The sequence below is a fragment of the Arvicanthis niloticus genome, chromosome X (assembly GCF_011762505.2).
Source record: "Arvicanthis niloticus isolate mArvNil1 chromosome X, mArvNil1.pat.X, whole genome shotgun sequence".
In the NCBI taxonomy this organism is placed as follows: domain Eukaryota; kingdom Metazoa; phylum Chordata; class Mammalia; order Rodentia; family Muridae; genus Arvicanthis; species Arvicanthis niloticus.
The window spans coordinates 18,942,088-19,086,266 of NC_047679.1; the positions used below are offsets into that span (position 1 = coordinate 18,942,088).

At 40.0% G+C, this 144,179-nt stretch overlaps 2 protein-coding genes and 1 pseudogene across 4 annotated transcripts; 2 read left to right on the forward strand and 1 right to left on the reverse strand.

Moving 5' to 3' along the window:
• The first annotated feature begins 13,336 nt into the window (after positions 1–13,336).
• Clcn4 (chloride voltage-gated channel 4) lies at positions 13,337–77,489 on the forward strand. Of its 3 annotated transcripts, none has more exons than XM_034485164.2 (13): positions 13,337–13,483; positions 14,696–14,858; positions 40,859–41,013; positions 42,661–42,760; positions 45,782–45,969; positions 48,915–49,037; positions 56,242–56,448; positions 56,563–56,643; positions 57,712–58,257; positions 60,958–61,144; positions 62,159–62,557; positions 68,458–68,674; positions 75,550–77,489. In XM_034485164.2, the coding sequence occupies exons 3-13, from the start codon at positions 40,870–40,872 to the stop codon at positions 75,638–75,640; spliced, it is 2,283 nt and encodes a 760-aa protein (XP_034341055.1). In that variant the 5' UTR covers positions 13,337–13,483; positions 14,696–14,858; positions 40,859–40,869; the 3' UTR covers positions 75,641–77,489. The 3 variants fall into 3 exon arrangements, with proteins under 3 accessions (XP_034341055.1, XP_034341054.1, XP_076774653.1); XM_034485163.2 differs by having other exon boundaries at positions 13,346–13,483; positions 14,674–14,858; XM_076918538.1 differs by lacking the exon at positions 13,337–13,483 and having other exon boundaries at positions 14,706–14,858; positions 40,842–41,013.
• Positions 77,490–91,410: 13,921 nt separating this feature from the next.
• On the reverse strand, positions 91,411–92,155 carry LOC117695275 (large ribosomal subunit protein eL8 pseudogene; annotated as a pseudogene).
• A 43,559-nt stretch (positions 92,156–135,714) lies between these two features.
• LOC117694170 (uncharacterized) lies at positions 135,715–136,657 on the forward strand. Its single transcript, XM_034484999.2, has 2 exons — positions 135,715–135,838; positions 135,995–136,657. The coding sequence occupies exons 1-2, from the start codon at positions 135,731–135,733 to the stop codon at positions 136,580–136,582; spliced, it is 696 nt and encodes a 231-aa protein (XP_034340890.1). The 5' UTR covers positions 135,715–135,730; the 3' UTR covers positions 136,583–136,657.
• The last annotated feature ends 7,522 nt before the right edge of the window (positions 136,658–144,179 follow it).

Consider the following 144,179-nt stretch of genomic DNA (forward strand, 5'->3'; position numbering starts at 1 on the left):
AACATTCTTCCAAATGAACTTTATAATCAACTTATCTAAACAAACAAACAAGCAAACAAAAAGCAAAAAACAAAAACAGTATCTATGAACATTTCTTCTCTTGCCCTATTTTGTTTTTTAGTTTTTTTTATTAAAGGCAGAAAATAAAGTTAAGATAAATACACATACACTAAAAGCAATATTTTTCACTTGGACATTGTGGCATGTACCTATAATCCCAGCATTTTAGATACTTTGAGGAGACCGGAATTCCTTATGTAGTCCAGACTTATCTTAAACTCCCAGCAATTTTCCTGACTCAGCCTCCCAAGTGTTGGAATTAGACGCCTGAATCACTCCATGCAGCTTGAAGCAAATGTTTTAGTCTGCTTACTGATGGTATAATAAATGCCATGATTCCTGGTGACTTATAAGAATACAGATTTATTTCATTAATTGTTTTGGAAGCCAATAATGCCATACAAACAGTGACAGTGTAAATGAATGCAATGGCTTCACATTTTGGTGAATGCAAAGCCAAAACCAGCACTAATGGGAAATATAATAAAGACTTATTACCTGCCAGTCTGTGTTGGCACGTATCTTCAATTCCAGCACCTGGTAGGCAGAGGCAGGTAGATGTAAGTGAGTCTGAGGCCAGCCTGGTCTACAGAGTTGATTCTAGGATTCCCAGTGCTAAACAGAAACGCTCTGACTTGAAAAACAAACAAACAAACAAATTAACCTGCCACAAGTAAAGAGAGTACAGACCCATCACACACAAGCAATGCCTCCTTGAACAAAAGAAACATGAAGCAAAATACCTAATATAGGAATTTATCCTAGAAGACATAGGTTTACTTAAAGGCTAATAACAACATTATTTCAGTTTCTGGTAGGTACCTTGTACTGCATCATCATAACATGGTGAAAATGAATAAAGGCAAGCAACTACATGTGGAATTGACTAAATTTGGGGGTATAGTTAAGCAATACCACTGTCAATAACCTGCTTCTTTGAGAAAGGCATTAATGTATCTTAGCAACTAATCACATTATAAGGACTCCACAGCCCAATACATGTACAAATCAATCAAATTTTAAATGTAGTTTGAAAACTACAAATTGTATCCAAACCACAATAGGTAGGGTTTTTCCGTTAAATTAAGATATTGTTGTGGGGGTAAATCTCTCTCTCTCTCTCTCTCTCTCTCTCTCTCTCTCTCTCTCTCTCTCTCTCTCTCTCACACACACACACACACACATACACACACACACACACACACACACACAAAACAAAAAACAAAGAGCATGTTTACACATATGTATTAATATTCAATTGATACTCTTTTGAGTGCTTTTACATTTCTTTTAATTTTTAAAAGTTATTTTATGTTTATAAGTGTTTTGTGCAAGTCTGTATACCACATGCATATGATACACACAAAGGCTAGAAGAGGTCCTCAGCCCCCTAGGATTGGATTTTCAGGTGACTGTGAGTCATGATATAGATGCCAGGACTCAAACCTGGGTCTTTTGGAAGAGCAGTCAGCTCTTAACCTTTGAGCCATTTCTCCAGCCCTCTTGGGTGCTTTTAGGTCAGCATTGCTGGGGACTGAATCATGGGACTTCTCAGGAGCTGGGCATGTATGATACTGAGTTCAGCTCTTTCTTGAGTGTTTTTCAAACGAGAAGCTTGAATTTCCTTCACATTTTTCTTCTCCATCTACTGAAATAAACATAAAATTTTTCTTCTTAGCCCTGAAAACTTTGATTATGTTAATGGATCTACTGGTAGGGAATTACACTTGCCTTTGTAAAAATAAACAACAGAGGAGAATGAGTATATTTTGATGTGCTTTGAAGCTGGTTTGCTAGCATTGGTTATTTTGTATTAAAACAGAGTAAATCTTGTGTGAGACACAGTCTCTTTCAAGTAGCTCTGACTGGTGTAGACCAGGCAAGCTTCAAATTTGCAGCAATCCTCCTGTCCCTTCATCCTACAATCTGAGATGTCATGTATTCAATACAGTGCTGTCTTGGCAAATGAAAAAATTAATGAAATTTTTGCCAAAGCGCTAATGTCTTATTCCATAAAACGAACGATGGAATAGTATCTGTGTGTGTCTGTGTTTCGGTCTGTCAGTCTCTGTGTGTCTTTGTGATTACAATTATGAACAACCACACCTATTTTATAGACTGTTTATAGTTTAGATATGTTAGGAAACCACTCTACCCCTCTAAGGTATATCTCCAGCCCCATGGTGTTTTCTTGGTTTGGGGAATAAGTTTGGAGGAATTTTTCCAGGAAGCTACCTGGACATGTTCCATGCTCTATTTTTTTCACAGAAGTAGTTTAAGCTATTTTCTAAATACATTTTTTATGGAAGTTTGTCTTTTACATTTTTATCTCTTGACCCATTTAGTTTAACCAGGATCATTTGTTATGACCATTGAGTGTGAACTATCCATTATAGCCTGGTGAGATCACCAGTAGAGACACAAGGGAAGACCCAGTGGCCAATAGTTCACCAACTTTGGATAACACTCCCTGACCTCCTCCGCCCTCTATACATATTGACAGGCTTATTTTTTGTTCAAACCTAGTGCATACATGTGCAGCTGCTCTGAGTTCGTGTTGGCAATGGCTGTCTTGCCTAGGAGATAGCATTTTGCATCCCTCATCTCTATGTTATAGATCTTGTATTCTTTCTGATGTCCATTCTGCAATTTTCTGTGAGCTCAGAGTGGAAGGATAAATGTCTTAGTTAGAGATGGGCAGGTATTTGTCACTTACTTCCAGCACCTTGTGCAGTCATGGATCTTATCATCATTGACTGGAAAGAGAACCTTGTCTAATTAAGGCTAAAGGATATGGGGAAAGAATTAATAAGGATGGTGAGGCATTAATATGAGTAAAAGATAAAAGAAACTATGTGTGCAAGAGTAATCAGAATATATTATACACATGTGTGAAATTTTCAAAAACAAAATTAATTTAAAAATAAGAACTTATTTCTTGATATCAACTTTGGTAGCTCTTTTTAAATTATGTATATATGTTTGTATCTATACATGTGTGTGTGTGTGTGTGTAAATGAGTGAAGTGCCAGTGGAGACTAGAGGATGGTGTCAGAACCTCTGGAGATGGACTACAGGTAGTTGTGAGCCACCCAACTTGGGTGCTGGGAATCAAACTCAAGTCCTCAAAAGAGCAGTATAAGCTCTTAACAGCTAAGCCATCACTCCAGCCCCATAATGTGCAATAATTAGAAAATTATTTTATCTGTGTTTTACTTTCTCTGTAATAAGTCACACAGAGTAATCTTATAAAATAATATTTCCATTGGCTGAGAGGTCTATCTATTAATAGGAGGAGGCTGTCTCCAATAAACATGATTGGCAAAGGAAAAATTAGCTTCTTCTGTGGAGTCTCACTGGGAATATAAACCACACTTAAGGCTAGGCCCATGCCAAGCCATAGATAGCCAACACACAAAAAAAACTCCATGTGTGTTCTCTCTTGATGTGTTTTAGCATTTTTGTTTTATTGTGTTTTGTTTCAGAGAGAGAGAGAGAGAGAGAGAGAGAGAGAGAGAGAGAGAGAGAGAGAGAGAGAGAATTGGGTAGGTAGGAAAGTGGGAAAGAATATAGGAGTAGTTGGAGGGAGAAGTATGGTCAAAATATATGAAAAAAAAATCCTTTTTCTAGGTCTTTGCCCTGTCATTTGTTGTTTTCCATATTTGTGTTTTCTTTCATGTGTGTTTTTTTTAATTAGACTAGTTTCTAGATTAAAAGCACAACCTCTTGTCCCTATTTTTAAAAGTCTGAAGATCAGGTGTGTCAGATCACTGTTCCACTGATGGTCTCCAAAGAAGGGTTCTTGCCTCTTCTAGATCCTAGGGATTACAGACATCCTCTGTCTTGTGGCTCCATCCCTCCTGTCGCCCTTTCCATTTTCACAGGGCCTTCTCACCTGTATTTCTCTCCTCAAATCTTCCTCTTCTTTCCCTTATGAAAGCACCAACTATTGGCTTTATGACCCATCTTAAGTTTCAGTTTGAGAATCCTTAGTTAATTACATCCATCTGATGCTATTCTAAATAATCATATTTTGATGTTTTGAGTAGATACAAATTTTAGGAGCAGAACACATCCATACATAACACCATACACATGTACCCACACATGTGCAAACATTAGTAAGCTGCTTATTGGTTATGCTAGCTGGATGCTCTTCAGCTTTGCTCAGGTCCTTTCCTGGCTGCATTGGTACTTGTGTGTTAAGAGTCCTAATTTTCTTTATATTAATGATAATTCCTACTATTGATAGCTATTGCCTAATGACTCTTTGACTCTTTATTGGCTACCATCACCCACAGCACTGTGAAGTAGCCAGTGCTCCTGTGCACTGCACCTCAATCACAACTCCATCTTGTTAGACACCAAGAGTGCTAAAGACGCTTTCATTTTGTTATTTCCCCCTTGGTTACCTATGTACATGCTCTATCTTTTAGACTCTTTTTTGTGACTGTATTTTTCCCCAGATTAATATTAAAATGCATTGTGTGATATTTCTAAAGATATCTTTTAATGCCAGATAATATTGCTTTGTAAAAATGCTCTTGCTTCTGTTTTGGCAGATACTTTTCAGCTGCTGCCTGCCTTTCCTGCTGGCAGTTGCAGGAACTTGTTCCAGGGCTTAGTCGTTCTTTTAGGCTTAACCCTTAATGTTCAGGAAACCTTTTTTTTTTTTTTTTTAAATTTTTATCTTTTGGCCTCAAGAATGAATCCAACATAATAAATCATAACAACCTTAGGATTGATAGCAACACATATTTACCTTATTACACTTCTGGAGATTGGAAGTTTATAATGGGCGACACTGAGGCAAATTAAAATACTGTGCTTCATTGACAGACACCAGGCAACAACATTTTCTAGACTTTTCTACTTCTAGAAGGTGCTTAGATTTGTCTGTTCATGGTCCTATATTCCATTCTCAAGGCTCACCATGCAGCATCATTAACTCTTGCTTTCTAACTGATTATTCTATCTTCATGTCACTCTCTCTGCTTTTAATCCTCCTACCTCCCTTTTATTAAGGCACTGTTCATGTCATTGCAATTATCAAACATACACATGTTCTAGGGTGTTACTGGCTGGTTTTTTTTTTGTTTGTAAACTTGACACAGATCTAGACATATTTAGGAAGAGGTCATTGGGTTTTTTTGTTTTTTTTTTTGTTTTTTTTGTTTTTTTTTTTTTTTTTTTTTTGGATTTTTGAGACAGGGTTTCTCTGTGTAGCCCGGGCTGTCCTGGAACTCACTCTGTAGACCAGGCTGGCCTCGAACTCAGAAATTCTCCTGCCTCTGCCTCCCAAGTGCTGGGATTAAAGGCATGCGCCACCACCGCCCGGCGGAAGAGGTCATTGTAATTGAGGAAATGCTTCCTTAAGACTGGCTTGTAGGAGGACACATGCTCCACTATGTTCATAGGAGCCTTATTCAAAATAACCAGAAACTGGAAACAATCCAGATGTCCCTCAACCGAAGAAAGAATACAGAAAAATGTGATTTATTTACACAATGGAATACTTTTCAGCTATTAAAAATGAGGACATCATGAATTTTGCAGGCATATGGATGGAACTAGAAAATATCATCATGAGTGAGGTAACCCAGATCTAAAATGACATGGTATGTACTCACTGATAAGTGGATATTAGCCAAAAAGTACAGAGTATACAGCCTACAGACCATAAAAAGTTTAACAAGAAGGAGGGCCCAAGTGAAGATGCTTCAATCCTACTTAGAAGGCAGAACAAAATAATCATGGGAGGCAGAGGAAGGGAGGGACCTGTGTGGGAGAGGAGAGGGGAGGAGAAAACGGGGCAGAATTAGGTATGAGGGAAGACAGCAGAGAAACCCAGAGGGCCATGAAAACGAGTGGAAATATGCAGCTGCTGGGAGTGGGGGTGGGTAACCTCTAAAATATCCCAGAGACCAGGGATATAAGAGGCTCTCAGGACTCAATGGGGATGACCTTAGCTGAAATGTCCAACAGTGGGGAGATGGAACCTGAAGAGACCATCTCCAGTGAATAGACAAGGCCCCCAGTGGAGAGATGGTATCACCAACCCACCTTCAAAATTTTCAACCTAGAATTGTTCCCTGTCTAAAGAAAGTGCAGGGACAAAAATGGAGCAGAGATAGAAGGAAAGACCATCCAGCAACAGGACCAACTTGGGATCCAACCCATGGGCAGGCACCAATCCCTGAGATGATTGCTGATACCATGTTGTACTTGCAGACAGGAGGCTAACATAGCTGTCTTCTGACTCTACCAGCAGCTGACTGAGACAGAGGCAGATAATTACAGCCAACTATTGGCCTGAGGTCTGGGACTCCTATGTGAGAGTTAGGGGAAAGGTTGAAGGAGCTAAAGGGGATGGAAACCCATAGGAAAACCAACAGTGCCAACTAAACTGGACCCCTGGGAGCTTCCAGAGACTAAGCCACCAACCAAAGAACACACATGAGCTGGTCCTTGAACCCTGGCACACATGTAGCAAAGGTCTGCCTTGTTTGGCCTCATTGGGAGATGATATGCCTAATCCTGTAAAGACTTGATGCTCCAGAGAAGGGGATGCTCAGGAGTGGGGTGGGGGATGGGAAGCACTCTCTCAGAGGCAAAAGGAAGGAGAAATGGGGTGAAGATCTTTAGGAGGGGGGACATTGAGGGGGGCAAAATTTAGAATGTAAATAAATAAAATAATTAAAAAATAAGTGAGACTAGTAGGAAAATGTAAAAACTAAAAGACTGGCTTGTTGTTAAGTCTGTGGTGCACTTCCTTGATAGATGATTAATATAGGCATCTGAGCCTATACTTTGGGAGTTGACACTTCTGAGGAAGTTGTCATGGTTGTATAAGCAGGAAGAGCATGCCATAGGGAGCAGTCAGCAACATTCCTCTATGGACTCTGCTTTAGTTGCTGCCTAAGGTTTCTACTTAGAGTTCCTGCTATGAAATCCTTAGATGATAGATTATAACATGGAAGTATAAGCCAAATAAACCCTTTCTCCACGAGTTATTTTCAGTCATGATGTTTTTCACAGCAATAGAAACCTAACACGGGGCAAACTCTCCATAGCTCCAGAACTCCTAACTTAATCACATCAATATACATCCTTTCCTGTGTCAGCCAACATCTTCAGAGGTCCTACATACATGGAATTGAATACCACAACCCCCAAACTCTACATTTAGAACCCTGAGGGAGGGGGAATTGTCCAATATAGCACAAAAGCAACTCTTTTGAAGGGTGTATTTCCGAGTTCTTACGTGAATATCCACTTGCAGACATCTATACTTTTGCTTTGGAACCAATGATCAAGTACTGTTATAGCTTCTTGAAGCATAGTTTGGAGTCCCCAAAGGTAGAAACTTCCCATACTGTGGCATTTGGAAGCACCATGCCTGAGTTCCGTGCCTAGAGGAACATGGCTCTCTGGAATCAGCATCTTTCTATCATTCCCACCAACAGACTTTCTGGCTAGATTGCTTTTCCTGCCCTGAAATTACAGGCAGCGTGCCAAGGGTAATAAACACAAATTGTTTTACTTCAGGGGAATTCATTTACTAGAAATACTTGATGGCATGAATAGAATTATCTGTGATGATGCAATTGTTCTAGAGCCCTACTAAAATACCATAGTTATTGAATCACATGTGACCCTTAAGCACTTAACATGTAACTACTATGAACAAGGGACTGAATTTTAACCTAAATTTCAAGTTAATTCTTTTGTTAGTAACCATCATGAGTGGTGGCCAGCATCCTTGGCCAGTATAATTTAGAAAAAAAATCCTATTTCTGCTTTACAATACTGAGTCAAGAAATATTTTTCTCAAAGGCCAGGTCCAAGGTAAAAAGAGCTACTCCTTACTTAGGGAATATAAAACCTTAATTCTGTCATTTAGCTAAATTGGCATAATGTTGAAGCACCATATATATCCTTAATCTCAGGGAAGCTTCTCTTTCCAGTGAACTTCATTGAATGGAGTGACATATGGTTGCACAGGGCACTAAAAGACAGTGGGGTACTCAGCCCTAAAGAAGACATTTCTAACATTTCTTCTAAACTCAGGGAACACTGTGTGAAAGGAGAATGGGAAGCAGGTAAAAGTCTTAAGATAGGAGAAGGGCTGTAAAATGCAACCTTCTGGTGTTCTAAGCACGAATATTCAACAACTGTGGAGTACTGTGCTGGGTCTGCACAAAAATGTGTACATCAACAGTCAGGCATGAAAGGAGTAAGTACTCAGAGGGCCCTGTCCCTCACAGCTGAATTACTTCCTATGGATAGTATTAACAACTAAAGAAAGGTATAAAAACCTAAATAAAAACCCAATTACTTCTATGACCCCTATGCAATGGAGATGTGTAACAATGGGTATTGTATCAATTTTGAATTAGTCATTCAGTAGTTTGAAGTTGGCCATAGGCAGACTGGCTTCCAATGGGTAGTCCCAAGTCAATGATCACACAGATTGCCCTGGTTAAACTAACTGGGTCACAAAACCCATTCTATTGATCATTTTGAGCTGGGCTATTGTCACTGACAGACGCACTGCACAATACATATGCCAATTAGAGAAGACAGCCTTCTGATCCAGGCTTGGTGATTCATGCCTATCATCCCAGTTGAGACAAGTGTATTAACAATTTAAGGCAAGCTGGGGCTGCACAGTGAATTCAAGGCCAACCTGCGTAACTAAGTGAGATTGTTTCAAAGCAAAACATCAAGAAGAGGGATCAAGTTGTAGCTCAATGTTAAAATGTTGGTCTATCATGTGCATATCCCCAGGTTCAACCTGAGGGGCCTGGGAGAGAGGGAAACAGAAGAGAACAGGAATGGAATCAGACTAGTGAGTTGCTTTAGCACAATCCGAGTTTCCTGGCAGCTGAATAGTAAAAGGAGATACTATCATCCTCAGGGTTCTAAATGTAGAGTTTCAGGGGTGTGGTGGGGTAGAGCAACAGTGTTTTTACTCTCATAGTTTATCCAGGCCATTGTCTCAAACAACCTAGAATGAACAATGACCTTGACAGTAGTTCCATTGCAGAGCAGAATGTTTAAGGCTGTAGTTTATCACATCCATAAAGGCATTCCCACTGCCTAGATAGCTGAGTAACATGGTCCAAGTATGCAGTTTTCAGATGTCGGGTATGATCTATAAACACAACTCAGAATGCCTGAAAAAGACTGGATTGCATAGTTTTACATATCACACCCTTATTCTCCTAAATCACTAAAGATGCTGCTGATCACACATATAGTAACAAACTAGGTGGGAAGAATTCATTCATTCGTTCATTCATTCATTCAAGAGAATGGACTCAGGTATAAAATACTCAAGATGCAAGGTCAAGTGGAATAGGCTTTTGCAAGACTCACCATTCTCAGGAAAACTTACTAGATACTCAGAGCCAAAATTTGGAGGCAAGTGAGGCAGTTGCCTTGGGTGCAAGATTTAAGAGCACCACGAAAGGTATTTAAAAAGATCACTGTCTTTGTTAATGTGAAAATGAATGCAAGTGGCTGGAGAGTTGGCTCAGCAGCAGTTAAGAGTACTGACTGCTCTTCCAAAAGACCTGGGCTTGATTCCTAGCACTCACATGGCCAGTTTACAACAATCTGTAACTCAAGTTTTAGAGCATCCAATGCTGTCTTTCAGTCTCTGCAGGTACTAGTCACAGGTGCTCAAACATACATGCAAACACAATGTCCATACCCTTAAAATAATAAATAAAAATTAACACTAAAGTTCACTGTGCAGAAAATATCAAATTTTAAAACATGCTGGTTGACACTTGAAAGATGGTTCTATATTTAAGTACACTTGAAGAGGAGCTGGGTTTGATTCCCAGGCCCGACAAGGTGGCTCACAATTGTCTATGTAAACTCTAGCCCCAGAGGATCCAACACCTTCTCCTGACCTCTGAGGGAAACAAGTATGCAAGTAGAGCTCAAACATTAGAAACCATAGGATGAAATAAAATAAATCTTGAAAAAAAATTGTATAGTTGTTTGAGGAGCCTGAATCATTGTGCAACGGTTGCAGTCACTTCCAGTCAGCTATGAGTTATATGCCTGATGTCTCCCCCTAAAGATAGGTATATACTGTTTGACAATGGCATGTAAATAAATTGAGTATGACCCTTCCTCTTTCTCCACCTCCCTCCATGTGTGTACTCTCAACAATTTTCAGTTAGTTGGAAATAAGGGTGATTACTATATATAGGTGCATGGCATTCCCCTCAAGTCTCCCATACCAAAAAATGGCGGGCACTGATTTCTCTTTCTAAATGGCTCACTTACGTTTCACATCACCTCCAATGGTGGTGTCATAGCTAGGGTTACTATTGCTGTGATGAAACAATACCATGACCAAAGAAACTTGGGGAGGAAAGTGTTTACACTTCAGCATCAGTTTTCACTGTTGAAGGAAGTCAGAACAGGAACTCAAACAGGACAGGAACCTGGAGGCAGGAACAGACGCAGAGGAGGAGTGCTGCTTATTGGCTTTCTCCTTATGGTTAGCCCAGCCTGATTTCTTATAGAACCCAGAACCACCAGCACCACCCACAACAGTCTGCACCCACCCCCCAATGATCACTAATTTAAAAAGTACCCTTCAGCTGGACCTTATGAAGGCATTTTACTCTATTGAGGTCCCTTTCTTTCAGTTAGCTCTAGCTTGTGTCAAATTGACAAAAACAAACCAGCACAGGTTGATTCTGTAACATTGACCCTATTTGCAGACTGAGAAGGGCCAGTGATTTGGATGTAAATAAGTAAAATAATACATAAAATAAATAAAATATTCTCAACCAAAACTTAACAAAGCTAACTTATAATACCTTATTCTATTATAAATCCATTACGGCATGATTTCTATGATCTTTTTGAGACAATCTCATGTATCCCAGACAGTCCTCAAACTTACTAGGTAGCTGAGAGTGATATAGAACTTCTGACTCTTTTTACCTCCCTCTCCCAGAGGCTGGGATTGCAGACATACAACACTATACCCAATCTATGCAATGTTAAGGATCAAAACCACGATTTTGTGTATGCTAAGCAAGTACTCTATCAATCGAGCTACAGTCCCAGTCCTATATATGATACTTTTTTGAAATCTGCATAAACCTTACCCTGGAGATGAATGTGCTCAGTACATTGAATATTTGACACAGAAAAGTGAGAGTGCTTAGGACACGTATGTTTAAATTACATCTAATGCATTCCAAAAACCCTTAAAACTTTCCACCAGCCTCTCTGGGCTAGGCATTGGGTTCTCCTCCCTAGAGATATAACTACCAATTTCTTGAGGTTCTTTCAGAGATGGTATATGTGCTGATAGGTAGTTATTCTTTCCTTATGCCCAAGTAAGGTGCTTCATTAAATAGTGGAGCCTCTAGTACATTATCAAGGAGGGAATGCTTCAGAGTAGTTGGGACATCAAATCATACTTTATAAGTCATTCTAAGCCAGAGGCCCACTGCCTCAGCATTATTGATATTTGAAGCTATATCATTCACTGTCATGAGAAGCATTGCTTCACACTGTAGTATGTTCCCCAGTGTCTTGGGGCTCCAAGCACTGGATGCCAGGAATATACTGCTTGTCCCTATAATGCCTGGATGGAGCAGCTGATAATGTTCCCAGTGGAAAATGAATGACATCTTTCCCATTAGGAACCAGTGTTTTAGTTGTGCAAAGTGGCTTACAACATTCAAGAGGCAACCTGAGCTACAGAGTGAGATAGTGCCTCAAAACAAAACAGAACAAAACAAAGCACCCCCAACTGAACAACAATCCCATAGTGTTGTGAATCTTGTGTGTGTTTCTGGAAAAAAGTGCAGATAATGAAGAGGGGAAGTGTTTAAGAAGTTCCATGTTATGAAATTACAAAATATGTGAAGAAAGCAAAAGAAATTGGGATTTAGAAGTCAGAGGTTAATGGTGCTTCCACGTCTAATAAAGCAGGGTTACTGGAAAGAGAGAATTGGCCCTCACTTCCAGTGTCTGACAGGTAGGAATCCAGAGAAGGGCTGTGATTGTTCCCTTCACGCTTTGTACTTAGGACTGCAGACTCTTCAAATACAAACTGTACATCAAGAGTATCTACAAGTATGCATTCTACACATTTCTCTTGTCATAAAACTGCCACTGTGGAGAAATTATTGCATAGCAGGAGGAGGAGGAGGAGAGGAAGGAGAAGGAAGAGAAGAAGAAAATTTAAATACCCCTAATCCTATTCACTAGTTAGTTGCCACATTTGATAATTTGGTGAATTTGATTTTTAATTATTTTCTATGTTCATATATAAAAGTTTGTGTAGCTAGACACAATTATCTTACACCCCCACACAACAGATAAATCACTTGGTACATGTTTTAGATCCTGATTTTGTTCCATTTACCTTACTATGAATGTATTTTTCTCCCTAAGTATCTACCATCATAGTAATTTTTATTCTTTTCTGGTATTGAAGGTGAGAATATTACAAGATTTATTATTGAAAAGTCCATGGCTTCATTTGAGGTTTGTTATGATATATGCTTTCAATTGTGCAATTTTAGGTCTATTGCAGTGTGTGTGTGTGTGTGTGTGTGTGTGTGTGTGTAAAAGACAGACAGACAGCATGTGTGTGGTTTCTTTCCTTTTGTTTGTTTGTTAGTTTGATTTTTTGAGACAGGGTTTCTCTGTGTAGCCCTGTCTGTCCTGGAACTCACTCTGTAGATCATGCTGTCCTTGAAATCATTGAAATCATAGAGGCCCACTTGCCTCTCTGCCTCCTGTGTGCTGGCTGCAGCGCTGGGATTGAAGGTGTGTGCCACCATCCCTGGAGTTTGTCTCTGTCTGTGAGTACTTGCAATTGAGCAATCACCTGGAAAAAGAGGTGAAACTAACCTAAAAAACAAACAAACAAACAAAAACAAATGTGTCCCTGGAAGAGGAAGGTGTTTGTATTTAGTCATTTCAGCCAAGCTGAACAGAGAGGACTTTGGGCAACAGGGTCAGTTACATGCTGCTGGCAGCAGGGTGAGTTGTGTCCTGCACCCCCACCCCCACCTCCACCCCGGGAAACTATGGCTAGGGAGCATTAGCAGCTGGAGGTGAGGTGTTCTGTATTGCAGAAACAGGGCTCCCCAGACACCTTTCCACCAAGGGTAGAAGGACAACCACATTTCAAAGACTCTCTTTCCAGAGCCAAGAGCTGACCCGGTAGGGCAGGGCTGGGCTGAGTGGCTGAGCTGAACACGTGATACTGCCCGACTGCCTCCTGGGCCCTCTGTGAACCTGAGGCTGAAATCCACATTTGCCTGTGGCAGGAAAATGAACTTGTCAGTTTCGGTGTGCTTCAGACCCTCGACCCAAAGGAGCCCGGAATTGCAGTAGCAATTTGCCTCTATATCTCAGAGCTATAAAGGTAAGTTATTTGTCACTCTGAGAAACAAACCTGAGAGGGGTGACCTAGAAATCCACACCAGCACTGTCAGTTAAAAAAAAAAATGATCTCGAAAATAATAGATTGCTGAAAAAGGCGAGGGCTGTATTTAATCTAAATTAGAGTTGACCTTTGAGCAGAAATGTGGTTAATCCGGAGGCAATGGTGGTAAAGGGGACAGGGTTAAATATAGAAGGGAATAAAAGCTGTTGGAATAAGAGGCTGGCCAATTTAACCCATGCCTGTTTGTAAAACAATCTATTTAATGCGTCTTTCAGGGGAGTGATCTAAAGGAATGTTATAATTGTGATTTAAAGTTAAAACAATTGGGATAGGAAGGAAAAGAGCTTCTATCATTCCCCCTTTACATCCCCAGAACATTTATGTACTTTGGCAAACAAGCATTTTATACACAAACTCCTTTAATTTCAAATGGGCTAGTTCCAATTTATGAACTGTTCACAGAATTTTCAAAAGCTTTTAAGAAAAGATTTTTTACTCGACAATGAGCGTTACAATAGTACAGCTACTTACTTCTTCAGAACGTCAGAAAAATTAGACAACCTGAAATAACGAGTTGTTTTCAACAAACTCATGCCTGAGAGATGAAATGTCTTACCTCCAGAGTTAAGAAAAATAAACACAGACACAGACAGTTATGTTCTGTCAACAGCGCTTTATTTTAAATAATCAAATATTATAGTAAATAGTATTAATGTGTCGTGCCCCTGTTTTTTTTTTTAAGCAAATAAAACCAATGTCATGCAGTTACTGAGAATAACTTAAAGTAATAGTCATCGGTGCGATTAGTAGAATATTCCATCAAGAAATGCTTGAGTATAATATTTGGCATATAATTTGGAACACCAATTTTCTAGTACACTGTCTTGTGCATGCATGGTCTATTTAGGCTGTCATTTTGATTTTCATAAAATATATTTCTCTATTGCATCTGCTAAAGTAGAATGCCAGATTGTGTTTCTACAATAATCTTCTTATTGTTACCTTTTGTGAAATCCTATTACATGCTTGGAGCCTGTAATAATGTCAATTGGTCCTCTGTGCTGTTTTCCATAACTTTCCCAATAAGGCCAAGCAATAGGCAGGCATCAAGACAAATGCCCTGAAAGGAGGTCAGACTGACTGTTACCTGCCGCTTCTGTAACATCTAGGGTCTTCCCACCCCACCCTCAGACCTCCGGTCTTGCTGCCAGTCACAGGACTCCTAAGACATCACGTGGCAGTGTGGAGCCCGCCTCCTGATGACGTCACACAACTCACAGCAAACGCGCTGAAGAAAGGATGCTCTAGGATGCTGTCCAGGTGGACGGCCACGCTGAAAGATGCGGCACTGCAGGTAAGGGGTGCGCGATGCCCGGATGCTCTTCCTGGAGCTCTCAGCAGTACAGATGCTGCAGGTGGACCCCGAGTCGGTGGTCTGCTGCTCTGGCAGCATCCCCTAAAACCGTAAGTGGGGCCTTTGGCTGCTGCAATGCCTGCTGCCCACAGTTGCTTCCTCCTGCTGCTTTTGCAGTTGCAAGCATCTGACTGGGAGCGGCCTGGTGCAGGTACCTTTAGTGAGTTGGGTCTTGGTGTGCTCACCTGCAGAAAGTGGGCAAGGGCCAGACAGAGAAATAATAGCCTCTTGTTAGGAGGGGAGAAGATTTTGTACTGACTACAACACGTATAGTCTAAAGCTAGAGACCAAGAAAAGGAGCTGCTTTGAAAAGCTAACCATAAACCATTTTCCTTCTGCCTTTGTGCTGGCTGAATAAAGGCAGCTTTATTAATTCTTCTCACAGAGGTTGTTTCTCAGCAGTGAGCCTAATTTCCTCCAAAGCACAAACTTGCTGAGAAATGGCAACTTCTTAGCTGCAATCTAAATCGGTTTTGCATTATTATGCAAGGGTCCAGAACTTAAACGTGTCCCTCCCCCACCCCATAAATGTGTTTTCAGTAGATTTAAAAAAAACAGCATTCAATAAAATACAATGAAATTTACTTTTCGAAGATATCAGATCACTGTAAAACGTGGCTGTATCTCTGAGAACAAAATAGTCCTTAATGAGAGCTGGGGGCAGAGATAACCCAGACCTTTAGAATTTTAAGCATTATTCTTAATTGCTTAGCTGCATAATTAGTTCACTGAAGGAAGGGGCTTGATGACTCAGCAGCAGATGGAGGGGTCAGGTGACTTCAGTCCCAGCATGACAACCAGTGTGTGTGTGTGTGTGTGTGTGTGTGTGTGTGTGTCTTTGGGGGATTAATGGCCTCTTTCCCACCAACCCTGTTTATATTCCTTTCTTCTGGTCTGTGACCAGTACTTGTGTGGATATCCTAGAGAGGAGAATGTAACATTCTCTCCTGAAAACCCAATGTCTCTAGGACCTAAGGCATCAGCCCTGGAATTTACCCTCTGAAGACTTCCATCCACCAGCAACTTTGGTGAAACAGTGCTATCTAAATTGATAATTGAAGATGGTGTTTTTGTTCACACTTTGGGATATCCTGGTAGTTTACTGTGTCCTTCATTCAATGATCTATTTATTGTGATTTTTCTTCCTTTGTTTTAGGTTGGCTACATGCATTAAATTAGTATATAGCAGTATTATTGCTCAGTGTTGGGTCATGTGCTTCATATTTAAGAGACCCTGAATTCCACCCCTAACAGCAAAACCAGTGCATCCTCAGTCAGTTCCTCACATTTTGTTCTTCCCAACTCCTCACAGAGCAAAGCAGGTGATGGAGGGAGGTGGAATAGACACTTGGATATACTTCTGGCTTTGCAGCTATATAACCTTGAAATAGTCACTATTATCTTTTCATACCTTTGCTTTCTCATTCTGAATGTGACAAAAGCAATTAGTTTAGAGTTTCTTAACTTTGGGATGACCCTGAGGGACTTGCATTGTAGGATGTTTAGCCTAGTATGTGGCTTCCAGGTGCAGATACCAGTGTGAAGGTCTTCCTCCTACTTGTGCCAATCCAAAATGTACCAGGCACATTGCTACCTGCTTAAGGATTCCATTGACCCTGGTTAGGAGTTACTGATTTAGATGATAGCTTTATTCTTTTTTTCCCTCCCCTGGTACTGAGGCTGGAATCCGAGACTATGTATTGTATGTGACATAAGCACTTTACCACTGAGTCGCTGTCTCAGCCCATAGATGTTCCTTAAATGTTATTCCAGCTCTACCATTCCAGAATTTGTTTTCTTATGATTTGTTCAACGTGGGGCCCTTATTCTGAAATCATCACGTTGGGTATATATGAATTACAATGTGAATGCCTTCTTATAGTGAAGGTTTCCATTCATGGTTTCTGGGAGAAGATGAGAGGGAAGCTTGCATGGTGTTTGTAGTATAGGGCTGGGCTGATACAAAATTGAGTATTGGAGACAAAGAAACAGGCATTAGCCAATCATGGGCTGAAATTTGTTGAGACACAACTGCCCAGCAAACCTGTTTACATAGTGCATTTCAATCTGGTGGAAACACCATCCTTCTCTTCTGCAAGGATGAAAATGACAGGCTATATTGAAGGTATCTGAAGGAAGGAGTGAGATGCTTTGTTCTGAGCCCAGTTATGGTGAAGTAAGAATAGAAGTGGTGTCCCCACAGCTACGAGGCCAACATGACTGCCTGCTGAACCATGGAGCTGGCAGGTATTTCAGGGAAGCCATGCATGCAGGCTTTAAGCTTTAGGATAGGACTATGTGTCTTGAAGTCTCTTTGACACTTATGAGAGTGGACAATTGGCCACATCACTTTTTATCTCAGAATAGATGTAACATATGTATGATGCGGCCAGCTATTACTTGGTGGTCCTACTTCAGCATGTTGAAAAAGGGCCAGCTTGATGGAAGAAGAAATGTAAAATAGGAACATCCCAAGAGGCATGAAATTGCGGGTCCTAGTGCTGTTGCAAGGTGGGAAACATCTTTACTGGGGGTTAGAAGAACCTGAAAATATTTCCTTGTCCCCTGGGCATGGGGTTTTGGGATGTACCTTCTCCTATTCTTTTATCATCAGCTCATGTCTGTCTGCTCCTCCTCTCCTGGTCTCACCCTCAAGAAATAATTTGCCTTTAGTGAAACAGGCAGGTGCTGAAATCTAGGATGACAGCAGCTGGCCATATCTACTCCCCAGGTCACTTTCTGCTCAAGTGTCTTTTCCAGGAGTCCAGGTAGCTCCTCTTGCATCCAGAGTAGGCTGTCCCAACTCTTGTTGCCTCAGAAGGCTTGTCCCTCACCCTGAGCTATCTGGCCTTGCCCTTCATAATTCAGAATCATAAAAAATTAGAATGAGTGCATGAGGGTGTTCTTTATCAAATGATACCAAAGAGCCTGAAGATCCTAATAAAATTTATGGCCCTTGATTGGATTCCAGTCTGAACAAACATGCAGTAGACATTTTGGGGACACTTGAAGAGTTCTGTGCATGGCTATCAGATGGAGATTTGGTAAAATAAATCTGAGACTTATGCTCTTACTGGGCGCCATCTTGCATAATCCCCTCCCTCGGCAGTTGGGCCACACCCTGTGACTCGTTTGGCTGGGACACCAACATGGCATTCTGGAATTAGGATATAAAGAACTGGCTCTTTTGTCTTGGGTGTGTGTTTTCTCTCTTGAGTCATTCCAACACAAGAGGAAGATGCTGTGACGTGAACAGTCCTGTCTTATGTTGGGAACCAGAACCAGTTGTGACATAGATGCGCTTGACAGCAAATCTCTTGGCACCAGCTGAGTCTTGAGATGGTGGCAGTCTTCTGAGAGACCTGGGTCCTAGGCACTTGGCTCAGGTACACCCAGATTTGCATGCCAAATATTGTGATAGTTTTACATTGTTAACATAACACAATCAGTATCACCTGGAAAGAGAATTGTCAGACTGGGCTGAACAGTAGGCATTGTAGGGAGATGTTTTTGATTGCATTAATCGATGTGTGAAGACCTTCCCACTGTGGGCAGCAGCATTCTTAGGGGTTGTTTTCTGAATTGTATAGAGGTAGAAGAAATGAGCTGAGCAGTAAAGATTCATGCATATATTTTCTCTTTGCCATTGACTGTGGATATAACTAGCTACTTCAGGTTCCTGCTTCTTTGACTTCTCTGCAATGATAGACTGTAATCTGGACTTGTAAATCAGATAAACTCCTTCTCCCTTAAAGTTGCTTTTGTTAAGGTATTGTATCACTGAGTCAGGAAAGGAAACTAGGGTATGCAATGAGATAAGACAAGTTTATCTCCTGCTGCTGAGTTTTGACAGTGTAATTTATTATACAGCAACAGATAGCCCATACATATGTTTATGGATGGGGTCTTATATTTTGGAGATGCTTGGTAAAGTACTTAGAGAGGTAAAATGCCATGCTAAAAACAATTTAATATCCTTTTGTTTTATTTTTAGTGCCTTTTGAGATCTCTTTAATGTATGTTTAAGTAGAAGACAGAAGAATTATTTGTCCCAACTGCATTACTTTTAGCGTCTTGTAGCACTGCCTCTCTCTGCTCAGCCAGGAGGTTTGTTGGACATCACAGAGTTTCATTATCAGTCTTTTTCTTAACTATGTTTCCATGAGCAACCCAGATATTTTTTTTCTCATTTGTGGGAATGTGCTTCTTTTATAGATCATGACATTAATTACATATCAATTAAAAATACCTTATTTTGTTGAAATAGTAATTTATGGACATGGTGATAACACCGATTTTTTTTTTTTTTTTTTTTTTTTTTGGTGTTTTGAGACAGGGTTTCTCTGTGTAGCCCTGGCTGTCCTGGAACTCACTCTGTAGACCAGGCTGGCCTCAAACTCAGAAATCCACCTGCCTCTGTCTCCCAAGTGCTGGGATTAAAGGCATGCGCCACCACTGCCCGGCGACTTCGATGTTACACCAAACCATTTAGCTTCCTTACATTCTTGCTCCCTCTCATTTTGAAATGCAAATATCCATAATAATCTAATTATGCACCGTTTTAAAAAGTACCTGTGCAGACATACCCATCTAAATAATATATTATTGTCTGCTCCTTTTTGCCCCCGTCTTAAGAGTATTTATTTGTTGCTCTTGCAGAGGACCCTGGTATGCTTCCTAGTGTGCCTATGACAGTTCAAACTATCTGGAACTCCCAGTTCCAGGGGCTCTTACACCATTTTGACATCTACAGGCACCAGGTGCACATGTGGTGCACACACATATATATTTAGGCAAAAATACATACACATAAAATATATAAAAATGAATACACACAAAAAGTCAGATGTAGAGGTATTATTTCTATTACTTTTGGTAAATCTATACACTGAAAGCCTTTCTCATTACATGGCTTTGAAATTCATCTCTTTTATAGCAGTGACTCACTTCACTTTTTTGTAAATAGCATCATAAAGATATACAGTTGGTTAGCAAAGATTGTGAAGAGTTTGAGGCCAGCATGGAGTGAGTTCCAGAGCAGCCTGGGCTGCAGAGTGGAGCAGTACCTGACATCTCCATTTCTCTACCTATTGTTAGAGGATTAGTTTGTGATTCAATATTCATAACCATTCCATCTCATTCGCAGTGCAGGTGCCAATGGTGATTGATAGAGATGTGGATTAGCCAGTCTATCACAATGATATCAGTATTATATGAAAAATAGAAAAACTCTAAAGAGGAAACAGTCCTCTAAGATGAAACAAATAGTGTTTAGATGTTGGAAACAAACTTCAAAATCAGAATGATTTCTATAGTTTACTTCTGAGGAGTAGATGTCCAGAGGCTGAATGACTTTGCCAAGATCAAGCAGTTTTGATAGAGCTATGTATGAATAAACTGAGATGTCCTTAATTTTTGTTCACCCTGTGAAGGTAGGCACCATGTTTTGTCTTCTTTGATGCTGTGAGCTCAAAGAAGATGCTCACCCAAGTTATATGCTAAGTGTGGTGTTGTATTTTGAAGGCTGTGGCAGGAAAATTGACAGTTTGAGATTACATAATGAGTTGCAGGCCAGCTTAAGCTATGTAGTTGGACATTGCCTCAAAACAACAGAGCTCTGCAGGAAGCTGCAGAGATGGTTTAACAATTAAGAATGAGTAATGTTCTTCCAGAGGACCCAAGTTCAGCTCCCTCACCCACATCAGGCAGCTCACAACTGCCTGTAACTCCATCTCTAAGAGATCCAATGCCCTGTTGTGGCCTCTGTGAGCACCTGCACTCATGTGCAGATACCCCCATATGGACACATATCCATACATACTATTTTTTAAAAATAAAATAAATCTTAAAAAAAACTAAATGCATTAATGTCCTAAGAAAAAGCCATCAATATGAGTACTGCAAAAGCAATTACCTAAGACATGAACCTCAATATTCATTTATTCCTCCACTCAAAACCTTAGCAACATTTTAGTTTATTTGTGTGTGTGTGTGTGTGTGTGTGTGTGTGTGTGTGCATGTGTGTATGTGTGTATGTGTATGTGGCACGAATGCACAAGAGTGTATTAAAGTGTGGATGTGGGTATATATATATATATATATATATATATATATATATATATATGTCAGAGGAGACATTTTGGTGTAGCCTCACCTTCCATCCTGTTTGAGACAGGGTCTTTGTTGTTTTTCTACTGCACACACCAGGCTAGTTGCTCCTCAAGTTTCTGTGGATCCCTTTGTCTCCATCTCAAATCCTCTTATAGGAGTGCTAAGATTACAGAGACTTGCATTACAGATGTTCATGCTGCTTTTATGTATCCTTGGCAATTCCAACCCAAGTCCTCACATTTACACAGCAAGTGCTTTTAATTACCAAGCCATCCTTCCAACTTCTTTAATAACATTTTATTCCAGCAACTATTCCTTGTACCTCTTCTGTGTGTCTAGGCCAGAGTTTCTCAACTTGATACTATAATGGGATGTTGATATTAGGTTGTGGTTATTTTGTTTTTGTTGTTTTAGAGGCAGGATCTCAGATGTATAGCCCAGGCTGGCCTTAAATTTACAGTGTTCCTGCCTCGATCTTCCAAATACTATATTACAGTCATGCACCATCACAAGCTGTTGGGGCTACAATCTTCTTTCCTGTGGGAGTAGTATAGGATGTTTAACAGTTCCCCTTGCCTGCATCTACATAGTGACCACTCTTGTTATGCCATTTGAAAATGTTTCCATTCATAACCAGGTGTCATCCGGGTGGCAAAATTATACACAATTTTAGTTTGGTGAGGGGGCTGTGATACCTTCATCTCTCCTGCTGGCCCTCCAAACAATAGGTTGGTGACAATGACAAGAGCTCCCCATTAGCCACTTAGTGAGGGGCTGAGAGCCCCAGGATCAAAGAGGAGTCAGTCTCAAATGGAGGCTGAGATCAAAGGAGTACATAGATGCATAGGAGAATTAAACTGGGACTGTTTCAAAATGTTAGTACGTTGCAAACCTGTAATACACAAAGGTCGGGATGATCACTTCCTGTTACCTCCTTGCCCTTTATCCCCTCCCACGAGTACTTTCTGTACCCTGCTACCCCTTGTCTGCCTTACGCAGGACTGAGCAGGCTCCTGTCTGGCATGGCAGGCTTCCTACAGCCTCAGGCCCACGCAGCTATTTGTCCCATTTTGAAACCTAGCCTGTGTGTTGGAAAGGAGACCAGTCCAACCTCATATGGCCTCTGGTGATACAATCAACTCAGTGTTCTCCACCCTCACCCAAGAGGGGGATGGGGCTGTGAGGTCTCTGTGTTGCTGTTGCCAAGAATCAGGATTTTAGAATTTCCCCACAGATACTTTCCAACAACAGCAAAAGGAAGGGGCTCAAAATAATAACAACAATAATGATGAACATAAGCACTTCATACACATTAAACTCGTAGGATTCTCCAGCATCCTATGAGTCAAGAACTGTTACCCTAAGCCTTTTTGTTCAGACAAATTACCTGAGGCAGAGGATAACATACCTCTCATATAACCACAAGAAGTGGGTTGTATAGAGCCCAGGCCCCAAGGTCTTTTGCCACTTCCAACAGGCCATGATCATTTTAGGACCTGGATGCTCCTTGGTTATATTGAGTGGGCATTGGGAACCATGTTTCTCCTAAACTGTGTGGAAGCAGTTTACCATAGACACCCAGGTTATCCTCTCATGGGCAAAGACAGACACATCCACACAAAACCTGGCTATACTCTCTTCATTGCTTGGGCTGCTGTAACAGGATTATATACTATTCAGAAGACAGCAACTTCCCTCACAGTGTGAGATCAAATTGTGGATGGGGTTTTTTCTTTCTGAGAACTCTGAGGACTGTGAGGGAAGAGTCTCTTATAGGTCTCTCCATGGCTTTTCCTCTTATGCTGTGTGTGTTTCTGCACTCAAATTATGTCTTATATGGACACTGATCTTATGTGATTAGGGGTCCATCCTCATGAACATATTTCAGCTTAATTACTTTTATAAAGACCCTCTCTTCAAATATGGTCACACTCTAAAATACTGAGAGCTGGTACTTTGACACAGGAATTTGGAGCTGGATACAATTCAACCATAACAGTGCCAAACAGTGCTGCAGGGAGGTTACACCTTGTGTCCTGGAAGTCTCCAGCCACCCTGTCCTGGCATTCCCCACATTGGCCTTCTGCTGACCATTTGTTTTTCTGGCAAGTTTTTCTCCACAATCTGTTTTCTGCTTCTCTGTGATACTCTTACTAATAGATTAATACAAGTTAGACACCAATGACCAGTGACTTTGTCAAGGTTGCATGCAAGGAGGCATAACACGGATCAGCCACAGGAAGGAGAGCAAGGCTGGTGTGGCTGAGATGGTGGCTGAAGTTTCAGTCCTTCTGCATGTTTTGGGGGAAGCAGGGTTGGTGAAAAGTATGACTAAGCTATGAGGAAAAATAGCTCACTGTGGTGGGCTCTCCTGTATTCTGACCTCAAAGTCTTTTTAGGCTGACAAGTACCTCCCAGACTTCCTCTGTAGGAGGAATAGTAAGTCTCAAATTTAACCAAATCAATCCAGACCAGGAACTAAGACCTGAGAAGTAAGTAAACATAACCAGGCCATACAGTCCCTGGAGAACTTCTAGGCCAGCATAAGTACAGGTCTCAGTGGCCACCCTGAGATATGTGTGCAGGTTTTGGTCTTGTCACATCAGCCAAACCTGAGCTCAACTCTAAAAGGGAAATGCTTACCCCACAGGGCTCCCTCTGCTACCCTTTCTCTTGTGGTTGTGTGATCCTTGGCCTCAACCCTTCCTTATATCCATCTTCTGTAGCTTCTAATCACGTTAAACTCACCTTTCTCTAAAGGAAAGCCCTGGTCTCAAATGAAGCCCAGCCAATAACTGGGTTTGGTGTTCTCAAGAATTGTTGGTCATCGTTTATTTCTGACTATTTAAGTCAACAGCATAACCAAAGAAACAGCTATTTTCCTCCTTTCTCTCCAGGGACTTCCACAACTCTAATGACCTTGTCTCTAGTTCCATCAGCTATCAAAGCAACCATTAGGTGATGCAGTTTTGTCCATAAGGTACATTTGACAGTAACTTTTAAAAAAAATCTAAAATTAAAAATATTTTAATAAATTAACTTACTAATTTATGAATTTTCAGACAGGGCCTCATGTATCTCAGACTGGTGTCAAACTCACTTTCTTGAGGATGACCTTGAACTTCTGATCTTCCTTCCTCTACCTCCCACATGATGGAATGAAAGATATGGACCTGGTGGGGATCAAACCCTGGACCTCTTGCTCACTAGGCAAATACTCTCTGGACTGAGCTACACCTCCAGGCCCTGGCAGCAACTATGCGTGTGTGCGCGCGCATGTGTGTGCATGCCTGAGTGTGTGTATGTTTGTATGTATGTATATATATATATATTTCCATGTGCATGTGTGTGTATGTATATATATATATATATATATATCCATGTGCACCTGTGTGCGTGTGCATGTGTGTGCATATGTGTGTGTGCATATGTGTGTGTGCATGTGTGTATGTGTGTGTATGTATGTGTGTATATGTGTGTATATATATATATATTCATGTGTGTTTGGGTATGAATGTGTGTGTGCATGCATGTGTATGTGTGTATACATATATATATATTTCCATGTGCACATGTATGTGTACATATGTGCTTCTGATCTTCCTTCCTCTACCTCCCACATGATGGAATGAAAGATATGGACCTGGTGGGGATCAAACCCTGGACCTCTTGCTCACTAGGCAAATACTCTCTGGACTGAGCTACACCTCCAGGCCCTGGCAGCAACTATGCATGTGTGCGCGCGCATGTGTGTGCATGCCTGAGTGTGTGTATGTTTGTATGTATGTATATATATATTTCCATGTGCATGTGTGTGTATGTATATATATATATATATATATATATATATATCCATGTGCACCTGTGTGCGTGTGCATGTGTGTGCATATGTGTGTGTGCATATGTGTGTGTGCATGTGTGTATGTGTGTGTATGTATGTGTGTATATGTGTGTATATATATATATATATTCATGTGTGTTTGTGTGTGCGTGTGTGTGCATGCATGTGTGTGTTTGTGTACATGTTTGTGTATGTATATATGTATATTTCCATGTGCATGTGTGTGCACGTATGTGCATGTGCATGTGTGTGCATGTGTATATTTGTGTGTGTGTGTGTCTCTGTGTATGTATGTATATATATATTTCCATCTGCATGTGTGGGTATATATATATATATACATATATATATATTTGCATGTGTGTGTGCACATGTGTGTGCACGTGCATGCATGTGTGCATGTGTTTATAATATATATATATATATATATATATACACACATATACATATTTCCATGTGCATGTGTGCGGGTCCCTGTGGCTGGGACAGGGAGAGGTCCTCCAGGCGGCTACAGAAGCTCACTAAAGGCCTTCTCTGTGGTTCCCCACCATGGGCCCCAGAAGACAGTGGAGTCCATGAGTTTAAGAGATTTATTTTCATGATGGATGATAGTTGAATCTGGATGTGCACCCCTGTGAAACTCAGGGCAGACCTGAGTTAAATAGGGAGGGAGAAAGGGGGAGGGGCTAGGGAAGAACGTTTAATTGGCTTTGCCTTCTGGCCTTCAGGTATCTCATTAGGCTGAGGCCTGTAGTCAAGCCCTCTACCTGTGCTCTTTGGGAGGGGCTACATTGTCCTCTGTGACTGAACGATGTAGGTAATGGAGCCAGGTGTTAGGAGCCTGGATTCTGGGAGCTCCTTGGAATAAATGCCCACAGGGTCTCTGGGCTACTTCCAGCCAGTGCTTCTACCAAAAACCAAGACCCCTTTCATGGTCCTACAGGTGTGTGTGTGTGTGTGTGTGTGTGTATTTCCATGTGCATGTGTGTGTGTATACATGTATGTATTTCCATGTGCATGTGTGTATGTATATATGTATTTCCATGTGCATGTATGTGTGTATGTTTCTATGCTTATGCATGTATGTCATGAGTTATGAAAAGACATTTGGGTGAGAGTTGGTTCTTCCCTTCTGCCATGTGGCTCCTGGGGATCAAAATCAAGTTATCAGGCTTAATGCTAAGTGTTTTATTCATTAATCCATTTCACTAGCCCAACAGAAACTTTTAAAGGTAAGATGGCATTAGCTCAAATGAATTTGAAATGGCGGGATGTTCACACAAGGCACCAAGGTAAGGAGAGAAGCTTCCATTACTGAAGCCACCTTCTAAGATGGGTCCTCCCACCTGACTGAGATAGAAGTCCCTCTGTTGCTTAACTGTAAAGGCTTTGTGTACTCACTTAGTTGTCCTCATGACTGTCTATTGTCTGTGTAATTTTTTCTCCGTAATTGATCTTAAAATATCCAGGTTTAGGGCTGGACAGATGGCTCAGTGGTTAAGAGTGCTGGTTGCTCTTCTAGAGGAGCCTTGGTTTCGATTCCCAGCACTCACATGCCAGCCCATAATTGCCTGTAACTGTGGTCTCAGAAATCTGACAGCTTCTGGTCTCCACGGGCATGCACATATGTGGTAAACAGACATACATTCAGATTGGACACCCATACAGATAAAATAAAAGTAAATAAATAAAAAATAGAGACAGACTCTGAATTTTACTAGTGACGACAATTTGATATGACATGCCTGGGTTCTTGTTTTTGTTTTAAGATTAGTTGAGCATCTTGTTTCATTCAGAGCAAGATTTTGGATAATGAATGCTCTAGATAGTACATCAAAATGTACTTCATATAAACTTCCTGAGATACTGTATACAATAATTGCACAGTACAGTGGATAGAACCTAGGGACCCAAACATGTTGAGCTACTCTCTAGCCCCTTGAATAAATTTTAAAACCTGATTCCCTGTTGAATTCTCACATTCCTCCACCACTTGCATGAGAACTTCAGGGGATTCCCTCATGATTGGTTTAAGGAGTTGCCAGATTGTGGTTTCTATTTAAGTTTTCCATTGATGGGGGCAAGGGAGTAGAGGTATTTCTACACCAGTTCTGAGGGTCATTGTTCACACTGGCTCCCAACCATGCATTTCAAACACGTCACATGAACAGACCCACCATATCTGGCATCCAAAACAGTGATGTCAGATATAGAAATGCTACTCAAAATCAGCCAGAACTACTGCAAGGTTTTGAGTGGTATGAGTGGACAATAGAGCCACAAGTTCACATGCATGTAGTTACAGAAACAGAGAGAGAGAGAGAGAGAGAGAGAGAGAGAGAGAGAGAGAGAGAGAACGAGAATACAGTGTGGACAGAAAATAAAATCCTGGTCTCTTTTTTATGTTTCTCTTTTTCTCTTTTCTTTTCCAATTTTCTTTTGAGACTGAGTCTCATATATCCTAGACTAAGCTAAAACCTGGCGTAGAGTGTGGGGGATAACCTTGAAATCTTGACTTTCCTCTGTCTCCCCGTTCTGGTTAGTTTCTTTGTCAACTTGACACAAGCCAGGGTCATATAGGAAGAAGGAATTTCAACTGAGGAATTGCCTCCAATGGTTTGGCCTGTAGGCAAGTCTATGAGGGCATTTTCTTGATTAGTGATTGATATGGGAGGGCCCAGCCCACATTAGGCAGTACCATCTTTGAGCAACTTGTTCCAGGTGTTATAAGAAAGCAGGCTGAACAAGCCACGGGAAGCGTTCCTCCATGGCTTCTGCTTCAGATCCTTCCTCCAGGCTTTTGTTCTATTTGGCTTTCTGCCTTGGCTTTCCCTGATGATGTCAAATGTAAAATGAAATAATTTTCTTTGGTCATGATGTTTTTATAATATTATTATATAGTTTTTTTCAAGACAAGATTTCTCTGTGTAGCCACTTGCTCTGTAGATCAGATGGCTGCATAGAGATCCACCAGCCTCTGTCCCCCAAGTGCTGGGAGTGAGCCACCCACCACCTGGCCCCTTCAATGCTTTTAAGTTTCCATTTTTAATCTTTCAAATCTGAGCACAATGAGCAGAAAGTTAGAGCAATATCAGCTGCTGCCTTGAAAACATCTGTGGAAAAATTAATTTTTGTCTCCATCCACTCAAGCAGGTTAGGAACATTAAGTGCTTAATGGTGGTGCATGTCTGTACCATCTGCACTCAAGAGGATGAAGCAGTAGGATTGCTGCGATTTTATGCAGTCTGGGGTATGGAATAACAGAAAACAAAGCAAACAAACAAAGAAACAAAAGAAGTACAGTGTTCTGTTGGACAATGTGAAGCCAGAAATTACTTTGTAGTGGTTGGCAGTGTTTAAGCTTTTTGTTATGCTGAGTGCACTCCAGCTTTGAGTAAATGCAACCTGGGCCATCCTCATTCACAGAGCTCCCAAAACTCCTTTCACAAAACAACAAAGTAGACAATGAGAACTTGGCTTGCCTATTTAAAACTTAATGGGCTGATGATGCTCACACTCTGACTCCCTAGTTTAAGAGCAGCTCTCAAACACCCCCAGTCACCCTGATCAGGACATAACATATTGACTTCAATGACTAAATATTGACCATCATCTCCTAGACCAGTCTAGTGACTTTTATTTTGTTGTGTCTTTGCTTTTCTCTGCAGAATTACTAGTGAATTGTTTATTCTGGTGAATCATAGCCTACTTCTGCCTGTTTCTGAATATACCATAAATGGAATCACATAGTGTGTATTCTGATGTGTCTGACTTGTTTGGCTCACCATTCTGCATTCAGCAGTCATCTATTTTGCAAGTATATTTAGGGATATGTTTGAGTCAGAGCAGATTTGAAGAGACGCTACAGAAGGGAACAGAGAAACTACCATGAGTTGGAAAGGCAATTACATTGATTCCTGTTCCTTAGGGCTTAGTTCATATCATGGGCTCTTTAGTTTGGGACCTCTGGTGACCTACAAGCTTAGCAGAGAATCCTGCAATGAGGCTGGGTAGAGTTATACGTTAAAGAAGACAGAAACCAGTTTTCACAGTTGCCAGATCAGTAGGTGCTGAAGCAGCAAACGCGGAGAGGCTCCCTCTGGTGGCCATAAGTGATGAAACCATGTGTGAGCCCAGAGGCTGTACCAATTCCTAAGTTGAGCACCTTATGTAACCCATGTAGGCTACAAGATGTTTTAAAAGGCTGCTTGTGGATTAGTCATTGAGATTGGCTAGAACATCTGTAAGAAATGAAAGGTTTTTTTTTCCTGTGGAGGAGGGATGCTTATTTTTAGATGTCACCTGATCTAGGCCTGTCTCAGAACGTAATATTCTCAGTTCCTCTCTTCCAGCTGTATACTTCTAGAATTCCTATTGAGTCCTATGATGTTCACTAGAGGTTACCTTTAACTCTGACCTTGAATATTTTATTAGAGAAATACAGCCATGATATTTTATTCATGAGCCAGAGCAACTGGAAATTGGAAGAATTAATTAGTTGGTGAAAATCCTTCTGGTTGAAGATTCTCATAGAAACCTTAGGGTGTGTGTGTGTGTGTGTGTGTGTGTGTGTGTGTGCATATGCATTAAGAACTGCCTTTTATCATCTCAAAGTGTCAAGGTTCAAATGTTAGTAATGTCCTTTATTGATATTTCTGGGACCCCATTCCCTTAAATGACCCTATGAGGTACGACTGAGGCTGCTTAAATTTGAATTAGACCTAGTGGATCACAACAAATACCTGCCCATGGTGGAATGGGACAATGCATTGGAACTTAGTTCTACAGTCAGATAGCAGAGTAGGAGCTGGCAAAGTATATTGTCTCATGGGGCGAACTCAGCTTGCCACCTGCTTTTGTGTGGCTTCTGTATTTTACTATTGTTGAACTCAAACGATTTTTACATTTCTATATTGTTGAGGCCCACCCCCCAAATATTTTGTAACACATGAAGATTACGTGAAATTTGAATTTCACTGACCATAAATACGCTTTTATTGAACCAGAGCCATAGCTGTGAACATGTGTCTGGTCTTTTGCTACTTTTGAATGATAACAAGAGTCAAATAAACCTAACATCAACCACATGGCTCACAAAGTTTCAAACATTTACACTCTGGCCCTGAACCAAAAACATTGGACCCCTGGTTATAAGTCAGAGAAGTTGAACACATAGTAATTATGTTTAACAATGTAGATAGACGTTAGTGCACAATTAATAATACAAGAAATTGGAAATTAGTAAAATCTGGAAGATAAGCAGCAGTAGTATATGGTGTAGACGTAACTTAAGCAGGAGTTAAGGACTGGGGTACAATAGGAGGCTTCTAGGGGCTAGGGACATGCTGTTTCTTCAGCGCTGGTTAACTTTGTGAGATGGCAGGTGAGCTGATTTTTAAGTTGTCCCCTCATAATTTTGTATTTTATTTATTTATTTGTGCTTACACGTGTGGGGACCAGAGGTTGATGTCGGCTATTTTCCTCAGTTGCTATCCACATTGGTTTTGGAGACAGGGTTTCTCACTGAACCTTGAGCTCACCAATTCAGCTAGAGAGGCTAGACAGTGAGCCCCAGAGATTCTCCCTTGTCTGTCTCCCCAGTGCTGGGGTTACAAGTATATTGTTGCGTTCTGCTTTTTCCTTTCTTTAGGTGGGCTCTAGGGACTAAATTCAGGTACTTTGTGCACAGCAAGCACTTTGCTGACTAAGCCATCTTCACAACCCTGGCTTTTCTATTTTTGTAAATAGATATTTACTTCAACAGGAAGTGATTTCAAGGCTTAGGGTGTAGTTTAGTGGTAGAGCACATGCTTAGACATGGGGCCCCAGATCGATATACCAACACTGGAAAGAAAAGAAAAAAAAAAAAAGCAAACGTGGAGGGAGAGACTTCAGTGTGGCAACTCCTCAGAATGTTAAATATAAAGTTCCATTCTGTCCTAGCAACTTCACTCTTAAACATGTATGCAAGAGACATGAAAACATGCACACAAAGAGGTTATGCCATGTTTATAATACCATTATCCATAACAATCTCAAAGTAGAAACCATCCAAATCTTTTGTCAAGAGATATAGAGAAACCAAATGTGATACCGTGCCACAGTGGAGTATCATTTAGAAATAAAAAGGAATTAAATGCTAATATGTGATCTTCTGTAGCTGGATCTTGAGGGTGTTGTGTTAGGTGAAAAGAACTAGCCACAAAAGGCCACTATCAGATGATTCCATTTAGGTGAAATATTGTAGAATACGCAGATTCATGGACAGAAAGTAGGGGACTAAAGAGAGAAACAACTGCTAATAGCTGTGAGGTTACATTTAGAGGAGATTGAGTAATGATGATGATTGTACAAGTCTGGGAATGTACTCAAGTATAAATTTGAACTTTATAGTATTTCAATTACGTATAAACTATGTTTAAAACAGATTATTGTTTCATAGCCCCCTTTGAGTTTATATAGGTCAGAATACAGAAGTCTTAAAGTGACAGCCACCTACCTCATCAACACAGATAAGCTGAAAGGACTAGCTCTTCCACTAGGCTATCCAGATTCATCCCTTGGGTCCAGGCAGATAGAGTAGTGCAAAGCAGCTTCTAGACTTTAGTTAAAAGGGACCACTCAAATTTTATTTATCAGAAAAATAAGGCAAATTAAAATGTCTTAGCAAAATAGCTGACTTCCTTGGACTTTTCCTGTGATTGGTTCCCACTTTCTTGACCTCTGATTTTCTTTAATCTGAAGGGAAAGCAGTGAGACGCTGACAGTTAGGTGCTGCTATGCATTGCTGCTTGTGAGCAAGTATTGTTAGCTTCTTGCAGGTTGCTGCAAGGCCCCATTATTTACCTGTATAGATTCTTTTTCTTTTCTTTTAATTTCCTTTCTTTTCTCCTCCAACCCTACCTCTTTTCCTCCCTCCCTCTCTTCTCTTTTGAGACATTCTTGCTCTAAATAAGGCTAGTTATTCTGGAGCTTGCTATGTAGCCCAGGATGCCCTTGAACTTGCAGCAGTCCTTCTGCCTTAGCCTCTCAATGCTAAAATTACAATCATATGCTGCTATACCCAATTGTAGGTATCCTTTTGTTTTTGTTTGTTTGTTTATTTATTTGCTTGCTTGCTTGCTTGTTTTTGGTTTTTCGAGACAGGGTTTCTTTGTGTATTCCTGGCTGTCCTGGAACTCTTTCTGTAGACCAGGCTGACTTTGAACTCTGAGATCCATCTATGTGCCTCTGCCTCCTAAATGCTGGGATTAAAGGCATGCACCACCACCACCCATTATAGGTATCTTTTTATAAATGGTTATCAGTCTCTTTTGTGTTATACTACTCAGCCCTCACTTTTAGGTGATAAAGACAATGGTGGTTACTTTTGAAGATTTGAGACAATCACACAGATTATCTCCATTTGAATTTTGCTGCCGTCAAAGTATATGTATTTTAGGATTTTCTTCCCTGTACTATTAACTAAATCCAAATGGCAGTGAAGATAGCTCTGAAATTTCTGGAAAGTCACAAAGGCCTAAACATTAGCTGTGGCACAGACGAATTGTTCTGATTAATGAATAAATGTTTGCTTGTCCATGAGAGGGTGAAAGGAGTAGGTATTAACTTTCAATCTCTGCGTCATATGTTTGGGCAGGTCACAGGAGGTCACATAGCTAGCTCGTGAATTCGCGTAAATCTCTCAGTGGTTTGTCTACTTTGAGTAGAGGACATTCAGATTGGAGAGAAACCAGTCTCTAATAAACGCAAATACTCTAATGGTATTTTTAGGAAAAAGATTTGAAATGTCTGCCATAGATTCCTATTTTAGTGACCTCACTGATCCTTGGTAACGGCAACCAAAGGAGGCCCCTTGAAAAGCATCATTGAATCACCCCAGCTTCCTCAATCTGAAATGAAGTCTGGGACTCATTTGGTGGTGCTATCTGTCAGCCACAGACTTGATGCAGTCATAACAATACCTTGAGGCAAGTGCTGCTACAATCTCTGTTTCATAGATGGGAAGACTGAGGCCAGGTATGGCTCAGCAACTTGCTTACAATCATACCACTGGGAAGTGCCCCAGTTGAGTTGGAACTCAGGCAGCACTGTTCTATGGTCCTAATAGTGCTACCTTTTAGGAAGAAATCTTGAAGTATAGAGGTAAGCGTGTATTAAAACTTTAACTTGGGCTGGGGACGGGGACGGGAACTCAGTACAATGCTTGTTTAGCATGCATCAAACCCTGAATTCTATCCCTAGTACCATGTAAACTGGTAGTGCACACATGCTATCCTAGTGCCGGGGAGGTGGAGGCAGGGGCATCACATGTTCAATGGCATTTTCAGCTAAAGTTGGAGACTGGCTTGGGCTGTATGAGATCCTGTCGCAAGAGCGAAGTAGTACTTTGATGTTTGAACTTAAAACTCCAAGCATGTTAGCAAGTGCTCTGCCACTGAACTATATAGTACCAGCCATCCATGTGTTTAAAACTATACTTAAGAAAAATATAGCAACATATAATAGTGATTTTCAATCTAAGATGATCACAAGTAATCCTTATTTTCTCCTAGATTATCTTTCTGCATTTGTGAAGAACTTTTGTGACTTGAGTGATCAGTTTTTTTCTAAAATGGCCACAACACTATTTCTGGATTCTAGGTGGTTTTCTAGAGACCCAGCATTCCCCGCAGCAGGACCGTGATCTATTTTCTTTCCATTTGACCCTGGTGTGCTTTTGCAACAGCCACAGTATGTGACAAGAAGGCCACTGCCTTCTGAGGCTAGGTGAGGTGAAATGACACAGGCTCTGCCTAGTCTCTCTCAGGACACAGTCACCTTGGAGAGGCCACATGGTGGTGCCATGTGGAACCTCAGCACTTCTCATCCTCATTTGTTGAGGGCCTCCAAGCCAGGCAGAGATGGGAATGAGCAAGCCTTCAAATGACTCCAAGCCATCCTGACTGTAGCCTCCTGAGCAATCTCTAGTGAGAACTGTTTATGTTTAGTCAAATCCCAGTGCTAGCATTGGTAAAAGGGGGCACTCGTTTCTATGTAAGCCGTCATGTTTTGAAATGAACTGTAAGTAACCTACAGAGCTCATATTTTTTTTTTTTTTTTTGGTTATAGTAACAGTGACACTAGTTCCTTCCTCCCCAACACTGAGATCACAAGTGTGTTACCCATCTTGTTTTTTTCATGGGTTCTGAGGTTCTCATACTTGCATGGCAGTCACTTTACTGAGCTTTCTTCCTAGTCTCTTTTAGTAGTATCAGAAGGAAAAGGGACAGATTTTATACTAAACCTAGCTGTTTGGGACTGAAGAACATGGCCCACTCAGCCTGAAGCTGTGCTCCTTGAACTACTTTCCTGCATTCCTAGTCAGAGGTCAAAGTTTCCTTCTACCTCTCTCACCCAATCCAGTTGGAGTCCAGCTGCTCCCAGCTTCCCTTACCCCATACTCACCTCCCTGCCATTCATGTTAGATTATACAGTAGTCCAAGTTAACCACCTCTAGTTTTCTTGCATTCTCTGAGCAAGTTAGTGGCATGTTTTCTTGATCATAGTGGTCTTCTGCTGGCCTCAGATCCTCAAGGTCACAGACAGGCCCAGAAACATTAGGGGTCCAATTTATTGAGTCCTGTCCAATCTTCACTTTCTGGCTTCTAGAAATGAATGTGTTCGAAAGAATTGTGCAAAGCCCATGGGACTGCTTACCTGTCCTAGCATCACCACTTCCTTGACTTTGAGCTTGCATGATGCTTCCAGTGGTCAACCCTGGGAAGTCTGGGCCCTTAAGTCCAGACAAATTCTGCTTTCTCCTGGAAAAATGAATATAGACCAGAGTGTCCTAAAGACTGATGCAGTACTCCAAGAAAGAGTGACTTTTAAGCCCGTTCTGACCAATAACATGTGTTCAATCTGCTGAGCACAGTTTTAAAACCACAGAGTCACTGAATTCCAGATCTGAAAAGAATCTCACACCACACATTTTTAATGGATGAGAAAACTAATGTTCATGGAAATCAGGAAGCCTTTTTTTTCATAATCACACAGCAGGCTGGAAGCAAAATCAGCCAGGGACTTGAAGACTTGGGGCATTGTTGGGGTCTTTTCAAACTCTAACCTTCAGAGTGAAGAGGCCAGTGGCCTATTTCATCTCCCACAAGTACTTCTCAAAAGAAGTACATCATACAGGGCTTTAGAGTTTAAAAAAAGTACTATCACTATGCTGGTTGTGAGTGATTTATTAATAATGCTTTACTTTATTCTCACATGTATATAAGGGGTAAGTCTTGTTTCTCTACCTAAGGGATGTGAAGAAACTGGCACAGAGCTGAAAGCCTGGGCAGGACCTTATGGGAGAGCACATGCTGGGGGTCAAACTTCATTTCTCCTGCCTCCAAACTTAGTTTTTCCAGGCCAAAAGAAAAGTGCTCAACTGAAAACAGCTGAGGAACTTCGTTGCATATGCAGGTGCTGCAGGATTAAGTCAAATGAGGGCTGGACTAGAGTTTTGGAGGTTAATTTTTGTCTATAATTTGTATGACTGGGTCTTCTCCTGTTGGCAGTAGGCACAGTCAAAGTTTTCGTTGGAGTGATACTGGTGGCTTCTGACATTTTGACATGAATGCCTCATACCCTCAAAATCATGTTGAACATGCCCCTAAGGATATTGGTCTAGATGACCCTGGACCACACAGTAACTAGTGGCAAACTTGCTAATTTGCTTGCACATCCTTTGTCTGTGTATCGCCCACTCACACTTATTTTTTCTCTCCCTTCTCTCTTTCTCTCTCATTTTTATTTAGGATAACATTAAGGCTTCTTTGCTATTTAAGGTGGTTCCAAAAAGTCCAATGGGTTTTGTTGCCCCAATGGTTTAATTAATTCAGGGAATGTTATTGAACACTGACTGCACTCCAGGCCCAGCCAGAGAGGTGACAATGAGTAGGTCTTTCATACTACAGAAGATCACAGTAAAATGTGAAGTTAGTGATTGCTTTGGTATTCTTAGGAGTTTTGATAAGGAAGTCTTTGAAATGGCTAATCAGGGTGCCCCAGCTCTCTCTCTGGGGAAACTAATGCAATCTTTATAGAAGAGAAGATGCAGAAAAAAAAACCCCTCTATAGACTAAACCAGAACTTTCCAGGCAGAGGATAAGCTATTCAAAGGAGAGGAGTAGCACATTCAAAGGGATAGCATTTGGGGATAGATATGCTGAGAGCCACCATTTAGTTCAGGGTGGTATGTTTTTTATACTTAGTAGGGGCCTTGATCATCCTTGTTGATCTTTATCCAAGTGATTTCCTGCTTTCTTTCATCTCTCGAATCCATTACATCTTTACCAACACCCAACTATGCGCTGTCTAGGTTTCCTTTAAATGATACAGATCCCTGTTCTGAGGGTGAGCCGACCCATTCAGAATAGCTTTCAACATCAAAGTCCTAAATGGTATCATTGATGCTATCACTGCTAACACATGCTTGTCTTTGTTGGGCTCTGGTGAATTGCGTTTATGGGAAGGGGTCTGTTATCGGCTGTTGTTGAAGACTTTGATCCTGGCCTCTTGGGAGCTTCATGCTGAGACTTTCTTACAGATATTTTCTTGCTGTAAGGATTAGATAAAAAGATCTAGGTGTCCTGTATGTTTTCTAAAGTCCCTTTGTAGGTAAATAATGGTTGCATAGGAAAGATGTTATCTTCTCAGGCAGAATACAACCAGGATGAGCTAGGGAAAATTCTATTCCATCTTATCTTTGCTGGGCGTTGCCATCCATTGCTGCTTCAATCCTCTTCACCACTGGAATTGCTTTTTCTATCTGCAGAGCTGACTTCACTAGTCTTCATTTTCCAGACTCTACACTGGAGAATGTGAGCATGACTCTATGCTGATAAAGGTTTATTTACAAAACTAGATGGCCTGAATTTTTCTGTAAGGTGCAGTTTGCAGAGACTTGATTTACGTGACTCAGGTCAGCAAGGAATCTTGGGTTCAGACTGTAGGAGGCTGTCCTTTGAAATAATGTCCTCTAGGTCATAAGAAAAGCTATCATCTGTGGGACAAAAATGTACCTGTTGTGGAGAAGGAATAAAAATAAGTGAAAGACACAATGAGCCCTTCTCAGGTACAAATAACCATGTGTTCAGGTTTCCTTTGACGTTTGCCATACTGAGCTCACAGAGATGATCAGTTCATTTCTCAGGTCCAAGCCACATACTTTCTTCTTGTTGCTCCCCTACCTGAACTCAAGCTACTCCTCCATTTGTGCTTTCCCACTGGATCCCAAAAGAGTTTCTTTCATTTTTCTCACCCATGTTGTCTTTGTTTACACTCTTCCTGACCCTCTCTTTTTGTCTTTTAACTACAATCTCATCAGAGAGACATCAGAAACTCTTTTTGGGGTCCCTGAGAAACAGTTTGAACTCAGTTGATTAGAACATGTTTACTTTGCTCTACTAATTCTAGGTCTAGTGGTCATACCTGCCAAGCTCCAGTAATGTCTACAGAGGGATGGGCTGTGGAGATGGCTCAGTGGTTAAAGCTCTTGTCATGTGATCATATGACTTGAGTTCAGATCCTCAGAACCCATGTAAATCTGTATGTGGTAACACATTATGTACAATTCCAGAAATCCTGTGAAGAGATAAGACTGAGACAGGGGAATCCTTGGAATCTGGTGAGTCAGCTAGACTTGTATACAAAGTGGTAAATAATAGACACTTTCTCAAACATGTGGAAAGCAAAGAAGAAAACACCTGGGGTTGCCCCGTGACATGTACCTGTACACAGGAACACATCCCCACCTCTCTCCCAAATGAGAAACTGCTGATGGATTTGTTCGTTGGAGTGGTATTTTTTCTCATTCAAGCACTGTAACCTGGAGTAGCTGCTGCTGTAGATACTTGGTTAAATTTCAGGCAGTCACCACCCCCACACGCTTTGAGATATGTCTCAGTCTGTAGCTCAGTCTGATCTTGAACTAAGGGCAGTCTTCCTACCTCACATTCCAAGTTCTGGGATTCAAAGCACCAGCCACTCTGTCCAGCACTGACTTTTCTTTCACAGCAGGTCAAATCTCTTTTCAGCAGCTGAGGTCTTTCATTTGTTTGTTTTGTTTTTATTTTCTGATGAAACATCTGTATTGTGCATTTATAGACTGTCATCTTATTTTTCCTCATCAGAGATATAATAAGAGATTATGACCATCTTGTTTTTGTAAAAATTAGAATGCTACCCCTGCTTTCTAATTTTATTCCTTCCCTTATATTATTGGTTTATGTTATTGGTTGCTACTGACTTATGCAATATGATTCTTCCCTGGGTACTCATCAGCGGGTGTAGTTTTCAACTTGGCACAGCTCAGAACTCAGACTTTGAGAAAGCTTTAAAGCAGCTGAGTTGTGCAGATGGTCAATAAATCAATCACTGTGACCATTTTATTGCTTGTAAGGTGGCTACCTCATTTGTTCATAGTGACTTTTCTAGTTGATTAAAGTGCAGTTTTATCAGGATATGTTTGAGTCCTCTAGATACGTTAATATATAAAGCAATGAGAGAGGACTTCACCAAAAATTTTTATAACCACCTTCAATATTTTAACTGTTGATTCCAAGACTCTGTGGCCTTCATCCTGTAATTCAACTTTCCATATTTTTTTTGCCAAAGTAATTTTTATTTGGTGCATATTCCAGTCTCTTATCTTTGTACAAGTCCTGCTACAAAAATCTTCTGTGCCTCAAATTGGTTCCTATGTGAGCTGCAAATGAGGTTCCGAGGGTGGCAGAACACTGGGGGTTTATGATTGACTAGATTCCAGGCCAGGGCAGCCTGAACAGTTGAAATGGAATTGTTATCTAAGTCATTCAAGTCTTTTGCTGTCCAGGTAGCAGAACCTGATTTAACTGTGTTTTAAGAAAGACTTAAAATGGGTATTTGGTCCCAGAGCTCCTTGCCCAGGGAACTGTCACGGTTCTGTTCTGAGGTGTTGTTGATATCCAGGCTGGCCTGCCTGTTGAAGAGTGCTGCTGCCACCTACTGATTGCCTTGTCTTGTGTGAAGTGAATAAAAGTCTGCTCTGTTACACATTGCCTCTGATGACAATCACAGAGGCTGATTACCTCTTTTGTCTATGGGGAGAAATAATGATTTTGGTTACTATTATTTGCCAGTCTGAGTCTGTTCTTCTGTAGAACATGGAAAGAAACTAACTCATACTTATTTGTGAATTGTATTTGCAAATTTACCTATACACTGAAATTTGCCATCATGTGTCTGTCCACTTCAGTTTAGCCCACATTAACAAAATGTCTGATGTAGTCAACTTAAAAAGAAGAAAGGCTCACTGAGTTGCTGGTTTTCAAGATTTTGAATCTGTGATCAGTTAGCCACCTTGCTTTGGGATTCTGCTGACAGTGTATGTCATGGCACAATTTTGTGGTGGAACAGACTCTTCATGGCCAATACATGAGAGAAGAGTGAAGGGAAGGAGCTTGGGTCCCCAAACTCTTTTTTGGGGGCACATACCTTATCACTTAAGGACCCTACTCCCCATCCTTCCTCTCAGTGCCACTGCTTCAGGATTTCAATACCTTCCAAAAGCACTACCTTGAGGATAAAGTATGCAATCCAAGGACTTTTAAAGGACATTTAAGAACCAAACTATAGCACCAAGTCAGCAGTGGTGCTTTAAAGGTTACTCACTGTCTTGGTAATTGTGTAGCATGGTGAAAAGTTTAAGTCACCAGAAGCATATCTGTCAGCTGTGGTCAGTGACAATAACCTACTTTTGTGTTTCCATAGTCATACTGAGAACAAGTGACTTTTTTCTGTTTTATTATGTTTCACATTTAAAACAACCCCCCAAACCCATGCTCCTTTAGTTGGTAATTTTGTGGTTTAAGGTGTCCTTGAAATACTGTACTGTAGTGCTTGCCATCTTCCCATGTGCTAGAACATTGTTTGTGATGTGCTTTGTGGAGAAAATATATCTGATAGAGAAATTTTGATCAGACCTCAGCAGTGGTGCAAGTGTCTGTGTTCAAGTGTATGGAGTGAGTAGTGCATATCAAATAGGATGCCTTTAAAAAGATGGAACGTTGATAAGTTGAAAAAGAAGTTGTGAGAAAGGGCTTGCAGGATTCCTTTGTGGGTAGTTGTTTGTTATTTCTCATTCAGTGTTCAAGATGACTTTAAAACAGATAACTGGAGAATAATGAGGATGAACTGAGTACATATTACATTATAGCAAAGATACTGGTGTGGAAATAATGTTTTTGGTTATGTAAAAGAAAAATAGAAAATAGAAACAGGGAATGGGCCGGGCAGTGGTGGTGCACGCCTTTAATCCCAGCACTTGGGAGGCAGAGGCAGGCAGATTTCTGAGTTCGAGGCCAGTCTGGTCTACCGAGTGAGTTCCAGGACAGCCAAGGCTATACAGAGAAACCCTGTCTCAAAACAACAACAACAACAACAAAAAACCAAAAAACAAACAAACAAACAAACAAACAAACAAAAAAAGAAACAGGGAATGATATCATATGCTTTTCCTAGTGCCCAAGAGGAAGAAATAATAAGAGGATCAGGAGTTCCAGTCATTCTTTGTGACATAATAGGTTCAAGGCCAGTCTAGACTACATGAGACTCTGTATCAAACCAAACAAACACAGAGAAGGAATCAGTGGTAGACCACTTGCCTAATATGTGAAAAATTCATCAAATACACACCAACACACACAAATACACAATACACACACACACACACACACACACACACACACACACTGTGGGATGGAGAGGTGGGGAGAGAGAGAGAGAGAAGGAGGGGGGATATATAAAGTACAGAGTTCCTGGATTATGCTACCATATCTGTGTTGTGGTCCTGCTTTGTTTCTTTGTGGAGATGGGGACTGAACCCAAGCCTTCATGCATGCTATGCAGACACTCTGTCCTGAGCAACACACGAGCCCTGTTTGCATTTTTAACAGGTGGACTTCTCTTCCAGGAGTAACTAGCATGGTCAGTGCAGGAGCCATGAGTGCCTCTGGGAACCTAATGGACTTCCTTGATGAGCCCTTCCCTGATGTGGGGACATATGAAGACTTCCACACAATAGACTGGCTGAGGGAAAAGTCCAGGGACACTGACAGACATAGAAAGGTAGGTGGTACCAAGCTTAAGGGGCCCTTACCAATAGTTCCACAAGACTTTCATCTTTTAGTTGGGATGTGAGCCTGAGGCTGTACATTGCATATTGGTGCTACAGAGGGAAAGAACTAGTGAGAAAGCAGAGACAAAGATTGAGTGTTACAATAGGAAGTACCTTGGGTAGAAATATGACCAGTGAAGGCAACAAGGGGACCCTGGACCAGAAACATTTAGACTACATCTTGCTCTTGACACCTTCATGGGATTTGAGTTTGAAGATGTCATTTTTTGGGACCTCATTTTTTTATTTTTGAGGGTAGAGGTGATTTCATTGGAGAGAGAGAGAGGGAGAGGGAGAGGGAGAGGGAGAGGGAGAGGGAGAGGGAGAGGGAGAGGGAGAGGGAGAGGGAGAGGGAGAGGGAGAGAGAGAGAGAGAGAGAGAGAGAGAGAGAGAGAGAGAGAGAGAGAGAATATGAGAATATGTATCTAGTTGGCATTCAGTATACTGGAATAGTACAAAATGCAATTATATAACAAAGGCTGTGGGCTTATTTAGAAGGAATGACTAAAGAAGGCTTTTTCAGAAAGGGTGTGACCAAGGGTTTGGATGCCAGAAGGGGAGAGGTTCCTAAATATCAGTAGGGGCGTTTTCTAAAGTCACAGAGGCATGAAATAATCCTGGTAAGTTCTGGGTTTGTTGAAGGATTCTCAGGAGAAGATGAATTGAGATAATCCTAAAAGAATAGGCTATGGGATTGTGTTAGATATGATTAAGCAGGATCTGGGGAAGGCTTGGTGATGGCTACAGAGGATTGTAAGTTTGTGCTGCAGAGAGAAAAATAGGAATCTTGTAAGCATGGTCAAGAGGAGAAAGGAGTTCTTACTGAAGGCTGTAAAAAAGGTGGAGATAGGATCAGGGTCCAGCCATGGGGTGCTTTTCAGGAGAGAATAGAGTCAAATGGAGTCATACAACAGCTGGCTCTTGTCAGACAACATGATGCTTTTGCTAATGAGCAGAGGAAATGGAGTGGGGCCTTTCTTGCAGCAGGTGATGGAATACTGCATGCAGGTAGGGCTCACTTTGGATTGTGAGAGACCCTTAGCCTGCAAGTGTCTGCTGAAGCTTGAGACACTGACAAGGTAGCCTGGCACTTAACAAGAGAGTAGGGATGGAAACAGGGCCCTGGAAAAGTCAATGTACATATTCTGGGTACAGAAGGAGGCAGGTGTGAGTCAGCATCAGACAGAGATGAAATAGCGAGACAACAAAGGGTGGGGGTGATGATGCCAGAGGAATGTAGGGCTCCAGAATGGGGAGGGAAAGAGACATGATATAAAGTTATAAAGATGCAGTAATGGTCTCTAAGAGTTTAGCCCCTTACATAAAAATCCATGCTGAATCTGATTTGCTCTTAGGTGATCTAAAATCCATTGTGAAGGGAAACACTGATCGTGTGTGGCATCCTTATAGCCCTATGAACTAGAAAGCCCATTTGATCATTGTGCTGCATTGCTGCATGCATAATGTGACTGGGACTTTAGTGGCTTCATTATATTCATCGTCTCAGTCTCTTTGTTTCCTGGTGAATCAACTTCAGAGAAAGAAGCACGAACTGGAAACTGTGTTCTGATCAATTACTGTCTGTCCTTCATTGTCAGATAACTAGCAAAAGTAAGGAGTCTATTTGGGAGTTCATCAAGAGCCTGCTGGACGCGTGGTCAGGATGGGTGGTGATGCTACTCATTGGGCTGCTGGCAGGTATGTGTGTTGTGCTCCCAGCAACCCCAAACTCTATACATTTGGGAGACGGTGAAGCTGTAGAATATTCATCTTCCATTTCAATTCAAGGTATTTACTGCTTTAAGACTAAGGCAAGAGCCGGGTGGTGGTGGTGCATGCCTTTAATCCCAGCACTTGGGAGGCAGAGGCAGGCGGATTTCTGAGTTCGAGGCCAGCCTGGTCTACAGAGTGAGTTCCAGGACAGCCAGGACTACACAGAGAAACCCTATCTCGAAAAAACAACAACAACAACAAAAAAACCCAAACAAAACAAAACAAAAAAAACCAAAACAAAACAAAAAAAAAAAAGACTAAGGCAAGAAAGGACCTGATCTTAACTGTGGCACCACAAACCAAAGCAAAGAAGATAGGCGCCTCCAGTGTTCTTTGCATTTCAATGAATATTGGAGGAAGACCTAGAAAGTAGTTTGATTTTCCCATGGCTATGATGGTGGGAAGGACTCAGATGCCCAACTTCCTGGTTGGATGGTCCCTTGTTTTTGTTTTTTTTTTTTAATTTTTTAAATGAATTTTATTGGATATTTTATTAACATTTTAAATGTTATCTCCTTTCCCCACTACCCCCTAGAAACCCCTATCCCATCCCCCCTCCTCCTGCTTCTATGAGGATGTGCCCCCACCTACCTCCCCACTCCCATCTCCTTACCCTTGAATTTCCCCACACTGAGGCATCATCCAGCCTTCACAGGACCAAGGATCTCCTCTCCCACCTACGCTTGACAAGGCCATCCTCCCCTAAATATTTAGCTGGGGTCATGGGTCCCTCCCTCCATATGTGCTCTCAGGCTGGTGGTTTAGACCCTGGGAGTTCAGATTGGCTGGAGAGATGGCTCAGCTGTTAAAGGCTCGGCTCACAACCCAAAATATGAGGGTCCCTTGCTTTTATTTGGGTTCTGCTCATAGAGGAATCACACTAAATAACTAACTTAACTGAAATGACCACAAGGGGGCACGGTTGCACCACAGACCAAAGCAGAGATGGCTCACAAAACAAAGGGTATAGGCAAAGGAGATTGATTGGACGAAGACTAATATGACTGAACACTTGAAAAATGATGGTTTTGTGGGGTGATCTTGTTTAAATGTCACTTTCCACTTGAAATTTGATCACTTCTCTAAAAAAACACATCTTTCTCTCCTTGAACCTCTTCATCAACCAGCTCTCTCTCTCTCTCTCTCTCTCTCTCTCTCTCTCTCTCTCTCTCTCTCTCTCTCTCTGTGTGTGTGTGTAAAACTGCTTTGATGAATTATACTACACATATTACACAGTTAACCCATTTAAAGTGTACAACTAGGTGGGTTTTAGTTCATTTATAGAGTTGTGCAATAATCATCATGACTAATTTTAGAAGAATTCTATCATTTCCACCTTAATATTATCTGTCCCTTTAGCTATGGAAAAACCTGAATCTTTGTCAGTCTATTTTCTTTCACCGTTGTCTGTTCTGAAAATCCCATATAAATGAAGTTGTGTGTTATGTGTGTCTTTTGAAGTGGACTCAAGTCCAGATGCTTGGCCTGACACTAATTGTGGTATTAAAAACTAGATGACAAAGCTCTTTTTCCTGCTATATAAACTAGTGGAAACACACACACACACACACACACACACACACACACACACGATCTCTTATTGAAGACAGGATTCTGTGGGTCTAAGTGTACCTTTAGAGCTCAGTAGCAAGAGGGATACAAATAAGACAGTCAGGAAAGAAGGCACAGTATAAAAGAAAAGGATTTTAGGGACAAGCTTTGAGGAAATATAAAGCTTTATAAAGCTGAGTGGAGGAGTAGAAAGATCAAGAGGGACAGAAAATTTGATGGTGAGGAAAGCAGGAAAGATTAACTATTGTAGAAGCCATGAGAGAGCATGTCTTTGGAAGAATGCCGTGCTCAGCAGTTTCAAGTGCTGTCAAGCTTCAATCTAGGATGGGCAACCTTCTTTCTATAAAAAGGCAGGCAAATAAGGGTTTTCAGCTTGGTGAACTATGTAGTTTCTGTCTCTGCAATTCAGCTCTGCCACCGTAGCAGGAAGAATAGCCACAGTCAGCATGCAGTGAAAGTGTGGGTGTGCTGAGACAAAGCTTTTCTAGCACAAAAAACAGTGGTCTATACTCAGCTTCTTGGTTGTATGTTGCATGACCTGTTCTGGAAAGTGAGCACTTGGGACATTCTATTGCATTCCTAGTGAAAGGAAGGAATGGACTGGACTAAGGGGAAGAGGAGAGAAAGGAAAATGCAGGACAGTGTCTGGAGGGCAGTGTGGTCTAGGGGTGACTTATATATTGATGAGAACGAGCCACCGGAAAGGAAAGAGTTCTTTATTTGCTTGTGTGTTTAGTGCATGTGATGTGTATAATGTGTGTGTTATGTGTATGTGTGTGTGGGTGCATTCATCTGTACACACATATTTGTAGGTCAGACAAGGATCTGTGTTTATTTCCACCGTATTCCCTCCAGATGGGATCTCCCACAGCACCTGAAACTTGTCTTTGATTCTTTGGTTGGTTTTTGGTTTTGGCAAGGTTAGCTGTCCAGTGTACTTCCAGTATCTTCTAGTTGCTTCCCTCCCTCAACTTTGGAGATTTAGGCACACATGGTCATGTACACATTTTATGTAGGTGCTGGGATTTGAACTAAGTTCCACATGCTTGCATAGAAAGCAGTCCTATTGCTGAGCTATCCTCCTAACCTGAAGATATATTTTTCAAGATGTGTATTGGTAACTTAAAAAACTTGGAAAGAGATGAGTAAATGCTGAACTTCTGTATGCCCTAATAGCTTGCCTAAGGCCTTTGTGGTTCCTTGGGCTGCCCACTGCCTGGTTTATACCAAGTGCTCAGGTGCCTTCCAGGTAAGTGAAAGCAGCTGTCAGATTCAGTGACAGTGTCATGTTATGGGTGTGGGTGTGTCCTCCGCTTTGAGAATACCCTGTTTTCTCTCCATTTAGTCATTCTCTGTGATTCATTCTTTTCCTAGGTACCTTGGCTGGAGTCATCGATCTTGCAGTTGACTGGATGACAGACCTCAAGGAGGGGGTCTGTCTGTCTGCATTCTGGTATAGCCATGAACAATGCTGCTGGACCTCTAATGAGACCACTTTTGAGGACAGGGACAAGTGTCCTCTGTGGCAGAAGTGGTCAGAGCTTCTTCTGAGCCAGTCAGAGGTATGTTATTATCTATTCAGGATCCTGCCTGAGCATCATCATAATCCCCAGCTTCTGAACACTCATGATTTCACCTTCAGATAATAATTTCTCACTTAACAGTGCTACCACTTGCTTTCATTGAGCTCCACCACTGCTCAGAATTCATTTGGAAAACTCTTGCTCACTTTTGTGAATGTTATATGTATATTCTATAAAGCCCATTTCCTCCCTTTCCTCTTCACTTTATCTGACTTTTCTCTTTCCCTCTTCCTCTCTTGCTTTTCTATTTTTTTCAGACATGGTCTCACACTATAGCCTGTAACTCACAGTAATTCTTTTGCTTCAGCTTCCCAAGTTGTGAGGCACGGATCCATCACAGCTGGTGCATTTGCTTTTTTCTTATCTAAAATGCTTTCTTCTTTGTGCAAAGAAATGGAGTTGATTTTCATGTTTTAAGGTAGAAGAAAAGATATAATTTGTTTTGAAGTAACACTTTCAGGGAACCAATTCATAGTTCATCAGATTCTCCCACAGAAAGCACGATTCAGTGGCTTTTGTCACAGTCACAGAACTGTGTAATGATCACAGGATTTTAGAATATTTTTATCCATAATCCTCCTCCACCCAAAAACAACAATCACAACCACAAAAAACCCAAAACAAACAAAAAACCTGTCTGAACTGATCCAGGAGTCATTGATTGCTAGCTACAAGCAACTGCTAATGTCCTTTCTGTCTCTATAGATTTCCCTTCTAGATAGTTCAGCAAAATGAGCCCATGCACCATGCGGATTTTGTATCACTTACCATATTATTTTCTAAGTTCCTTCATGTTGTAGTATAAATAAGCATTTCTTTTCATTGTTGTATGATACTCTATTGTATGGATAGGCTAGATAGTATTTGATGAACATGTGTTGCTTCTTTTTGGCTAACCTGAAAGATGTCACCATGAACACCTGTATTCAAGGTAGGGATATATATTTCATTTCTCTTGGGTATAGGTGTAACCTCTGGGTGAGAAGTGACCTCTAGAGTGAACCATTGAAGATCTGGTAGGGTGCTTTTCAAATTGGATGCACTGTTGTGCATTCCTGTGACCAGTATATAAGGATCCTGATTTGCCCACCTTCTTTCCAGCACTTGCTAGCATCTGTTTACATCGTAATTATGCTAGTGGGTGTGAAGTGAGTCTTCTTACTGTGGTTTCCATGACAATATTCCATCAATTACTTTTCTGACCCAATCAGAAGATGCTTCTGTGAAAAGCACGTCTCAGGCACAGGGATATATGAATTAACCACGAATCTAGTACTTACCTTAAGCATCTTAGCTCAAGGAAAGTTTAGCATCTAAGTGAATTCACAACTCACTACAGTGAGCCAGGTGTGGTGGTACATCCCTTTAAATCCCAGCACTCAGGAGGCAGAAGCAGAAGCAGAAGCAGAGCCAGGTGGATCTCTATGAGTTTGAGGTCATCCTGGTCAACATAGTGAGGGTCTGGCTCAAAATAGAGAGGAAAAGGGTCATTGATGGATCAGAAAGCGAGCTGAAGGGAGCTAGGTAACAAGCTTCACACTGGGGTAATGGTAAGACAGTTACAGATAGAGTATTCTGGGAGGATATTTGTAATCTATTTGAACCTCTCCTTTATTCTTTATTTCTTTTGACAACTTTCACAGCTGAAATGGAAGACATTTGGAACGCACTTTACCATTTCACTAAAACCTCTTCTTTCACATCTCAGAACTAGAGAGAGATCTTGAGATCTCACACATTCTCAATGCTCTCCATTATGTCCAAAAAGAAAATCTTTACTTTGGTAGAGGGGTGTTGGCAGATAGGACTGGCTGGCTGCCATCTTTTCTCCTACTTGCAGTATGTGTTCCAGGGGAAATAGAGGTGCCTATCTTCAAATGGTTGTAAGATTTATTCTCTGTTTCGAAGAATTACTCTTTAGAAGAGTGAGAAGTTATTTTTAGCCTTCAAAAAGTACTTATTTAAGTGAATGAATGGTATTTGTTGGGCTGATTTCTCGCCTCATTGTGTGTGAAATATGTGCTTGCATTGCAGTCTCCAGGAACATGTCCTTACATTTAATAGGCACACATGTGGCCATAGTCATGGCCTGACAGGTAGGTGATCTCTACTTCCTTTGCTCTCACTTGAATAATCCAGGTGGTGGAATGAAGCTGAAACCTTGAGAAAGGAGAAAGAGCCCAGACTATGTTTGTATCAGAAAGGAAAATATCCTCCCACCAGCTACTTTGGAGCAAAGAGTCCAATACATTTTTCTATAAAGGATGCATGAACAGCTAGCTCTCTGCTATGAGTTCCTGTTAAATGTTGGCACTTGCTGGAATCTTTGAGAGGCTTGTTAAAATGCACTGGGCTGTGTGCCTGTGTGAAGTATCTGATTTGGCAGCCCTAGGGTGGGGCCCACAGGTTATGTTTCTGCCAAGCTCCCAGGTGATGCTGATGTTGTTGGTCCGTGGACCACACTTAGAGAAGCAGAAGCAGCCTTCTTAAACACAGTACTGACACTTATTCACTGTAGACTGGGTGTGGCTGTAATGAAAGCTAAGAGACCATCCCACCACAGACAAGACAAAACAAATCATCCAGAGTCTCACAGGCAGAGTTTTCTGCACCACACCTTTTATTAACTACCATGTAAGTGGTGATTACAACCCAGCATCATCCTTGCTTTCCATTACTGCTGAGATTTCATCCACTGGAAGGTTTGTGTAAATAGCTCCCAGAAAAACACCTGATGCTGCTTTGTGTAGTGTAGTGGCTGTAGTAATATCAACAACTGGTTCTTTTGTTTTTGCAGGCCTGGAATAAACCTCTCTGAGCCTATCACAGCTTCCCTTTCTCTGATGGAGATGGTGAGGTTGGGTACACTGTTCAGGTTTGCTAATGGCTCATCTCTTCTTCCTCATTTTGTGTCTGATCTCTAGGGTGCCAGTGCTTATATTCTGAATTATTTAATGTACATTCTGTGGGCACTGCTGTTTGCATTCCTGGCTGTCTCCCTGGTACGAGTGTTTGCACCATATGCCTGTGGCTCTGGCATACCTGAGGTAAGCTGTGACTGAAGTACTGTGTACCAATGCTAATCTCCACAATAAGCCTAGTAGATAAACCCTATAGGTTCTCTTAGTTAAGGAAACTAAAATATAAGCAGTCAAGTGACTTCACTAGAGACTCTAAGCCGGCAAGCTGTGAGTTGAACCCAGCAGTGTGGCTTCACAATGAATACTGTATTCAGCAGATTTGATCTGTTGCTTCTCGAACGATTAGACCTCTTCCTTGTCAGCCAAGATAAACTCTTAAAGCCTAAAGAAACTGAGTTCATGAAGCAACCACATAAATGTGCTTCTGTAGTAACTCTATGATGTAATGTGAAAAACCAGACAATAGTTGTGGAGTATCACGGGGAAAGTTCATTATTGGCATTCAGAAGTTTCTGCCACATTTTGCTTTTATGGTGACAGGGTAATAAGACCTAAAAAAGAAGTATTCTGCTTTTAGAACATACACTGGGAATATGCCTGTGTGACAATACGGGTTCTTATAAATAGTTTTTAAAAGCAATTTCATGTAACCAATGTATCCATAAAATGACTCCATCATTCACTGAAACCAAACTTGAAGCCTGGGAGAATCTGCTGGGTTGAATGATGGTAATAGAACTGAGTCCTGAAAAGTCTCAGGCAAAATGGTAACCAGAAAATCATAAAATGCATTGCATGCTCACTCTAGTCAGTGCATTTCCATCATCCCTTGAGTGAAAATGGAAACAGGGAGTTTGAAAGTAGGATTGTATGCTGATGGTGGCACTGGCTCCGTCTTGCCTCTTGCTTTTTAAAATTGTATTCATTTATTTTTGGATATAGTGTTCCATGATACAATGTTTCATGTATCCCAGGCTATCCTTAAACTTCCTGTGTAGCCCAGGATGACATTGAGTTACTTATCCTTCTGTTTCAATTTCTCGGGTGCTGGGATTGCAAGTGTGCAAGAGTGCACTACCAGGCCTGGTTTATGTGTTGCTGGGGATTGAACCCAGAGCCTTGTGAATACTAGGGGGACACTCTGCTAATTTAACTACATCTTCAGTCCAGTTTCCCCTGTGTTGTGCCTTCCCACACTGCTGCTGGATAGGCAGTTCACACACAGGGATAGGAGATTATAAGGAAGATGTGTTGAAGAAGTACAATACAGGCTTGTTTCAGGAAAGAAAGTAAAAATAGGTATTGTTATTGTCCTACTGAATATTTTGGCAGTTTATTTTGACATAGTACATAATTGGAGGCTTATGTACATTTTCAGAGGTTTAGTCCTTTGTCTTCATGGCAGGAAGCATGGTGGTGTGTAAGCAGGCCTAATATTGTAGAAGTAGCTGAGAGTTCTACATCCAGGAGAGGGAAAGAGAGAGGGGGGAGGGACACACACACACACACACACACAGAGAGAGAGAGAGAGAGAGAGAGAGAGAGAGAGAGAGAGAGAGAGAGAGAGAGGCTGGCCTGTGCTTCTGAAACCTCACAGTCCATCTCTAGTGACATAATTTTTCCAATAAGGCTGCATCTCCCAATCCTTTCCAAGTAGTACCACTCCCTGATAACTAATCATTCAAAACATCGGAGGTTATAGAGAGCAGCATTCTTCATCAAACCACCACGCTACTCTATTCCCCCTGTATAGCCAATTCTATTCTAATGAACAGTTTACACTTTGAAAGCGTATAGTATTATGCAAAATGACACACTAAAAACCATAGGCTTATGAGAAAAATGGGTCAGAGTGGGGTCACAACATGTAAAACCTGACACTGCTGAAAACAGTATCACAGTGTCACACATCTTAAATGTCCTCCACCTACAGAAATGCTGCAAGAAATAAATATTTCACTTGTTGAAAATCCTTGGTGTTTTCTTGTGCAAAGTTGAGGCTTAAAAGAATTGCAGCTTGAAAGGAGTAAGGTGGGGTACAATCGAACATCAATAGAAAGTGGTTATATCCGGTATAGGCAGCCATGGCACCCTAGCAGAGGTGTGAGATGGTAGACACTAGAAACATATTAACATGTACATTTTGTGTTTTCCTACATAACTCAATTCAACTAGAGGCACTTTTTTGAATTCACCTTGTATTTCTCCTGGGTGAAATGATCCATAAGCAGTCACAAAGTTTGCATTATGCTTAAATTCTTCTCTGATGAATGAATGGCATGGGTGGCAATTATGCATCTTTAAAGCAAGTGTTATCTCAGATCTGACTGTTTTATTTGATAGTCAAAGCCTAAGGGACCCTGAAAATAAAAGGATAGATAATTACTGTCCCAATTTTATGATCTTACTGCACTCCTTGTAAGCATGTTTTTACTCAAGCTTTTCTCCAAACAGGAAGATGGTCATTATGGATACTAAAACGGCAATAAATTGCACACTAGATCAATCCTTGTCCCTTTTCCAAGAACCAGAGATGAATGATTCTGCTGGTCATCTTGTAGTGTAGAAAGATGCAACCTTTGTTTCTTCTCCAATGTGAATATCTTTTAAACGTAGTTTTTTATTTATTATTTTGTGTAAGCGCATGTTATGCACATGGGGGTCGGGCGGGGGCTCTCCACATGCTACTGTGCATGTGTGGAGGTCAGAAGACAACTATGTGAACTCAATTCTCTCCTTTCACTTTCCCATGGGTGCTGCGGATTGAATTAAGGTCATTAGGTTTGAGTTGCAAGTGCTTTTACTTGTTGAGAGATGGCTGTTACTGACTCTAACTAAGGTAGACATCATTATTGGTGGCAGTTGCACATTCAAGTTTCTTATGTGACAAAACGACATGTGATGAAGATGATACTCATTACTGTGATATCAAGTGTGGAATGTAAAAAGTGGACCAATACCTTAAGTATGGTTCTATTTATATGGCAGCCTCAGGTAGCCAAAGTGAAACAACCTGTGTGCTGACTTGATCAAGAAATGCAATTGAATTATTGGAAGTGGAGGGAGAGGAAGAAATGTTCTTCTGAGGAGGCAAACAGCTTTCAAAGCTATCTATTGGGTAGAAGATATGTGGGTGCTCCACATACAATTAATTAGAAAACCTTTTATTGATTGGTTGGGAATTTTACATCATGCACCCCAATCCCACTCACCTCCCCATCTCTCCATATTTGATCTCTGCCCTTGCAACCTCCTGCCCAAAAGAAAAACAAAACAAAAAATTTTAAGGAAAAATACCATACTGTGGAAGCTGTAGTGTGTCACAGTGTGTCCCACAGTATACCCTTTGTCCAAACATCTTTACATGCAAATGTTCACTGCAATGAGTTATTGCTCTGGTTCAAGGCCCTTGGCACTACACTACCTATACTGTATCGTCACTGGGACTCCTATAGGATATTCCCTTGTTACCCTATGTTATGGAGATGCTGAAGCTTTGAATCTGCAGACCTGGCCCCTTTACATGCTCCAGCAGTTCATAGATGAAGGTAGATGTTAGAGTAGACCAACTCAAAGCCCTGGATCTGGGCCTGGGGTGTCTCTGTCAAAAGTGAGACTACAGTAGAAATTGACTTCAAATAGAAGTTGGAGCCATGCTACTTCACATTAGCAAAGGTATGGCTGAGCTGCTTAGAAAAGCTACTGTGTCTTACTCGAGTCATGTGATCTAGTAGAGTATGTTGGGCATTTGTAGCTCAACAGCAGAGCACTTGCCGGTCTCATCCTCAGCATCATAAAACAATGTGACTATGTGCTCGGCTGTTGGGCTACAAACTAGATCAAAACAGGTTTTCAAGATTGCTCACCTTGCTAAAAATTTTCTTCTATAATATTCTGATTATTTAAGGTAAAATTCACTTTCAAAACTTTTTAAAGGCAAGTTCTCACTATATAGCTCTGTGTGGAATTACAATCCTGTTGTAGTAATTATTAAAAACAGCCTCTGATCAAGCCGTCTATCTACGCTGCAGCAACTCTGCTGAGCTCAGCCGCCATGTTGTGTGGCCAGAGACCACGTGCGCACCACACCTAGAAACGGCCAGCTAGAGACACCAGCCTTGCCACCCACAAGATACCAGCGTGGGAGATGGCTCTGCCAATCTTCCATGCTGTCTCTGCAAGGCTGGGCAGTACCCGGACCATCCCACCAACCACACGGGATCAGTACAGATGACTCTAATGCCTAGATTATCCAAAGGCTTATATATTTAGTAATGATCAATAACAAGATACCCTTACAATCAGAGGTGTAACCCAATACCCAACCTAGATATACCAACTACCTTTGACTGCTACAGACAAGTGAACATCAGCCTTCATCTCCCCTCTCTCATTCTCCTTCTCTCTCTTAGCTCCTCCTCTTCCTTCTTCTCTTTCTCTCCTTTACTCCTCCCACCTTAGCTCCTCCTACACAATCCAGCCATGCTGACCTTGAACTTTATCAATCGTTTTATCTGATCCTCCTGAGTCCTGCCTGAGATCACAAATGTGCATCACCATACCCACTATAAACATTTTAAAATGCTAATTTGGAGATTTTCTCTGTATAATAAATGCACTATGTAAGTTCTGTAAAGTACATTTGAAAATGAACACTTCAGCAAAGGAAATGTCTCAGTTGGTATAAGTGCTTACTGTTCAAGCACGAAGGCTTGAATTTGAATATTCAGCACTCAAGTAAAGTTAAGCATGGCTACATGTTCCTATAGCACCAGCATTATGGAACTGAGATGGGCAGATCCTAGAAACTCACTGACCAGCCAGCCTACCTGAAACAGTAACCTTCATGTTTAGTGAGAGACCCTGTCTCAAGTGACTAAGTAGAATGATAGAGAAGACAGTCTGTATGTGCATACATGGATGCATTCACCTGCATAAATGCACCTACATACCACATATATACACAAATAACATAGAAATGAACACTCATAGTTTCTTGGATGTCAGAGTTTGGAGAGACCTAAATTCCTCTTGGAGTTCTCAATCCCAAAAACCACAAGTGTTCACTACCAACTGGACAAGAAATTGCCTCTTCTCAAAACTTGTTCTTTACTAATTTCTGTTCTTTACAAAACATGAGAATTCATACAAGTGTTTATTGATAAGAAAGAGCTTTGTTCTTAAGGGTAACACCATCTACTAAGAGTCTCTGCAATACTTCTCACTGAAGTCCTGCTTGCTTCAGTCTCTATCAATTCCAATTGAAGTAATTAGATTTGGCCATCTCCTGGGAATGAATCTGCCTTCTTTAGCTCCTAATTTGATCATGACAATTTTATAAAATCATTTTAGAGAATTACAAAATACCTATTACATTGTTCAATTCACCACATGCCATTGCTGGCAAAGGCTCTGGTAATTTAGATGTTTGTGATTTCTAAGTGGTATTATGCTTTTATAATGTACCCTGGGGTACAAATCCATATTAACTAACTGACAAAAATTATAGATGTTTTTATTTGAGGCAACACAAAAGGGCTAGATTGTGGCAGGCACAATCAAACATCCCTTCAGTACAGAGGTCTGAGAGTCCCAGAGCACAGGCTCAATTAGGGCAACTACCACTAAATACTAGTTTAACCACCACTCGTTAAATACTAGTTCAAGAAGTACTATTTGGCTACAGCTACGAGTACTCTCATGTTCTGTGAGAAGGAACTCACAGAGACTTTTGGGATCTCTCTCTCTCTCTCTCTCTCTCTCTCTCTCTCTCTCTCTCTCTCTCTCTGTCTCTCTCTCTCTGTGTGTGTGTGTGTGTCTCCTTCCCTACCCCCATCTCCTTCTCCCTTTCTGTTCTCCTCATCTTTTTCCTCTCCTCATTAAATTGAGAAATGAGAGACTATTATATGAGTAACTCTTGTGCCCACTTGTAATCTCAGCACTTGTGAGATGGAGGCAGGGGAATCAGGTCAGCTTGGCCTAAATAGTAGACCCTGTCTTAACCCTATCTCACTAAAAGACAAGAGGTCTGTATCATCATCCTGAGATGAAATAAGTTCTGTATCCAGCCCTTTAAAATTTGAGGATTAGCCCACTCATAACCTCCCCAGATCAACAACATTGACATAATAAACAATACAAACAGGCAATGAAAAAAAATGTGACCCTTAAAGATTGAGAAGTTGGGGGAGTTATTACTCTTTCCAGGAGCAGAGTATTTTAGAATCATCTGGCTGTAAAATTCCCTTTGCCTTGGCTACATCTCAGGGCAATTACATTAGATCTCTGTTGGGAAAGCTAGTTTGTGATTAGACCTCTGCAGAGAGAACTACTCCTTGATGTTTTCTAGTTCACCAAGTGATTCTCGTGATGTTGAGAAGCATTATGTTTGCTGTTTGAGAAGTTGTTTTACTTGGCAGAGACCACAAGAAGATGTTTTATATTATGTGGATGACACTGACAAGGGAAAACATTATCCCATAATATAGCATACAATTGGGAAAACTGGGTAGGAATTTGATTAACTGACCTAGTATCTCATGAATCTAATCAGGGGCTTGAAAGTTGCTAGCTCTATGGTAAACATTCATGTTTTGTAGTCCATTGTGGCAAAGGTTAGAGGTAGAAAATTATTGAACTACTTGGGAAAGTGGACTTCAATATGCAAAGTTCATTATAGATGCTGGCATCTAGTTGAATTCTCAGCTAAGACATAAATGCTCTTGTAGGAACAAAACAATTTTTGGCATTGACAATATGAATCAAGTCTGCAAAGGAGTAAGATAGTAGTTTTCTCTGTACTCAAAGTCCTTTTCAACATGAGACAATAGGAACAAAGTATATGACCTATACATATGGAAACATCATAGTGAAATTCATTATTTTGTATGCTAAAATATCTATTTTTTTTTTAAATCTATAGCTGGATTTGGTGATGCATACCTTCTTAAAGTTCAAGGTTAGACTGATCTATGTAGTGAATTCCAGGCCAGCCAGGGTGAGTCATCTATCTCAAAAAACAAAAGGCAATTTGTGATAATTCAAATATACACTCATACTGGGTTTAATTTATAAATTAAACTTTATGTATATACAGTTTGACATAATCTGTGTTTCAGGTGTTCACTGGAAGTCTGTGTCTCCACGGGTAGAGATAAGAGGGCTACTGTAATAAGATACAAACTTCTGCTGGTACAAAATTCCAGTCAAATCAGGAAGTGAAATAGCCTTCCATCCCTGTGGCTTAGGGAACCTGGTTCAGAGCTTTTGCAGTTTCTTTTTCCAGTCCTGGACCAATTCATTCCTTCTCACTCTCCATCTTCTGTTGCAGATAAAGACAATTTTGAGTGGCTTTATCATCAGGGGCTACTTGGGGAAATGGACTCTTCTAATCAAGACTGTCACCCTCGTGCTGGTTGTATCCTCTGGCCTGAGCCTTGGGAAAGAAGGGCCACTGGTGCATGTGGCATGTTGCTGTGGCAACTTCTTCAGCAGCCTTTTCTCCAAGTACAGCAAGAATGAAGGCAAGAGGCGCGAGGTGAGCCAGCTCCCTACTACCTCCACCGATAGGGGACATAACTTCTTGGAGTCTCTACCTCCTCCCACCCATACTAAAGTCCACAAAGCTCACTTTTAAGGTCTCCATTTGCAGGTGCTTTCAGCTGCAGCTGCTGCTGGTGTCTCTGTGGCGTTCGGTGCTCCCATAGGAGGTGTGCTCTTCAGTCTAGAGGAGGTGAGAGGGGCCAGAATGGGCTCCCATGTTATGGAGTAGCCAGAAATATGTGGGTGGCTACAGAGCACAGAAGAGTAAATAAGATGCATGCATTTAATTAAGGAACACAGTTTCTGTTGTTAAATGTGCTCTCATGTACTTTTTTCTAAATTGCCAATATGAAATTTTTGGAGAGATATCTAGTGTGGGAATACAGACAACTTAGATTCTGACTTAGTTTTGAAACTTAAGGGATCAATCCAGGGGTTAGGATTTTTTTTCTTCTGAAAATATCAAGACAGGTAACTATACAGGTTTCATGAGCTGCACATTTTGCCACAGCCCTTTGACTGGACTTGCAGCAATATCCATGAGCAGGCATGGCTATGTGGCTAAAACCTTTCTTTATGGGCTTTAGAATTTCACCTTTATTTAGTTCTTATGCATCACAAAAATGCTATTTTTTGAATGAATATTTCAGGTTATAGGTAATTACTTTTGTTACACTAACCGTTCATAAATATAAAAACTCTGCTGCCATATAAATACATTTTCTGGGTCAGAGTTGACTTGTAAGCCACAATTTTCTAGCCCTTCGTCTATTCTGTTGTTAATACAATAAGAATTATTGAGTTTGTGAGGACTTCTGTGACATGAACTTATGAGTACATATACCAATTTTTCATTTATGCTCAGGGCCTGGAGAATACCAAATATGTGCTGTACCTCTGAGCTGTACTCAAACCTTTTATTTCTCTTCAAAACGTAGCACAAATCTATTTTTGATTAAAGCTGTTCAACTTTTGTTAACTTTTATAGTACTAGGGGATGAACCCAGGATATTATGACTGCTAAATAACACTGTACCACCCAGTTGTGCTCTCAGTTTCTGAGTTTATGTTTAGACATGAGTTTTCTTGAGTGTCTTTTTGGTTATGACTAAACATAAACTGATAACACGAGTGGAATATACTTTTGGTATTTAGACTCTGTCTTTTATTCCAAGTGCCAGCAGTTAGCTGCTAAGCCAAGAGAAAGGTTCTGAGCAGGCCTTTCTCTAGTCATTGTGTAATTTTCTGTTTGTCCCAGGTCAGTTACTACTTTCCCTTGAAAACCTTGTGGAGGTCATTTTTTGCAGCCCTGGTGGCTGCCTTCACGTTGCGCTCCATCAACCCCTTTGGAAATAGTCGCCTGGTTCTCTTTTATGTGGAGTATCATACACCCTGGTACATGGCTGAACTCTTCCCTTTCATCCTGCTTGGAGTCTTTGGGGGTTTGTGGGGAACCCTCTTCACACGCTGCAACATCGCCTGGTGCAGGAGGCGTAAAACCACCAGGCTGGGGAAGTATCCAGTGTTGGAGGTCATTGTGGTGACAGCCATCACCGCCATCATTGCCTATCCCAATCCCTACACTCGCCAGAGCACCAGTGAGCTCATATCTGAGCTATTCAATGATTGTGGGGCTCTTGAGTCTTCTCAGCTCTGTGACTACATCAATGACCCCAACATGACTCGGCCTGTGGATGACATTCCGGACCGGCCAGCCGGGGTTGGAGTTTACACAGCTATGTGGCAGCTGGCCTTGGCACTGATCTTCAAAATAGTCATTACTATATTTACCTTTGGCATGAAGGTAAGTGAAGCAGAAAGAAGGGGAAGAGGGCATTGGGGGGGGGGGATACAGCACATTATTCTCCAAAAATTATCATTTGAAGAAGAGAAACGCTGACCTTTCTTGAATGTTCTCATGAGCTTCATTTTCTTTTCATTGAATGGAAACAGTTCTCTAGACAGCAAACATATGAAGTAGAGATTTTATTTTCATTTTCTTTTTGTGTTGTTGTGGGTTTTTTTTTTTTTTTTTGAATACTGGGTCTCACAGTATAACTGACTGGCCCAGAACTTGCTATCTAGACCAGACTAGCCTTGAACTCATAGAGATCTCATGCCTCCCAAGAACTGGAATTAAAGGCATGTGCTATCACACCTGGATATTTCCACTTTCTAGTTGAAGAAACTGTAGATGATTTGATCCAACCCAATTTGTGGGTTATGTACAAGATACAGGGTTGGACATTAAGTCATTTCATTGTCTTAGACAAGTATAGATTTAGTTGCTGAGTGGGTGATGGCAGGTAGAGCACCCTTGAGAATTAATCTGTATCCTGAGTCTTTGGGGTACAGAGCCCAGTGCAAAATGCTGTCCTTGAAGGGAATATGGCTCTGGAGAGACACAGGCAATGTCACCAGCATTCAGAGAATCTGTCCTGGCAGCATGAATACTAAATCAGCATCATGCGGGCACAGAGCAATTGCTCCCTTGTCTGAATTTAAGTAGGTTCATGGCATGGGCTGTTTGCACATATCTTTTGTTGTTGTTGTTGATGTTTTTGAGAACTGTAGATAATAATACATGCTTCCATTTTTGGAGAGAAGGCAGGTTCTTTCATTCTGGTTTGAAGCACTGTTTTAACCCAACTCAGATATACATACCTCCCATGGTATGGAGGCATTATTATTGCTTTCTTTTTCTCCTTTAGATGGAGTTTCACTGTTTAGATCAGGGTGTCTTTGAACTTGTTATCCATCAGCCTCTTCCTCTCAAATGCTGGGATCATAGATGTTAGTGCCATGCTTAGCCAAGTTTATCATTTTAAAGTATAGAGTTCATTGTGTTTATGTACATCCAGGAATATAGGGTAGCAATTGCTTATTTAGATTCAGAATATTTTCATTCCCTCAAAGACACTATATTAATAATTATTCTTCACCCTCCCTTCCTCTAGCCTTTGCAGCCATTCATGTGTTCTCTGACACTGTGGATTTACCTATTTTGGACATTTCATATAAATGGAATGGGATATGTGGCCTTTTGTGTCCAGCATCTTTCACTCAGCATCATGGTTTCAAGGTTCATCCATAGTATACCATGTTCTAATATTTTGTTCCTTTTATTGGCTAAGTAGTATTTTATTCTATGTATATCCCACATTTTCTTCATCCATTCAACTTTCTATGGACAGCTGGGCTGGTTTTGTGCCTCATAGTTGTTGTGAATAGTACCATTATTTCTATTTAAAAACTTATCAGAATATACCATTCATACAGAGTTGTCCACAGCTTAATGAATTTTCATAAAACATGCACATGTATGGCCATTACTATTGCCATGTGGTATTCAAAAATCTTATTTTTTATGGACTCTCCGAAATGGTGACTTTGGAAGGCACAAGATGGGTAGGACTCATTAAGCAGATGACTCACTCTTATTTTTCAGTTCCTATCAAAAGGAGTTTGTCTTTGGGTTCCAGGAAGATGCTACCGGTTACCCTTTACTAAGGAAGGCCTACTTTGAAGTTAAGGGGGACTCAATAACTGTGGAGTAAGGGAAATTCAAAAAGAGATGGTTTCTCAAAGGTCATTCCGACCTCTAGAGATTGCACAAGAGGCTGCCTCCTTCACTTCGGAGAGGTTAAAGATCTGCTTTCATCCTCAGATTGATGGCCACTGGGGTGGTGAGAAGAGCAGCTGCTGAGAGATCCACAAGCTTGTGGGTTCTCAGTGAACTTGGGATTCAGGGAGTTCTGAAGCATATGATGTATATGGTCACCAGCTAACCCAAAATATGTTTTCATTCATAAACTTAGAAAGCTCACCACTACCAACACCTATTTGACCACACTGTCAGCTTTCTTGCTGCCCCTGAGCTGGCTGGAAAAAATATTCTGAAAGCTTCTTGGAAAATGAGTTGAGTCAGGAAAGGGATAGTTTCCTCCTCTTCCCCTGAAAGGTGTTCCAACCATCACCCTTTGAAGAGAGCAGTAAGTCTTTGAAAAGCTTTTGGAGGATCCAGGACAGCTAATCAGGACATGAGGCAGTGTGCTCAGTTTATTTTACCTGGGAGCAAAGGAAGGCCATTCTCATCCGTTCTCATGCTGTGGCTTTGACATTTAATTTTCAAAGCCAGTGTGAATGACACAGCTAGGGGAGTGGGAAAGTGGTGAGGGGCTCAGGTGGCAGATGCTGGCTTGGAATGTTATCTGCAGTGAAGTTTATTCTTTAATGCACAGCAGGCAAAAGGGCTGGCCTTTGAAGGAGAGGAAATGAAAGTGTCAAACTGTGTTCTTTTTGAGTTGCAGTGGACTCCACCATCTAAGCGACTGTGTGGGTCAAATCATTTGTCTCACCTTTCCCCAGCTTCCTTGTTTTGTCTCCTGTGAGGACCTAAGCCAAATGTGAATGTTGTGGGGGAGGGAGACTCTTACTCTTCCTGGGACTGGGAGAACTGGGCCTCCTTTTCTCAGGCTGCCTTTTCTTTGTATGCTCCTTCGAGATTCCCTCAGGTCTCTTCATCCCCAGTATGGCTGTAGGAGCGATGGCAGGCCGGATGGTGGGAATTGGTGTTGAGCAGCTGGCCTACCATCACCATGACTGGATCATCTTCAAGAACTGGTGCAGGCCTGGAGCGGACTGTGTCACACCAGGGCTTTATGCGATGGTGGGAGCTGCAGCCTGTCTAGGTACAGCCATAGGTGGGGAAGGAGGAGGACAGGGTGCTGATCTACCTTAGATGTCAGACAAGAAGAAAGAGGGATTTGCTTATTGGCTTTGCTTGGGATAGGGATAGGCTATACTTTGGTAATAAGTAAATTCCTGTTTGCTAGCTCATGCCTTATTCAACACACACACACACACGCACACGCACACGTGCACACACACACACACACACACACACACACTTTCACATGTTTTAGAAGGTTCTCCTCTGTCCACTCATTCAAAAGCGCAGGCTGATTTTACAGATGTACCATCTAGAACAGTGGTTCTCAACCTGTGGCTTGCAACCACAAGGGTCAACTTAGACCATGGGAAAACACAGATATTTACATCACAATTTGTAACAGTAGCAAAATTATGAAGTAGCAATAAAATGATTTTGTGGTTGGGGATCATCAGAACATGAGGAACTGCATTAAAGGGTCACAGCATTAGGAAGTCTGAGAACCACTGATCTAGAATACAGCTTTGTAACAAGTGATATTGGAGATACTTTTCCTCACCATAACTACAAGTGCCACTTGTGTGTAGTGGGTAGAGGACACAGAGGGTGCTTAGCTTATGATCATAGGACCTTCTTGATAACGGATATCTTGTATCTTATATATTAAGGTTAAGAAATCCTGGTTTAAGTTTATTAGAGTAAGAATTTGTTGGCATTGCCTTTGAATACCTAGGGAAAGCTGGATCTCTGTCCAATCTAATATTCCTTAAAATAATCCATGTTCCTCATTGGAGTGTAGCTCCCTGTTAGGCAATAAACAGGTCCCTGATGCAGCGCTGACTTTAACAGAGTCTGAGCCCAGTCATTATGTGGGACTGACTCTTTGGAACAAGTATGAGAAGGACCAAAAGTTCTCATTAGAGAGACTTCTTGGGGTGAAATTATGATCTGTAAACTTGTTTGCTGGCACAAATCATGCATTCATGGGGACTAGGGCTAAGCTTTTAAATCTCACTGTCCTTTTCTGTTATAGGTGGAGTGACTAGGATGACAGTGTCTCTGGTGGTCATCATGTTTGAACTGACTGGAGGTCTGGAGTATATTGTACCCCTGATGGCAGCCGCTGTTACCAGCAAGTGGGTGGCTGATGCCTTTGGGAAAGAAGGGATTTATGAAGCCCACATCCATCTGAATGGGTACCCATTTCTTGATGTGAAGGATGAGTTCACCCACCGTACCCTGGCCACTGACGTGATGCGGCCCCGGAGGGGAGAACCACCATTGTCGGTACTAACCCAGGACAGCATGACTGTGGAGGACGTGGAGACTCTCATTAAGGAGACAGACTACAACGGCTTTCCTGTGGTGGTCTCTAGAGACTCGGAGCGCCTCATCGGCTTTGCCCAGAGGCGGGAGCTAATCTTGGCTATAAGTGAGTAAGGACAGGAAAGCTTTCCCGTTTTCCTCAGAGAATAATGGTAGCTTTTGTAGCCCTAGAATCAGCATATGAGTTCCAGGGAGTTCCTGAAGTCAAGGACGTTCCTTGACAGGCTCCTAACATGTCAAGTCTAAGTAGTCAGTCCTCAACCCGTGCATATATGGGCAACACTAATTGGATTCAATAGGTTGTGTGTGCTTAGTATGTATATGCATATGTATAGTAACTATAGAGGAAGAGAATGTGAAATTTAGATGATAAGGGAGGAAACAGGAAAAGTTAGAAGAGGAGAAGGAAGTGTGGAAATGATATGAATACAATGCACTCCTGTATTAACTCTCCAAAACAAAATTTATGATAAAAAATTAAAAATCAGAAGTTTCCAAGCTCTGATTTTAGCAGATTTGTAATCTAGGATCAGATTAAGATACGAATTCTGATTTAACTGGCCCACTGGGGCCAGTTGAGACTCTATATTCCTTCTGAGCCTCCCAGTCATGCTAAGTCTTCTGGCTCTCAACTCACATTATTGAGAGTTAAGATTTAAACTCAAGCCCTGAGGCAGATATTCCTAGTTTAAAGTGGTTGCTGTGGGGACACAGCCACTGGGGTTCCATTCCTGCTAGGATATATGCTAATGTCATTGTTGCTGCTTCTGTCACACAGTTTTCTTTGGATAGCAGAGAAGGGAATCATATCCAGGTGGGGTGTTCCAAAGACAGGCTGTTCCAAGGAAGCCAATATATAGATCCATTTTGCCAGGGATGGCGGCAGTGGAAAAAAAGCAAGAGGTGGACCTGGGTAAAAGTTGTAGAGAGAGCTCCAGGCAAAGAGAAATAATGTGCTTCAGAGGACCAAAGTCTTGTGGACCTTGGGGTGTAGCAGGTACAAGTGCCATTGTAGCCCATCTTTACATGCATGGTGAACATCAGGCCCTGCCCATCAGCAGTCCTGCTCCATGATCTGTGAGATGCTCCTATATCATATGGGAGACAAGCCTCTGGCACAACTTCTATGCCCATAGGATGGTGGTATGTTCCACCACATCTTCCAGAATGTTCCTGCACTATAACAATGAGACCTTCTTCCTCCTGCATGGCTGCTGATTACCTCACTGTTAACACATCTTCACCAGGCTGCTGTTTATCCTCTGGCCCTTTGTTCTTCTTTCCCAGGCACTTCCTTTTCTATTTCTAAAACTCCTTTCCCATATTAAATATCTTAAAATACATTTAAGATATCTTCCCCTAAAGCTTTCCAAATGTTAGTGTAGATAAGCACTGCCTTCTAACTTTAATGGTTAGCTCACACCGAAAATACAGTCTCAGCTTACATTTTAGGTACCATGGCAAATTCTTGTGTGAGCACTCAGAGATGTTCTCTTTATATAGGTCCTGTCTTGGAATAGGGAGGTGCCTTGAGGGGTAAATATTGTCTTACAAGTAAGGAGATCATTAAAAGGTTGTTTAAGGTAGGGTTGGGTTTGTTTTATAATAATGGAATCAGCAGCCTTTAAAATGCATTCAACCCCCCAAAATCATTTACGCAAAGGTTCAGTTTAGAAATTGAAGTAATAAATGTCACAGAGTCATTACCTATTGTGCTGCTTCAGGCACACCTGCCAAGAGACAGCTTACTAATTTTGCTTAAATCTATTACTGTAATCAAGTGGGAAGTGGTAATTGGCATCAACTCCTTGGAGAAGAAATTGAAGCTCTGCAAGTGTGCACCCTCTCAGAAGCTATGTTTGGAATATCTGAAGAGGCACCATGCAGTGTAAATCATATTTCTATGCTTTTGGTTAGGCTCATCATAGTGCAGAAGCTGCCATTTACATGGTTTGCAGAAAAGGCGAGGGGTGTTTTGCTCCAAGGAATCAGACAAACTGTTTTCCTAAGCCATGGAAATGGCAGGATCACCACTTTCTGGTGGTGAGATTTAAGACCTGTATTTGAGGAATTACATGCTCTTGCATGACTATTGAGATAGGGCATTAAACAGTTTGCTAAAACTCTCCCATGCCAAGTTCACTTTTAAGGGCTACTGCAAGGAACATTCAAGAAAGTTGTCATAAGGAAAGAATGAGAAATGAGAAATTTAAAGATTTGCTTACATTTTACGTTTTGTTCTTTTCTTCTAAAACTTAAAAATAGCTTTGTTAAGTTAGCAAAGTAATGGATCTCATAATAGTGTTTTCACATATATGTGTTATTAAGTTTTGTCATTCCTAATCCATCTCTGGAATACCAGAGAACAGCTCTGGTCTTTATATTAGAGGGTGATAGCGCCCCCTTGCGGGAATCAGAGTTATTAGTCATTGGGACTTGTGTGCGACCCTGGTCCACATTCCTAGCAAGGGGAATTCCCCCTCTCATTACTCTTTGCAAATATGAAGATTCTTCTGTACTCAGCAGGGCTCAGGCTCTTCAAGTCCTGGCTTCTGCAATTAAGCAAGTACAGGTTCCAAGAGGACTCAGTGGGAAGCCACAGAGATGATTAAAGGAATGGAAAGTTAAAGAGTTGTGGAGAAGAGTTAAGGGAACTCTCATTGTTTTTTTTTTTTTTTTTTTTCATCTAGTGGATGACTTAATAATGATTCTCCAGCATATGGAAGATGCTTGCTTGCATAAAGAGATCCACATTCAGGACAGAATGAGAAGATAGGTATCAGATCTGCCAGACAGGCTCTGTAAGTGTAGAGGTTTCTGTCTGGAAGCAGTCTTAATTATTGGACTGGGTCATGTGGAATAGTGCTGTTAATTACTTTCTGCTAAGTGTTAAAATATATGGTGTGTGTGAGAGATTTCTTCATGCTTTGGTAGGTAGTATCTTATAAAATAATCTTTTCCTTCTACATAGTGTTTAAGTCATGTCATACTGCTACTTAGCGTGAGTGGTTGCTTCCAATTTTCCATTTTAACCTTTCTTGTTAATTGTGTTTGTTTTATGGAAGCATTCTTATCCAACTGGATAATAGAGCATAGCTTCCCTGGAAACAATTACTCTAAAGTAAAGGCTCGTAACCTTAATACCACCAACATTTAGATCTGGTTGGGGATGTCCTGCACATTGTAGGGCATTGACCAGCATCCTTGTTCTCTCTCCACTAGAATCTAGTGGCACTACCCTTTTCTATTTTGTGACAATGAAAAGGACCCCTAGACATACTAAATTCCCCTAAGAATGGGCCAAAACTGTTCCCAGTTAAGAATCATTGTTCCAAAGCCACTCACAGGCTTCGTAGATGTTTTTATCTAATTTAAAATTTTTTCTTCATCTATTACATATGTGAAATGCATGTCACCAACACCATATTAATTACCCTCTTTGCATCTGACATTATTACTACTAGAAAGTGGAATATGAGGTTGAACAGCCTTAGCAGGTGCTCATAAAATACACATCATTTTCAAAGGAACTGTGTCTACCAAGACTAGTTCTAGTACAATATTATGATGAAGCCTTTTACATTAAAACATTGAAAGATACATTTAAGGACTTGACCTCTCAAACATTAAAAATGAAGTTATTTTTATTGCTTTTTAAAAGTAAAAGTAATACATCCTCCTATGTTATTGGAAAAAAAATAAAAGATACCCTCATTCTCACCACTGTGGGACAAAGCCTATCATAGTTAGCATTTAGTGAATTTTCTTCTTATCTTTTATGTCTTAAAAACTGTATCTTTGGGGGCTCAAGATGTGGCTCAGAAGCATAGGTATAGCACCTCCTTCTCCAGAGAGTTTGAAACCTTAGTATAAATCTTTATAATTTAGCTCCAAAGTAGGAGAGCCATTCTGGAAGGATGAACCACTGTTAACCAGCATAGCAAGAAACAGAACTCATATTCCCATCTGATCCCAGCTTCTTTTTACAATCTTTGCCTGGTGGTAGATAACCCTTGGGCATTCTTTTCTAATGCCTCCTCCATGAAATAGGCTCTATTCTACATGACAAACAGCTAGATACACTGACATTTAGTAGATCTTGTCCACTCATACATACACACATACATATGACAGCAATGTTTTGTGTTGGGGCTGAAGAAATGGCTTAGCATTTGTTAAGAGCATTTGCTGCCCTCCCAGAGGATCCAAGTTCTGTTCCCATCACCCATGTCAGGAAGCTTGCAGCATTCTGTAACTCAAGTTCTAGGATATTCAGTGTGCCTTCTGGCCTTCACAAGTGCACACACAGACAAGCACATGTACGCACACACATACATACACACACAAACACACAATTCAAATGAAAACAAATTTTTAACAAAATGTTTTGTGCCTATTGCATGCTTAGACATGCTCTTGGCACAAGGAATACATTGGAAAGCAATGAGTTCTTAGCTGTTATTATCAGGGTTTCAAACAGTATCAAGAGATTATGAGGAAATATTCCTTCTCTGTTTATTTCACCAACTGGGCTGGATGGTTTTATGAGAGGCTTGACAAACACATGTGATCAGTTCTCGATTAATGGTTGTGGTTTGATCCAGTCCTGATGTTCAGTTTGATTGTTGAAGTGGATGGAAATCATGTTATGTGGGACTTTAAGAGACTAATTTGGCTTGTGGAAATGAGAAAATAAGTATGTACTGGATATGGCCTCTGTGCCTGAGAGCTTTAAGACAGAAACCTTTTGGATTAAGAGACAAGAGCTCAGTGTGTAGCCTGTAGTGTGGATTGTACAGGATCTACACTTGAAAACATTCTGTACGTCAGTGTTATCGGGTATTTGTGGCTGAATCACATCCCATTTGATGTAGCTAGATTCGACCTGACCCATATAATGTGCAGGCATTTACTCAGAAGGCCCGCCTTTCGTCTTTACAACAGAGCCCTGCTTTCAGACTCAGCCTGACCTGGATGATTCTACTATTCCATTAGAGTACTTTAAATGGTCTTGGAGGAAGCAGCAAGAATTTTATTTTTGAAGGAACAATGTAAGGTGAATAGTAGTCGTCTTTGAGAAGGTTAAGAACTGTACTATAGGAACTGGCATTCATTTTTAAGGCCAGCCCTGATGTACATTTTCCCTAACCTTTTCCCATGAACTAAAAGGAAGATTAAAATTCCAACAGAAGGAAAATGGCCTTGGAGAAATATCTTGAGACCGATGGATTTATTTCACGTGTGACTTAAAATAGCTTGGGTTTCTAGCACTACATTAAGCTGTAGCTCTAATGAATTCCGGTTACCCTACTTTTCTCCAGCATCATATGGCTTTGCCTACAGACAGAAATGAAGTAATTGCTACCATAACAGTTTTACTATCTTTCTTTGTGAAATCTATGAAATGGCACATTTTAAAGAGAGGAGAATCAAGAGGTGGCTGGATGCAGCTTTTGTTAGGGTTGTTTCTTTGGTCCCAAGGGTCATATTTGGGATTGAGCTGCATTTCTGGGCTGTGAGCCTAGGCAAGTCTTATTGGATTCTCATTCCTTTAGGATTCATAATGCCATTTAGGCCATTTGTAAGCTCGTTTGTAAAAAACCATTGTGCTAAGGTTACTGGGCAGTGAAATGAGGTTTCTTGTTCTCACAAAGTTCAGCCCATGGTGAGATGGTATAAATAAAAGTGAGGATGGAGGCCCTTTGCTCATTTGGGGTACTCTGGAGTCTAGAGAAAAGCAGGGGACGTCTGTATAGGGCCATGTGGGTGGGGGTTCATCTTGCAACATGTTGGCAGTGAACTTTCTGGTCACATTTATGTTATGGTCATAGCAAGGACATGTGAGAGGGATGCCAGATTCACAGATGTTTGGCTAAAGTACTTGCTATGACTGTGCCTTTTGCCCTCTAAACTCCTTTTTGAGATTCCGAGATGCTGTATGTGGGCAGGTGGGGGTAGTGAAGTACAAGGTTTTTGTATGTGGCTTATTTTTTCTCACTCTTCTAGAAAATGCCAGACAAAGGCAAGAGGGCATCGTGAGCAATTCCATCATGTACTTCACAGAGGAGCCCCCTGAGCTGCCTGCCAACAGCCCACATCCACTGAAGCTGAGGCGCATTCTGAACCTGAGCCCTTTCACTGTCACAGATCACACGCCCATGGAGACAGTGGTGGACATTTTCCGGAAACTGGGGCTCCGACAATGCCTGGTGACACGGAGTGGGTGAGTATCCAGACAAAGGAAGAGAGAATGCACAGTGTGGCCAGCTTTAATGTGTCTGGCCTTAAAGGAAGTCATGGTCCATTGGGGTGGACTAGTCCTGGACAGATGCTACCGCTAAACTGAGTTGGATGTATTGAGAAAGAAATGTACAAGAAGCAGAGGTGGGGACCAGTAGCCTGGGAAGAGGGAGAAACTTCTAGGCTAGACTATAGCCTGGGTTCAGTCTGAAGGCTGAGTCAAAGTGAGTAGTTAAAGAATAACTTGACTTAGGGAGAAGGTGCAGTTAGTTCTGCTATTCCATAACATAAATGCCACTCAAACGTATAGTAATATGCCAAAACGAGCAGCCAAAAGAAGTTACGGGGAAAATAGACTTGGGTGCACAGTACTCAAAACCTTCATCAGTGATACACGATTTTAAAAGTATGGAAACCTAAAACATACAATAAGTTTGTATATTTTACACTTGCTGAATCATTGGGAAATACATAAATATGGTAATGAACAGTTTATCTTCCCTTGGGAAAAAAACTGACATTGGCTGTAAAGTGGATATTTGAAGAGCTGTCTCTCTAGAGTTACTATAAAGGAGTAAAGGGAGAGAATGGGAATTCATCACAGCAAGCTGGATGGGTGTGGCTTCTAACTCTCACATGAGGACAGCATGTGGGTGGATGACGTGTGGTGTGTGTGTGTGTGTTGGGTTTAACTGGGAACAATTTTTCTTTGCTCACCTACTTTATCACGAATATTATTACCCAAAAGTGAATGCCACATCTATGTTATTCTCAGACAGTTGCTGAATACATCAGAATATATTTTTTTTCTAAAAAAAAAAAAAAAAAAAAAAAGACACCTTTTTACCCAAACAGTATACTGAGGAATTTGATAGCCTAATGGCATCATCTCTGAAACTTTTGCTTTGTGTTGTCACAGGCCAGGAAATCAGCAACACAATTATCAAATTGCTATGATAATGCCTGGGTTGCTGTGATAATGCCATTCTTCAGGTTCAGGGGTATGGACCAAGTGCCGTATCCTCAAAAAATTGGATAGAGAAAGAGGTGCTAGAAGCCTTGGTCATCTATCAGCTGTACTCCCTAGGTCAGAGGATGGAGATAAGAGATGTTGTGTAGCCTTTGATATCCAACCTAGTTCAGGCCTCTGTAAAATCCAGAGGCTGAACTGTCTTAACACCATCTACTATATTCTAGAGTCAACACACTGTAGTATCTAGTAATCCTCAACAAGAGTGTTTTTGTTCTGTTGAATCTGGGGACAATTTTGGATGTCACAGCCCAAGCAAGTGGTAGTATAGTTACATAGTAGATAGGGGATGATGGTGCTGCTAAAAATTCTACACTGTACAACACATTTCCTGCAACAAAACCCATAAATTTTGCTTAAAAATGTCACACTAGTGTCATAGTACAAGGACCCTGAGTTGACTATTGTTTCTAAGTGAGGAATTTTACTCAATTGGCTTCCTTCCTGCTGAGTTAGTCATAGGGCTACAGCCTCTGCAAGCTTTCAGTGTGCACATTTACCTGCACAACTCCTAATTAGTGGGACAGGTTTCTCCTTCATTCTAACTGAGGCTATAAATCACAACTTGCCATGAAATTTAAAGTTACTCTCTACTTTCTCACACTTGAAAATACATCAGAATGCCCTCACTAGAGGATGAACCCCCAGGTGAAACCCATTTTATGTGTTCTACTCCAGACCTTCTGGTCCCTGAGGTCTTGGGTAAGGTCTGAGAAAGTGAGTTTTTAACAAGCTCCTGGGGATCCCACTCTGAGAACCACTGAAATGAATATCTGCACTTGGGTTTTCAGCATGGAATAAATACCACAATGATTGCCCAGGCCATCTCAAGTGTATAGCAGTTTCTCCTTTCCTCTAAATTAGTCTGATGTCAGTTATCATTGGAATTTCCAGTTCAGTCAGGAAATTCTGCCCCCAATGCCCACTTACACCTCATGGAGCCCCATGAGGTTTTTCTGTGAAGATCTGGGTGCTGAAATTGGCTCTGAATGTTCTAAGAGAAAACAACTCTCCTTCGTTCTCTGGCTCTACATGTTTTAAACAAATACAGATGCTGATACGTTAGTGCTGGCAAGGGATTCTTGTTTGTGGTGCCTTTCATCTTCTCCTTGGGCTTTCAGCCAGGGCAGGCACGGCTCAAGCCAGCTCATGGTTTTGATGCATTCCATTGCCATGTGCCTTCCCTGCTCTAGTGGATGAGAGTCTGAGCCTGTCCCTTGACCTGATTGTCTGCAGGCTATCTCTAGGCCTGGGGACCAGACTATTCATAAAAAAACAGAGTAGGAACCCGAGATGCTTTGTACCCAGAGTGCTGGAATCTAAGAAGCCTTCAGGTACTAATATCAAATTTGGATAAATTTCCCTCAGACATTCTAGAAAGGGAAAACAAACATGGGTGATTATATCAGATTTCCCTTATCCTTGTTAGGTGCCCCATAGGGATCTGAGCAGCATAGCTGTCTCAGAAGACCCCAACTGCTTTGGTCTATATTTTAGGTTCTTTGTTATACATCTGGCCATTTGTAATTCACCGGATTTTCATGGAGTGCTACCCAAAGATGCTGGGAGTTCAAACACTCGATTTAAATCAAATAGGACATTTACTGCCACTAATGAAGGCTGCTGGCTTTGGTTTTGTTTCCTTCTGGGTTGATGTTTTGTTGTTGTAGATCAGGGCATGATTTATGCTCAAACCCAAGGTGGATGGATCTAGAACTTATATTTCCTCAGTGCTGCTGGAACCAATCTAACTTGCAGACTTTATAGCTACAGAACTTTATGAAGAGATTTTCAGAACTATAAATACTTTATTTTAGTTGTTTTTGCTGTTGTTGTTGATGATGATAATGGTAAAGGGACTGATCTCACTAAACTGCTCAGGCTGATCTGGAGTTTCTGGGCTCAAGTGAGATCCAAATGCCTCAGCCTCCCATGAGCTGATACTATAGGCCCATGTTACCAATCATGGGTATATGAGATTCTATCTCTAGGTTAAAGATAATAAAACATGGTCCAGATTATGTATAGATACATGAAAGGTGTGTATGTGTGTATGTATGTTTATGTGTGTGTGTATACTTCCATCACTTTGCAAATGATAGTGGACTTATTTTTTATTTTTTGGCTAGGAGATCCTTACTGAGCATCCATTTTGGTTGAGAACTGGAGAAGGCTCAAAAAGGGTTTTAAAATAGAAGCCTGTGCTATATCACTTATTATGTGCATTTGGCCCCTGGGTTCCATGCCTGGCACCAACACCAAAAAATATAAAGAGTTAAAAATAAAAGCCTGCTGGGCCAAGTGGCTCCTGAAATCCCATGTACTCAGGAATGTACTCAGGAGGCTAAAGCAGAAGAATGGCAAGTTCAAGGCTGTCTTCTCTGTGGAGTGAGTTCATGATCAGCTTGGGTAATTTAGAGAGACCCTGTTTTAAAAGAAAATAATAATACCTTTAGAAGGCTGGGGACCTGACTCTGGTAGAGTGTTTACCTTGCATGTGTGAGGCATTCATTCTTAACCACCACACACAGGAATATGGATAGAATCCAGCTTAAGTGGCATCACCCAAGGCATATGGTCCAGAGGCAGTCATCATGATTTGTGTTTTCAAATAAAATATACATTGCAGAAGATGAGTGATCTGGTCAAGCTGAAGCACTGTTTACATATTGAGAATAGTCAGCTGTGGGGCCATTGGTACCATCGAGATGACCTGTGGATACTCTGTCCCTGTGAATTGATCTGCTCAGATTTAGTTCTTGATCATAGCTTACTTGGTGGCATATTATAACTAGATGCTATGAATTTCCTATTTTTTTTAATTTTGAAAGAACATGCAATTCTTAATGCTTCCCTTTTCACTTCCATCTATTAGTCCCTGGCACTAGAATTTTTTCACCTGTCTTTTATTTCCATCACCACATTTTAGCATCTGAGTGGTAACATGAACTTTGTATAAATCCATGTGGCCCTGTCTCTATTTTATTTGATTCTTTTTCTTTTTGCAGCTGTTATCATTATTATCATCATCATCATTACATGTGATTATTATTACTACTGTATGAGGATGAGCATATGATATGTTTGTCAGAGCATGTGAGTTTGGGTACATGTGTCATACCTCATGTGTAGAGGTCAGAGGACAACTTTTTCAAGCTGTTTCTTTTCTTCCATCTTCTTTGAACCAGAGTTTCTTTTGTTTTTTCCTACACTGTGTACTTCGGACTACCTTCTCTATAAGCATCCAAATGATTCCTCTCCTCTTCCTCCTCTTCCTCCTCTTCCTTCTCTTCCCCCTCCTCCTCTTCCCCCTCCTCCTCTTCTTCCTTCTCTCTCTCTGTGTGTGTGTGTCTGTCTGTCTGTCTGTCTGTCTCTCCTTCTTTCTCTTTCATCTTGCTGTAGAAATGTTGGGATTACAGATGCATGCTACTGCATCTGATTTTTTTTTTCCACTTGGGTTCAAGAAATCAAGCCCTGGTCTCAACCTTACACAGCAAACACTTTTATTTGCTAAGTCATCTTGCTGGCCCTCTGTAAAGCTTTATTGAGATAATTGCATGACCTGCAGTCCATCCATTTAAAATGTAGTTCAAATGGAATTAGGTAGTCCTAATAGAAAAAAGGGTTTGCATCCATCATCATTATCAAAGTCAAAACCTTTCCACTACTTTAGATGTCTGTCTCCTCTTGTATTACTCCTAGGCAATCATAGATCTATCCTCTTAACTCTGTGGATATGTCATATTGAGGTTATTAATATACTGTGTGCCCTTCTGTGATTGGCTTGTACCACTTGGTATAGTATTTTGTTTTTAACTTTTTTTTTAAATTTAAGATTTATTTCATGTATGAGTGTTCTGTCTGCATGTACACCTTCATACCAGAAGAGGGCATCAGAGCTCATTATAAATGGTTGTGAGCTACCATGTGGTTGCTGGAGATTGAACTCAGAACCACTGGAAGACCATACAGTGCTCTTAACCTCTGAGCCTTCTCTCCAGCCCCTTGGTATAGTATTTTCAAAATTCATTTATGTTGAGACTTGTCTCAGTACCTAATGCTGTTTGCAACAGAATACTAAGCCACATGTTGTCTATTCATTCTTCTATTGATAAATATTTTAGCTGTTTCCAGTTGGGTCTATTGTAGAGAAAATTAGTGTGGAAGTTATGAAGCAGACATGTTTTCAATTTTTTTGATTAGGTAACTAGGAGTGGAGTTGTTTGATTATGTGGTCACTCATTTAATTAATTTAGCCCTTCCTTCTCTCCCTTTCAGTTTGGGCAGTGGTTCTCAATGAGGGTAACATTTTGTAGTATCTGAGGAAGTTTTGTTTGTCACAGTCATGTGGGGCAGGGTGTTGGGTGGGACAAGTAGTAGTTAGAGTCTGGGTAATGTCTAGGACAAGTCATTCTCAACAAAGAATGACCCAATCCTTACTAGTATCAAAGTGGAGAAATCGTGAGTAAGGCCTTTATGTGGTACAGAAAAGTACAGGTAGGAGGGATGCTCGTTGAATACTCCCAGTTGGCTTCAGATGGTGACCTCTCCTAGCATCAAATCGCTTTGCTAGGTCTGTACTCTTGAAGTTAGTTAGTATTGGAATTATGAGCATAAACTGTATCTAATTCCAAGCACAGAATTGTCTTTTTCTTTACCTGGGACATTCAAGCCTTTGACATGGCTCAGGCCACTGGGCTATTTTTCTTAGTAGCCATGTATGACTATGAAGACCCAAGGTCAAGATTGAGGACTCAGTGATGTTTCTACTGAAGCGCGGTGATTCACCAGATCCTGGGTAATACTGCCACTGAGAAAATCATTACCTCTCATTGGATGAATACAGGGGTCCTTATTGTTGCAGTTGATCCACAAGCAGCTAAGACAAATCCAATTGGAAAAGAGGATTTTTAGGAGTTACTAGTTGAACCCAGACCCATTTCTATGTGAGAAGTCTAGAGTGCCTCACTTCCCTTGTCGGTGGTCACACTTGTGGATGCATTCCTGGAAGAAGCTAGCATTTCATTTCGAGAACAGTGGCAATGTTTGGTCCCTTCAGGATGTTGGAGAAATGGACCAATATGTGGGAAAAACATTTCTTATACTAAGAAAACTCCTCATACTTGGACTTTCTACAGTATGGTCAAATTGTGACAATAGCTTTAACGGCCCTTTATAAATTGATTACAGTCTTAAAATTGAAAGCATTGTATCAGTCACTGTAGTTTCATAGCCTTTGTAACAAACAGACTTGCAATCTCAGTGGCTTAATGCAATGAACATGCTTTTGATGCTAAGTATAATGATATATATAATAATATATATAATATATATAATTATATATAATTATGTATATAATCACTTGGGATATTGAGGCAGGAAGACCAAAAGTTTGTGTCTAACCTGAACTACAAGTTCCAAATATAGGCTGTATAGGGAAATTCTGTCTCAACAACTCTGTCTTGTATACATACAAGCAAAGAGAAAGAAAGAAAGAAAGGGAAGGAAGGGAGTAATTTTTTTCACCTATTACATCTTATGCAAGTACAGGCTCTTCACCAGTCATTCAGAGACCTGTGTCTTTGAATCTAGTGGGTTATGAATCAGTCTTCTCTACATCAAAGACTTGCTCTGGTTCTCCCTTCTGAGGATACCAGGTGAGTAGAGTAGAACAGAGAATTGCACAAAAGACCTGAAAGAGGTACCTGTGACATAGGCCATTGGCTGGAACTTACTCTATATTGCTCAACTATATGAGAAACTAGGAAACTTTGCCTATCCCTTCTGTTAAGCTAACTTCTTTTTTTCTGTTTTTGTTTCCACTCTAGGAGACTTCTTGGGATCATCACAAAAAAGGATGTTCTGAGACACATGGCCCAGATGGCAAACCAGGATCCTGAATCCATCATGTTTAATTAGCAATAAGATGGAAATTATTTTGAGAAGACCCAATAATTATATCATTTTTAAAGACATAACCAAATTATGCATTATGATCCTAATGAAAAAATATGCACTAAGGGCAACAAGAAAAGGAAAGCCTTGTTTGAATGGAGGGAGAGAAGGATGAAACTTTTTTTAAAAAATGGCAAAATCATAAATTAGTAGGCATTTTATAGCTTTAACCTCTTATGAGTTCAAAGCTGCATTTCTTAATAAATTTACTAACTGCTTTGGGGGCATGTGGGAGGGTGCAAATGACATGAATAATATGAAGACATGGAACACAAGAAACTTTGGCACCTTCACTCAAGGTTGATATTTGTAACTTTGGAGTACACATGAAGCTTTGAGTCCAAAAGACAAAGGGGTATTTGCATGCTACTGTTATATATATTGGTTCCTAAACTTTTGCTATTATGTTACAGAATCATACTGAAGATATTGCACTTACTTTGTTGAAAGAGAAAGAAAATTAAAGTTGGATACAGTAAAATCTTAGGCCCTGATGGGTGGTCTACAGGTGACCATCTCATTTCATACCTTTGTTATCAAGCCCATTGTTTGTTTCTTTATCAGTCTGAACCAGTATCAGTGGTGCCCACCATAATGAGCATGAAGTGAAAGACTTCTCTACAGAAGACCTTGAGACTGGAGTAAACTTTTGGACTATGAACCATGTAGTGCTATGTGGACATTTCTCTTATAAAAGGGGATACATTTTTACTTTGAGGGGACTCCTTCCTCATCCCTGATTTGCAACCCCAAAGCATCGACTTCACTTATTTATATAGCTACTTGTGAATTTGATGTATTGATCAGTCCAGCACTTTCCATGGATTATTGCCTGTGTGATCCTAGATTGCTATTGTGTGTTTTTGTTTCCAAGTAGCATGTGCAATACTCAAAACCAGCTACCCAGTGTTTCTATTTAACTTTCTTCTCAGGTCTTCCAGATAGAGCCAGGATGAGAGTGAGGCATATGAGTTCTCAGTGGGAACTCCTGACAAATGGATTACAAGACAAATAGTAAATTGATTCTAAATCTGTTCCATTCTCTTCTCAGTAGGATATAAAATGTCCAATTTTAATGCCTAAGCATGTACTTTCAAACTAGCAATCACAGCACGGGACAGAGTGACATTTTATGCAGCCAATTGAAGCACTGGGTCTCTTTGTGTTTAAACTTAATACCACTTTTATTCTTTATATTCTGTACATCTGTCTTTCTGCAGTAAGGAGTTAGTGTTTCAGGGCCATTGCATGATCTGTGTAAGATTTGTGTCACTTGCCATTTCAATTCATCTTTGCCCCTCACTTTTCACTGAGTCATAATCCTTCTTTTCAATCTTATTGTCATTGGATATTGTTGCATCAGGTACATGTGCACTTGATTGTATGTAACAGAAACTGACAGTTTGCCTAAGAAAGAAACCTAGGACATGGCCACTTCAGGACTATCTCTACACTATTGCCAGGGTTCCAAATCATTCTGCTATTTCCTTTTCACTTTTCTTATTCCCTGTCCATCGGCTTACTGCCTCACTGTTGTAAAAATGTTGCCCAGATGCCAGGCGTGATATCTACTCACTGTGTGGGAAGGAGGAAGAGGCAAGTAACAGGATGAAATGTGTATACTTTTCCCAGAGATGCTGAGCATACAACCATTGGCTGGAATTCTGTTACATGTTCCATCCTCCTAGATGTTTGTAAGTATAGGAAGGAAAATTTTTAGCTAAACACATTTCTTTCTCGATGAAATTTAGATTCTGTTAATAAGGAAGGAGAATTGCTATCTGTCATATTAAATTCCAACATCATGTCCCTACCCTTGTCTTTGGTGTCTTTTTTACTCCCTCATCCTTGATAACCCTCCCAAATGTCCCTCCAAATATTCTTATAACTATTTTGCCTCTTTCCCATTCTGTCATATTTTTGAGAAAACTCATTCCTAAACTGAATCCACTTCTAAGGCTTAATAGGAATCTTCATTTTGAATACAGTTCTAGCTCTAAGTGGGTGTCTAGGAATCTTCGCATTGTTACAAGAATTATATATTCTAGAAAGCAAATGTTTTAAGTCAGACCATGCTGAAAACTGTGGAAAATTATAGTTTCAAGTATTTGTATATTTCAAGTATTTGTTTTTGTAACTAATTGACTCCCTCTGAAACAGCACTAAACAGACACATCAGTGTGAAAATATCCAGGTAATAGAGGAGATTTTAAGCCTTGGTTCAAGAATGAAGTTCATTTTCTCATTTGCAGCATGGAACTATTAAGTAGTAGATCCTAATTTTAGTGTTGTTAGTAGAGTTTGGATGGAACATTTGTAAATGAAGCTGGGTTCTCCTGGACTGTAAATTCTAAGTGTGAAATATTACTTCATGTGGTTCCCCTCTTTGGTCCAGGTGGCTCCCCTCAGAGTTGCTCTGTAATGGAAGGAGAATATTAGTCATAACCTGGCCTTCTATAATCCACAAGACCCCAAATACCATGGGTTTGTGTGTGTGTGTGTGTGTGTGTGTGTGTGTGTGTGTGTGTGTATGTGTGTGTGAGTGTGAGTGTGAAATAGCTTAAAAACAATGCATGGCAGTAGAAACATAGCCAATGGACTGCAAAACCACATAATTCCCTTTTAATCCAGCAGAGTCCATGGAGGAAGACAAGGGGATAAGTTTACTCTGGGCTAAAGTTACCAAAGGGAAGTTGAAAGTATTTGTGTCTTTCTCCTAGCACTTACCATAGAGATGCTCAGAACTCAAGGAAATTGGAAGTGTGACTGGTCTGAAATAAGTTAGTCAGGCTTCTATTTGCAAATTGGTCCTCTAATGTGGGGTTGAGGATCAAAGCTGGGGGCTGTGGTCGGACAGGCAGGTTAAGGTCAAGGATGGGGAGTATGCTGTGGAGACTGCTTTCTTCCCAGGGAGACCATCTCCCCTCAAGGATTCATTTGCCATTGAATAAGCTCCCCGGGAACACACTACTCAGCTCTTTGTCACTTTTATGAAAGTACCTAGTTAGGAACTATGAGGGTATTCTCTGTATCTCAATATAAACTCCCAATCCACTTTGTGGTCTGATAAGAACTGGGACATTAGGGTGAAATAAACATCTTTCCCAATAATGTTCCTTCCTCTTACCAGGACCAAAATTTTCAGGCATCTGGAGTCTTTCTGAATCCATTCTTAATACTATAACCAAACACAACAGAAATCTATAATAGAGGAGGTGTTTTCTACTGAGGCACACCACCTAGTTCTTGCATTCCATCTCTGTTGCTAAGAAAATGGATTATAGAACACTAAACAAATGGCTACACCCTTCCAAAAGAAATGTGAATTTGTTCTCAGGGTTGTTCAGTTCATGTCCTGGGAATGCAGATGTACCTGTGGCTTTTGGGGGCAGGCAAATGAGCCAGAAGGAAATCTTCAACTCTTCAGTCCTCACTGTTCACAAGAACAGTTCTCTGCTCAGCACTTCCCAAAGGCCTTACAGAGGAGAATATATAAAGGGATACATTTTGAACTTAATAAGTCACAGAAACTAGAAATTTGAAAACAATTTGTTATATTTAGGTGAGAATGGTTTACTCCATGTTTTCAGCATGTACATATTCTCAGTATGTATTATCAGATGCTGTGGTGGAGAATGAGAAACTCACAATGGAGAACAATGGAATCCCTACATTATTGCAATATTCCACCTTTTAGATTTGGGCAGTGCTTTATCAGACTCAATTTGTAAACTTTGAAATGATTTACATGAGTACAGAGCCAGTGTATCTGACTTTTGAAACAATACCCAGAGCTCAGATTGCCAGCATGGCAATAACCATTTATTTGCCATACTAGGTGTTCTGGGAATAATGAGCCTATGTGTGATTCTTGTGGGATATATTCACATTTGCTTTTGCCACAAGAACACAGTAATGTGCTGGTTTTTGAAAAATTGTAGCACTGTGTAAGCACTGGTACCTTATTAAAAAGGAAATGTTTGAACTCTATTTTTAAAAAAGAAAACAAGCACAGTTTTCAACAAGCATGTTGCAAGTTAAAGAGAGGTGATTTCACTGCACAATTATTCCCAACAGGCACCCCTAAAACCTCCTTGTGATGCTAGCTGACACACCCAGTCACAGAAAAGACCTGCTTTGGAAGATTGTTGTGCAGACTGTGATGTCAGTGTGGTTAGATTTCAAATTCCTTGTTCTTGGAAGAATGGCTTCTAAATTTCCAAGGATAGGGAAGGATCACTTTCCCCCAGGCCATCTGTGTGTCTGCTCTATGTTGGACGCTAAGGAGTACAGCTTGGCTTACAGTTTTAATGCAAGTGGAAATCAGAAGGGTTTGCACTATGTTCCTTCCTACCAGTTTTTTGTTTTTTGGTTTTTTTTTAAAGCTTGAAAGAAATTTGAGACAGAGAATGAAGGAGCAAAGAAAATCCAGAAGAGGTGCTAATTAAATGTGCAATGAGAGGAGTATCCACTGTCTAGGGAGGAAAGCAGTTTGGGGAAGGACATCCTCAACAGAGAAGAGACATCAGGTGCAAATGTCCTAAGATGGAAAGGGGCCTAACCTACTGTGGTCCCACCCAGGGAAAATAGATACAGCTATAAGTAGGACCTGAGATAGCAACAGAAATGTTTGAAGTCTGTTTCTTTTTGGAGAAAGAATGCACACATAAGTAGATATAGTTCAGGACCTTGAAGGGCTAGGCAAAGACTCAGGGGTTTAAAGGAGTGACATAATTTGATTTGTGTGATTTACAAACCATTCTGGCTTTGGACCTGGAAGTTAGGAGTGTGGCTAAATGAACAAAGATGGGCGTGAAGCTTGCCCCAGTCAAGTTCATGAATAAAGAATTGATTGCTATGGAAGAGTCAAGAAGAGAAGCTGGTAGACTGGCTATATTGACTGAGATGGGCTAGATAAGACAAGGAGTTCCATATAGAAATGTTAATGAAGAATTGTATGTAAACTTTCAAGTACAGAGTTCACAGGAATCCATAGGATTAAAGATAGAAATCAGTGACACTTAAAACGATACCTGGGAACATCCTAAGTCTAGTTACATCCTAACAGCATTTCAGTATTGGGAGTTCAGGGAGTTATGCAAATGCCTACAGGACTACATTTGAATCCCAGCTCCGTCAAGACCTGGCTAAAAGACATTTTCAACCTTATCAAATGTCTTAGAGCAGCAGCGTTTTTCAACCTCTGGGTCATGACCCCTTTGGGGTTCAAAGGTCACTTTTACAGGAATAGCATATCAGATATCCTGCATATCAGATATTTACATTATAATTCATAACATTAGCAAAATTACAAACAGTAGCAAAATATTATGAAGTAATGGAAATAATTTTATGCTTGGGACTTACCACTTAACATGAAGAACTGTATTAAAAGGTCACAGCACTAGGAAGGATGAGACCCACTGGTTTTCCCCATCTCTTTAGATTGAAATACTATCCTTCACCCATTACCATGCTTGTCAGAATTAAATATAAGAACTACTGTAAAGTCTTGGTGTATAACATAAATATGCAAATATAGCTATTGTTTTCTTCTACAGTGAAGCCTAATTATCTTTAATTGGAAATTCATTTAGTGTTTGCGAAGTACACACATACATATCATTTTGATTTTAATATTTTCATTTTCAGCTCCTGTTATTAGTTTTGCAACAAAAAAACCCACCTTCTCACAAAACACCAAAAGACCAAAATTCACACCTCTTGACAGTTTTCAAAATTGTTCATGGGAGCAAAGTGATAGAAAAGAAAACACCTAAAAGAAAATTCCACTTTTCTGTAGCTTTATATTAGCTTTGTGAGAAAAATTCTGAGTATGAATGGATCATATACTGATTAGTTTGAAATTTGGAACAAGATTTCATGATATGAAAGAATGTGTATATGTTGCTTATTTTCAGAGAATGTAAAAACCTAACACTCAGTAGACAAAGAAGAAATTCTCCCGCAGAGTGTTAATGTAGAAATAAGTCTGTTAGTAGAATTCATGAAAGAACAGCCCTTGAAAGCTTCAGGTATTTCCCTTTAACATGATGTAGTTAAAAACTAAAGAGTGATAATGAACAAACAGGATTTGTCCCAAAGGTGACAACCTCTCAGTATTACTTCTGGGAACTCAGCCAGAGTGGCCTCACAAATAAAAGTCTGGGTCATGCCTGGGTTTCCTGGATTTTTGTAGGTTGAGTAAGGACCAGGAACTTCATCCCTGCCTGGGGCCATGTGCACAGTGCTGGCATGCCTATGCCTATGCCTGTGGCTCTTCTCAGTTCATTGGTAGTTAATTGGCTAGAAAAAAGCTATGTGAAGGCAGATAGGGAGCTTCTATTTTTGGCAGTTCCTCAACATTACATTTCATTAAAGAAATGTTTTTTTTTTTTCTTTCTGAATGAGCAATAAGCAAAGAGCACCTTGTGGGGATTTCCAAACCCCTTTAGTCAGGGTTTGGCTCACAGAGTGAAGGGAGCAATTTATATGTGATTCCAACATTTGTTATGGAACACATTATTTTAAAGATTAAACAGCCGTCCTCAATCCAAACAGATTCTGTCAGAGAAATTGAAAACACATCCATAAATTCTCAGCACACAGGCTGCCTGATGGGTTGGGTCCAGAAGACACTTGCTGATAGACCATTCCTTCGTTCTGCCATGGCTCCATGTTCATTTAAAAAGCTCACATTCTCAGGACTTCCACCTGTTTCTAGCCAATGCAACTGCAAATAGCAGATCACTCCCTTTTGAGGAACAGGCTTCCTTTCCTGCCATTTCTCAAACTTCATTTTGTTCCCAGAAAGATAATTTTATTTATTTATTTATTATTTATTTATTTATTTTAGGAATGGCTGCTGGGTGGTTTACAGGATCAACAAGGAACTTTCTCCAGAGAGTTGTCAAGTCCAGTTGTTACCCAGGGCAAACATTTTCACAGGTTTTTAAAAAGGGTAGTGGAAAGGGCAAGACTGTATGAGGTACAGATGAGTTGCTCACAGCTCCTGCAGGATAAACGTGGTTCTGTGGAATGATTTGATATGTCAGATGACAAGTGGATTACATAGTTCACTAATTGGTGTTGGGAACGTGGAAGCCCAGGAAGTCTTTTTATTAAAGTACCTTTTTAGAATTTCTATCTGCATGCCCTGAGTTCACTTGAATGAACTATAATTGCACTGTGTATATAGTAGTAAGGACCATTCCTTACATTCTGCCAATAGTTTAGATGATGCCCCCACTAGGCCTATAGTACCAGAGAACATGTGAGGCCATAATGCACAATCTACCCATCTTCTGGTCTGCAGTGCTGAATCTACAGCTTATCTACTCAGATGATTTGTGTGGGAAATAAAATTTGAAAAGCTATCCAGATGAGATTTTACTTTTAGCTCTGAGGTAGACATTCTCCAAGTTTTTCTCTCCAAGGAAGGACTGATGGCCACAGTGACCAAACCATGGAAGAAGCCTGGACCAAGAAAAAAGATGGAGTGAAGCTTGGCAGGAGAGCTCAAAGTACTCTTTCTCAGCATCCATCAAGTGACTTTTGTCATCTACACAGCTCGTCTTTGAGAACTATACAATTAAGCTACAAACAAAAATCTCCCCAAAATCTCATATTTTAAGTAACTGATTTTCTGTTGGGCCACATACATAGCTGCTTAGCTGCAAATGAACACACATCTTTCCCTCCTGCTGCCCTGATAGCTGATTCTTTCCCTGCAAATCTCAACCTTTGGATTGGGAGAGTCTCTGTGATAGAAACCTCTTCCCATCAGGTACCAGTCATACCCTGCCCCAGTTGTTGCAACCAAAAGAAGTTTCTAGATATCCCTCTCCAGTGGTACCCAAGGGAGTGCTGTGATTTACAAAACATGAGAAAGGTCCCCTCTTTCATGTCACTTTGGTGGGTTTTCCTTAGACTGGGTGAAAATCTCTAGATTTAATCAAAGGTCCATGGAGATTTGCTGCCTACCTTGGTTGGTTGCATGGCTATGGAGAATAGAGTTCTCTCACCTTGAAGCAAAAACAGTATGGCAGGGCTGGGGTTACTTCTTGCTAAGGCCTTATAGTAAGCCCTGAAAATTATTGCTGTCTCCCATCAACCAGTGATTTTGAGATGAGTGACCACTTTTGACTATCCATATGACCACTCTGTCTTTTCTGCTTAGTCCTTTCCAACCTATAACTGTAACCCCATTCAGAAGTACGGATAGAAATCACTCTTTTCTTGTAGCTCCTTAGGAAAAAAATCTCAGCTACTTCTTGAGTTAGCTTTGAATATTTTTCTGTCTTTACTGGAAGCATAGGGAAGTGGGTGGTAAACTACAGAGCATGGTCATATTCAACCTGCACCTGTTTTGGGTATGTAAAGCTTATTGGTACACAGCTAGGCCCATCAATTTATGTATTGTCTATAGCTGCTTGTCTGTGTGGTTTTGCCTGTGGCTGTTTTTGTGCCACAGTGGTAGAGTTAAAGGAATTGCAAGAGAAAACTGGCCTTCGAGCCAAATGTATATATTATTAGATAATTTGTGGGAAAACTTTGCTGGCTCTGACTTAGAATAAATTAGAGTAAAAAAAAACTATCAGATAGACACCAAAGATATGTTTTATTTTAGGTGAAAAAATATGAATAAATGCTTTAAAAACAGATGCCAGGAGAAACAATGTATACTGATGGAATGAGATAAACTTCTTAAAATGTTGCTCTCCTCTTTTTTCAGCCATTGAATTTGTACCAGAAGCATCCATCTTTTGTTTTGTTTTGAGACAGAAGTCTCACTCTGTATCCCAAGCTAACATATAACTACCAGGCTGGCCTTGAACGCTCAGCAGTTCTTCCACAGCTTCCCAAGAACTGGAATTACAGGTGCCACGAAGCCTGGTGAAACATTAGTCCTGATTTAATATTCATAGAGGTTTAAATGAGTTGTGGTGGCTCATAAGCTCTGCACTCTCGAGTGGGGTGTGGTGGAAAGAGGCAGGAAGATTGCTTGGGCTATATTCTGAGTACCAAGCCTTTTAGTTCTGAGGCTGCCATAGCTTGCCATGCACTGGTCTAAGGGAATAAGAAAGGGGATAAATTAAGGGGATAAATGAGTTCTGTTGGGGGTTAAGGTACTAAAACAAGCATACACACACACAATGTATGCACACAAAGACACATGTGGATAGTTATACCTGCCTGGCTTAAACAGGCCCTGCCCTGGATACAGAAGGGCAGCATAGTTGTGAGAAGGCTTGTGGAAACCAAGAGTCCAGAAGTGGAGAAGGAAAAGCCAGAGCAGCACAGAAAGAAAGCAGACTTCACCTGTGTGCTAGAATGAGCATCTGCAGGTTTAACTGTCCATGGGCCACACTGAAAGTGTCAGCAAGAATTCATGCATCCACTTGTGTTATTTCAAATTGGAGGTTTTGTTGTTATTTGTTTGTTTCGTTTTCCTTTTGAATTTTTAATGCTTACATTTTTTTTAAAAAACAATCATGCACTTTGTAAAGATGAACATTCCTCTGTGATTAGATGAGCCCCCATCTATTTATAGCCAAAGTCACATTCTTTGCTTCAATTTGATCCCAGGTGCTCCTTTTTAATTGCATTTCATATTCAACTGTGTAGCCATCCCTTTCTCTGAGAGGGCTGGCCCCTAATCACTACAGTGCTTTTTCCCCTGCAGCTGGGACTTCAAAGGCCCCAGAAGTCATACTGAAATATGAGCTCCAAATTGTCCCTGAGAGGGAACCCAGACAAGCATAGTCAGTCAGGACTCATCAAGGGGATGGGGGGGACAGGGTAGCTCCGCATGACACGGAGGTGAAAGAATGCAACCTCATCCTCAGTTCTCTAGCCTCCTGGTTCAGTGCATTGCCACTGCTGATGAAAACCCCACTGGGACATACATAATGCAAGTACATCGGTCGCCCAGAGTGTGGGGGACAGACAGCCGCCTGTGCCCAGGAAAGAATGCTTGTTTCAAGCAAAAGTTCACAGCAGCAGCTGCCAATGGGAGAAAAAAAGCAGAGAGGCGGGACTCCCGCAGACTGACATGGGAAAATATAAACAATGATTACAGGCTCCGCAAAAGGGCTGTTGTTGGGTAAAATCACATCATCTGATTCGGGTTTTGGTTGTGTAATTACCAGACCTAGAGAATGCAACTGCAAAGCACATGCTGTTTCCAGAATGGGCAGGACCACGTGAGCTCCTGACGGATTTAAGTCTGCACTTTGACATTCCTATTGGGCTCCAAGAGCTAACAAGAGCAGGCCCTGCTTTAAATAGAAGCTTCATTTTAAGTTCCAAAGCACGGTCCCTGAAAGCAGATGGAGCAACTTGCACTTCTATTTGCTTTCTTCAGCCTGGAGCTAATACAGTATATTGATTCCTAATGTGCGAGTTCTGAGGGTGAAGAACTGGGATCAGCTTTCTTCATCAAATTGAAGAGTTTCTCAAGGGCAAGGAACTATGCTTTCAGTGTCAGGTTTAGCATTTTATATATGGCTGATTATCAGTGCTTGGTTTTAAAGAATGGATGAAATGTTGAAATCTTGTTCTTTAGCTATGACCTTTTGTGATAAATCAGGGAATCATCTTGGCAGAGTTTTCTGGAGATGTGGACCACTTCCCCCAAAGAGTTTCATCTGCTTTCTTGTAAAATATCACACAAAGCATGAGATTCCAAATAAAAATGAGATGGGCTTGGTATTGTGTGGCCTGAGAGTAATTCCTTAGTTGAGACCCTGAACTTCTAAAGGTTAACTACGCCAGTGGAGCCCAAAGACGCTCTGTGCCTAGCCATATGTTTGATCAAATTCAACCTGCAGAAAAACTGTGGCAGGCTCTAAATGCCGCAGAGACAACTATTCAGGAAATCCATGACTTTACTGAACATGTCACATCAAAGGCAATAAAAAAAAAGCCCCACTAGAATGTTTTTTGCTTTTCAATGTTGAGAGAGAATAGAAACAAGATTCAATTTCAGTATTTCTGGATTTGGTTACTAGATGCCCCTTCTCTATAAGCACAGTAAGAGATTTGATTCCACTTTACAAGAAAACTAGTCACTAGTACATCTAATAACCAAGGCTGAAGAAGATTTTATGTGTGTGTGTGTGTGTGTGTGTGTTTTCAAAGACTCAATCATCGACTTCAGATAAGTCACCCAAAACATTATTATTTTTTTTACTTTTATCTGCATTTATCTTATGCTGAATTTATTCTCGTGTCTTATGGCTTTTTTTTTTTCTCTAGTTTCTTCTGGAGAATCTTTTACTTCAGCGCAGCATCCTCTTCTGGCTTTGGAACAGTCTGTTCCTTTTCAGTGAGGACCCATCTCAGTGTGGCAGGGAGAGCTCATTATGGATTAATCTGGCTGTGAACTCTGAAAATACTTAGGTGCACCTTCAGTGCTTTGTTCAATGATGAAGAATCTACATCTAAACCCTTAAGTTCAGCATTACTCTCTGCATATTCAGCAAAAATTCAGCACTCATTTTGGGCCACTGACCCTGTGACCAGCCTCACTGTTTGGCCTGGGTGTACCTACTGACATCATACTACCAAAGTGCACACATTTAAAGAGACATCTTTCAGATACTCGGTGACTTTTTGTATATACATACCCATGATGGCCTGGACAATTTCACAGGTGAGAAGACTGTAAAGCTAAAATGTGGGTTTGAGCCTCTTCATTTGTATGACTTTGTAAGGTTTCCTGGGTCAAGGGTAGTGAACCATCTTCACAGGTCACCACAGGAGCAGAGCCTCAGGAGTCTTGATCTGCTCAGATCAGACAGTGCCTAGGGCTTGTTCTTGTCACTCATGCTGTTTCTCATGCTGCTCTGTAGCTCAAAGAGGCCCATTCGACCTGAGACTCCAGGTCATACTCAAAACACTATTTTTAACCACAGCATTCAAAGTGGCTTCAGGTCACCAATGCAGATATTTCAGAGATAGACTCTAGATTTATAAATTAATGTCAGGACACTGTTTGTGATGTGACTCTGAAGGGGTTAGGAAACTACAAGAGACAGACCTAGGCTCTTGGCACATATGTGACAGTTTTATAGCTCCGTTTTTATGTGGGACTTCTATATAAGTTGGAGCAGGGGCTCTATCTGACTCTGTTGCCTGCCTTTGGATCCTTTCCCCTAACTGGGCTGCTTTGCCTAGCCACAATAGATGTGCTTAGTCCTGCTGCAACTTGATATGACAAGGCTAGTTGATATCCATGGAAGGCCTTCCCTTTTCTGAGGAGTACAGAGAGATGGGAGGATGTGAGGAGGAGAGAGGGAGGGACTGGGTGGAGGGGAGAGAAGGGATGATACAATCAGCATGTAAAGAAAAAAATATTACTTTGAAAAAAAAGTAACTCCTACTCTAAAATACTCTGAGATATTGACCTCAGAAAATCACTCTGAAGTTCATTGTATTTCTTAAAAGTGGGAGGTGATATGTAAAAGTTTTAAAAGATATTTAAAAGATATTAAAAGATTTAAAAGATGCCTTATTTTTTCCTTTCAGTGCTGAGAATAGAACTGAGGTTCTTACACATGCCAGGCAAATAATATGCCACTGAGCAGTGTCCTGAGGCGTTTTGTAGTTTTTAATTTGAAAAGGCATCTTGAAAAGTTTCTTGTCTTGGCTTTGAAGTCACTCTGTAGTTCAGGCAGGTCTTGAACTTGTGATCCTCCTGTCTTGGACTCTGATTAGTTGGAATTAAAAGCCTATGTCACCAGACCTGGTAAGTATCCTTTTCATGTGAAAAGAAATAGCCTTCTTATTATAGGTGACAAGAGATGGAATTGAGAGAATATATATATATTTCCTTTAGCTTCTCACATAATTTAAATGCTTTTTCATTGCTTATATTCTTGTCAAATTTGAAAAATGACTCTCACTGTTTCTTTGGGTCTTCACTCCTTTATTAGCATATCATGCCTCATAAATCTGTATTTAATAAATTCATATGCTTTTTTCCTATTAATTTATTTTGTGTCATTTTAATTCTCAGGCCCAGCTGTGTCTCTAAGAGGATAGAGATGGGAGATTCCCATCTCCCATCCCCTCCTCTCAGGGCTTTTCTCAGCCCTGAGAAAAGCAAAAAAACAAAAAAAGGAGTTAAAAGCAAAATGTTGTAAATGATCTTGGGATAGTAAGCATCTTTACTGATACTTTATTAAAAAAAAAAAGAAAGCTTTTATGTGCACTCAAATATTTCATGTTAGTAGAAACATCCCCAAGAGCCCACTTCATGGTTATTCATATACAGTTACCTTAGCCAGCTTCTTCTTTTGCACTCTGTAATGACTGTAATGCCCTTGGTAGCCCCATCCTGTGCTTGGAAGAGTCCATCACTAAGACCTCAAATTTTAAGATGCCAAACTTCTTATTTCTGTTTCCTTTAGTTTCCCTGGGCCAAGAGGTCAAGTTATCTCCCATCACCTAAAATGACTCAATCAGAACTTCAAGGCATGATGGATCCAAGGTGCCAGTATTTTATAAGACTATTAACACTAAGATCTGTTGGTTGATCTTGTTTCTCTCTCTTCCTTCCACACCCCCTATGCTTGAACTAAAAAGTGCCATTTCTTTTCAGCTTATGCTAACCAGTGTATTCTGTAGAGGCTTTGGATTCTCATGGGATTTGGAGGAATGTGACCACAAGCTAAACAAATTCCTATTCACTAAAATACATCAATTTTGACAACTATTGTTAGCAGATTCATTTGCAAAACCAATCACTTCACTGAACCTTGAGAGACTAAAGGTTTGAAGAGATAAGACTGAAAATTAGTCTTACCAAAGAAGAATGGCTTCATCAAGGATGTGACTTAGGGTCACACTGTCTCTGGCACCAACCTTTACAAAGGTGAATCTAGGCGAAACACATATTGATAAACTTTAACTTTGTCATAAGACAGATATGATTCTCCTACTTGCTAGATGTGCACTCTTGGGAAAATCACATAACCTCTGTAAGCTGTAGTTTGCTCATATATAAAATACTAGAATTCATCCATCTATACAAAACTGATGAACACAGCATGAATACTGTGCTATAAAAATATAACTGCAGCAGAGAAAATACATACTGAATCCATCCATGTTCTTATCTTCTTGGACTCACAGGTTCCCTACATTACTAGCTTTCTTTGCAGATAGGTATGTAAATGTGCTGGTTTTAATTAATGGTATATGAACAAAAATTAATGTTCACAAACTCTGTTGTAATCTTGGACAGGAATGGATATGACCTAGGATGACTTTGGAAGCTATGTGTTGAAGACAAAAGATTTACTGTCAGCCTAGGCCTCTAAAGGGGAACACGTTCCGGTGGTCTGTTTGCCTGCTCAGTTTTGAGATGTGAGTTTGTGGTACTGAATTAGTTCTTCCTCAGCAGTCAGTTTAATAGAGCAAGTTGTCTACCCAGAATGAGGAGCTATTACCAGTGCAAAGTCTTATAAGGAAAGACAGTGGTGTGAAGAAGCCTGTTGTGCCAGCTCACAAATGCTTTTAAATATACAAGAGTTTTAAGGAGCCATCTTATGTCATAGTTCTAGGTTGGTTTTTGTTTGTTTGTTTTTTGTTTTTGTTTTTTTTTTTTGTTTTTGTTTTTGAGACAGGGTTTCTCTGTGTGTCTCTGGCTGTCCTGGAACTCACTTTGTAGACCAGGCTGGCCTCCAACTCAGAAATCCACCTGCCTCTGCCTCCCACGTGCTGAGATTAAAGGCGTGCGCCACCACTGCTCGGTATAGTTCTAGGTTGTAATGAGCCACAACAGGACTATTTACAACATAGACATTGGTAGACACTATATCAGGATTTTCTGTCTTTGTTGGTGGTGGGGTTGCCCCATTGTAATGTTTATTTATGCCACTGTCAGGGTATGTATAGTTTTTCTCTTTGCCTCAGCTGGAAACTTTGTAACAAAACATTATATATTTGTGTGACCCAAAAAGTATTTGTGACTATGAACCAAGAGCAAGGTTGAGGGAATTAAGATAAGAGATGTTAATCTGTGGTAGCTGATATCAAGGGTTGGATGGAGCATAAAGCAAAGAGGAAATGAGAACAGTTTTATTTCTGCCCTTTTGGAGGATATATGTTTGTGTCTTGAATCCTAGAGAATTTCAGATCTCTAGTCTCCTTTATCTCTTTTACTGGTTGTCATTTGTCAATCTTCAAGTAGGTATTATACTCCCTAGTGGCAGGCACCAAGGAAGTGTCTTAGTCTTTATGCTCCTGTGACAGAGGCTGGGGCTAGTACAGAGAAGGAAATGTCCCCATCCAGCCTTTCCCAGCAGTAAACCCTGAGACAAAGAGTCAAGTACAAGCTATTCATGTGGAATGTGATGCCAGAATATGAGAAAATAGGGGAGAAATGAGACAGGAAGGAGAAAACAGCCTACAAAGTGGGGCGGGACCTAGAACATTGCTGCTATGGGCAGCTGGGAGAACCAGAAAAAAAATGTATAGATCACATAATTAGCCTATTGGCTCTCTTCAGACACTGGTTAGTACAGCATCATAAGCCTAGACTTCCATATTCTGCTGAGACAACCAAATGGTCTTTGTGCTTTCATTATGTAGCTCCCAAGAGTCTCTGCTCTGACAGGACTCTGGCTTTATCAGAAGTGAGCTGATTCCTTTATTCTGATCTCTCTTTTTTTGATGGAAGATAATTTTGTAATTATATTTATGTACAGAAAACTCAGTGTACATTTTTAACCCAGTTTAGTGGCGAGTTCTTTAGCCTTTGCCTTCTCCAGCTTGGCAATGCGAGCCACAGACTTAGGACCCAGGACGTTGCCTCCCCAGTGGCGGCGGATCTCGTCATATCTGTCATTATAATTGGTCCTAATGGCTTCCACCAGCTTAGCCAGAGCACCCTTGTCTTCCGAGTTAACCTGTGTGAAGGCAACAGTGGTACATGTCTTCCTGTGGACCAGGCGACCCAGCCTGGCCTTTCCCTTGATGATGCAGTTAGGCGCCCCCATTTTTCAACACAGGGCAGGCAGGAAAACCACCAGCTTAATGGGGTCTACCTCACGGTCAATTACCACCAGCTGAGCCTTCTTGTTCTCCACCAAGGTGGTGACTGTATTGACTCCTGCTCGGAGGACAGGTGGTCTCTTAGTTGGGACGTCCCCTTTGCCAGCAGCTTTCTTCTCAGCACGGGCCAGTAGCCTTTGCTTCTTCTCTTGCTTTGCTTCTGGCCTGTACTTGTGGGCAAGCTTAAGCAGCTGAGTAGCTGTTTGCCTGTCCAGGGCCTGGGTGAACTGGTTAATGGCAGGAGGTACTTTGAGCCGCTTACAGAGGATGGCTCTGTGACGCTGAAGCCTGATGTATCGGCGCCAGGGCCTTTTCTCGAACAAAGAATTGACCACCTTTTTTGCCTCCTGTTTCTTGACGACAGTGGCGACCGACCGGGGCCACCTTCTTCCCCTTGGCCTTCTTTCCTTTGGGCATCTTGCTCGGCTGGAGGAGAGAGCTATTCTGATCTCTTGATCAAGCCTTTTCCTGTGCTCCCTTAGCAGCCCTTGGTTGTGACTCTAATTACATTTTCACTTCGACCTCTACATACATGTAGTTCTCTGTATTCATACCCAATAATTAATTCTCAGTCTTAATGCTTATACAACTGGAAGAGGTAATTTTTATGCAATGTAACTATGACTATCTTACTATCTTAGATTAAATGTACCTTTTGTTTGATATTTTGTCTTTGGTAGAATGCCGCTCTGCACATTCTGACATCTGACATCTAAAACTGTAATGTAATAATTAAATTTATGTTGTTTTAAGCTATTCAACTTGTAGTAATTTGTCACAGCAGCATTATGGAACAAATACATGTCCAGTATTTTTAAATTATGTATTCTTGCACTGCCTTTTGAGGATCCAGTGCAATTGCAGTATGTAGCTGTCTTTGTTCAGTTGGTTTCAGGAATGAGCTTTGTGGATTATGTATAAGTAAGTCACTTCTGGGTTGACTGCTCCCTGAGGCTTGGTCTCATTAATCAGTTGGTGACTTCTTAGGGCAGATTCTGACCTCACACATAGCCAGTCGCTTGGTAGACTATTGCTGGAGGGAAATTGGCTGTTGATGGCACCTGCTGATTGTGGTCCAGTTATTTCAGGATTAAGTGCTGCTTTTGATCACCTGCACTTGTTTTTGTGGATAATCCTTCATCCAGATGATTTAAAATTCTCTTTTTGGACACACTTTATTTTGTAGTACCGGAAATACTAAGATTTTGTCTTTTCCTCTGGTAAGTGCTTTCAAACCATCAGTAACATCCATGTACTCACCAAACTAATTATCTCATGAATGCTTCATTCTGAATTATATTTCTTGAGTGCTTTCCTATGCCAGTCAAGTTCTAGACCAAACAAGTTTTAAGTTCATTAATGGGAATCCTCATGCAGGGGTGAGTGTACTACAGCTCCCACTTCTTATAGATGAGGATCTGAGAGTTGGAGGAATTATACGAAAGGTCACATGGCAGAGCTCTATTGTGAAAGCACAAAACAGAAAACAACATTCCCAAGCCACACTTCTAACCAGTGATGACACTGTTATGGTCTTTTTGAAAATGTCTCAAGTTTATTCTCAGAAATAGTGTTAAAGTTAGAATCTGGCTTTAATTGACAACATATAAAGACAGAGAGTTATGGACAGACTTGCAGACAGAGAGACACACAGGAGGACAACAAGAGTCAGGAGGTAAAAATCAAGATCAACCCCTATGTTAACGATTTCATTTTCTCTTGGACATAGGCTTTTGAAGAGGGTGGTTTGTCTGTTTGTCTTTGTTTATATCTGTTTGACTGTCTCTGTCTGTAATTCTGTCTGCTTGACTGTCTTTGTCTGTCTCTACCTCTGTGTCTCCACTTCTGTCTTACTGTCTCTGTCTGTCTCTTGTCTCTCTTTGTAACACTGTAAATCTGTCTGTCTCTGTCTATAAGTCTGTTTTTGTCTACCTTAAGGCTTTGGCTCTGTTTCTGCCTCTCTGTCTACAAGTCTGTCCATCTCTATTTGTAAGTCTATCTCTTCCTGTGTTTGCACACCTGTTGTCTGCCCATAAGTCTGTCTGTTCGTCTTTGTCTGTGTCTCTGTCTCTGCTTGCATGGATGCCTGTCTGTCTCAGTCTACCTCTCTGTAACTCAGTCTGTATCTGCCTGTCTATAAAGACTTATAGACATCTATAAATCTTTGTGTCTTTGTCAGTAACCCTCTGTATGTCTTTGTGTCTGTCTGTCTGTCTCTGCCTGCCTGTCTGTAACTCTGTTTGCCTCTCTGTTAGTCTTTGTATGTTTGTCTTTGTCTCTCTGTAAGTCTGTTTGTCTATAAGTCTGTCTGTCTGTATATTTATGTCTCTATCTCTCTGCAAGTAGGTCTGTCTGTGTCTCTATCTCTCTGTCTGTCTCTGTAACTCTGTCTTTGTCTCTCTGTAAGTCTCTGTCTATCTCTATGTCAGTAAGTCGGTCTCTCTCTCTGTGTGTGTGTTTCTAAGCCTGATTGTCTATAAGTCTATCTGTCTTTATCTTTCTGTAAGTTTCTGTATGTCTGTCTCTGTCTCTATCACTGTCTATTTGTCTGTCACTATCTGCCTTTCTGTCTGTAAGTCTGTCTCAGTCTGTGAGTCTGGTTGTCTATCTCTGTCGGTTTCTCTGTCTCTATCTATCTATAGTCCTGTCATTCTATATCTGCCTTTCTGTCTGCAAGTCTGCTTCTATCTGTCTCTCTGTAAGTTTGTCTTTCTCTTTGTAAGTCTATCTGGATCTCTAAGTTTTTCTCTCTGTCTCTGTAATTCTGTCTGCAACTCTCTGTCTGTCTCTGTCTGTTTATAAGTCTGTTTGTTGGTCACTATCTGCCCCTCTTATGTCTGTTTCTGTTTGCCTGTCTATCTGTAAGTCTGTCTGTCCTTTTATACGCTTTTTTTGTCTGTAAGTCTGTCTTTCTGTAAGTTTGTCTGTCTGTTCCTGTAAGTCAGTCTGTAACTGTCTGTCTGTCTATAAGTCTGTCTGTCTGCTGGTCACTATCTGCCCCTCTGGCTACAAGTCTGTCTGTCTGTCTCTGCCTTTCTGCAAGTCTGTTTCTGTTTGCCTCTATATTTGTAAGTCTGTCTTTCTATCTCTGTCTTTTTTTGTCTGTAAATCTGCCTTTCTGTAAGTTCTGTCTGTCTTTCTGTCTGTCTGCTAGTCACTATCTGCTTCTCTGGCTACAAGTCTATTTCTGTCACCTCTCTCCAAGTTTGTTTTTTTGCCTCTATTTGTAAGTTTGTCTTTCTATCTCTGTATTTTTCTCTGTTTGTAAGTTGGTTTCTCTATGTCTGTCTGTCTCTATGTAAGTCTGTCTATAACTGTCTGTCTGTCTGTCTATATGTCTGTCTGTCTGTCTGTCTATATGTCTGTCTGTCTGCAGGCCACTATCTGCCCCTCTGGCTGCAAGTCTGTCTGTCTCTGTCTGAGTCTCTGCAAATTTGTTTGTTGATGTGTCTGCCTGCTTCTCTGCATGTAAGTCTGTCTGTCCATGTAAGTTTGTCTGTCTCTGTAAGTCTGTCTGTAACTCTGTCTGTCTGTCATTGTCTGTCTGTCTGTTCATCTGTCTCTGTAAGTCTGTCTGTAACTGTCTGTCTGCCTGCCTGTCTGTCTATATGTCTGTCTGTCTGCTGGTCACTATCTATCCCTCTAGCTAAAAGTCTGTCTGTCTTTCTGCAAATCTATTTGTTGATTTGTCTGTCTGCTTCTCTGTATGTAAGCCTGTCTATCTCTGTAAGTTTGTAACTGTCTGTCTGTCCATCTGTCTCTGTAAGTCTGTCTGTAACTCTGTCTCTGTAAGCCTATAAATGTCTGTCTGTATGTCTGTAAGTCTGTCTCTCTCTTTAAGTCTGTCTATAACTGTCTGTCTCTGTAAATCTTTCTGTAACTGTCTGTCTGTCTGCCTGTCTCTGTAAGTCTGTCTGTAACTGTCTGTCTGTCTGCCTAACTCTCTGTCTATATGTCTTTCTGTCTGCTGGTCACTATCTGCCCCTCTGGCTGCAAGTCTGTCTGTAACTGTCTGTCTGTCTGCCTAACTCTCTGTCTATATGTCTTTCTGTCTGCTGGTCACTATCTGCCCCTCTGGCTGCAAGTCTGTCTGTAACTGTCTGTCTGCCTAATTCTCTGTCTATATGTCTTTCTGTCTGCTGGTCACTATCTGCCCCTCTGGCTGCAAGTCTGTCTGTAACTGTCTGTCTGTCTGCCTAACTCTCTGTCTATATGTCTTTCTGTCTGCTGGTCACTATCTGCCCCTCTGGCTGCAAGTCTGTGTGTCTGTCTGTCTCTGTCTGACTCTCTGCAAATCTGTTGATCTGTCTGCCTGCTTCTCTGCATGTAAGTCTGTCTGTCCATGTAAATTTTTCTGTCTCTGTAAGTCTGTCTGTATCTGTCTGTCTGTCCAACTGTCTCTATAAGTCTGTCTGTAACTCTGTCTCTGTAAGCCTGTAAATGTTTGTCTGTATGTCTGTAAGTCTGTCTCTCTTTGTAAGTGTGTCCGTAACTCTGTCTGTCTGTCTCTGTAAGTCTGTCTGTCTGTCCACTGGTCACTATATGCCCCTCTGGCTGCAAGTCTGTCTGTCTGTCTGTCTCTTTCTGACTTTCTGCAAGTCTGTTTGTCAGTTTGTCTGTCTGCTTCTCTGTATGTATGTCTGTCTCTGTAAGTTGGTCTATCTGTCTCTTTAAGTCTGTGTCCCTCTGTTTCTCTCTCTCTCTCTCTCTCTCTCTCTCTCTCTCTCTCTCTCTCTCTCTCTGTATGTGTGTGTGTCCCCTCTCTCTGATAGTCCAAGGTTCTTTTCTTTTCCCAGGACCCTGAAATTTACCTTTACCTTGTAAAGAGGCAAAGATAACAAATCTTTTTAATGTTTAATGATCCAAATGAATTAAAAGGAGTTCCTGCTTACATGGAGTGGCTCAGAGGATCTATCTCATCAATGAAGAAGACAGCAGTTTTTTCTGTGTTCCTGTTTTCCCAGTTTAGTTCTACTTTGAATTTGCCTTCATGTATGTGGTCTTACTCTGCTGCTTAGGTGATCTGATGATTGGAAAATTTTCACAGATATCAGAAATGACTTCTTTTTAGGTTAGAGGACATAATGACAACACAGCATTTTTTTAAAGAAAAAAAACTGGGACCATCTTGCTTCTTAAGGAGCATTTGTAAGTACCTAGGGGGTGGTTTTGATTGTGACTCTGGAGGAGGATGCTATTGGCATCTTAGCGTAATGCATTGGTCTCTTGATATTGCTGAATTTGTCAGAGACTCAAAGGGGAATCCTTTCTGTGGCCCTCTCTTAGACTCTGGCAGCTGTAAGAAATCTTTGGTATTTATTCTGTGGGTTGTGAAAGCCTCACTCTGAATTTTTATGCCTTCTCCTGTGTTGTATCTCAAATCCCCTCACGACTCTTGTAGAAAGCCACCTGTCACTGAACTTAGACTCTCACTCAGTCCAGAATAAGCACATTTTAAAGTCCTTAATTTGATTACATCTGCTGACAAATGCTGTTTCCTAATGAGCTCATACTGACAGGTCCTTGGGTTTGGGACTTGAACTGATCTTTTGAGAGGTCATTCCCAAATTGCTGTCCAAGAAGAGGGCAGAGATACAAAAAACATTCTTCAATGTCCAGTACATGTATGTAGCAAAGAGACTGGAAAACTGTTCTGCCCTGAGTGAGAAGTTTGACTGCATTTTAAAAAGCCTGTCAAGTCCTCAAGGCCTTCAGCCAGCTGTGGCAACAGTGTTACCCAACTGCCAGCAATCTTGCTAGCTTGTAGTTGTCACTTCCAGGTTTTGGAGTGTAAATGATGTTTTCCAATGTGTCGAGGCTGTTTGTGCCCAGTAGGTGGCATTCACATTCCCCACATAACTGAGCCTGATGTGCAGATGACTCAATGTCTCAGAAGTGTATGTGTATCACTCTTTTGAATGCAGATTAAATCAGTGCCTACTTTGATTTCTTGGCACAGATTCTCATTCCCCTTTCCCTGGGTTACCCAATCATAACGGTAAATCTATTTAGATAGTGTATTGTAGACATTTATATTGGTGTAGTCCCAAAATTTAATGTAAAATGACAGACAATAAGTATTTGGGGTTTTTCGTGCCCAAAGGCAACACAGAGGAGGTTGTGTGGTTTACTGAGGGGGGGAAGTCTTGCTGTACCCTGTCTCATTTGCCTAGGATGGCTAGTCATAAGAGCCGTTGTCACGTTATATAGACTTATATAGACTTCCTCAGAAAGAAACGTGCTCATATGGCTGGGTACTGGCTCCAGAAGAAGTGACAGGTGATGAGTGGAGTTAGGGGGACCTAACCTAGATCAGTTTTACTCTTCCTTGTTAACACATACTGGCATTCAACTTGGGCAGCTAGTCAGAAGGATCCTAGACTGCTTAGTGTCCAGAAGTTGTCAATAGCAATGGCTTCGATGTATATACATTGTTGAACAACAGCCACCAGTCTATGAAGCAGGATCTGGGAGTAGAGGCAGAAAAAGGGATGGTGGGCAATGGCCTGATTTTTCTTTTTGAACACAGTGCTAGCCTGTTGTAGCAATGTCTTTGGGCTACAAAACCACAAGCTGGAAGTTGTATTTTGCCAGTTGTATTTGTCAGATTCTACACCATATAACAGGTATTTTAATAGTTCTTTTTTTTAACTTGACACACTATGTGCTTCTTTTTCCAATCACAATAATGATAGCAGTAAGAACCATTTGACACCCCCATACTCAACCAGTCTGTCTTAAAGATTTTGAAACTTATTTTACTATTTTTAAGTGTGTGTGCACAGAACCGAGAGGTATTGGATTCCCCCAAAGCACGAGTTACATGTAGTTGTCAAGCACATCATGTAAGTGCTAGGAATTCAACTTGTGTTCTCTGGAAGAACAATACATTTTCTTAGCCATTGAGCCACATATCCAGCCCCTTGTCTATTATGTTTTAAAACTAATACATCAAATACTCGGAAATATGTACTTCTTATAATCTTTCTGCAAATTCATAGGTAGGCCAAAGAGATACCCCAAAGTAGGAAGCCAAAGGAAGGTTCTAGCCCATTGTCTGTTGAAGTTTCATTTCTGTCCTCCATGTACATTGTCAAGCATCTTGCCAGTCTCAAGGATATAGCATCTTTAACATCTCTAATTCATGTAGCTACCCTACATGCCACCTTCAAGTCAATAGTCTGGTTTTCTTTGATTATCATGTATATATATATATACATATATATGTATATGTGTGTATGCACAAATATATATTTACAACTGGCTGAGTTCATTTTTGTTGTGTGTATATTCAGGCTGACCACTCTGCACTGGACAACTAATAGAAGGTTTTATCCTTGAGAGATGCTAAAGAATGACAATAATTTGACAATAATTATGTATTGTTAAGAGTACATAATTCTGCAAAACTATAATAGAACAGATTCTATTTTTTTCTAGTGACATGTAGTTTCATTTGGGCAAACTTGTATTTTGACAATGGAGAAAAAAGAGTTTAGTCTTTTACTATATAATCCCCAGAGACAAATATTAGAAGCAGTATGGTGAACTCCAACATTTGAAGTTTTGAGTGTCAGGAGCTGTGTACTGCACAAGCCAGCCATCTGGTGTTTGCAACTCACACATGTTGGGTAAGACAAAATGTCATCCTAGTCAAACTCCAAAAAACCTGTCTTTTCTCACAGTAGCAACCCCTGTTTGCCAGCAAGTGCTCCTCTCTGGTTTAGAAATACCATTGAAAACCTCCTGAAAAATCAGATGTTACCTCCTGTTTTATTTTGATGACCCCATGTTATCTATCTGCTCCTTCTGATACCTGCTTGCCTGTCTGCTCTGAGGCAGGTTACGGAATGTGTGCTCTTGTCCTCTTTCCTTTTGAGTATGATTGCAAATCCAAGGGGATCTTTCCAGAGTCCTTTGACATTTTTTCTTGTTTTGTTTGTTTGTTTGTTCTTTTGGATGTCTTCACACGTACATCAGTGTACTTTGCTCATATTCACCCTCTGCTATTACCTTGGATTACTGAACTGTGTACTAACTTTGGACTGAATTACTTTCCTGCCTTCTGCTCTGCAGTGGAGTCTCTAACCACCAGAAAAACAGATGGTCTTTGATTGAAAAGTAGTAAACTTAAGATAGTAAGAGAGAGATCTAAGTCTGGAAAGAGGACAGAAGTTGGTTTTGTTTTCAAATTTCCAAAGCCACATTCTTACCCTTTTCAACAACAGCCTTTAGGATCTGATTGGCGCTGATGAGAAATTTCTCAAAGGAGACCTCCATGCTCAAAGACAGGGCTAGACATGTTAGAATGGCATACTTGCATCTGAGGATTAGATTCTTGCCAATTCCCAAATTGATGGTTAGCAGATCAAGTTATAGGGCTGTAGGACAGACTTGGTCACTTCCTGGGTCCTTCTTCATTCAGAGTGGCTCTTGCTTTTTGGCTGCTAGATATTTTTGTGGGCCTCAACAATAAACTCTGGTTAAAGTAACAATGAGCAGTGTCTGCCTCTCCCATGCAGATAACCACTAAGCTAAAGCTTTAGCCTTGATTTTACAAGCTTTTAGTAACTGTATCCAGGCTTTTGATTTGGACTGTTTCCTCCCAACCTTTATCTGAACCTATCCCTAAACATTTTCTTTTCAATGTTTTTAGCTAAAATATAATTACATCACTTCTTCGACCAATTTTCTCCCTTGAGCCTCTCCTAGCTACTCTACATTCTATCTTCAAGTCAATAGTCTGGTTTTCTTTGATTATTATGTATATATATATATATATATATATATATGTATGTATATATATACACACACATATATATGTATATATATACATGTATATATGTATGTATGTATATACATATATATACATATATATGTGTGTGTGTATACACAAATATACATATATATGTGTATACACAAATATACATATATATGTGTACATATATATACACACATATATATGTGTGTATATATGTATATGTACACACATATATATGTATGTATATATATACATATATGTATATATATACATACATATATATGTGTGTGTGTATACACAAATATATATATATATATATATATATATATATATATATATATATATACTACTGGCTGTCTAGGGTGGGACCCTGTGATATTTCCCCCTTCCACATTCACATGTCCATGGCTAATACTGTTGTTCTTATCTAGGAAAGACTGTTTCATAGGAGACTTCCTGTATCCTGGCTCTTCCAATCCTTCAGCTCTCTCTTTCTCAATGCCCCTTGACTCCAAGATGCAAGATCTGTGAGATATATATATATATATATATATATATATGTGTGTGTGTGTGTGTGTGTGTGTGTGTGTGTGTGTTGGAATCCTCAAAATGTGTTTATCTCTGTACTATTTCCTGTTGGGTTGGGTTTTTTTGTTTTTGTTTTTTGTTTTTGATTGTCTCCATTTTCCACAAAATAAGCTTCTTTGATGAGCTACATTTGTCTGTGAACATAATCTTAAGATTCAGTTGGTAGTAAAGAATTATACTGGTCTAGAAAAATTAGCCTAGAACTCTTGATTAACTTCTTATTTGGATGTAGTTGAAGGTCATGCAACCACTGAAAACTCAATGTGCTGCCTACAAGAGATACCCTTTAGATAAGAAGACACTGTCAAGTTGAGATATGTAGCATCCTCATACTTTTGAAGGAGACAGATGAAGGGAAGTGAGTGAGGTCATTTCATCTTACTGTGGCTGACTACGAGAGTACAGAGACATGTGGAAGGTGGAGTTGGTGTGAGAAGAAGATGGGAGAAAATGAAGTTGGGTCAGTGAATTATTTTTTTGGTCCCAAATCTCAAACACCCAACTCAAACTAGCTTTAACATATGTAACACAGAAGGCAAAAAAATTTATGACATTATTATCCCAAGGAAAGAGTAAGTCTGGGAAGGTTCTTCCAGGAGGAGTTGGATCTAAGAATTGCAATGGTGCTATCAGTTATAGAGTTAAATTTCTTCCATTCAAGAGACTGAGACAAAGGTGTATCTGTGGGTAGTGTATTTGGGAGCAACACTTTGAAGAGAACTAAGAGATGTGTGACTTGATGACTTGTCTGGAACCATGGGAAACTGCAGCTTGGTGCTGGGGTCTCACTTTTAGAGAGTCTTATAGAATGTTTATTTTCTAGTTTTTTTTTTCTTTCCAGGAGACAAAATAAGAGGAAACATTCATTTTTCTGGTACTATCTCCCATTCATCAAATATATTCCTATTTTTGTTGACATGCTCACATTTATGGGTTGTGCACTTGAGTACTGAGTTAGTTCCTCATTTGTCTCCCAAACGGGAAGCCTCAGGGCAGTGAGCAAAGTTTTATTTTGTTATTATTTTTATTTATGTAAGTATTTGCCTGCATGTATGTCTGTACAAAACACACTTGACTGGTGCCTGTAGAGGCAAGAAGAGTGTTGGATCTCCTGAAAATGGGGTACAGACAGTGATGAACTATCATGTGGATATTGAAAATTGAACCTGGATCCTCAGTGAGCAGTCAGTGCTCATCATCATAACCACTGAACCATCTCTTCATCCTTGATAATCTCAGCTTTTGATCTAAGATCATTCTCTTTTGAGGGTGTTTCCTGATCAAGAAATGATTAAGGACCCTGAATATTTATGTCCAACATAGATCTAAGGTCAGTCTTTGATATATCCTGTTAATCCTCTCTCTCTCTCTCTCTCTCTCTCTGTTTCCATGTTATTTTCGAATACACCTGATACATTCCACTTCAATGTATACTTTCTACTGAGCTCACTAGCACATAGGGAGCTGTGAAAAAAAAATCAAAGTTTGTTTTGTTTTTCTCCTTGATCCTGAGGATAAGAAAACCTGAAAGATAAAGAAAGGGGAAATTTTCCCCTACCTATTTTCTGGGAAGGCACAGATAAGCCTACACTGGCTGCTTCTCATCCTGGAGGGTTGGGCCTTGTACAGAACCTCAACAAAAAATGCATAGATTCTCTAGATGAACTTCTAATTATCTTCTGTTAATGGGTACAGTACAGAAGGTGATGAATCTCCTTAGGAAAAGAGCTAGTCTTGCTAAATATGAAATGTAAAATTTGAAAAAGAGTAAGGAAACATTCTTAACTTTGAGTTGAGTGGTGATATTTCTGAGACTATTCTGTTTTATGTGTCTCCAGACCACCTGGTTTGTGTATCATTGGTCTTATGTTTACAAACTGGGAGTGAATTTTATGAGAAGGTACCACATAAAGTTATAGTCTACAAACAGCTGTCATAAGCCAGCCAAGTAAAATACATAAATTCTAAGTTACGCGGTATGAAAAATTAGAAAGTGTTAGTCAACCATCCCATTATATTATATCCCTTAATAACACAGAACACATGAATAAGCTTTGACCTTGTGGCCATCACCCCAAAGCCTTCTCTTGTCCTGATCTTTAGTTTAGGAGATTGGCTTATAAATTGGGAAGCCTAGATGATAGAAAATTAGGATTGTAGCTGATGGATGATCCGTAAAGGTTACTCCAGTTCATGATGACTTTGAATAGATAATACAACTTGATAGTACTCATCTCATATGGATGAGCATGGTACTCATATTTGCCAGAGTCAATGCTTATCTCTCTCAGTTAAACAGTAACATGTTTTGCTCTTATTATACATGTTTTGCTAATCCTCAAGTAAATTCGCATCATCCTATTTATAAAGAAATAGCCTGTTGTGGGGAATGGAGAAGACGTTCAGTGACTCCCAGCGCCCACATGATGCTTACAACCATCCCTAACTCCAAAGATATGATACCCTCTTCTGGTCTTTGTAGGAAACAGGCCTACATGTGGCTGGCACACATGTGTACATGCAGACAAAACACTGATATATATTAAAAAATCTAAATATAAGAAGAGTTTTTCTATAACATTTATTTTTGCCAAGGCTACCACTAGCCCTGTGGTAGCTATTTTTTATTGGATATTTTATTTACATTTCAGATGTTATCCCCTTTCCCCATCCCCCTATCCCATCCCCCCTCCTCCTGTTTCTATGAGGATATTCCCCCACCCACCTAGGATTTTTAAAGCCTTTTTGCCTATGACACCATCAAATTTTAATCACATATTAACCTCATTTTGTTTTCTTTTTGAGCATCTACTGGTGAGATTTTTTTTTCTGTCTTTTAAATGTTTGAACTTGGCATGGCTGTCCTGAGATGGAAGGCTAGAAAAATGGAGGCATATCTGTCATTGTGGTAGTTTGAATAAGAATGGCTTCCATAGGCTTATATAGTTGAATGCTTAGTCACCAGAAAGTAGGATCAGAAGATGTAGCGTTATTAGAAGAAGTATTTCACTGTGAGTGGGATTTGCCAGGCCTAGTTCTCTTTCTCTGCCTGTGGATCAGGATATATCCCTCAGATACTTTTCCAGCACCATAGCTGCCTGTGTACTACCATGCTCCATGCCATGATGGTAATGGACAAAGCCTCTGAAACTGTAAGCAAGCCCCAATTAAATTTCTTCTTTATAAGAGTTGCCTTGGTCATGGTGTCTCTTTAGACCAATAGAACAGTATGTACAATAGTCATCAAGCTTGAAACCAATGACTATTGTTTCAATAGGAGCATAAATGATAACATAAGCTTATGATTTACTATGCTTACTGGAAGCACAAAAGGCCAAGTTTTCATTCTTCTCTTTCATAATACCATAGCAACTCAAAATTTTGGAACATAAGAATCTTTGTTTCAGTAATTTTACATTTTATCTCCATTTTCCTTCTGTAGCATGTCTAAATTACACTTTGGGTTAGAATAAGAATCTTGTAGCACCTTGCAATAATGATAAAAATATCAACTTAGGTATTGTTTCATTGTCAGATCGGTATACATATCACTGGTGAGCAGTGCCTGATAATCTCTGCTAGTCAATGGTTTTCCAGAGCAGCACTGTGCTTATAGTTTGGGATGTATCCTACATTCTTTCATCACTCATTTATGCACACACTCTTCATGACTTATTAAATTCATCCATGATATATGAACATTGTTTATGGACCTTTCTGCAAGTAATCCTATTTCCCTTATAAGGCAAAGATGGTTGTTTTTGTCAAACTTACAATGTGCTTCCCTGTACTTCCCAGATGCTTTTAGAATGGTGTATAGGCTATCTAGTAAGTTCTGTTAAATCAATTGTGCATGAAAATGGCATGAATTACTTATGGGCCAACTAAGTAAGGAGCTAGTGTGTCTCTTCCAGTCCTCTTTTTTCCAACCATCACAATCTGGGAATTTACATCTTGAGAGGGCAGCAGCACCAGATGGAAGAAACTTGGATTCCCAAAGTCACCAGATGGAGATGAGCTCTGGCCAACTTCTATCAGATTTCATGCAACTAAGAAGTAAACTAATGTTTAAGCCTTTGAGACTTTTATTATAGCAAAATACCTTATCTCAAGTGGACTAAATGTTATTTCCATGTTCTTGTAAAAATGTATAATCTTTTCTATGAACTAATTACAAATATATTGAAGACTTGGAGATTCCATCTCTAAACATCTGTACTGGTAGAATAAGTGAGGTAGAGAAAGATTCTAATTATCCTCCTTTAACTCAGACACAAACAAAAAACAAATAAGTCACTATACTCCCAAGTTTTCTGCTTAAAACATCTATACTTCTAAACTATTCATGATTCCAGAAATGAGGAAGTTTGTCATGCAGAATTATGGAATATTGTATCTTTAGAAATGTTTAGAATATTGAATTAGTAGTAATGAAAAATGTTGAGAAGTATATTCAGTGGGGAGGAAGTAGAAGGTTCTATGGAAAATTTTATGTTTCAAAAAGTTTTCTATACTTTTTTATTCTTGCGTTTCTTTTCCTCCAGCACATTATCTTCTTTCTCATCCCTTCCCCTTTCTTCTTTGCTTTTCCTTATTCTTCACCCTCAACAGGTTCTCAATATGTAGATTTGGCTGGACTTAAATATGTGATTTTCCTGCCTCAGTTTCTAGAGTTCTTGGATTATAGATGTATATCTTTCCATTTGGGTCTGTTTTCATCTTCTGACATACATTCTCACTAGGCTAACTTTGATTATCTAACAGGCAAACTGCACACACACACACACACACACACACACACACACACAAGTCATCCAGGAGAGTGAACTATTTTGAAAAGTTAATAAATGAATAATTAAGGGAGAAACCAGAAATATGACTTTTTTATTATTTTAGCTTAGTATATTTTAAATATTAATTAACAATGGGAATGGAACCAGGATTTAGATTTGATTTGTGTCAGAATGTTATGATGCTAAGGCCTTTAACTTTCTTCATAGGAGTCTGCTTAGGCATTTCTTCAAAACTGTGTCATGTATCCAGTTTTCCCATTTCTGACATCAGACGTTAATAAATACAAGTGAAGCAACTGTTTGATAAAAGAACGTCTTCATATTTATATATGGTAGGACTAAGTAAATGGTAAAGTCTGACTGATGGCTGAACCATTTTTTTTTCTTTCTAAGGTCATAACAGTTTGACCACATTTCCCAGAGTTCTTTACAGTTGGGAAGGGAATGTATTATACAGCATTTCTAGGCCTGGCTCATCTTTTTTTCTCCTTAATTGAGGAATGATGTATTACAAAGCATCCAATGGAAGAGGCAGGTTGTAGTGGAGTTTAGACAGAAGGATCCTGGGTTCCGAAATGATTGTGTGGAGCAGAATATACCTGTTAACCTGTATATGACTAATGCAATGAGAAATATATAAATATATTGTACAATAAAAATACATTGACATTTAGGAGTTATTAACTGTGGTCATCAACTAACTCTGCCTAATATAGATGTTTTAAACCTCAGCAGGCAGTTCTTTAGGAATTGTGCATGGTAGGAAAAAGTTCTCCAGATGCTGCTTTCAACTCCTCTTAAACAACCCCTCCCAACTTCATGTCTTTTACATTTTTTATAACTCCAATTAGTGATTTCTGTATGCACAAGGGTGTAAGACCTGTCAGTGGAACATAAACAATGAGGCCACACTCCTGAAGAAAAGTGACTCTCTCCCTTTTTCTTTAGCTATCAACTACCATTAGCTTCTTAGATGGAGGTGATTCCTTATAAGCTCCTTATTAATCCAATGGCAACAAATTTTATGTACTTGATATAAGATGTCACATAGCATTTGAATCTTTATTATTGGTATAATCTAACCACCTTAGATAAAGGGAAATTTAGTCCATGTTAGGAAGTGGGATTGGTAGTGTCCAAATATGATCATCTTCAGTTCCTCTCTTCCATGTCATCTTATGTGGAGTCTGTTCCCTCCTCAGTCCCTTATTACTTTCTGTGATCAGTACATGACAGATAATTCATTTTGGGCATTTTAGATTTAGTTATTAATGTGAATAATGGCTCCCTTGGCATTGTTTCTCTTGGAATCTGGCTGGAATTTAGGAATTCTGAGCATGGATATGCTCTCTTTTCTGTTACCTGAGGTGAGAATTTGCCTTAGCCATGCCTTTCTGCCATTACACTTTCTGTCAATATTCTAGAAGCAAAGAGACCAGTTGCCTATGGACTAAGATGTCTGCAACTGTGAACTGAATATGCCAACTCTTGGAAATGATGCTTGGGGTGTGTCAACATTTTAAGAATTACCATGGCTGTGGCTTGAGGATTGAGTTCAATGTTACTGATGTGTAAAGATGTGTAAAAAGCTACCAAAGAATGCTTAATGTAGCTTGTTCTGATGAGTGTCAAGAAAGGAAGATGAAACATGAATATTCCAGAGAGGCTATTAAACCACATGCCTGGAGAATCTTTTAAGTTAATGTTTGTATATGCAACAAATCATGTGCAGAAAAAAATGAAAGCCAGAAAAAAAAGGTTAAGTTTCTTAAGGAAGTTTGAAGACATGATTGTGGGTTTTAAGCCCAAGTATAAAAGATTGAGTCCTTCTACTTTTACCATTGTTTCCATTTTCTTAAGAATTGATAGGATTGGTTATCAGAATGAATGACCCTAGGCTTTACCAGAGGTCAACATGACATATGATATATAATACAGATCTCATGAGAAAAAAAATTCTATTTCAATGTATGTCTCATGTGCCCACTTCACAAAACTAATGAAACATCACAATATTTTCCAGAGAAACAGGCTACTTTGTGAGAAATTAATATTTCAGAAATGAGTTAGTTTTAACCTTGAAGATTTATAAGAAAGTAAACTTGTGAGATATAATGTCATATAACATAGACTCACTATGCAATCTGATTGGATACCTTTGCCATTTGTAGAAGTCATTTTTTTTTTTTTTTTGGATATGAGAAATAGTTAACTTGCAGATTTCTATGTAGCTTGAAAAAATGGGGTTGTTGTAGCCAGGTTCTATTTCAGGAAAAAAAATTATGACTGTATTGAGACCACCATGCTAGGAGAGCCCACCCAACCATGTGGAAAACCCACATGGTGAAGCACTCAGACACCAGAGCCAAGAAGTTTTCTTGAATGTTTGTGTTCATCTAACTGAACACATCTATGTAGGTGACTCCAGACAGGGCTAAATGAACCTGAAAAATCATCCAGCTGAAACAACTCACAAAATCATAAGGGAAAAATAAATCGCTGCTGATTCAAACCATTACATTTTGAAGTGGTTTGTTTTACAGTAAATATAGATATATTGCATATATGTTATATATGTGTCATATATGTGAAATATATTATATGTATTATATTTTATGTTATATATACATATATATACACATATAAAAACTGTAGGAATTCTAGGTATAAGGTTTTGATTGGTTAAGGAAATAATTAGAATTGTTCGTTGTTGTGTTTTAAGTCTTTAGGATGGCACCTGGATTTCCTTTAGCTTATTTTTTAAAAAAATCTTTTTGTGGTACCGGGGTTTGAATCCAAGATCTCCCACATGCTACTCAGATACTGTAACACTGAACTATAACACTAATCTTCTTTTAATATTTTTTTCTTAGCTAAGGTCTCCCTTAGACATCCAGGTTGTCCTTGAATTCACCCTAGGCTATCCTTGACTATCATCTCACATTGCCTCTGAGAAGCTGAGATTACATGCCTGAGACAGTTAACTCACACTGCTTTCAAAGAGTTCTAAGAAAGGCCATTATGCTCAGAAGCAAATAGTGATCACATTCCTATGTTCATACCTGGGTCTTGGTGACTGTTTGCTTAATTAAAGTGTTTTAAATGAAAATAATTATTCACTTATTCCCCTCTCCTTCTCTATTTTAGGCTCTGAGCTCTTGATATAGGGACCATGCATGTCCTAGGCAGAAAAGACTGTCTTAAGAAGGCAGCAGCAGCCCTGAAGGATTTATCGACAGAGTTAATGCTGGGCAGGTTGAAAAGAAGGGTGACAATCTCATCCTTGCAGGAAATGAGGAAGCTATGAGGAGTCTTTGTTTTATCTCTAATATCACACCCAAAGGTCAAAGGATGGCTCAATGGAGAAAGTTTTGGTGCTTCCTGACTTCTGGCAGTTTCAGAAAGTCAATAAATATTCTAGTACATGCTGCAAAAGAGAGTTCAGTTGGTACTCATTTTTTTTTTTTTTAAATCACTAGGTCAAAACCCACTATGTGAGAATTGTAAACCTTTATTTTGCTTTTAGAAATGATCTTTTCTTCAGGTACTAATTTGGTTCTCCTTAGATGGTATGATGAACTCCAGGATCAATTAGCATAAATGGCCTAGAACCAGGAAAGGTAGATATGAAGGGGAGTATGCCTGAAAACATATATACCCAATGGAAGCAAGAGCTGTTACTTATCTGGTCTGTCCTATACTCAGAGTGCAGCTGTTTTAATTTCAAAACCACATGTTGATCACACAATTCATATGTGAATTTATAATGTAGCTATTAAAGCCAGGCCTCTATGGAGATACAAATGGATTAACTCTGGAGAAATGAGCCATGCTATGGAAAGAGAAGTGCATCCATTTTAATACTAAGTTGAGCAAATATTTGCCATAAATTCCCAGGAGTTTACTATAGGGTTTTCATACACTGTAGGGTTACAGTGACCCTCTGCTGAAAGAAGTTGATAGTTTTTTAGTTTGTTTGACCAAGAGACCCAGAGGTTTAGCCCAAGGTTTTTCTTAGTGTCCATCCATCCACATCGAAGTTGTTTATACACTTGCCACTTGATTGGTTATGAACACCACTGAAAATATGAACAAATACTTTGAAAGAGTGTGACAACTGGTTTTGATGTAGGAGCCCATGAAAATGTTACCATAACAGCCTCAAATTTTGATCTTTTCTTATTACATACTAGTAGTTTGAAATTTATTCAGTTATTTGTAGAATCCTTTTTGTCTAAGTTTTCATTTAGACATTGATCAAAAATTTCTCTTTTCCTATCTTATCTATTTTAACTACTTTTTCAAACTTAGCACATGTGTTGGTTTGAGAATAATCCCTATAATTTAAATACTTGGTCACCAAAGCAGTAGCACTATTTTAAAAGATTAAAAGGTGTGGCCTTATTGGCCTAGTTGTGGCCTAGTTGGAGGAAGTATGTCACTGGGGGTAGGCTATGAAGTTGCAAAAGTCCAATCCAGGTCTAGTGTCTCTCTCTCCCTGATGCCTGATTATTCAAATGTAGAACTCTTGGCTATTTCTCCAGCACCACATCTTCCTGCATGCTGCCATGCTTTCTGCCATAATGACAGTGGACTAAACCTCTTAAAATGTTAGCAAGCCACAATTAAATGCTTTCCTTTACAAGAGTTAATGTGGTCACTGGGCATGGTAGCACACATCCTTAATTCCAGTACTTGGGAGGCCAAGGTAGGTGGATCTCTGTGAGTTCAGGGTCAGCCTGGTCTACAAAATTTCCAGGACAGCCATTAATACAGAAAAGCCTTGTCTTGAAAACAAACAAACAAATCAACAAACAAACAAAAAACAGTTGCTGTGTTCATGGTGTCTCTTCACAACATTAGAATACTGACTAAGACTGCATACAAAGTATGAGACTGTATTAAAGCATTTTCATATGTACTTTTTGTTAACTTTATCTTTACTCCCTTTGCCTATCTGTCTGACCTCCTCCTGCTGGTTTATTCCCTCCTCACAGTAACTACTCTTCTGCTTTCATGTCACATACATTTTTTTAAAGGGAGGAATTCATGTTTTCAGCCCATTGTGGTAGGGAAGGTATGACAATTCAGTTTGTGACAGCAGGAAGTCGTGGTAGAGGCTATTTACATCCTAGCTGACCAAGAGGTATAGTAAAACAGGAACTAGGAACAAGGTATAATTTTCAAAGTACTGCCTTTAGTTATTTTCTTCCTTCTTTAGGGCTCTGACTCCTAAATGATCCATAGCTTCCTAAATAGTATCACCAGCTAGGGAACAAGCATTCAAAATGTGAGCCTGTGGTGAACATGCTCGATGGCCATGGCAAGGAATGTACAGTAGATCAGAAAGCTGCATATCTTATGGCTAGCAAACAAACAAGAGAGAGGAAGAGAGTGTATTAACATCTCCTTCAAAAGCCCAGGCTCAGTGACCCAAGAACCTTCTCCAAGGCTTTTACTTCTAAAGGGTTTACCATAGCCCAGCAACACCCCTGAAATGACTAAGCTTTAACCAATGAGCCTTGGGTAGGAAGTACGGGTGCATAAAACATCGAAATTATAGAAAAGAGATTGTGTTTATTTAGGGGCCTTTAGCTTGTCCTTTCCCTCAAAGGTGTGTGAGGGAGACTGAGGTAGATTAACAAAACTAAATGAAGCACAGTGTACATCCATGACGTCATCCCTGGATGCTCGTGCAAAGGCAGAAACACAGAATGCAGCCATAGCTCCAAGAACAGAAGAGAACTTGGAGGGAAAGTTCATGAAATCTGGTCACAGGACCCTTAGAACTCACAGGGTGTGCAGTCTGGTCTCTGACCTTTGCCCAGCAATAGTTGAATTTGCGGGGCTGGAAATTTCTAGGACGGCAGGGAAGACAAAGAAGGTTGCCATAGAAGCAGTTTAAAGGCTGAATGTCTTTTTTCTCAAAGGGATGATTTTCAGTGAGTCAACTAGGTCTTCAAGGAGGGACCCTCTCAAGAAAGCAGCCTGACTAGGTCTTGGGGGAGGGGCATAAGGAACCCATGAGGGGTGATAGTCAAGAGCAGAGTAAAAGTAGAGGTGTCCACTGAGCTCTTCAGCAACAGAGAAATAAGTGACAAGTTTCCACAAGAAGGAGTGCTGTGGTCTCAATGTGCTTTCTCTAGTTCACACACTGAAACTTGATCAACAATGTGGTAGTATTAAGAGGTGGGGCTTTTGTGATTCAAGTGAACTGGTTTTTTTTTTCTTTCTTTTTTCTTTTCCTGCAATACTGGAGATTGATCCTGATACTTCCTACAGTGCTAGGCAAGTGTGTACCACTGAATCACAAACCTAAGCCGAAGGTTGGGCTTTTTTGAGGACTTACTAAAGGGTTTGTAGATGTGGCCTTTTTTCTTCTATCTGTGCCAAACAGGGTCATAAGTGTTCCTTCTCTCTGGAGAGAGCAATGATTCAAGGTACTTGAGTGCAAGTGGCTTGGAAGCCAAATGGGGCTTCTTCACTTGTCCCTGCAAGCACCAGGGTTGGCAGGGAAATAATTCATGTGAGGCAAAGCATGAAACTCGGGTTGGCATCACTTTAGCAGGCACTGGGTCAAAAACTTCTAGAGTCTGGCCAAGTGGTTTATTTCTCTTGCACATTTAAACACAGTAAAACTGGAAAAAGTCTCCATGTGGCAGTTATCACAACAAAGATTCAGCGATGACTACATAGGAAACTCCCTTGCAAAGTATATCTCTATAGCAAAGTGCCTGTGACTTTCACCATAAAATGAGCTCCATTGACTGAGAAGCAGTTCTCAGAAATCTGGGCCTAGGGAGGAAGCATTTGTAATAAGCATAGAGATGAATTCTACTAGTTGAGAATTCAAAATACGTGGACCTCTTGCATAAGGATGGGTTTTATTCACTGAGAGGCAAATCTCAGGATTAATTCAGGATTTGGAGACATGCGGATGAAGACTGGCTCCACAGAATAACAAAAGATCACCAGGTTGTTAAACAACATCTTCTCTAGCCTTCCTGGTGAACAGGTGTCAGTCATTTTCTTCCCTTGAGAAAAAACAAAAGGCCTGCTTGCTTAACATTAATTCTGTTTTTTCTAATACTTTCCTAAACTATGCCTCTTATACACCTTTGCACACCAAAAGCGGCCAGTACATTGATCTTCCTCTTTCTTCCCTCTAGAACTACAAAACAAATGTCTGTTGTTTATAAAGAACCACATCTTGGGTATTTGGTTACAGCAAGATAATGAACTTAAGGCAGCAGTTCAGTAGGAAACACAGCAAGCCATATTGTGAGAGAAAGAACTGGCTTTTGTGCTTTTCCAACGGTTCCGGGTTAAATGTGCTTTAGGATTAAATCGCTAGGGTTGTTTGGAATCCTCCTCTGCCACACTGAGCTCATAAAGCAGCAGAATAAAAAGCCCTGGATCATTTCCTTGCCGCCCTTTACTTCTTCTAGCCCAACTGTAGTCCTGAAGGTCAGCCTCTGTTCCCAGGTGGAATGTCTCCTTCCTGACATTTATTTTGAGTTATTATGTTGAGCTCCAGAGAGCAGTGTCAAAATGGCCTCAAGCATGAGATTGCCTGTGGGACAGAAGCAGGCAGGGGTAGGGATTGACAGAGCTAAGGTAACACGTTAGGTAATATCACTTCTCGTATGCTCAGGCAATTTTACTGTTTTATTTTTCATCATTTAAGATTTGTTGATTAGAGAGGGCAATTTGGTACAAAACGAGTTGGTCTATATCATTTTTGTTTTAATAGTGTCCGGGAACTTCCCCAGAACTCACGCACAAGGTTCTGTGATCTTGCTGGAAATGACCTTTAATTTTCTTTGCTTAAGAAAACCAAGTAGAATTCTGATAGCTTGGGGCAGCTCCAGTCATCTCCACGAAGCCCTCTATGACCCTTCATCTCCCAGAACTTAAATTGAAACTTGTTTCTACTGTATGCAATTTGCATGGCTATTTCCATAACTGTTTCGCAAGTGTCTTGAAATACACAGCAGCAGTCCCTATTTCATGACTGACTCTCCATCCTCTGACATTGTGCTGGGTGTCAGGAAATACAATAATCCTTTGCAAACAAATCCTTGAATACTACCCTTTGTGATATTTTCTCTACCTCATAATGATATATTTTATTTCAATCATTATTTTACCACCTCTAACCGTGACATTTAAGCTCTGGTTTCTCTTAATCTGAGAGGGATTTGAAGTTCATTTTAATCAGATTTCTGTATTTCAGTGAAGGAGGACTCATATATTCCATGTGACTCACCCCAGATACTTCTGGTTCTCTGTGAGCACAAGCAGGGAACTTTAGATAGGAATGCATTGCCAATCTTATTTTTTCTTTTTTCTTTCGGCTTGCTAAATTACATAACAGTGACTATGAGAAGTTAAAATTTAAAAATTTCATATGATCAAAAAAGAAAATGGATTTGAGTAATTATGTTTCCTTGTGCTCATGTGAATATTTTTATACAGTGTCAGTGCCAAAGGTGTACACATTCAGTGATTTTTATTTTGAGATAGGCACTCACACTCTCCAGCCCAGGTGGGCTCAGAGCCTCCTGTGTAGCCCAGAATAGCCCAGAATTTGGAACAATCCACTGCCTCAGCCTCCAAAATGCTGGTATTACATGTATTATGCATGAACTACCATGCCCTTTCAAAAACATCAAGGCAGCATGTACAAAAGGGGGCTTGTTTCTGATTTCCAGTTATGGCTAGTGAGAGAGAACAAGGACTTAGCAATAGAAACAAATAAATTCATGTGTTAAAAGCTTTATTCCTATGGCTCATCATCAACCTTCACATGAGAGAGATGCCCAGGAGTCCCCACCTCTCTCTGAGGGACTAGGGCAGTTCACTATTGTTACAGCAGGATCTGAGGCACTATATACATCCTTAATGGGTCCTGAGGCACACTGAAGGGCTACTACAAGTTAATTTTGCTGGAGGAGATTCTCATGAGGCCTCACCGATCTAGGCTGGTCTGGGTCAGTTAACTGTTAGAGGAGAGGCCTTTGAACCCCTCATAAGGGACCCATGAAGCCTACCTCTCCAGGAGAGTCTAGGACAGTTGACTGTTAACTGTTAAAAGGAGGTCTTTGAAGTCCCCTCTCCCCAATAAGGGACTCATGAAGCTTACCCCTCCCTGAAGGGCTACTAGCAGTTTACTGTTTTGGAGAAGAGGCTCCTGATGCCCCACTCTTCCCTGAGGGTCTAGGGCAGTTAACTGTTGTCCGAAGGGAAGTCTTTGAGTCCTCTCTCCTCCCTTTTCCCTCCCTCCCTATACAAGGGACTCATGAAGCCTGTTTTTTTACTGAAGTGTTACTGGCAGTTAACTGTTGTTGGTCTAGGACAGTTAATTATTGTTAGAATGAGAAGGACATCAACACCTCCCATGAGGGGCTCATGAGTTCCCAACCTTCATCATGGTTGTTCTTTCTTTTCTTTCTTTTTTTTTCAAGTAGCCAAAGATAAGTTGTCCTTGCTTTAGTAAATAACTTCCTACCCATGCTTAAGCAAAACACCCTGATTAAAAACTCAGTAGGTAACACATACAAAGATGAAAGTAGGAATGGAACTTGCAGAGAACACTTCTAGTGAGAAAGGATGGAGAATGAGGGGGCAGGGCTAAAATGTTACAATGTTAAACAAAACATGACTTGTGTTTAGAAAATTTACTCAATTTTTCTGGACTCTTCCTCTTGTATGAAGACACACCTGTAGATGACAAGAAAAAAAAAACAGGCTGTTTGCATCTCACCTGGCAGCCAACTACATCTTCAAAGGAAACCACAAGAAAGGGAAAACTTTTGTTCTTTATGGGTGGGAAAATAATGAGTCACCATGTCCTAGCGATAACTAGAATGATCAATTCATAAATTCTGAGTAATAGGTTTTCACTTGTTGGGACTAATGGTCCATTATTTTACTTTCCAACTCCTGCCATATACAGCTGCCAAAATGCAATGTGTTGTCTTCTTTTGGTCTTCTGATCACATATAATAAATGTACTTGGCTCCTGATTCTGCTTCAGAAAAAAATGAAATATTTACACCTTCCACCAACAGCTACGGGGTTGAGGCCTTCTTCAAGAGAGAAATGAATTTTTCAGTGCAACTTGAGCATGGTAATATGTCCGGAGTGTGAAACAGATTGTCTGACCTTTTGGAAATAGCAAAGGTCACCAGAGCCTGTTTATGTCACAGTTGGAGAGACTCAGTCTATTAAAATTGGAAAAAAACTTTTTTTCCCATTCAGTATGTAGAAAGTGAATTATATCCCAGGTTACCACTTCTCTGAGATCTCAGCTAGGATCTGAATATATTTAATGATGTTGAACTCTCTGATTTCTGATCCAAGAAATTTATTCTGGCCTTAGATTACATGAAAATTTTCCATATGAACAAGTTTCTTTTTTTTTTTTTAATTTTGAGCATATTTGCTATGATAAATGTCAATACACTATACATGAACTCTACGTTCACAGATTTTTAACAAAGACTTATATATCAATTTGTGTGCTAATGTAACTTCCAGGCTCATCCATTCAGAGTTACTGTTTCAGTTTTGGTCAATATTTTCAACTTATGAATAACATGTAATTCTTTCTACTCTTTCTTCCTGTGTGTCTAGGCCTATACAGAGATTGGATACCCCTGTCCCAAGTCTCATCCCCAGACTAGAAAACACTGCTAACTTAGTGTGACCACTGGTATGTTAGCTGCATTTCCTAGCCAACTTCAGACCTGGAAAGTTTTGTCTAGAAGGCTAGACAGGAGCTAAAATGGTAAACTGAGGTAACAGAAAAGTGACAGGATCCTTGATTTTTGCTACTTGTTCATTGTCATTGTTCTCTTTGCAACCTTGGAAAAATCACTTTAAAATAATCTGGCCTTCCTCTTTTTGCAGTATAGAAAGAGATTGGCTACATGTTGTCTGAAGGACTACAATTCTATGGTTCTGATTTCTAGAATTTTACTTATTGGTACTACACCAGATTAGAAGATTTACTTGTCTGGAACTTCACAAGGGTAACTCTGAGCTCCTGGTATTTTAATATGTTTATAAGTCATGTTTCTCAAATACCAGTTACCTCCTCTTAATTCTTTCCCCAACTCCTACTAGGTCAAGCCCTTTCCCCTTCCCCCCTGCTCTCAAATTCATTATATTTGTACTTTTGATAACCCACTGAATCCAGTGCTGCCCATATACTCATGGTTTTAGGACCATACACTGCAGCATAGTCACATATCAGGGCTATCAACTCTCAATAGATCCTCAACTTTGGGTGGAGGTTCCTTGTTGAGGCCCACATTCTGCCTCAACACTTTGCCTCAACACTTTTGGGGCTAAGTGCTCTGGTCAAGAGAGAGTGTGGCTCTTGGGGCAAGAGACACGAAGAATGGAGACAAGACAGGGTGTGATTCAGTCTCTTCTATTTTCTCAAGTCTCTCTTATTGAAGTCTCTCCTTTATCAAGTCTCTTCTTTTTTCTCAAGTCTCCCTTATTGAAGGGAAGTCTGAGGTATTTATATACACAAGCAGGAGCACACAGGTGAAAACACTTTACCACGTGCACCATAACAGCTGAGGTCACTAAACAGCAAAACAAGCTATGTGGGATAAACAATATATTTATCAGAGTGTGCTTCAGCTGTTATAGGCTTTTGACAACCAAGTCTTTAATCAGGGTATATGGTTCCAGATGGCTGCAAAGTTGATCTAGCCGCTTTCTGCTTAAGTCAGCTCCCAACAGTTCCTGAGTCCTTTCTCTGCCCATGATGGAAGGTTGATCGACTTGATCTTGTGCAGGTTTTGTGCAAGCAACAACAGCTTCAGTTCATGAGTATATCAGTCCTTTCCTGCCCAGAAGTCGGTTTTGTCCTGGTCTTTCCTGACTTCTAGATTTTACAATCTTTCTACCTCTTCTTCCCTAATGTTCCTTGAGCCTCAAGGGGTATGATACAGATGTCCCATTTATGACTGAGGACTCCACAGACTTTCATTCATTGCACTTAGACCGATTATAAGTTTTTGTGTTAACTAGTCTCCATTGCACAGTGATTATATGATGAGGATTTAGAACTGCACAAAGATTTAGAACTGTGTTTTAAGGATAAGTATCACCAATTCTTTTTAAACTTAAAATTTGTGTTATATCCCCGTGCCAGATGTTTTATTTTCTAACATTTTTTGAATGAACTCATTTTTTAGCTATGAATACTGACAGTCTTTCTTATTTTTAAATAACAAGACCAGAACAATTAAACTTACAGACAGTTACTCTTTGTAAATCTACCCAAATAGCAACAGCAGACTATACTTGGCAGAGGGGAAGTGCATAAAATAACTATTGCTTAATTATTTAGATGATGATTCTTCAAAAAAAAAAAAAAAAACCACTAAGAACAACCACAACAACAGCAAAACTCTAAAATATCTAGGTGTGAAATGCTATGACACTTGTATAACCATTAATGTCTACAATGATAAATAGACAATGGGGACATTGACAATGCTGCTCTTTAACACAGCAAAACAAAACCAAACGACTTACAAATTTAATCAAATATTATAATATTAGCAGGCTTATTATCTTTTGTCTAAATTCAGAGACATATCTAAGATCTTAAATATCTAAAAAATTCTCAAGCAAGAATGTGAAGTTACAAGAAGAAAAAGGCACATTTCAGGATAACCGATCTATAATAGAATTGACTCTCGTTGTTCTGTCAGAAATGAAGGATCAAAGTACCTAAATAAAATGGCATTTCACATAAGTGGGGCTGTGATTATATATAAATTGAATACAGAGACTCCACAAAATTTACTTACCAACTAATTATGCAGACAATGAAACTAAAATCTGTAATGAGGCTACATACTAAATAACTATGGAAAAACTGGGCTTTTAGTATTAAAAATGTAAGCATCTTACTGAAATTCAAGAGTAAATTATGTGAAGTGATTTTTTCCTGCTCAAAGAAACTCAGTTACAGGGAAAACTAGAAATTAAACTTGGGAGAAATTTATTGTAGTTCAGATCAAGAATATTGTGTTGTCCTAGCAAAAATTACTATATTTTATTATCTGCTTATTATTTCCTATTTTTCCACCTCCAGATAAATTAGAGAAAGCAAAATTTATGCCTATTAGTTTGGTTTCCTTTTACCCATTGATGTTCAGTAAGCCTTTGAATTTATAATAAGAGCATTAAACAATATTTTATGAATGAATACAATTAAATCTATTAAATTTCATATTTACTTCAACAGTCATACCTAATGTATGCAAAAAAGTTTTGGCTTTTACACATTTTTTTGAGGTTTTGACTTTTTTTATATTTTATTTACATTTCAGATGCCATCCCCTTTCCAAATTTCCCCTCCCTAGAAAACCCCTATCCCACGCCCCCTTTTCCTTTTTGCTTTTCTACATTTTTTTAAAATGTTAATCAAAGGCTTTATAAGTTTGTTAATGCTCAATCAGAAGTGTAACCCAATAACCCACCTAGATATATAAACTATCTTTGACTGGTGGAGACACGTGAACATCTGCCTGGGTCCTAATGGGTGCCAGTTACTCCCTGTTTGTGGCTGGTTTTGCTGTCTCCTTGCCTAAGATACTGCCCAGGTTACAGCTCCTTGGAGGCCCACTTCCTCTGGGTTTTGTGAAATTGGGGGCAAAAGCTCACGCCCCCCTTCTCTCTCTTTCTCTCTCTCATCACCTAGCTTCACCCTTCCTGTTAAAATAAAACTTTTCTCTCAAAATGCAATTAGAGCATAATTATTCTTAATTGTACCAGTGAGGTACAAGATAGTCCTAATACCCAGACCATCATTTTGTTGACTAACCAGAACCTCTGTCATCTCTCCTAACTAAAACACTTAGTTTTGAACCTGGCTTTTTTTCTTGGCTTTAGAGTGAATGTCAGCTGAAAACCATCCACTCAGATCTTTTCTCTCAAAGTAAATAGCCAGGATTGGCTATGAGACTATAGGTCTTCAACCCCGTCAGAAATCCAGAATGACTGAGTTAACTGAAATTATGGAAAGCACTAAGCATAGCTTCTAAAACTTAGCCAATTTATAGAGACCGCTGAACACCTGGGCAGTCTCTATACTACCGAATGTTGGAGCATCAAATCTTCAGCCTTCTGGCCCAGAATCATCTGACAGACCTTAGTGATGCAGAAGTATTAAGGGCTGATTACTCTGTCTTGGCAGATATAATCAGTCAACTATTCTGCAAGTGTGTCCTTTTCTGGACAGTAATTTGTCTGTAGATGGAAAGAGGCAATTCTTGCCTAGTGGCTGTCACCGCACAACTGGAGTAACTCCAAGGATGCTCAATTTCTTCTTAGAATTCAATATAGGAAGCTGTCCAGGGCAGACAGGTCTCTAATCAGAATGGACATTAATATATAAATATTTGTATCATCAATTGTATGGACTTCTGATGTTTTGAAAACTAACTATCCATGTAAGGTAACCTGGACTGTTGTCTGTTCACTCCTCTCAGCTATTTCTAAATAAAATATGGGAAACCTCCTAACAATAAATTCAAAGCCCTGAATTTGCTATAGTCCCTTAACTCATAGGTTAACCGTCCCAAATCAGTTAAAAAAGTTAAAGAAGGACTGGGTCTAGGCCTTGTATTCTTAAATGTGTTATACAGGCACAATGCCCATGAGAGTATCAATATTCATCTCACTTTTATATTAATAAGAAGCTCATACCAATGAAAACCTTAAATTTGAGATCAAAGTAAATTTTGTACCATTTAAGAATTTATAACTTCATCTTGATAATAATTATACAGATTTCTACCAATAGGTTATAGCTATGCAATAAGTCCTAGCTAATCCTCCCTGTTCCAACAAAACCACTACTTTTCCCTAGAAAGACAGACCATTATTAACCACATTAGTCCCCAAGCCCAGGGAATAGGGGTTCTGACTCTTCTTTAACTTCTTCAAGCTGATTATGGGCGTTGAGATATTAGAAGAGGGGTGGGGGGAAGAGTAAGTTGATAAGCCACTGATGCTGTGTCTTCACTGCATCCAGATGAAATTCCAGGATATCGGAGGTTTGGGCAGGTCTGCTCAGTATGCTTGATGAGTAGATACACCAAGGCTGTGTATTCTGCAATATACAATTCTCAGAACAAGTTTTAGTATCAAAAAAGAAAATTTTTCCCCCTAGGGGGCTGACATTTTTTTTAAAGATGTTGGTTCTAACAACTTTTCTTTTTTTCCCCTTTTTAAAATTGGTTGTAATATTTACATTTCAGATTTTATCCCCTTACCCCACTTCCTCCCACCACCCAGAAACCTCCTATCCCATCCCCCTCCTCATGCTTCTATGAGGCAGTGACTGCATCTACCTCCTCCCATCCCCTCCCCACCCTCACATTCCCCCCCCCCCACTCTGTGTTTATTTCTTTATGGAACCAAGAAATTCCTCTCCCACCTATGCCCGACAAGGCCATCCTCCCTTACATATACCTTGGAGTCTTGGGTCCCTCCCTATATGTTCCAAGGCTGGTGGTTTAGACCCTGGGGGGCTCTGGTTGTTTGGTATTGTTGCTTTCCTCCTGGGGTCACAAACCCTTTCCGATCCTTCAGTCATCTCTCCAAGTTCTCCATTGGGAAACCCCTGTTCATATCAGTGGTTAACTGTGAGCATCATCCTCTGAGTGTGTTAGTCTTTGGCAGACGTCTAAGGAGACAGCTATATCATGTTCCTCACATTATGCACTTCCAGCCATCCACAACAGTGTTTAGCTTAGGTGGCTGTACATGGGATGAATACCCAGGTGGAATGCTCTCCTGATGGCCACTCTTTCAGTTTCTGTCCCATGTTTTGTTTCCATATTTGCTCCCTTGAGCATTTTTGTTACTCTTTCTAAGTAGAACTGAGGCATCCCCTCTTGGTCTTCCTTCTTTATGAGCTTCATGTAGTCTGTGGGTTGAGTCTTCCCTAATCCAAGCTTTTGGGTTAACATCCGCATAACAGTGAGTAAATACCCTGAGTGTTCTTTTGGGATTGGGTTAGCTCACTAAAGATGATAATTTCTAGATCCATATTTACCTAAAAATTTCTAGAATTCATTATTTTTAATAGCTGAGTAATACTCCATTGTACAGATGTACCACAGTTTTTGTATCCATTTCTCTGTTGAGGGACATCTTGGTTCTTTCCAGCTTCTGGCTATTATAAATAAGGCTGCTATGAACATAGTGGAGCATATGTCTTTATTATATGTTAGAGCATCTTCTGGGTATATGCCCAGGAGTGCTACAGCTGGATCCTCAGGTAATGCTATGTCCAGTTTTCTGAGGAACCGCCACACTGATTTCCAGAGTGGTTGTACCAGCTTGCAATCCCACCAACAATGCAGGAGTGTTCCTCTTTCTTCACATCCTTGCCAGCATCTACTATCACCTGAGGTTTTTATCTTGGCCATTCTGACTGGTGTGAGGTGGTATCTCAGTGTTGTTTTGATTTGCATTTCCCTGATGACTAAGGATGTTGAGCATTTCTTAAGGCACTTCTCAGCCATTCGAGTTTCCTCTGTTGACAATTCTTTGTTTAGCTCCATACCCCATTTTTTAATAGGGTTATATGTTTGTCTGGAGTATAATTTCTTGAGTTCTTTGTATATCTTGGATATTAGCCCTCTATTGGATGTAGGATTGGTTAGGATCTTTTCCCAATCTGTTGGTTACTGATTTGTCTTATTGACAATGTCCTTTGCCTTACAGATGCTTTGCAATTTGATGAGGTCCCATTTGTCAATTCTTGATCTTAGAGCATAAGCCATTGGTGTTCTGTTCAGGAACTTTGCCCCTGTGCCTAGGTATTCGAGGGTCTTTCCCACCTTCTCTTCTGTTAGTTTCAGTGTATCTGGTTTTAAGTTAAGGTCTTTTATCCACTTGGATTTGAGCTTTGTACAAGGAGATATGAATGGATCGATTTGCATCCTTCTACATGTTGACCTCCAGTTGAACCAACACCATTTGCTGAAAATGCTGTCCGTTTTCCACTGGATGGTTTTAGCTCCTTTGTCAAAAATCAAGTGACCAGAGGTATGTGGGCTCATTTCTGGATCTTCAGTTCTATTCCATTGATCTTCATGCCTGTACCAATGCCATGCAGTTTTTATTACTATTGCCCTGTAGTATAGGTTGAGGTCAAGGATGGTGATTCCCCCAGAAGTTCTTTTGTTGTTGAGAATAGTTCTCGCTATCCTGGGTTTTTTGTTGTTCCAAATAAATTTGCAAATTACTTTTTCTATCTCTATGTTTCTTTGTTGGGTCTTTCTGAGATTTAGGTATGAGGGTGATTATAGCTTCATAGAACAAATTGGGTAGTGTTCCTTCTGTTTCTAATTTTTGGAATAGTTTGAAGAGAATTGGTATTAGGTCTTCCTTGATGGTCTGATAGAATTCTGCACTGAAAACATCTGGTCCTGGGCTTTGTTTGTTGGGATACTCTTAATGGCTGCTTCTATTTCTTTAGGGGCTATGAGACCATTTAGATAATTTATTTGATCCTGATTTAACTTTGGTACCTGGTATTTGTCTAGAAAATGTTCCATTTTATCCAGATTTTCTAATTTTGTTGAGTATAGGCCCTTGTAGTAGGATCTGAATATTTTTTAAATTTCCTCAGTTTCTGTTGTTATGTCTCCATTTTCAGTTCTGGTTTTATTAGTTTGGATACTGTCTCTGTGCCCTTTGGTTAGTCTGGCTAAGGGTTTATCTATCTTGTTGACTTTCTCAAAGAACCATCTTCTGGTTTTGTTGATATTTTGTACAGTTATTTCTGTTTCTACTTGGTTGATTTCAGCCCCAAGTTTAATGATTTCCTGCTGTCTACTCCTCTTGGGTGTATTTGCTTCTTTTTGTTCTAGCAAATGCACTAGGCGGTTGAATGCTGAACGCAGGAATTGAAACAGAAGTCATGATAGACCACAGCTTGCTCCCTATTGCTTGTTCAGCATGATTTCTGATACAACTCAGGATTATTGGTCCAGGAATGGCATTGTTCCTGATTGTCCTGGGCCCTCCATAACTCATTAACCAAGAATACGCCCTATAAATTTACCTGTGTGCAATCTGTTGGAGGTATTTCTTCAATTGATGCTCTTCTTAGATAACTAGCTTTTGTCAAATTAAGAGTTCAATCTCTCTTTGTGTTTACTGTTAAAGGTGTGGTTTCTTAGCTTCCTGCTCTTGCCATATGCCTGCTACTTGCTGATATATTTCTACTACACAAATATAGATTTTGATATTTCTGAAAGCACAGGTCAAACTATTTCCTTTGGTCATTAAAAAAATCACATAACCAGAAAATTAACTAACACATACCTACTCCCCACAAAGCTCAGGAAATACTGGGGAAGAAAGGGCATAGATATTGAAGTACCCAAAGACTGGGGAGGACTTTTTTTTTTAATAATGTCTTTTAAATATGACAGGGCCATTGTGTTCATGAAATCACAGCAACTGTGGTTGATTGGACTAGACCTGTAGAGGATCAAGCCAGTCAACATTCTAGATTGTAGGGGAGGGAAAATCTATTGGCAGTTGATGTCTGCTACAGGGGGGGAAGAATAGGGGCTGGGGACATGACTTGGCATTTAAGAGTACTGGTAACTTTTCCAGAGGACCTGGGTTTGATTACCACCTGTTTACAGCCATCTGTAACTCCAGTTCCAAAAGGTCTAAAGTGACCTCTTCTGGCTTCCACAGGCACTAGGCATGCACATGGTACACAGATGTATGTGCTGTCAAGACACCCACATATATTTATTTTTTTAAAAATGAATAGATGATGATAGAAGGGGACCATGATGTAGATGTCCAGAAAGAATTGGAAAGGGGAGTGGTTGGTAGATATGCTCACAATTGAATACATATATGAGATTATCAATAAATAAGCTTTTAAAAATAGCTATCTGAGAAAATAAAAAGAATGGTTATATGAATCATTTACCTTAATTTGTTTCTTTTTCTTTTTATGGTTCTGAGGATCAAGCTCAAGGCCCTATAGATGCCAGGCAATAACTCTACCACTAACCACATCTCTAAATCCCTATATGATTTTATTAACAAAGTGAACATAAATTTGTTCCTTCAGGTTCTAATTTTGTATTTAAGATATCTATATATAATTTATTTATCATCCTTAGCTGTCTACTCGTTTATCCCTATCAGCTATATTTATGCCCATGCACATGGTCCCCAACAGAGGATGGTTTGGCTTACAAATTTTTTTTTACATTATAATGGCTTGAAAGTGATATGCATTCAATAGAAACTGCACTTTGAAGTTTGAATATGGACTCTATTGGTATGTGGATCACAATCTTTCATCTCTTGTGATGCTAAGAGTTGTATAATCTACAGATTCCAGTCAGCCATCTGGTCACCAAGAGAAGACAATTTACATTGTTCAATATGTAGTATTATTATCTGGGATTTTTGGCAGGTTAGGGATGTTCAATGAATTTCTGAGAAGATTTTCAATTTACCGTGGGTTTATTATACTATACTCCATTCTCAAGAGAGAAAGAACACCACAAAGTTGGCTGTGGCTCAAGAAGTCAGACCAAATATTTTCTCCCAGGACACAGCCATTTAATGTGAGGAACACAAAGATGGATGTTTGGATGGCTCTACTGTTTGTGATTCCCTCTGCTTGCTTTGTTACCATCACTAACATATTGCTATCTTCACCTTTCCTCTTCTTTCTTTTCTTCTTTTCTCTTTTTACCCTATCTTCACTTCTCTTCCTCCCTTCCAATTGATTCTTCTTTATTTCATTCCTTAATTTTCCCTTTTTCATTCATTCTTCTATTGGTCCTTTCTTCCTTTCTTTTAAAAAACATTCTATCAGTATACTTAAAAAATATATGGTATGTAAAAATCCTTCCAACCACAAATTATTTATTTTAGAATGGTTAATTCTTGAATATGGACAATGAAAAGGTAGATGGAGTTAATGTCTCTAAATTTACTGGCTTTGAAACAGCCCAGCACAAGATGGGTTCTGCTAGGTGTCCTGTATACTGCACATGTAGTTCTGGGCCTTTTACTGATTTCATTTTTTATTCTTACTTAAAAGGGAACAGTAATATTATATTTTAGGATTGCTGTTAATTAAAATATAGAGAAAGGCTAAATTTCTCACTGAATGGTTGTGCTATTATTACCTGCCTTGGAAAAACTGATCAAGTCTTCTCTTTAAACATTAAGGGGACAGAGTAAAGAGTAAAAATGTGGTAGTTATAAAAATGAAAGGAGCATGCCTTTATTTTGTCATTATGTCTGACTGAAAGATATAGAAAACTTATGAAAAGTATGGAAAGTTTTTATGACCCCAGACCTGAGCCAAAAATGTAGGCAAGCCAGTTCACTAGTTCCACAAAGAAAGCAGAACTAAATGTGGGATTTTTAGGTCTTAGAATTCGCAGCCCTGGGATACATTCTGCATTCTGGGAGGAGTACATTATTCCTGAGTCAGAAGGACACTTGCTGGATTAACATTCAGGAGAGGAAGGGAGAGGCTGACTAACATTTCTCAGACCCCAAGGAAGAGAACCCACCTGTGGGTAGGGAAGGCCCAAAGCACGGAGACACATTCCAGGATGGAGGAGGTAGGGAATGAAAGGAATAGAATTGAGACTCCCTAGCAGATAGAATGAAGCCAGATCAGCTATGTTCCAGGAACCTAGCTGACCACAAGGTGGCAGAACCAAGAATACAGGTCAGCTGGGTCGTTCCAGGAACTGGCTGACCACAATATATATAGTTGAACAAGGTTAAATTCTTGAAAAAATATGTAAAGGATGTTTCCCACACCCCTGCCCTGGATAATGGGTTGGGACTTTCCACTATTTTTATGGTATAGGCTGGGACTTTTCACTATTTTTATGATATTCTTCCTTAGTTTCCCCCTCACTCCCCTCCCCGTTTGTGTTTTTTCCTTTAAATACCCTGTACTCCCCTGCCTTGGGGTCAACATTCCTTGGAGTCTTGGCCTCAGCATGCTGATTCTGATCACGAAATAAACCTCTTGTGCTTGCATCGAGTTTGGTGTCTTGTGAGTTATTCGGTGGCCATGATATCCTGAGACTTGAGTGAGGGTCTCCCCTCCACAAGGGTCTTTCATGACCTTCTAGGAATACCAAGATGACCTAGCAAGAAGGGATACTAGAGCTGCCAAACCCTTTTTATTGAATACAGGATGTAGTTTGTGAATTCCAACTGGTCCCCTACACATGGCTGCTTGTTTTTTTGCTGGGGTATGGGCACAGGCTTTCAGTGACATGCCTTGTTCAATCTCTATATTATTACTGTTCTCTTTTAAACAATAATGGAAAATAAAACTAGTAAAGGGCCCAGAAGTACATGTGGAGGAGGCTTTTGTAGAATCCAGGACACTTAACAGACTCCATATCCTAAAAGACTGTTTCCAAAATTTTTATGGTCAATGTGCCTGCTAGGTAGAAAAGAACTTTCTGAGAAGAAAAAAAGTATGAAAATTCACATTGCTTGAAAAATTGCCACTTATATGTGTGTTATTTATTTGGAAATAACATCTATGGAAATGTTGGTATTGAAGCAACATAGTGAATGTGAGGAAGCCTCCCAACCCCTGTCTACATCAGTGGCTACCAATCTTAGTGCAGATACATCTGAGGAGGCTCTGTTGTTTGACCTATTCTACCTTATATTGACTTTAAAACCAACCCTGTACCTGAAAATGTAATGGCAAGAAAGCATGATGTTAGACTGAAGATTAATAAAATTGAATGTATGTGTAGGGTGACTTTTTTGTATTTTCTTGGGTTTTGTGTGTTTACTATACATATCTCTCTGAAAATGTGAAGTTGAGATGAACTAGAGAAGTGTGAGAAGCATTTCTGGATTTTCAAGTGGGGAAATAGATCAACACCTTTGGTTACTATTAGCATGAGTAATACTCGCCTAAATAACCCTTGCTTACTATTGGAGTCAACTGTATGATCATAGTTTATTTGTATAATAACTGCCTGGGGAACTATCGAAAAGTATAGGACCTGGGGTTCTGATTTACACCTCAATGGGACTAAGATGGGTCTGATATTCCATTCTAAAGTTTGCAGTGGGGGTTGTATACAGTGGCACAGCTATATAGCAGAACTACTGAACAGCCTGAAAATGTCTGATCTCATGGTAGCACACAAAATAACTGATAGTGTACCTGCTATGTAGAAAATAACTTCATGAGAAGAAAAATGAGAAAAAAAATCACATTGCTTCAAAACTTGCCACCTAGGGATATCATTTATTATGGAAAGGTTGGTATTGAAGATAAATAATGAAGATGAATAGGCAAATTAGATCAACTGGCAGGGAGTTTTTAGAAAAAATAGTGATTTCAGGGAAAATAAACAATTAGCTTTTTTTTTTTTGTTTTTAAATTTCTTTGTCAAAAATGCAGCTTAGCTTTGTTACATGAAAGGTATGAAGAAGTTGTCAAGGGATGGTCATCTGTCTCTGCTGTAACTCCATGGTAGACTAGAACTAAGAAGGACAGCATCTAAGATATATGTAAGGAGAAGATCACCATTCTTCTCTCTGAGTTCTTCTGAAAGCCCAGGTCCCCAGATCCATACGACTTGGGGAAGAGGTAGGAAATGTCCCTTCTGATTTTGGTCAGATTTCCAGAAAAGTATCAACACTGTTCCCAAATTGTACATAAACCTCCTTATTTCGCAGGTCAGTGTTTGTGGTAGTTAGCAATCTTGGCCACTGGGAGTGTCACTATTAGGAGGTGTGTGCTTATTGAAGGAGGTGTGGCCTTGTTGGAAAAAATGTGTCCCTGACTAGGTGAGCTTTCAGGCCTCCTACGCTCAGGTTCCACACAGCCTCATCCTGGCTGCGTAAAGAAGATGGTTGCCTTTTTCTGGCTGCCTTTGGATCAAGATGTAGAACTTTAATATCCTCCAGCCCCATGTCTGCCTGCACAGTGCTATGCTTCCTACCATGATGATAATGGACTGAACCTCTGAAAATGTAAGCCAGCCCCAATGAAATGTTTTTCTTTTTAAGAGTTACCTTGGTCATGGTGTCTTTTTATATCAATGAAATCCCTAACTAAGAGTGTTGGACTCCACTCCTCCCAGCTTGTTAAAGACTCATATGTCTTTACAGGTAGTAGGCACAGAGAAGTCAAACTTCAGCATGACTGATGCTGTGAGGCTTTCAGCATTTACAAACTGGAGGCCCCTTCATTACTGATTCTTTAGTATTTGCCATAAGTCAGCTACTAGGATACATGCTTTACTTAGATCAATCCTTTACACTTGCTTATTTATTTGGTTTAATAAATGAGTAAATGAATGCATCTAAAACTTAAGAAACTTGTTTAAAGTCATACAGTTATAGGTGTAGTTACTGGCTGCATGTCTGTGCAAGTCCATAGCTCAAAGTTTCCTTGTTTTTGGATAAGGCTGGTTTTATTTATGTACAACTATTACAAGGGTCAGACCAAAGCACATAAAATTAGTTCAGTTGCCATTAAAACTCTCATTATCTTGCAGAAAATGAATCTTGTAAACCATGTTTTAAAGAAAGAAATATTTAGGGAAAACTTATGATCAGCTGTTAAAGACCTGTGTGATTAATTATGCTTTATTGACAACAAAGCCCAATATATTTTCTGAGTGTAGCCATAAATATAAATTAATGTTTTAAGTATAAAATGAGTTGCATAATTTTATTCTTATTTGTTAGCCTATCCTAACCTAATGTGATGTGATGGTGCATCAAAAGATCCTCTTGGGCTGGTGTTTTAATTGTCATAAAATTTTATATAGAATAAGAGGCCAGCTGGGTAATTCTGGTTTCTTAGCAACTAGGGGTATCATGAAAAAAATCTATTTTTGAGATAATGTTTTTATAACAATTTCTTCCATAATGTTGTTTTTAAAGTGAGCTTGCAAATACAAAGCTATGAATTATCCTCATTCCCAGAAATAATATTCTAAAAGCTCCATGGGGTTGTGTCTCCTGAGCACCATCTCTCAGGAGAGAACAATGTTCCTAACAAATGTGCTTCTGTCTCTATACAATTTTGAGTGGATTCAGCCCTCTACTGGCTTCATAATTTTTGAGCCCAGGTAACACTATTACCATATTTTTGTCTTCAAGATCAATTACAACATCTTCTTTACCTCAATCTGACCTTTGCAGATTATATTTCTTTTCATAAATTTTCTCCAGCTTTATTAACACATAATTGAAAAACTAAAATGTATATATTTTCAGTATGCAATGTGATGCTTCGGTATATGTGTACATTGCAAAGTGATCAGATCAAGTAAATTTACATTGCCATCAACTCATATACTTGCATTATATTTCTGGTGAGAATTCCTAAGATTAATTTCCTTAGAGGTTTTCAAATGTAAATTGTTAACTGTGGCCACAATGAGGATAAGAACTTTCCAGAATTTATCTGTTGTAACAGAATCTATGTAGTTTGGATCAAAATCTTTCCATGCTTCTCTTAGAGCCTCCCCAGGCAGCCACCAACTTCTGTGAGTTCAGCTTGCTTAGATTCCATACCAAATGAGATAGTACTTACTGTGTCTGACTTATTTCACATAGCACTTCTGCTACCTCATTATAGGCCTAATAGTAAAAGGCTAAATCACAATGAACTAAAACCTCCTACATTGTAATACAACACAAATTTTTCATCTTTTTCAACTTATATCTCAGGTAATTTTTTAATATGATCAAAAGCTTATTAAAATAGCAATATCATAGAACAGTAAGCTTGTGGGTCAAACAAAATAATAATGAACAATTACTTGGATATAAAAAATATTTGCCTCATCCAATATATCAGTTTTTTCTTTCCATTTTTCTTTATATATATATTGAAAACAGATTTTTTTCTCACACCATATATTGTGCCCTTGTGTTTGGGGCATAAATATTAAGAACTGAGATGTTGTCTTGGTAGATTTATTCCTTTGAAAAATATATAGTGTCCTTCTTATCTCTTTTAATTAGTTTTGGTTGAAGTCTATTTAGATAGATATTAAAATGGCTATAGAAGCTTGCTCCTTGGGCCCATTTGCTTGGAAAACATTTTTTCAATCAATTTTACTCTGAGGTTATGTCTATCATTGATGTTGAGGTCTATTTCTTGAATGTAGCAAAAGGACAGATTTAATATATTCTTTGGTGTATCATTTTCTTCTACCATTTCTTCAATGCTTGAGATTCTTTCTTTCATCTTTTGTATTTTGTTTGTAAAGCTTGCATCTGTAGTTCTGTTATAAATCCTAAATGTTTCATTTCCAGAATTTCCTCACTTTGTGTTTTATTTATTAATTCTACTTCCAAATTCACATCTTGAACAGTTTTTTTTTTCTTCTATTTCACAACTTGTATCCAGCAGAAGGATGGATCCTGTTTTCATATTCATTCTGTTAGACTATGCTTTTAGTTGGGTGATTGAGACCACTAATATTGAAAAATACCAATGATGTTTGATTTTTGTTAATTTTGTTTATGCTGTTGTTGTTGAGGGTGGTGGATTTGCTGTTGGTGGTATGCGCTTCCTTTTTTTTTGATTTTTCTGGTTGAGATATTTATAGCCTGTGTTTTTGTGGGTGTGGTTAACCTCCTTAGTTTAGAGTTTTTCTTCTAGCACCTTTAGTAAGGCTAGATTTGCAGATGGGTATAGTTTAAATATGTCTTTATTGTGAACTATTTTATTTTCTCTATCTATTGTGATTAAAATTTTACTGTAAGGACATGTATGCCACAATGTTCATCATAGCATTAGTCATAAGAGCCAGAAACTGGAAACAACCCAGATATCCCTCAACCAAAGAATAGAGAAATTATGGTTCATTTAAACAATGGAAAATTATTTAGCTATTAAAAACAAGGTCACCACGAATTTTGCAGGCAAATATAGTGAACTAGGAACTACCAACCTGAGTGAGTTAATCTAGACCCACAAGAAAATGCATGGTATGTACTCACTGATGAGTGGATATTAGCTAAAATTTCAGAATACCTATGGTAAAACCCACAGACCATAAGGAGTTAAATAGGAAATAAGACCCAATTGAGGATGATGCTTAAATCCCACTTAGAAGGGGGAGCAAAATAATCATGGGAGGCAGAGAGAAGGAAGGAGCTTGGTGGAAGAGGGAGGAGAAATGGAGGAGAGAGAGAAAAGAGGCCAGGGGAATAAATGGAAATATGAAGCTGCTTGGGTGGGGGGAACCTCTGGAAAGTCCTAGAGACCTGGGAGTGGGGAGGCTCCCAGAACTCAGTGTAGATGACCTTATGAAACTTGAAGAGACTACCTCCAGTAGTCAGGCAGAACCCCAAGTAGAGGGGTAGAGACACAAACTCACCTACAAAACTTTCCACCCAATATTGCTCCAGTCTGAAAAAAATCACAAGGCAAAAAATGGAGCAGAGACGGAAGGAATGGTGTACTGGCTGAATTTTGTGTATTGATGTGACACAAGCTGAAGTTATCAGAGAGAAAGGATCCTCCATTGAGGAACTGCCTCCATGAGATCGAGTTGTAAGGCATTTTCTCAACTAGTGATCAAGGATGGCAGGTCCCATTGTGGGTGGTGCCATCCCTGGGCTGGTAGTCCTGAGTTCTATAAGAAAGCAAGCTGAGCAAGCCAGGGGAAGCAAGCCAGTAAGTACTATCCCACTGTGGCTTATTTATCAGCTCCTGCTTTTTGACCTGCTTGAGTACCAGTTCTGACTTACTGTGGTGATGAACAGCAATGTGGAAGTGTAAGCTTAATAAATCCTTTCCTCTCCAACTTGCTTTTTTTTGTCATGCTGTTCATGCAGGAATAGAAACCCTGAGTAAGACAAATGGCCACCCAGTGATTGACCCAACTTGAGACCCATACCATGGGCAGTTACAGATCCCTGACACTATTACTGATGCCATGTTGTGCTTGCAGACAGGACCGTAGCATGGCTGTCTTTTGAGAGGCTCTACTAGCAGCCGACTGAGACAGATGCAGATACTTTCAGGCAAACATTGGACTGAGATCTAGAACCCCTGTGGAAGAGTTAGGGGAAGGACTAAAGGATCTGAGGGGGATGGACTCCATAGGAAGACCAACAGTGTCAAACAACCTGGGCCCCTAGGAGTTCCCAAAGACTGAGACACCAATCAAAGAGCATATACTGGCTGGACTCCGGCCACTGGCACATATGTTGTAGAGAGCCTTGTTTGGCCTCTGTGAGAGAGAATGGGCCTAATCCTGTAGAGACTTCATGTCCCAAGGAAGGGGGATGCTGGGGGTGGGGAAGGTGATGGGGAGGGAAAGGAGGCAGAACTCTGCTAGGGGGCAGGATGGGGGCAAACTTTGATGTTGTAAATAAATAAAATGTATAATTAATCATATAAAAGCAAAGCTGTGATGGCTATAGAAGTCTGGTCTGGCTACTATGGTCTCTTAGAATTTGTAGCACATTTCTTCAGGCTTTTGTGGCTTTTAGAGTCTCCACTGAGAAGTCAGGTGTAGTTCTAATGGATCTGCCTTTATATGCTACTAGGTCTTATTATTGCACCATTTAATGGTCTATCTTTTCTACCTGGTTAGTGTTTATTATGTGGCAGAGGAGCTTTCTTTTCTGGTTCAATCTGTTTGGTATTTTGTATGGTTTTTGGACCTTTATATGCATCTCTTTCTTTAGGTGGGGGAAATCTTCTATGATTTTGTTGAAAATGTTTTCTAGATCTTTGAATTTTGATTCTTCGCCTTCTATGCTTTCCTTCTCCAGGATTCCCTCAGTTTGTTTTGTTTATTGTTTTTATTTCTACACTCAGGTCTTGTACTGTTTTATTTATATATTTCCTTCACCTATTTAATTGTATTTTCCTGTGTATCTTTAACAAATTTTTTTGTTTCTTCTTTAAATACCTCAGCCTGTTTGATTGTATTTTCCTATGTTTCTTTAAGGGATTTATTCATTTACTCTTTAAAGGCTTCTATCATCGTTATAAGATTGGATTTAAGGTCATGTTCCCGTGCTTCAGTTGTGTTAGGGTATCTTGAAGTAGTAGGGTAGCTGTGTTCTGAAGGGGTCATAGTTCCCTGGATTTTGTGGATTTTTGTTTTCTCAAGGGCCTTAAGCCATCTGGATGGCATTGTTCTCTGAATGTTCCTGTTGCAGTAATGGATAGGGAGGCAAGTAACCATCTATGGTTCTTGTGTGGCAGAACCATACAGGGGTATCCTTGTGCTGTATGGTTCTAGATATGTAGGTCTATATAATTGAGGATCCCCAGGTCTGTATGGTTCAGCAACCATAGGTTTGATGAAGGTAGGCCAAGAATTGGTGGGAGAATGGAGGTTTGCTTGAGCTAGCAGGCTGTTCAGAACAGCTTGGCATGTCCCAGAAGACTCAATAAGCAGGGACAATGGAAGCTAACCTATATGGTTCAGATTACAAAGGTCTGATGAAGTTGAGCAGAGAGGTGGTTATAAAGAACAAAGGTCCCTCTGGAATATCAGACTGTTCATTGCAGCTTGTCTTGGCTCAGAGGGGTCAGACAGAAAGAAAGGGGGTCTGGGGAAGAGAAGCTCACCTATATGGTTCAGGATTCTCAGTTCTGATGAGGATGGAAGGATAGGTGGATATGGGGTGGAGAATGAAGGTCCTATAAAATAGCAAGCTGCTCGGGGCAGTTCTGCTTTCTCTAGAGCACTCAGCAACTAGAGAAGATGGGTGGGGGAAGGCAAGTAACCTCTATGGGTCTGGATTCACTGGTCTGATGGAGGTAGGAGGAGGAGAGGTAGCAGGAAAATGGGTGACTATATTTTAAAGCTCTCTTTCCAATTTGAGTTTGGATAGTTAATACTATCCAAATAGTGGGTACTATCCAAATGCAGAGTGGAGAAGTATTTAACATGTTTAAATGCTGATTTGCAGTCAGATTTGGAGTCTACCCCTCCTTCCTTGAATCTACAAAACTTGAATCAACAAAATCTTAAAATCAAACACGGCTTTTGGCTCTTTTTGCTTTCTCAACAGTTGAATATATAGTGAACAACATTCTCAACTTCCTTGACCTCTAATAAGATGTCTCTTCAGATATCTGTTTTGTAGAATGACAAACAAAACCACCCTTCCAACAACCTCTCCTTTTATTTCTTCTGATTTACTATGGGGGATTGTTTCGCGGTGTGCACATTTAATAGATGAGACGATGTGTTTCATGGAAATCGGACCTTTTTGTTTTTTGGTGTTTTGTAGGTATTAACCTGCCCACTGATTCTTATATATTGTATGATCAGTTTTGGAAATATTTTAAAATATGCAATTACTAGCTAATGGATAAGAAACAGACAAATCAAAATGATCCATTGAGTAGGGGTGAAATGGAGAATGGTTTGGAAAAACAAGGTTTCTGCCACATCTCCCACCATAATTAGAATTGTCTACATGAAAGCATGATATTTTGGGAACTATCTGTCGAAAAAGGCTCAATAAGAGCTGCCTGTATCCAAACTCTTTCTTATACCACCATGCACCCCTCCCTCGAGGTATCAAGATGGTTTCTTCTGGTTTCTTAGGTACATCTTGGTATTTCTAGTAGCCCACCTCTCCACCCTGCATCCAGATAGGTGAGAGGCAGGGCTTTGTGAACTCACACTGGTTCTTATTGGCTGGGAGCTGTACTGACCAATCAGGGTGAAGGGCGTGGCCCTCCATTGTTCTCACGGGGTAGATCAGTAGGGTGCTCAGAGCTCTGGGTCAGACCTCTGTTAGACTTTCTTCATGGAGGGTGAGGAGGAAGAGTGTGTTGAACCTAGCACTTCTATGAACTACAGAACAACTAATGCTGAGGTTTCACACTGTAGTGGACAATGCCCCAACTGTGGAAAGGTGAGAGGACTACAGCTAAGTACTTTCTCTTCTTTTCTTGAACAAGTTCCCTTCCCTAGGATGCCTCCTCAACCTACAGCTTTCCCTCTTAATGTCCCCTTCACATGCTTGTCCTTTCTCTTAGCAGTGACCTTCTGTCCTCTGCTGTGCTTGTAGGTTCGAAAGGTTTCCCAGAGGTCCCATCGTTCCCCACATCGCTGCCATAGGAGGTCCCAGACAAGTATCTCCACCAGGAAGAATCTGAAAATTTGGATGAGAATCATGCCCAAATCTTCGGCTCACCAGTATAATATGATTGAACTTGTGATTAGTAACAAGCCAGAGCCAGAGGAGAATATGGCTGCTACCACCGAAGGCTCTACTATTGACCTGGTGAGCCCTGAATCGGTGAGCCCTGAATCGGTGAGCCCCGAAGCAATGAGCCCCGAAGCGATGAGCCCCGAATCGGTGAGCCCCAAATCGGTGAGCCCCGAAGTGGTGAGCCCCGAAGCGGTGAGCCCTGAAGCGATGAGCCCTGAAGCAATGAGCCCCGAAGCGGTGAGCCCGGAAGTGGTGAGCCCTGAATCAGTGAGCCCCGAAGCAATGAGCCCCGAAGCAATGAGCCCCGAAGCAATGAGCCCTGAAGCAGTGAGCCCCGAAGCAGTGAGCCCCGAAGCAGTGAGCCCCGAAGCGGAGAGCCCCGAAGCAGTGAGCCCCGAAGCTAACCAAAATCAAAAGCCCCCTGATTCACAGGAATCATCCTGAATCATGTCTGGCTCCAGATATTAAAGGGATGTACCACAAAGTCTTCGTGGTACAAATAATAAAAGTACTCATATGAACCGATGTGTTGTCCTGTGGGTCTGTGGTGGGCTCTTGGGAGGAAGGGTGGATAGATAATAAGAGAGGAAAACTGGTTTCTACAGGTTTGGGAGCCTGACATCATGCCTACCTGTATGTAGGCTGATGCTGAAGGATCAGCACTGTTGGCACCAACTCAGAAGATGAACTTGGTCCTCGTACTTTTGCTTTATTTCATGGGGCAGGGTGTAGGGGTAGATAGGGTTGGTGATTCCATGTGTATTTGGCAAAGGCAGAGGTTAGGGGAGTGGTTTCTGGGTTCAGGTAAGAGAACCTACATGGTTTGAAGTGTGTGGATGGCAGTACCCAGACGCATCCTTGAACTCACTGGACCCCTACTGTTGCTGTAAATCTCTAATCCAAATAGGACCAGTCAATGAAAACACAACTCAGCAATTATGAATATATTCTGTAAGCCTAGATTGGGCAGATACACCACCTCACTACTCTTCCCCAGCTATGAGACCCTTATAACTTGACTGCTTCCCAGTCGTCCTCTACTTTGTCGTCTTCCTCCTCCATTGTCTTCCTCTGGTCGTCCTCCAGTCGTCCTCCCCCTGCTCTCTTCCCACCAACCTTTATATGTCCACCTCTCCTTCCTCTGCCAAATCACTGGCTCCAGCCTTTATTTTACAAATTAAGATGGGCAGATGGTTCACTAGAATTCACCTGTGTAATGACTCACACCTCCCCTGCAGCCCTTCACAGGAAAGGGGAATTAGTATCAAAATACAAGGCTGGGGCTATCCACAACACCCTACCTCCTCCCACATTGTGACACCATTCACTTAAAGGCTTCAGTGTAGTCCACGGTATCAGTCTACTAAAAGATTCTAGTAGTAACCAGGGGATTTGAAATCACTACTCTAGTACTGTTTAATGTGGTTCAGTAATGTTTTTGAAGTTGAACATGTTCTGGAAGGATGTAGTCTGCCTTTAGTCTTGGCTACAAGCAGTAAACATTGTCCTTCAGGCATTTTATAATTGTATATCTTCCCTACTATGTTATTATTTATTTTAGTTTTCCATAATTTTTTCTCCTTGTATACAATATAATTCTGAAGTAGGTTCTGTTCTTTCACACATATGTCAGTACTCAAATGTGTGTTTTTAAGTTATCAATGATAGTACAAGTAGTTAGACAAATGAGGAATCAAAATAGAGAATAATTACATTCAATTAGTAATATCATCAGGAATGAAACAGGGCTGTCCACTATCTCTAATTCTTTTCAAGATAGTGCTGAATACATTTGCCAGAACAATAAAGACTAAAAGTAATGCAAATAGAAAAAAAAGTCAAATTATCCCTCTGCAGAGCATATGATATTATGTATAAAAGATCGAATCCTACAAGAAAATGTCTTAAAATGATCAACACTTTCACCAAAGTGGCAGGTTAAAAAAAGTCACAGACATTAGTAGTCTTTATATACATCAATACAAACTAGCTGAGATCATAAAAATAACCTCTCATTTACAATAGCTTCAGAAAAACAATCCTAATGGAGGAGGTAAGTGATCTTTACAATGAAAACTTTAAATCTCTGAAGAGATTGAGAGAGACAGTAGATTAAAAGGCATGCCACGCTTGTGGATTGATAGAATTAATATTATGATAATGAGTATTATACCAAAACTAATCTATAGAGTTGACTCAACCTCCATAAAAATTCCCAAAACATTCACAGAAGTAGAAAATAATAGACCCTGGATAACCAAGGCAATCCTGAGCTAAGAGACCACTGATGGAGTGATTACCATTCTATATTTCAAACCATGTAACAAGTAACAAAACAGTCTTATATGAGCAAAAACACTGAGCTCTAGAGAGAGTACAGGTGTTACAGAAAACAGGAAAAAAATGGGCAGAGAATTTGAACTGGGAAGTGGGGAGGGCAATATGGAGAGAAAGGAATGGAGGAGATATTAAACAAGGCTAACAAAAAAAGTGTATATGTGTATATATGATGTAGTATATGTATATGTATGTGTATGTATATGAGATATATATGTATATATATGTATATATATCTCATATACATACACATACATATACTACATCATATATATATACACATATACACACATACATACACACTCACACACACACACATATATATATATATATATATATATATATATATACACATATATAGTGAAGCCATTTGGGGTTATAATGCTCCTTGAAGAGTTATAGATTAAGAAGATCCCAAGTATGTGATAAACCATCCCCTCAAGATCAAAGTTGTTGAAGGGTCTCCTAAAATAATATTTGGCTGCCTCCCAGAATGTGAAGATCAGATCCTATTTCTGAAGATACTATACACAGGTCTTACAGAAAGTGAATTGTAAATGACCTGTTAGCATCCTCCCTGAGCACTGGCTCGCCAAGCACCTGAAAGTGTTGTCAAGAGCCTAAGGTAGGAGAATCTTGGAAAGCTGTCAAGAAAAAAAACCAATCATCAATCAAAGCAAGCTATGAAATCTATGAAGCAATGGCAAGCATAGCAAAATATACCCAAGGATTCAATAGTGACACTTATATCTTCGAGGTAACCAGCAGGGATCTAATGGGCTACCTAGTAAAAGGGAATTCATGCATGGTACTGTACACTAGCTAATTACCAGTGTTTGGTAAGATCTTGGACCACAGAATAGAACCTCCTACTGCCAATTTCCTATGCTAGTATAGTTTCTAGATACATTCTAAATATTTATTCTTATATCCACAGATAAATGTAGCCCTTACTCCTCATTAAAGAAGCTTCTCTTTGTAGCAGACAGAGATTGTTACAGAAAGCCACAACTGATAAAATCCAGAGATCAACTTGGCTGCAGGGTGCCTAGACCCAAATAATACACCCTACAATACAACCCTTACCTTTAAAGCTCTGGGAACATTGCAAAAGGGGGCCAAAAATATTTTAAGAGCCAGAGAACTAGGATGCCTCTTCCAATAGTAGTGTCTTCTCTAGATGACAGGGAAGTTGCACTCATAAGATCTCAAAAATATGGCCACTTAAATAAGACCCACACAATGACAACACCAGGTGACATGCCAGTTTCTATGGAGGAAATATCACAAGGCCCCAAACACAGATGAAGAGCTATAGGCAATTAATGACTACTAAGAGAGGCAAATTTGTCTTCCCCAAGATTATCCCTGGATAGGTCATCCGGTCTCAAGTGGTCATCCCTAAATACATACTAATATAAACAACACCAAATAGACTCATCAGATAGTATTTATTATATACATATGCATTTATATATACACACATAATATATGTAACTGTAATTATAAGATAAAAAAGTGTTGAATTTGAGAGGGATTGGGAGGACATATGAGAAGTTGGAGGGGAAAGAAGGAGGGGGAAGATGTAGTAGTCATGTTGTGGGGAGCCGACAGAAGGCAGCTATCATCCTTGTAGCCATCTTGAGCCATATTCCCTGAAAAGAGACTTGATTACATTAGCCTACAACAGCTGAGCACACTCTGATAACATCTTGCTTTAGATACCCAGGATTTTTCCTTGGGTGTGTGAGACTTAAATGTATGTGACTTAAGGGTGTGACTTAGAGATCAGATTTAGAGACAAGAACTTAGGGCATGATTAAAGTCGTGACTTAGAGGCATGGCTTAGAAGTGAGACATATAAAAGGTGAGAGGCAGACAGGAGAGTTCAGAACAATTTGGAGTAACAGATTATTAGGCACTCTGAGGTACAACTTGGAACTAGGAATTAGGTTAGAGAGTACAACTTAGAGTACAACTTGGAGTAGGAATTAGGCATTGAGGAAGAAGACACTTGGACTAGAGAACTCAGAAGAAGAATTATTAGTTATTAGGCACTTGGCACTTGGAGAAAGAACTTGGAATTTGGAGGCACTAGGGACTAGGAACTAGGAACTAGGAACTGAAGACTTGGGACTTGGAGAGAAGAAGAGAGACTGAAGAATAAATGGGATTGAATCACTCTGTTTGGTCTCCATTCTTCATATCCATTCTCACTTTCTCTCTTGCTAAACCCCTACCCACAGACCGGAGCAACTTGGGGCAGTGCAGGCTCTAACAGTTTAGCCTCCAAGGCTTTTGGCAGTGTGGGTTCCAACATTGACAGAACGGTCCCAGACATTTCTGGCCCACAAATTCGGGGCAGCTCAGGCCGCGACATCATGTATGTATTTTTTTTTTTTTAAAAAAAAAATAAGATAAAATACGAATATGTAATGTTAATTCCTTTTATCTTAACTTTCATTCGTGTGTGTGTATGTGTGTGTGTGTGTATGTGTGTATGTGTGTATGTGTGTATGTGTGTGTGTGTATGTGTGTATGTGTGTATGTGTGTGTATGAGTATGTCCGCAGCACAAGTATGGAAATGGAAGAGAATTTGTAGGAATTTGTTCTCTCTTAACACTCTAGAATCTAGGCTTTGAATTAAGGTTATAGGTTTGGTGGTAGGCAGTATGATTCACTCAGCTGTCTCTCAACTCAATAGTAGGTTCCTTTGAATTCTTATTTTGTCACTTCACACATCTTAAGTACAATTTTGTCTAAGCAAGTGAAAAAAAAGTACAAATGAAAAAATACAAATATTTGATAGAAACCATTCTACATATTATTTAACTTTAACAAAAGTTTTGCTTAAGTGAAACTACTTTTAAGAAAAAAATTATTAAAAAATATAATGATCTGGTAAAACTATCATAATTGTATCATCCAGATGAAATTGTGGTGCTTTTTTAGAAGAAAACATGCCTGTGTCTATATGTATATTAGCTAAAGAACTGGTTATTTAGAATTGCTTTTTTATTTATAAGTATCACATCATAAAAAATATTGTACTCTTTTGTATAATCTTTTTATACTTATGATCTATTTAACTGTATATAAACATACTTGTGGCTTGGCTTTTTTTATTGGTCTTTGGTTTATTGGGGGACAAAAGGAGGTCGTTTTTGAGATAAAGTCTCCCTTTGTACCCCATTCTAACCTCAAACTCATATTCCTCCTGCCTTATTCTCCTGAGTGGTAGGAATACATGTGTGTACCACCATTCCTGGCTTATATATGTGTTTCGAAACTATGTACTGGTACTGATTGTATCAGTGAGTTACGAGATAGTCCTAATACCCAGTCCAACATTTTGTTGACTAAACTGAACCTCTGTCATCTCTCCTAAGTAAAATACTTAGTTCTGAACCCGGCTTTTTTCTTGACTTTAGAATGAATGTCAGCTGAAAACCATCCTCTCAGATCTTTTCTCTAAAAGTGAATAGCAAGTATTGGCTATGAGACTATAGGTTTTCAACCCCAGCAGAAATCCAGAATGACTAAGTTAACTGAAATTATGGGAAGCACAAAGCATAGCTTCTAAAACTTAGCCAATTTATAGAGACCTCTGAACACCTGGACAGTCCCTATACTACAGAACGTTGGAACATCAAATCTTCAGCCTTCTGGCCCAGAATCATCTGACAGATCTTAGTGATGCAGAATTATTAAGGGCTGATTACTCTGTCTAGGCAGATATAATCAGTCGACTATTCTGCAAGTGTGTCCTTTTCTGGACAGTAATTTGTCTGTAGATGGAAAGAGGCAATTCTTGCCTAGTGGCCGTCACCGCACAACAGGAGTTCTTATGCAGGTAATCACAGCTACGTTCATGTGTGTAGTTTAGAAGACAGTTTCACTCCAGAGTTCCCCTACTTTTGTATCTTACAATCTTTATTCCCCTTCTTCCATGGTATACCTTGAGTTTTGTTGGGAGAGGTGTGAGATGGATGTTTGAGTCACTGCTGAGCAATTCACAGCAATTCACCAATAGTTGTACTCTTTGACCACTTGTGAGTTTCTGTAATAACCATCACCCACTTCATGAAGAAGTTTCTCTGATGAGGTTTGAGATTTGCAGGAATTTGTGGATATAAAGATTATATATTTAGAAGGTAGTTAGATACTATCTACATTTTGCAAAATAATAGTAGTAGGTTCACTCTTAGTGCCTATGAACTCCCCAGCCATGGTTTTTTGCCTGATTCACAGTAAGTTTCTTCCTGTGGATCAGTCCTTAACTCAATCAAAAAGAATTTGCTTATCAACAGAACATTCATGTCACTATTGCACCCTTAGTCATACCTTGTCATGCTACTTATTTTTGTAGCTCATGTGGTTCAAATATGGGTAAGCCTGTTGGTTAGTTTTCCCCTCCAGTAGCCTAATTTTTCAGCACTATAAATAGGGAGGAAGCTCACATATCATTATCAGCTTGATTTCTCCAAGACATGGGGTCAAAGCATGTGGCTTCTTTAGCAATAGATTCTTACAATCATTTTCTGGTGTGTGTGTGTGTGTGTGTGTTTGTGTGTGTGTGTATGTATATTATAACACGTATGTATATATGGCAGATGATATGTATATGTAAATATAAAATATATCCTAAAAATATAAATGGTTTAACTGGAATTAGCTAACATGAGCATAATGTTCCTCCTAGAAGCCATAGGTTGCCAAATAAAATTTCAGTGCTAGGCATGTAATATCTACATTGAGTATCAAAGTTACTCCCTCCAAATTCTTGATCCTTCCTTCCTTCCTTCCTTCCTTCCTTCCTTCCTTCCTTCCTTCCTTCCTTCCTTCCTTCCTTTTCCCTCCCTTCTTCCCTTCCTTTCCTTTTCTTTCTCCTCCTCATTTAGTGGAAGTCTCACTGTGCAGTCCTGGATGGCCTGAAACTCACAATATATATCAGACTGGCCTTGAAATAACAGATGTACCTAGCTCTGCTTTCAGAGTTTTGGAATTAAAATCATAGGCCACCACACCCAGCAAAGTAGTGATCCTAATGTGATTCAAAAACATAGTTTTCTGAACCCAAGTGAGACATGCTATTGTCAAACCATACTTTTTAAAATTTTTGTTTTTGTAAAAAAAATCTTACTTTTTCAGTATTGTGGTATATATATAAATACTAAATATATCACAATATATTTAATAATATATATTGAGTAATTTATATATAGATATATTTAATCATATACATAATATTTTATAATTTATATACTATATATCAATAAAAGAAATTTGCACTGTGCTGTTTTTCTAACTATCATTTACTGTAATTAACTTCATGATTCTACTTAAAATATGTTCTATTCAGGAGGGACATAAAACATTTCCTACTTTGTGCTCAATTTGATTATACTATTCTGTTAACTGTGAGATTTTCTTCATGATTTGTCCCTAGTATTGAATATACCTTGTGCTTTTTAAGCATCTGTATTGAACTGTAAAAGACATATAAAAGTACACATAAACTAATATTAATAGGATGTAATTAGAACTGACATACAGGCACATATGAAAACATCTCCAAAATGGAAATGACAAAAGGAAAATTTATAAGAATGTAACGTTGGCCTAGGAGACAACTCAGTCATAGTGCCTGCCACCAAAACATATTACCTGAAAATGACAAAAGGAGAATTTATAAGAATGTAA

Excerpts from the sequence above, each read along its gene's own strand:
- Clcn4 (XM_076918538.1), top strand. Across the intron at positions 42,761-45,781 it reads ACTCATTGGGCTGCTGGCAG|GTACCTTGGCTGGAGTCATC; the intron begins GTATGTGTGTTG and ends TTCTTTTCCTAG. Across the intron at positions 49,038-56,241 it reads GTGGCTCTGGCATACCTGAG|ATAAAGACAATTTTGAGTGG; the intron begins GTAAGCTGTGAC and ends CTTCTGTTGCAG.
- LOC117694170 (XM_034484999.2), top strand. The coding sequence starts at position 135,731 with ATGGAGGGTGAGGAGGAAGAGTGTGTTGAACCTAGCACTTCTATGAAC. Across the intron at positions 135,839-135,994 it reads AATGCCCCAACTGTGGAAAG|GTTCGAAAGGTTTCCCAGAG; the intron begins GTGAGAGGACTA and ends CTGTGCTTGTAG.